The sequence below is a fragment of the Hippoglossus hippoglossus genome, chromosome 19 (genome assembly GCF_009819705.1).
Source record: "Hippoglossus hippoglossus isolate fHipHip1 chromosome 19, fHipHip1.pri, whole genome shotgun sequence".
NCBI lineage: Eukaryota > Metazoa > Chordata > Actinopteri > Pleuronectiformes > Pleuronectidae > Hippoglossus > Hippoglossus hippoglossus.
In genome coordinates, this window is record NC_047169.1 from 13469056 (window position 1) to 13613234 (window position 144179).

Below are 144179 nucleotides of genomic sequence, written 5' to 3' on the forward strand. Positions count from 1 at the left end.
GGTTTTAGTTTTAATGAGCAAGATGAGTCTTTGACCCCTGCATGTCGTAGCTACAGTGAGGCTACTGGTTACTTGTGAAATACAGCTCATGGTCCAGTGAACTACTGGGCTGTTTCAAATAAGTATAAGTCTTGAGGCTGTGGCCAGGTTTTATATGTGAGCTTTGCAGAACTACAGTGAGTTATTATATTCATCTCTCACCCAGAATAAGGGATGTACAAGCCACACACGGAGACATTTCTTTCAAATTTCACCCCTCAATCGGATATCACACATCAGCTTGTTCTCCGTCAAAGCTCAAAATCAAATAAAAAATCTGGAAAATGTCCAGAAAATTGGGTCTCGACATCTTCTGGAGTTTGGGTAGAGCATGCAGGAAGCAGGACATAAGGTTTACATTGGTTTTGACTGTCAAAGCATTCACATTTAAATATTTCAAATAACTTCATCAGCACTGTCATTTTGTTGTTAGATTTTTATATAGTGTGATCAGGCATTTTCAGGTGTCCAGGTTTAAATAGAAAATAAAATAGTTCTTTCAAGGCTTGAATGGGCTTGCGGTTGAACATCTGATTCTTCAGTCATAAAAAATTAACAATGGTATAATTCTAAGAAGAATCTCATTGATGAAACAGGATGGCTGTAATTCAATTTTGAACTCTTGGAAAGTTAGGGCCAGTTTAGAAAAAGTTTGTAGTTGTCTGACCATCAACGGCAAATGTGATCGGGTGCTTCGAACGGTCTGACTTGAAGGTGGGGTGAAAAGATATCCATCATGGACAGGGGAATGAGAGGTAATGGTGCACACTCTCTTTCTCACCTGGAAGGCATCCATAGAGTTGCATTCAGCTGCAGATGTGAGAAGTGACAGAGACAGTTGAAAGAATGAAATGAGGAGGTGAGACAGAAGGGTTAGGGTTTCGTTTTTTTGTCAGTTGGTTAGTGCTTCAGGAATTGTTGGACAAACTGTCCCTTGTTTCCAACAGTCAGAGAGGTTTGGAGGTGGCTGATTTCTAAAGCTAAGACAAACCGAGCAGCACTTTCATAGAACTAGGATTCTCTCTCAAAGTTTCAACCAACTTCATGGGTACAATGAAGTGCAACACTGGAAAGTGTGCACCGTTATCCCAATTGGTGAAATTGAAGTCTGCAAGGACTTGCAAAGGACACATTTCTTTTAGAAAGAAAGCTGGAGCCACTCGCCTTGTTCTCAAGTGTGGCCATGTGAAACACTTGGTCTTAAGATCCGGCTGGACCACACAATGTGCGACCTAGTTGGAGGGTACTAACACTCCAAACTGACCTGTTTACCTCATTATATCTCTACATATCTATTTTCCATGGCCTTGCTTAGAGGTTGTGGTTTGTCATATATCTTCAAGAGCTTGGGAACAGTCAGAGGTATAAAGGGTTCGCTTGGCCGACCCTAATCTTGCCTAATGCCCTTCTGCTGGTGCCAACGCCAGTATTAGCATGGCCTCATCTCCACAATGCAGCCGAGCTGGGCTAATCAGCTGAGACACACCCTCTAACCCCTTTAAGTTACAAGATTAACACAGTTGAAGGGATGAGGGCTACTTCGCATGGAAGGACGGACAATGTTTACAGTTCGCTCAGAGGCTGCGACGAGCCCGCAGGTGCCACATGACTCGTTTCTCTATGGATCCTAATGGAAAAATAATGAATTGTAATTGCAAAGGGCCTCTCCCTGCTTCTCGATGCATTTTGGTATTGACCCGTCTACAGTCAGCTGAAGCATGAACACCTCACATTCCGTATTGATTGGGCTTTTACAAGGAGAACCAGCGGTATGATGATTTTTTTTCTGCACAGTTTTCTGTCATCAAAATATATAATTACACCCAGACAAGAGTAATTGTACATGAATGAATAAATGCTCAACAACACACACACACACACAGCTAATCGCAACTAGCCTTTCTGACCCCCGCTGGCCGGACTCTAACTGCTAGAGACAACAGGTTAATGTCCTGGCACTGAGCGGCACAGAGTGCAGAGAAAGATAAAGTGAGTGAGTGCGTAGGGGGGGGGGGACAGATCAGGAAAAGAGAGATTAAGACTACCTGCTGGAAAGCCTGTCCTCATTTCCACAGGCTCCCGGACACATCTGCTAGCATTGTTTAACATCCTCATTGTAAAAAGAGACGGATTATTGCTCCCCTTGGCCTCTGAGAGGGGGGGGGGGAGTGACTATGTAACAACATGGACGTTATCCCAGATAAATCTGTTATCCAGGGTTTGAACTGGGATATCTCTGCAAGGGGATTAAAGACAGAGAGAGAGTATGGCAATATGGGAGTAATCCCATCCAGTTTCCTGTTTCGACATTTATAAAACCTGCTCTCATGGAAAAACAATCACCCCCTTCCTCGTGAAAGTGTGTCCACGGGATTGCGTTTGTGAAATTTACAAGCTCATCTTAATGTTCACAGACATTCTCCACACCTAATAGATGTATCAATGGAGCCGACGCGGTTTGTTTTTCTCATTCCACGGTTGACAATAGAGAAAAATTAATCCTACACAGCGCTCATATGGATTTGTTGAAATAATTCTGCGCTCTCTCACTCCCTGTCTCCAGGCTTTTATTTGATTACAATAAAAACAGACTTCGTTATGGGTATGAATTAATTTAACATTTTGGATTGTTTGGATTTATCATATTTAAACAATGGGCCTTTTGTTCAAATTCATTATTATTCATTTATTTGCTTCAAGTGACCCATTAGTTTTCCATCTGACATTGTTTTTTTTTTCAGCAAGAGCACAGAACACAAAGCAAAACATGCTGAATATTAGCCCATAGTAATGTGTCAGATTACGGAAGTAGGGTATGTTTAATCAAAATTTCTCATGCATGGCTACATGACAGTAGGGATTAAGTTTTTCCTCTGTATCTCCCTACACTAGATTAGGAAACCTTTGACCCCAAGTCTCAAACAGGATTACAACCCTAATGTCTTTACCTACCTTTCATCAAATTTAGACACCAGGAGCAATACTACAATGAGTGATTCCCCTCACATTACATTTGAGATCCACTCATGTCACAATATCGGATGAGTCATTCCATGACAAAGCGGGATTTTGTGCATGCTGCCAAAAACATTGCCTCAAATCTGGACCATGTAGCTTCCTAAACGTATTGTTCTACACCTCCCAGTTGGGATTCAGTTGACAGTAGTGCCCAGTCAATGTCATCCCATGTTCACAGTTCAACCCAAATGATGTCCACAACCCCCCAAACACCAACGTCTCCGTCCCCTCTCCTCTCTTTCACCCTGACTGTGGCCCTGATGGCAGCAAGTAGAGACTGATGACCCTTTTCATTAGCTGGTTCCTGGCGCCTCCAGCTCATTGGCCCTTAAAAGGAGACACACATATGGCGACATAAAAGTACACACAAGGGAGCATACAAAGGGAACACCATGTGGACGTGTGTCATTCAGTAGTTAGTGTTACCATAATATGGCCATCTATTCACTGTCTGTAAAATCCACTTCCACTAAAGTGTTTGTGTACTTTTGTTTATCATCAATACAGTTTTAAGGTCTGGTCTCACATCATCCGAATATCTTTTGGCTGTAAAAGCTTGTTGACGTAGTTCGAATTCAGACATGAACTCCGGAGAATGTACGCACAATTAGCAACACCGGCATCTGCCCTTAACACCAAAAGCTCTCTTGACATCTTCATCTGTGTCTTCTACAGGTATGGCATCACTTTTGCTTTGCGAGATATTTGAATTCTCTGTTTTTTTTTCAGTTTTGCATCTGGGACATATTAGAAGCATCATCAACACACCCACTCGCTTGCCGGTTAATCCTGTGGAAGATCTCCCTCTGTATTCTTACATGGGCTCATTCGGACATTCTCCAGAGTTTCTACAACGGGGTTGACTGGAGAAGCTCTGGAGAAAGTCCGGAGCCTCTCACTTGGACATTTGCATTCTCACATACAGCTCCTCCAGATTATGTCAGGAGATTGTCCTAGCTATCTGTTAGCAAGCTTGTTAGCGCAGTTGTAAATGACACTAATTGAAGTCCACTGATTGTGATTGATATTCTAACAGATCAACGCAGCTAATGAGGTATATCTTTTTTTTCATTTTGGACATGCCGTTACCTAAAAGGTAAGCACTGTCAAGATGGCTTCAATAGGTAATGGCGCTAAATTACTATTCTTTCAATTCATGTGGATTTGTCCAGACAGGTAAATTAGTGTTTTTTATTTGGTCTGCAAAGTAGAATGAGTAGAATGAGTGTAACAAATGTACGACATGTTGGACATTGCTGATGTAAGGAATCATTTAGCCTCTCTTTCAATTCCTTGATTGGTGTGAATGTGAAGCCTATAAATAACAGTTATATTAATGAGGACAACAAACAATGATCCTTTTAACTATTTTTGTTGTTGTTTAGTGTCCCCAATTCCACACGGCACCACATGACGCCTCATTATAAAGTGAAATATAAAATAATCCTATTTTGTAAAGGGGTTAAGAATGAAGGACAGATTTATACATAAATCTTTTACTTATGGTTTCTCTATGTGTGTGTGTGTGTGTGTTCCCCTGTGAATGCCAGCTGTAGGGGGAGTGTATTCCCACTGAGACAGAGGCCGACTGAGCTGTGACATATGCTGCTCCCACCTAATGGACACGGACAGTGAGACGCTGCTCTTGTGTTCACAATAAACAGACTCACAAACACACACGCACAGTCTAACCAGTGGGGGACCATTTACACACTTACACACGTCTATAGAGAATCGCTTTTAATCAATGACAGAAGGTTTCTGGGGTCAGCTGACTTTATTGTCCGTTAACTGCAGGTAAAATGGGAGAGATTAACTGTACCTAATATTATGAAACTCAACTTGTACTATTATCCAGTTTCTCATTGTTGCACTATCCACAAATTGCTCTCAATTATTGGTAGTGAAGTTACAAATACAGTACTCCTAAATATAGGAATTGTGATTAAACTAATAATTCATCCATCATCAATAATTGACTTTTATTGTGCTGAATTTTCGTCTTGTTTTTTGTTAGGTTGTCTTTTAGTTTTTTGGGGGGTCAAATAATCCTTTTTTGGGGGTGGGGCCCAAACATTTCTGTTGCTGATTTCAATTCCTATGAGCGGATCCAAAGGCCCCTCGAGCTCCTTTCAGAGTATCACTGCTGCATTTTGGAGGACTTGCAGGATTTTTGAGAGAAGGTGTGGCTAAATAAAAACTGTGTGTGAACACACAACTCAAGCATACCACAATGATTCCTGTCTCCAAAGCAGCTTTGCCTCAGAGAAATGTTTGCATAGCTAAAATCCCAACCTGCCAATATTTGCTTTCTTCTCCGTTGAGAAAAAGAGTAAATAAAGTCTCAGGATTTGAATAAGATATTTTTCATATGCATAAAAACAAATTTATGTTATTGTAGACGCAGTGTTGTTGCACATTTTCTGTATGATTTTTCGATGAAAGTGGTCAAGATCTTAAGGGATATCTAAGCTACTCAAAACCGGCCCTGCCATTATCTACATACTCTAATACTCCCACAGAGACCAGGGCAGTTTGCCATTATTTCAGCTGAGCAGAGGAGATCACAGCCTGCAGTTCCTCCATTGATCCCCGAGTCCCCTGAGTCCAGCACAGCTTCTACCAGCGTCCCCGAGGTGACTGCTATAGCCCTTCCTCCTTCAGCACTGATAACAATCCTGAATACATCAAATGGAAATAGGCTGATACATCACGTTTTAAATATATGCTACCCCATATGCAACCAAAACACAGTAAATTGCTTATTTGTTCAAAATTGATCAAAGAATACATACATGTGTATGACTCTTGTTAGAGGAGCATGTAAAATTAACCAAATGACCACTGCACCACACGCACTAACCTCACTCGAAACAGCCTGCTACACAGATAAAGATTGATGATGAAATAGGAACAACTTAGCTAAAGATAAAACTAAAGTTACTGATTTTCCCCTCGTTGTATTGGTAAGTTAAACATAACCATTTTCATAGACTGATATAGTTTTGTTATCCAGCTACTAATTCCACAAACGTCTGTAGGTGGAACGGATATCTTGGGAACCGCTCGTCTGATCGACTTTACACTTGGTATGTGGGATTTTTTAATTGCCCAGAAAAGTGCTGTGTCAAAGTTGGTGCGGTTTGGACATGTGATGCGTTCAATATTAGAAAAAACGCACTGTGGCTGTCAGTAGGGGTTGGACAGTGCACCTTCAGTCTGCGTATCCAGTTAACAACGTCTTATTCTACATCCTTAGATAAGCTACAGTAGCAATCAGCAACTGGGTCAAACGATGGGTCAAAATTGCTGCAAGGTCATTTTGATGATTACATTTTTTTATTTCAGCAAATCTGAGACATTCAAAGACATTCACGGGAGACGCTGGTGCTGATCTCCATCATGGCAACAACCATCATAGACTCACTTCCTCTTTGGTTCATTTGTTTTGTTCCTGCAATGCTTTTATATCGAGATGAATTACTGAGCTTTCATTTTGAAAAGTTCTGAACTTGGGCCTGGAAATTGTGTGGGTTGCTTAACTGAACTCTGAAATAGCTGAAAAATAAGTAAATCATTCAAACTTACATAAAAGTCACACACATACACACTAATAAGCAATAATCAGTTTCATTTTATGAAAAGCATTGATCATAAAATCTTTATTGCAGATAAACCAGGTAGGATGCACACAAAGTTTTCTAACTTCACTCTGCACCATAGGCTGGTTATAAAAAGCTCTGCACACAACGTCCAGAACACAAACAATAAAAATGTACAGTATATTGTAGAACTGTTTGAGGAGGACTCACTGATGACAAGGGATAATTCTGAAGTAAAGCATAACCAGCAACAATAAGGCAGTAGTGACATTAAGTAATGATGGAAAATAAAAACCTCTGCAAACACTAAACAGCTAACAAGTTTAGTGTTGTGGTTAACTTATATCGCACCAAGCACAATATTTAATTCCCAGTGAAAACATTTTCTGTGAGGTTTGCCCAAAGGTTAGATGTTTTTTCTAGAGGTCTTTAGAAGCACTGCTCAATGGGAAGTCCTTGTTATGTATAGAGCAGGTTCAAGTCTGAGAAACACGTTGAAAACGCCTTTTGAAACCTATTTAGAGATTCTCCCCAGCCACGAAGAAACCTGCTGAATACCAGCTTGGTGAATGGGAGTACATGCACACAGCAGAGGCCACGTTCTGTGCTCCATTATACAGTCGGGTCCAAGTAACTCTTGACAAAGATTACCCAACAGCCCACATGGCCTTCATTCACAAATCCAAAACAACCCATCCCGCCTGCAGCACAACTCCAGCCAGCCAAACAAAGGGCAGAGTTCCCCCAGCATAAACACAACGGTTACCAGCCGCTCTTTTCATAACCAGTGATCCAAGACCTGTTAGTGGCCATGTAAAAGACACACACACACACACGCACGGACACACAAAGACAACACACTGGAGCTTTAAGCGTGTAGATAAAGAAACATGCTGTCAGTCCTGTGCAACAGAACAAAAGTCTTCTTAACAGGCAATTAGGATTCCTTATTCTGTCCTTGTCTATATCCATGCATGCCATCCCTCTTTCTCCCATATCTCTCCCATTCCTACTCTGATTCCCGCCCCAGCCCCCCCCCCCCCCCCCCGTTCCATCCATATCCCCGTCTGCACCTCCTGAACTTTCGCTCTCAAGTCTGTTTACACTGTCAGTTCCTGGTAGGACCAAAGAGAGAGAGTCCAAAAGAGACAGGACACCAAAACAAATTAAACAAGGACCAAGTGAGAATGTGAAGAGGTGGGTCCAAAAGTAACACTCAAGGTTTTGCAAAGACTTAAAATCTGTGGTCTACATGTAAGCTGCTATAGTGTGGTGCATTCTGTACGCCACACAGCTCATCTGACCTAAGTGTGCTGGTGAAGATTTGTTTTATAGATGCAGTTTTGCCATAGACACCTGAAAGTCTAGACCAAGGTCTGAACAGGTTCGTGTTGTTTGCATTTGATCCAGTTAGTTTTGGTTTCATATTGTAATTTAGAGTGCGCACTAAAGACTTTTATATGACATACGTACACCCTCATATCATCACCTAAACTGTCTGCGTCCGCCTATACTTGACATTGATTGATTTGTAGACGGGCGTGTGTCTGATGTCAGCGTCTTTTCAGTTCGGCAGGTGTAGTCTTTCTGTTTGAATGGAGAAAATGAATGAAGTGGTTCATTTTGTTAATTTCGTTACCACTGCAATATCATTATGGTTTTACTACTAGCACAGTAATCGGCAAGCTACAACGTCTTCGACTTCTTTTTCTTCTTCTATTGTTTAATGGTGTCTCAACTTCTCTGCTTTGCATTATATTGGTTGCATTGGTCTGAAAGTCTGAACTATTAAAAACAAAAATGTTTTCACACTGAAAACCAACCTGAACACGGTTCAGTTTGATCTGGACCAGGATCTTTTGGTCGGACAAAGTTTTGGTCTGTTGGTCTGGTCCTTGGTACGAGGCACCGTTCACAGTTGTTATTTTTGTTCTGACTCAAGTCCGAAGGTCCTGCCCAAACGAGGTAGGTGTGAAATCACCCTTAATATTTCCCCTGTGTGTTTTTAAACCTTCAAGTTGAGGCCTGAGTGGAGCACCCATTCAGAGAGCCTACAGGGTGACGGGCAGCTAGTTAGCATGGCTAGCCTCGTTAGCACATAAAACCTATTTCCGCTTTGGTGCACTGTTGAACCTGGTGACACTGATTTTATGTTTCACTCATCATTATGTTTCATCATTTTGTGCTTGGAGGCAGCCTCTTGTTTTAATGATGTTATGGTTTCATGCAGCACATTTTAAAATCAACATTTTAAAAAATTACAAATACAAATATAAAAACAGTGACTGGGAGTAAAGCAGTTGTACAATGTGTGACTGAGCATCACATATGTAAATTGAAGTGAGCATGTGTGTGTGTGCATTAATGTGTCTTGTCTTTGAACACAGCTTAAGGTCATTCCAGGCCATCCAGAGGATGTGATCCTTTGGAGGAGATATCCATGCTGGAGGACACATGCAAGCTTCTTCTTCATTGTGAAGCAAAGAACTGAGAGGCACGTTCCTCATGTTGAGGGTTTTTATATTTTCCCCTTTCACAGAGAAAAATCCAATCAAATCCTGTGAAAAGCTTCTGCCTCTCCTGAATCCTTGCTGGGTCATGATATGGTGGCCTAAGGAGACCAAGAAGGTGAGGAGCTGAGCCGGGGTCAAGGCTTTGACGGCAGGCTTTAGAAATCCCTGCTCGCTCGGTGCCCCTTCTGTTTCATTAGAAACCCCCTCCTCCCATTATGACCCCCCTCTAATTTAGATGAGGAGCAGAGAGAGGTGTGTGTGTGTGTGTGTGTGTGTGTGTGTGTGTGTGTGTGTGTGTGTGTGTGTGTGTGTGTGTGTGTGTGTGTGTGTGTGTGTGTTTGAGTTTTATTTGCTTGTGTGTGTTTTCCACCTCCCAGCCAAGCAGGATTCCAGTGATGCAACTCCTTTTCTCCTCTTCTAAAATAGCAGCAGACCTAATGACCCCACTCTAATTGCACAGTGTCAATATTGTTGCATTAAGATTCCCATAGCTCTCATATAATATGCACAAAGTGGGATGGCTCATCAGAACTCAATACACTGGAGCTTAGCAACTTGGTCAGGCCTCATGAACACTGATATCATGTTGCAGACTGTCACAGTTTGTATTATTCTGCAATTGAGCTGAAATCTGTGCACAGGCAGTGTGTCAGAAGTAATTTCTTCCTCCATTTCTCCGCTTTTTATTTTGCCGTTCTTGAGTTTGGTCATTATTTCTATTCGAATGCAGCAGTTAAACATGTAATAAATGCAGCAGTAAATAATGTGAGATAAAGAGCAGTCTGTTGAACAGAGAAAAGCTTTTAATTTACTCTGTTTATTTTATGATCACAGCAAGAGATTTAATTAAGTTTGTTGAGACAAAATAAACCACGTTGACCGCATGCTCAACCCAGGACATTATAGATTATCATACAGGCTATTTGTGATCACATATCCCATATTCACAGGATAATGGATCCTTTATGAAATAACACAGCATCGGCCCCTGTGAGAAACTGTCAGTTTACATCCCCTCCTTTCCACAAGGAGGCACAAAGTGATGAAGCAGTATATACCTATACTATTATACAAATTGGTTAATTATTATTTGAAATACTTATGCTATGTTGATGTGCAAATACTTATGATTAAAGGCAGAATAGATATTTTAAAGTGTTTCTTTTAGAATCATAGCAATCAACATTTGCATCATTCTTTAGACAAGCAAACCTTCATTTCCTGGTGGTTTGTGGCTCCAGTCATGACGATAAAGCCGTAATTGTCCCTGGTTCTTTCTTTGTCTTTGTGTATGGATTTAAATAAAACTTTCTTTGTGCGCAATCGAAAGCAAGACATGGTTATTTACAAGGGTAGCAATGAAGCCGCACACATCAGCCCAGCGCCTGACATTGAACATTGACTTACCACCCGATACATTGACCGATAATAACAGACAATCAATACGGTGACTCGAACTTTATTAACACCTCCAGTTAGTCCCAGTCTGATCAATAAGGGCTGTGACACCCCGAAGCTCCAACAAAGAGCTGATACTAATGGTCGGAATCAAACTCCCAAAAAGAACCGATAAACTCTGCCATTAACAGAATAATCCAAATCTAATTCAGTGCAAAGACTAGGGATTCCCGCTTTTGTTTCATTTGCACATAAAGGATTTCACCAACTCTATAATGCCTATTCCCTGTAGTTTGCACTGATTTAAATCTCTGTCCAACATCAGCTCGTGACATAATTATATGTGTGGTCCCTCTTGATTTCAGGGTCATGAGAAACACTATAATGCTTTTCTGTCCGATAGAAAGACAATTGAGGGATTAAATATTCGAAGTCTCTCATTTGTGACAGTGCAGTCTTATCCGTGCGGAGACTGTTGTGTGCCTGTGAGAAAGTGCAGGGATATGAGAAGCAGTGCACTATGGGATTTATGGGGGATTAAGGCAAACTTTCTCTTTAAGATTAAATATATATGTAATCTTTAAACCAAACAAGGCTGAGGGATTAGGAAGACTTCTACAACTAAAAAAAGAATCCCCCTCCCAAGATGACATGTGATGCTAAGATTATGCCTTAAAAGAGTAGTTTAATCCTGTATAGTGTTCTGAGGTCGGACAGGTCCACATACGTCTATTCGGTGTGTAGTTCATGCAGTTTCAATTGGCTTTTTTTTCAGCATGCAATATTTGAGGGAATCATTTTGTGTTTTTGGATCGATCTACTAATTCCACAAAGGTCTCTCTGTGTGTCTGTATGTGGAACGCTTATCTCACTGGTTATGTGTATTGTGTATTGTGAACATGGGTCTGTTTGTGTTGATTGCCTAACAGACCTCTGAAATGACCGACATATTATGAATGAAAAAATATCAGCAGATCAGTAAAGGTTTCAAACTTATATATAAGCCACACACGTGCTGTTCCATTTTATGAAAAGCGTTGACTAAAAGATTTGCAGATAAACCAGGTAGGATGAGCTTCACTCTGCACAATAGACTGTTTAAAAAAAGCTATGCACGCGACGTCCAACACCCAAACAATAAAAAGTGACAGTATATTGTTGAACTGTTTGAGGAGGACTCACTAATGAGAAGGAATAATTCTGAAAAAGCTCTGGAGCATCAACACAGGACAAGAGAAAAGACAGGTTTAGAATGGGCTCTAGTTTGGTAACATTTAAAAAATATTTACAATCTTTAAAATTTTACATATTACAAAGGGTGAATGACTCAATAAATAACTGTATCACACTGACATTAAATATAAATGAACAAACATGCACAGAAAGCCAATCCCTTTTTCCCATTTTCATGTTTTGTGTGTGACCCCTGACACAGTGGCGGCTGAACTAGCTATTAATTCTCCTTGTGCCTCAGGCCGAACGTGTTTACACGACCAATGTATTTACTAATCACTGAATAAATAGATTATACACAAAATGTTGAAAGAAAATAGAATTTCATATGTTTTTATAGATATTTTTGTTGTAGCTCTTTTCCATTTGATATTTGATGGATTTAACAAAAGACTGCACCGGGGGTTGTGCTGAGCCATATGTTTTCTGACTGCTTTCATTAAGAGTCATTTTTGGACACTTATTTTTTCCTACTTTACAGTTATACAATGGGCCAGACTGTATAGACTGTATATAAAGAACACAACCATCCAGGGAAATGACAGATGGACAAAAAGAAACACCAGAGTGCGAACATTACTGTAATACTCATTGGAGCCATGACATAGTCTCTCAACCTATATATTAAAATAAGAGCCAGTCCCTCTGGTGTTGTATGTGAAAGCTTAGGGAATCATTACCATGGCCTCTGCATAACCTCCATAAGTCAGGTTAGTGTCAATAACCTGGGCTTTAAAAATTGATAAGGGTGATCACCTCGCTCATGGAAAGACCATTTCTGAGCGGCAGGCGTCCCTGTGAGGGGATTCTCATCATGCCTCGCATTCAGGATGCATCACTCTGAAAATGGCTTCAGGACAGTCATCTCCCCATCGTCCGGGCCTTATCAACATATTGCTCACCCAGACAGATGATTGAGAGAAACTATTAGGCTTAGATCATTCACAGATATTACTGAACACCTCCACGCATCTCTGCTTGATTTACCTTTAAGCAGAACTACATCTGACAATTTCATGGCTGGTAAGATACAACATGCTGATCGTGGAATCTCGGCGAGATCTTCTTAAACAATTATTCATATGGAGGTTAACCTCGGTCCTACGCGATGAAACATACATGATCTGGCAGATCTGGGTGACATATGTAAATCTGTCTGATCAAAATGCCAATTTGGAGCGTCCAGCTGAGTGCGCTGAAGAAATCCTGCCTGTTTGACATGTGGAAATGTCACAGAGCTGCATTTATTCATGTGAACATTAGAGGCACATACATTCCTGTCCGGAGGCCCCGGAGACAAAAGATGTTGAACTCCCCAGAGGAGAGTGACCTGGAGGACAGACTCACGCATACCAGCTGGACTTGACGGCAGTGTTCTCACACACACACACACACACACACACACACACACACACACACACACACACACACACACACACACACACACACACACACACACACATACACACACACACACAATGCTTGGACCAGCCAATGAATTTATTTCTCATTTACATAACGGTCGTCACAAAAAGCGCTTCTGTCACAGAGCTGGCCTGGATTAGACTTTATTTTTCATATAATGCGCCAAATGTGTTGTTTTATACACGGTTCGTTCACCAACTAGGATATACTGTGCATCATGTTCAGAGCATTGATCCCACCAGAGTAATCCTCACAAGATAATACCAGGCAGGCAGAAGCTCCTGCCCTCCAGCCCTGAAGTGATGAGAGCAATAAATCTATGAGTGACATGTAACTGGATGGATTGCATCTGTGTAAACATCAAAGCTCAGCGAATGTGCAGCATTTGTTGTGGTGAAAGGAACTGTTTCAAGAAAGAATTGCTAAGCTATAGATGAATATATATATATACCAAATATATGAATATGAATATGTCTATAATTGCTATATATAAATATAATTGCAAATTGCAAAGAAAATCATCCTTCATCATCACACATATAATTATTCACTAATTAGAAGAGTGAATTCATATTTTAACAAATACTGGGTCATTTTGCAATACATAAACAGATCATTGAGAAAAGAGTCTGTAAAGGCGAAATTCATCAGCATCATACACCAGTTATTAATAGCTATATGTTGCTGCCACCTAGAGGATACATAGAGAACCACACTCTGGTGTGCACTGATACACGAAATTAATCCAGCTGGACCCTCTGCTGGTGGTGGTGGTATAATAAAAAATCAACCTTTATTTTTCCTGTTAACAGTTTTGCTCTGTGCATCTTGCTCATATCAGTGTGATAAAAATTCTGGAGTAATTCAAAATTTTAGATAAGTCTTAATACTTACATGATGTTGGGCACTTTCATTTATAACAATATATCTTAATTTATGATGTCAGAAATTCACTGGTCTAATTTGATTTTTTTTACTTTTACCTTCAATGGTGGACACTTATATTTTATGAACCCTAAAACGCGTTTTTCAAGACAATTAACTTACCTGCTTGAAATTTTAAGTATACGTAATATAGATCAATATTTAAGATTTAAAATTAAATAATTCAGTGGTGGTTAACCTTGACAGTTCTCAGTATTCAGCTGCTTACATGATAATTTACAAATGTTAATGCTCCATGAATAAGCATAGAATAGAAATCCTCAAGTAAAGTACAACACTTACAATCAGATCCTGTTCTCTTCTGATACAATAAATGAGCTTCATCTCAAGGCATGATTACAGGTTCCCTTTAATCTAATCTGTAACTTTACATTGACTTTCATTAAATGCAATAAAGAGTTGCAGAAATAACATCAGTCAATTAAGTTCTGTAGTTTTATTACATTTTTTGCTGTTTGAACAAACACTCAAGTGCTTCTGTCTTCATAAGGTACACGGTTGTAATCACATGGAGCACAAAACAGCAGTCATGAATTCACCCTCTATGGCATTTATTTTACAATTGTACATTTCAGTTAGCATTTAAAGACATTAGAGGTACAGGTAGTTTTAGGTCAGGCTGTGGGGGATACCAAAACAGAGCAAAAACAAGAATATTGTACTTTAATTCATCAGGTGGACAGAAACATGACTCCAAATGAATGCGCATGTTCCACACCTAGTCTGCTTGACTTAAAGGTCCAGTGTGTACGATTTAGATGAAAGGGATCTATTGGCAGAAATTTTACATAAAATAATCGTAGTGACGTTGTGTGTATTGCTGCGTAGTGTGTAGTCATCTAAATTCTACGAATTGCTGTTTTCTTTAACTTAGAATGGGACCTTTAAATTGGGAGCAGGTCCTCTCTCTGGAGGCCGCCATGTTTTTTTACAATGGCCCGGACTAGACATACTAAACACCTTTTGTGTTTTTATGACATCTGAACAAGGCTACCACAGGTTCTCTGTCACGTTTGGAAGGGGAGGGTGAGGTGAGGGGTATTCAGATGCAATATGCAGCTTCACCACTAGATGTCACTAAATTCTACACACTGAACCTTTAATAGGCAACTGTTTGCTAATATGTTTGCCACAGAACCGATATAATGCTCGTCAGTGTTGTGATTTTCTTTTATACAAAATTACTTAGTAAACAGGGTTTAAGCTTTAGTGGCCATTATTAAGTATTAACAAATATATATTCAACTATTAATTGAATTGCCACAAACAAATTTCCACATGGTGAATCTGGAGTCTTTAGTCCCAGAGAGACTAGCATCCCAGGGCAGTTGCCTACTTTGCCCTGTTAGTCTTCCAGCTTAGTGTCAACTACATACTATTACACATCTACCATTTCCAAAAAAACAACTCATGCTTCGTTCCACATCTCTGATTCCATTTATCCTTTCAGCCTGTCTCCTGAATCTACCCAGCCAACACAGGGTCCTTCACTCCAGCCGCCAGCACAGCAAAGAGGAAAGGGGGAAAAAGGGAGCGGAGGTAGAGGGCCACCCTGGGGATGGGGTGGGCCAGCACAACCTCCTTCCTCTTTCTGTTTACCGTTTGCATAACCTCATTGGCCAGGACTGGCGGGCGCAAACCATGGGTCATCTGTCTAGCAATAACTGTGGAGGAGCAGATAGATTTAGATGCTATAGATTTTATAATACAAAAAAGGAGCATTCCAAACATTTTAAACTAGATTGTGCAGCCATTTCCTTTGCACCACAGGCGAACTGCTCATCATCAGCTAAGAAACTTTCAACTCTATTCATATTTAATGATCAAAAACACAATAGTAACGACTTATCTCATGACCCATTCAGTAACTGCAGTTGATCTACTCACATGCAGCCAGGGCGTTTTGCTTGGGGGCGGGTTCCCCCACAGGGTCGGAGGCGTTGATGAAGGTATGACTTATGGTGCTGACAATTATCCCATACTCCTCCACTTCAGCCCGCAGGCAGTCAAAGAAGGCCTGCGCAGCATGCTTAGATGCGGCATCTGACAAAGACACACACATAGTCATTATGTGCGCAAACACAAAAGAGGTGTGACTCGGTTGTAAAGAAGCCACATTCCATACATTGCAGAGGACATTATACTTTGTCTAATGGTTTGTTTCTCACAACACTGAAACACCATACTGTCGGTTGCATCATACTGTGAGAACACAACTTCATGTCTGGAACCTTGGTGAGTTGGATACTTACTATGAAGTTACTTCTTCTGCTTAAGCACAGTTTTAGCAGCTATACCCACATCTGCATTGCATTCCATTAGAGAAGAGTTGGAAATATGGACGTTTTCATTATTTCATACTTTTGGTCACGACTCACATGAACTTCTGAATGGGATAGCCAGTCTGCCTTGGATGCTATTCACCAGCAAAATGTGCCCCGATCGTCTGGAGATCATTGTTGGAAGAACACCTGCCACATTATGACATGAGAGATAAGTCAAAACAGAACAGAAGGTATCGTCATAGTCTGATCCCGGGAATGTTCAGCTCACCTTTGGCCAGAGTGCTGGGGCCAAAATAATTGATGTCCATGATGTTTCTGTCCATTTCCAGGGAGATGCTCTGTACGGGGGCCTTCAGCTTCACGCTGCTGTTACAGACCAGCACGTCCACACAGCCGTAACACTCCAACACCTCAGCCACCACATCCTCAATGCTGTCCATGTCACTAAAGTCCAAGATCACCAGTTTGGGGGCAAACGTCTTGAGCGACACAAGACTGTATTACTTTAATATGTGTGGACAATCTGTGCTGTTCATGAAACATCAATCGGACTACAGCAGTGGGTCACTACAACTCTAACAAAAACATGTGCACAGTTTACACAAACGTACTCATTCTAAATTCATGTTATGTAAAGATAAGTTCACATTATGATGATATTCAAAATGTGGACACTGACACCCCTCTTGTGTTTGGTCACTAAATAAGCCAGCAGGTGATTAGCTTAACTTAACCCAGCAATTGACTAAGAACTTACAATTTGCCTTCCCTCAGAATAACTCTTCTTCTTGGTTTCCTCCAATGTAAAATTTGGGATCTTAAAGTGAAGGAGTGGCAGGGCGTGCATCAACAAATCATTGCAATGTGTGTTCCCAATGGAGCGGTCAATCACAATTATTTTTTGGTCCAGCAACTAACCCCCTGAACATGAGTGGAGCAAGGTTTGAGAGAGCCAGACCGATTATATCTAATGACTGTGTACTGTATGTGGCCGTAATGTAATTTGTAAATGGTAAATGGTCTGTATTTATATAGCACTTTTCTTGTCTGACCACTCAAAGCGTTTGACAGTACTGTTTATTTGTGTTTTCTGTCCTCTTATTTCCTGTAATATCTCTAATAAAGTATTTCTAAATAAAAAATATTGAATCAACAAGCTTTGTAAGTATTGTGTATTTAGTCAAACTTTCAAGAGCAATATTCACATGTTCTAGTTATATTTTAGCATCGTAAACCAGAACAGAAACCATCTAGCACATGTTTCTTTTTTTTTTTTTTATCATGTTTGTTTTTCATTTTACAAGTTTTTAATTCACCGCATCTGTTGTCTCTCACATCTGCAACCTGTGCTCACTGCTGGTGGCCTCTGGCGTTCAGCTATATCTGGCACAATAACTGTATTGTGCATTGTCTCTATCTATAAATAAATATATCTGTTACATGATCACCTGGAAACAACAAAGGTACGTGACCTCCAGTTAATGATGATCACAGGGATAACACCCCCAAAGGTAAAGAGAAATCAATGTGATTTGTGTAAATGATTGCAGAATATCATTAGCAGTGAGTCCACATCCATACAAACTGGATGACATTGTTATCTACTGTATGAGTGTGTGCTTTTCTCAGATAGTCACATCTGTTGTGTCCTGTGTGCAGAAGAGTCAGGGAGGACAGTGTTTTGTCAGCGAGGATATCCTGCTATTGTGCTGCTCAGAGGAGGAAGTGCTGATGTGGGAGGAGGCAACAGAGCACAGGGGGGTTATGATGAATACATTCTCTCGCTAAAAGTTTAAACCTACGACATAATGTCTGTATCATGTTTTTGTTCTTAATGGCTATTTGAGTGAGTTTTGGGGATATGGCTTTGCTCCCTAATAAAAACTGTCTCTGAACTGTGCAGCTTTCAGTGTGTGTTAGTAGACGTGACATTTACTTATTAAAAGATTTGTTTCTCCGCACGGTAATTTGCCAAAAATATGACTTACCACCATAAGACTAATGGTTTTAGTTGGAAGGGTTCTTCCAGAGTCCGACATGTTTATGATGAATCTAATGCTGGCAGTCACCGTTTTGATTGATTTGATTTTCTCACCTCTCTGGGGTCAGCGTCGCTAGTCAGAGAATCAAACAGAGACTCCAGTTTATCCCAGCTCGTCCCACACAGGATAAGTCTGGCGCCGGCTTTATGGAAGAGCTGGGCACACTCTGAAGAGAAAGAACAAAAACAGAAAGGAAAAATATTTATGTGCAATAACTGTTTCTTCGCTATTAACAGAGGGGCTGGTCGGTAGATTTTTCCAAACATACACTAGCGAGTTTAACTACTTCCAAGTTTCCATGGGAAGACCCATTTTCCAAAATATCAAACAGATACTTTAAACATGAAGCTCCCCCCAAGAGCCAATTGTCTTAGATTAGCATACAGACTAAAAGCTTTGGGATACATCTGGACTGGCTTTGTCCAAAGTCTATGTTCCATAGAGCATCTCTGAAGTAGCGGTTGATCAATTTGGCCGAGGAGATCCTGACATTTAGAGAGCAGGGCAGCCAATCATTTATACTTAAATTACTTGGTTTTCGTAGGTCATGATCAAATACACCAATTTAATCATTACAACAAATGAAACACAAGACTCAAGCACAGAAAAATATATTTTTTTAAATAATCTGAGTTCTTTTTATTTGAGTAAGTAAATCTGCACTCTATCTATTCCAAATCATAAAAAAATGTCCTTATATAATTTGGGCCATGTAAAAAAAACTTCTTAAAAGTTTGACATTAATGTCTACAGATTTGGTGTCAGGAGTGCAATTATCAATCATCTCAAAATGACGGATATGGGCCTGGTTAATTCGACGACCAATAAATTGATATATGAATACTCTTTCACACATCCGGATCTGTTTTTATGTTTTCTTTCTAACAAATGTCTAGCGATAGAGGCGCCTACCTTTGTTTAGCATACAGACTAGGGAGGAAACAGCTAGCCTGTCTCTCTCCACAGCATAAATATCTCACAAATATATTTTGTATTAATTAGTAACTTTTTACATTTGGACGGAGCTAGCCTCTGCTGTATATCTTTATTGCAACAACCTATTTTCCTTGGATTCATATCATGGTATCAATCTTCTCTTCTAGCAAGTAAGAAGTTTTTCCGAAAACTAAAACAATGGCCTTAAACATGTTAAATCAAAATGCTCTTAGAATTCTGAATCTTGTCTGTGCTCTTTTGATTCCAGTCATCGCTTTTATACAATAATCATTAAATGGCACCAATCCGAGATCTGAATCTCCACCTCAGTCAAGTTCCTCGGCCTCCAGGGCTTACAAGTCTGGTGAAATTTCACGGAATCTGCTTTTTAAGATAATTCTGCTGACAGACAGAAAGCCATGTTAGGCATTATAAACACATGTAGGATCATTTACCAGTCCCCACCCCGGACACAGCATCCGTGATCACCACCACTTTGTTTCGCACTAAGGACTTGGACATGTAGAGCGTGACCTCATTGTAGATGTAGTACAGCCCTGCTGCCACGATGATCAGCAAGGGCAACACCATCACAAAGGGCAGGGCCATGTTCTGTAGAGACAACAGAGAGCACAGAATCAGTATGGGGAACAGCAACAGACCTACTGACCTGCATTAGTGGAGCCAGCAGTCTGTGCTGACAGGACAGCTCAGATCAGGTTCTAGGTCTCCCTAAGCTGTGGCTCAGTGGTGTAAACTAATACAGTGACAGCAACAAGAACTATGTGGATTGAAAATAAATGCAGAGCTCATCTCAGGTACTTGAATGCAGGAAATCCTATGTTTGTTTCTCTATCTATAAATCATTTGTACTTACTATTGAATGAATCATGGACAATCAATGGGTGGATTTTATCAGGATTGAACTAAAACCTGAGAGTCCTTAATGTTGCCTGGATATCAGCATTATCTGTCAGAAGCCATCATGTGTGTAAGACAGTACCTTCCTGAGAGGACGCCTCAGGCTATGAAACAACACACTTACCTGTACAATGTGCCTCTACCTGTCCACACAAGAGTCAAATCAGATAAACATTTATGAGGTGAACTTTCAACCTCTGGACTGACCGATTTTGTATCTTAAAGTCATGGTTTGACATATTGTGGAATGTGCTCATGTAATTTGTCCCAGAGTGTTAGATGAGATGATTGATACCACGCACTCTCACATTCTCACAGTAAATACAAAGCATAGCTTAACATAGCTTAGCTTAAGGATGGCCAGCAAAACCAGATAGTCCAGCTGATTGTGTCCAAAGGTCTCCTCAATAATTATCACGTGTTTTTTCACACACAATTGTGTTTCTCCAATGTGTTAGTCAAATGGAATAGGACCTGTTTATTTGTGAGCTTTAACACCTTGGTATAACCTTGGACTGAGCCAAGCGTCTTCACTGCTTACAGTTGTTGTACTATGCTAAGTTACAACTTCCTTTTTCATGGTATATGTTTACTCAAGAAGAGGATTGTTTTCCTCATCTGAATAGGGGAGTTTCCAATCTGTTGATATATACATAGACAATGTATTTCTGTTTCTGGCTGTTTAACCTTCATGATTGTGTCTAATTGGCTTGTTAGCCTTCACTAGAGGGCCGACCCCAGCAACAATGACCATTGTCCTTTATATATATATGTGTGTGTGTGTGTGTGTGTGTGTGTGTGTGTGTGTGTGTGTGTGTGTGTGTGTGTGTGTGTGTGTGTTTTAAAACAGCTTAAAACAAGGGTAAAGCCAGTAAGTGCATATTAAAAAGATACTTGCAGGCCACCATATAAAAAAGTACCTGTATGTTCATTGATTGTGGCAAACTCTAGATTTCTGTTGTAAATGTCCTAACGGTATGAATTTGTACCATGTACCACTTTAGTTACCATGTAAAGTGAGTTTGAGGAGAGCTAAATATATTTTGGCCCTTCGCCGCCACAGGATGCCTTGCACTGCGTCACCTCCAGGATATTGTCATAGGATACCCCAAGGGAGTCAAATGGGGGAGGCTCATATTTATAAGCAATCGGTGACCCTACTTGTCCTACTTTACTGGAGAATCCCCATTGAGATAGCTCTCTATTCCACATTAAAACTACTATTTGTAATGACACATGGGGCCCACCCCACCAAGCTCAGGCCTGTGTTTGGACTGACATGATCGGATTGCAGTGGGTTAGTCAACGTGTACTTGCGAGAGCACATCTATAGCAACCACACAACAGACACACACATCGGTAATCTGTGTTATTCTTGGTTCACTTACGGCATCGACAAGGAGCTAATCCTTCAGCAGGACTGGCGTTTGTTCTCTCTGGCTTTAGTTAGGTAACAGGGGCTCTTCACCTCCCTCTATGTCCCTCGTCCATTCATGCAGCTCTCTTCCTCTGTCTGTCCGTGTGTCTGACCTGCTGATGTCCACTGGGACTTGCTGCTTATAATAGCCTCTGCTTGGGTCAGACATTTATACACACATATGTGATGAATAGCATCTGAGGCACGTTCCCTTGTTGCCAGCTTGTTGCCAATAAGTTGCCAGCATAAAGGGATGGAGGATATATCTATATATAGTATATTTTTCTTACAGCATATGATTAATCAATAGATTATTGTTGTATAGATGTATAAAACTGTCAATATTACTCCAGCAAAACCAACTGCAACTCTTCACATATGAATACAACAGTATATGATGTATTAATACAAAGTATGATACAATTTAATATTTCTCTTTTACTCTCTTACACTTTACTCCTGCTTGACCAGCCAGAATGTTGAAATGGCATTATCAATTATAAACAAGGACACAGCTTATACCCCAATTTAACAGAATGAAATTCAAAATTCACTTCTACCGATGTTATAGTTTGAATGCAACATTTTTTCTTGAAATGAAAGTTATTATACATTGTGGTGTTTTACTTTGACATCTGGACCTCTGTACTTTAGGGAAGTAAAATCTGAATGCAGGACTTCTTCAAAAATTTAGGTATTAAATATCTAAATATCTATATAAATATCATATCTAATATAAAATGTGTACTTCTGTCTATTCAGCTACATTCTTTTTTTTTAGTCGTTTATTTTGAGAATTTATTTTAAAGTTAATTTATGTACTGGCATAATATGTGAAATTTATTTCATTTTTTCTGTGAGTTTCATTACACCTTTTATTTTCTGAAACTTTAACAACTCAGTCATACTTGATAAACTTGATATGATAAACTTATCTTGTAAACATATTACTCATATCAACAACACACAAAAGATATGGTGTCACATATGTTGGAAACACTAGAACATTTATTATTAATATCATTTAGATCTTTAAACATATTTTAGTCAAGACATTTAACTCAAAAAGGATCATTTGTCGTTCATATTCATCAATTCCAACACTTAATAAAAGTATTCATTACTTTTGAATTATCATTTTCAATCAAACGGATATCTCCCCTCTCTCTCTCTCTCTCTCTTTATATACATATATACACTTCAAACTGATTAATAATGATAATAACAACAACAAACTATATCAAACTCAAACACACATTTATTTAGCATGTATAAAACAGCTCAGTAACCGGGTTCTGCCTGTGGGCGGCGACAGTGAGCAGTTATCGCGAGAGGCCAGTGGAATTCCAGGATCTGGTGAGATCTGTGTCCGCCTCCCTCGCTCCGGTGGGAGAGAAGAAAATAAACCTACCGCCGCTAACCAGGCTAGTTATGGAACCAGACCCCAAATACTGCCTGAGCGGACCGTAAGTGGAGCAGAGTGGCTCTCCCTGCATGCAGCGACTCTCTTTTGGGGAGAATAGCCCGGGGACCGCAGGGGATTTTTCGGACGGTTTCTCCTCATTGTGTTGGAGTCAAGTTGTAGACGCCAGCCAGGAGACGCTTTCATTAGCTAGCTAGCCGAGCTAACCGTAGCTTAGCAGAGGAGCAGTGGGTGAACTTCGCATGGACCGAGCGCTGCGAACGGGAGAGTAGCCCGCCGCCTCACCGCCAGCCTTTCCGTCGGCTCCTGTGCTTCACATGGGAGTCGGTCGCTGCTCCATGGACACTATCGCCCCGGAGCGCGAAGGCGAACACTGTGTGCAAATGTTGTTTTTGTGGCTGACGCCGTCACGTTATTGATCTGGAAAGCTAACAGGATATTAGCCAGCTTTCTCGCCTCTCCGCTTTGTGGTCGCAGGCCACGGACTGAGAAGCATTCATCCCTGGCTGAGTGATGAGGAGGCTGGCTTGATGGCAGCTAATTGTTTAACGGGAAGCAGCAATTGGATACAACTAAACGGACAAAAGGAGGGTTTGATTTGAACGTAGTCTCCGAGCACCGCAGCTCCACTTTGGTCTTTTTTTTCTGTTTTTTAAAACTTGAAAATGCATCGCAGTGCTGGAGCTTATTCGAAGTTGGGATAGAAGAGACGCACGGGAACACGTCGGGATTACGGCTCCACCTCCCAGAGAAGCTGCTTGCCGAGAAGGGAGCTGAAGTTTGTATAATGTCTACCGCAAAAGAAAACCCCTGTAGGAAATTCCAGGCGAACTTCTTCAACAAGAGTAAATGTCAGAACTGCTTCAAGCCTCGAGAGCTGCATCTGCTGACGGACCAGGATCTGACCCAGGTGAGCAAACAAATGATACGACCATGACTAACATTATGTCTTTGAATCCTGTCAAGGTTTTCTTAAGGAGTTGTACAAGTGTACATTGGCAACTGGACTGACTGTAAGACAAACAAGTCCATTTTATATATATACTTGGACAACTCCTGAAGATTACTAACATTAAGATCAGTGTCTTAAGAAGCTCAGAGTCCTCGTTTTTTTTTTATATTGCTGCAGCCAAACTTATGAAAGTGTAAATGCTCACTGGCTAGGCAGATGTGTGACCAGCTGCCTGACTGACATTAGCCTCACTTCCATTTTATATCTACGATGTCAGACTTTTACAGCTCAGTTACAGCCTCCCTAATCGGATGGATATCACAGTTGAGTTGTAAAGACCAGCAGCATATCCCTTAGATAATTCATTTTAAAGCACTTGTTGAGCAACAGTGTAATTACAGCTATGAAGGAGTGAAAGTGGGGGGTGTTTATTTTGGCTGAAACACAACACAACCTGTGAAAGCGGATTCCTGTGGATTTCTTCTACCTACAGTGATCACATTTGCTTGCCAGCTCGGTCCCTGTGATGGATTGTGCAACCGTCAGCTGTTGTTTATCTGCAGTTGTTTGTTTTTGCAAAAAACTGGGAGTTGGGGGGGATATATGGGAACCTGACTGGGGAGCAGCATAGATGAGCAGGGTAAGGAATAAAGTGCGGCTCAGCTGTGGGGATCATGTTAGAGGCATGTCTTTCTGAGTCACTCTTTTCTCTCTCTCAGATCATTAGTTTAGACTCTGTTGTATCCGGTAATTGATCCCAGACGATGAGGCCCAGATGCGCCCTTGTACATGGCTTAAGAGCCAAACAGCAACGTCAGCATCCTCTTCTCCTCTGGGAGTGTGTGGGGGCACACGCTGTGCTTGCTTTTTACACATGTGCGTATCACTTGCCGCCCTGAGTTTATTGCAGGTTAACCCTTCAGATGCGAGACTCCTGAGTCAGGATAGAGAGCTTATGGTTACATCACTTCCTCTAATCTCCCTGTGACCCGGCGAAAACTCTCTCACACAGGCCGAGTGACGACAGCCGGAACCAGAGAGGCTTACTGTACTGGCCTTTGAGAGTGATTCGCCATCAGTCCTCGCTCATCACTGTTGTTCCAGTCGCCCACAGGCTTTTGAAAACGCCTGCAGTCTGTCAGCTATCCAAACAGTTAGCAGGGAGCTCAGTTGCACAAGCACGTTTTGTAAGGATTCTATCTGGACAGCCCGCGAACTGGTTAGGACTACTCACCAGTCCATTGCTGGTCTAATTCTTTGTGTAACACCACATAAACGGTGTTAAACTTCTGAGCCCCGACCCACAGTCGGGGTAAAGCTTTGTAAAATGTCCCCAGTGTTCAGAAACTGATGCAGGTCGACTAAGAGGAGATAAACCCCATAACCCAGTAAAAATAAAGCTCTGTAATGCTGTTAAAACACCATGAATAGGTTATTTACCTTAATGAATTTGAGCCTTAAATTCAATGAAGGTTATTCAGAACTTAAAGGGAGTTTGAGAATGCAACTTTGGAACAGATAGCCCACATGGAAAAGTTATGCAAAAGGAACAGAGCTGAATGTCAGACGGACAGTATCCAATATAAACAATCTCTTTGTTCAACGCTGCCAGTACAAAAGGTGGGGGGGGGGGGGGCTGCTGCTGGAGCCCGGGGAAAATCTTTTATTTCAGTCAATGTGCTCCAAAAGGAGGTTTTATTTCCCTACAAGTTCCAGCATCGGTGTCACGGTTTTCACCCATGAATTGTTCGTCCCCAGAGAGTTAAGATTTTCGTCTAGGCCCGGCGGTCCCTCCCTGCTGGAGAAAAGCGATCATACTATCTGGTCGAGGTGGTGGGAGGCAGGACATTGATGGAGGACACAGGCAGGCTGAGGTTTACACGTACGTGGGAGGGACTGTGAGAGACAGGCAGGGATGCGATGGGACATGAGGAGTGGGAGCAGGAGTCACAGGGAGAGAAAGGAAGTTTGTGGTTGGGAAATCAAGAGTAGAGGTTCCCAGAGGCTGCAGCTCCACAACCCACGATAAAAGATTCTGACTAAAAGGTACAGAGTGGAGTCAAACCTTTCAGAGCCTATAACGTTAACACAAATGGTCCAGTGCATTTCCTGATTTGACTGCAGGCTGTTCTCTCAGTTGTTTTTATCATGTCACGCCAAATAGACTACAACTCCCATATCAATGGCTCTGTGCCAGCCTGTCCAATGTTTGTGGGAGGGCCTTGTATTTAGGTTCACTGTTGTGATATCAGGAGCATTTTCACATGGTGTCACGCCCAGCTGCGATTTGTTTTTGTCACCCACAAGCTGTGAAAACAGAATCCCAGTTAGAATGAACCCGTTTGTCTGAGTTGCCATTAGAACACAAGCACATTTATTCCTTTTTGAGGACGCTGACTTACTGCCAATGGTTGGGTAGTTCATGTAGCGGCAAAGTAGAGAAGCCAACTTTCTGTCTTCATGATAACTAATTTCACATGGCACCATGTAGTAATTGATATAATTATGCTTAATACTGTCATGTGCTGACATTATTAGAGAGCTTATTGAAGGTTTGCACAGGATTGGCTGGCTTTGTTGGACACAGTTATGAGGTGTGAAAACAAGTAATAGTTTTGCAGTATGCAGCAACATAAAGAAATATTAATGACAATACCTATCTTGTGTGTCGAAACAGATAAATTATCTCAGATAATCGTGTGTGTGGTGTGTAGCCTCCTCATCCCAACACAAAGGTTTCCAGCAAAAACAACGTCCATCTGTTGACATTTTAGTTATAGCCCAATGAGTAATATGTCAAACACCATGCCTACACAGAAGGTTTAGCATGAGCAGCATGTCAGCAGACCGTCAGCAGCAGTTCCGGTGATCTGTACATGTCTTAACAGGCAGCGTTCAGTCACATTATTGTGACCAGCGGTTTGCAGAACCCAATACACAACACAGGAAAATACATGGGAGTGTATACATACACTTTGGGTCATGTTTACAGGCTTATACTGAGAATATAATGTGAGCTTTCTCATGGCCTGTGACGGCTGGTTTGATTGATATAGGAGCATATAATGTTCAGGCTGACGTTTTGTTAAGAAGAACAAGTGGGTGCAGGTAGGTTAGTGAGGGATGTTCAGTTTGTGTTCTATTTGTGTTGAAACTGGTTATTAAGGTGGATATCCGTGGACTCCTTAGTTAAAGCATCTGTTAGTGACATTCCACAGCTGTAAAGGATAGCACATACTTTACATTTGTGCATAAAAGATGTTGATGGTTGGACCCTCTGGTGACCTACTGGTTAAGGCACTTATCATTTAACTTTACGTCCATGGTTGCTCTACAAACAAAGGCTAAAATGATCCAAAACATCTTAAAAGCATAAACATGGTTGGGCTGTTGGACGATGCCATCGACCATCAGTGATGGCCGACAGCCACAATGTTGAGCCAATATTGTGATGCCCCATTCCCTCGACACAGACAGAGGCCTGTCTGCCGCACACAGACTATAATTTCAGTGTCTACTATAACAGAAAAATACAGTGGAAACTGGATAAAGTGATCTGTTTATGGATCGAAAAGCTTGGGACATAATCGCTCCTATATAAATGCTGTAATAGTTTGGTTATAATGATCTAGCTGTCTGCTTACAGTGTTCATTTGGGATCTTTTCATACATGTTTGGACCATAAAAAAAGTTCTAAAATTGTTTTTAATGGCTCTGTCAGCTAAGTTTACAAATCTGTTGTTTTTACCCAGTCTGAGTTCAGAAATGTGTGCAATGACACTGTTTGTCTGTGTGTCAGCGCAAGAGAGAGGAAGTGAGCCAGCGGAGTCGGGGTGGGCTGAATTAATGAATTAATGAGCGCAGCTATGAAGAAAGATTTTACTAATTTAAGAAAAGTATTGATCATCATGTGGTGATCAGTGTTGATATCGCAGAGATTCTTTGCTTTACAGTGAGATAATGTAGTGATTTGCGTGTGTTTCAGTCTGAATCATGAAATGAAAAATTTGTTTTGTTAAATTAATAAAGTAACAAGAGCTCAATAGACACTACAGCACCTGTAGGTTGGTGTTGGGGTGTCACTGTTACATAGTTTTTATTACGGAAAATCAGTATATCCCCAGGTTGGAGGGGGTAGTGGTGGGGATGTTATTTGCAGGATCAGTGTAGAGGAAGTTGGTCCATTGTGTGTTATTGTAAGCGTGTGAGCAGGGATGTGTTCTTCTTGCTTCTAAAGTTTCTGAAACAGCTGCTTCTTGTTTTCCTCCTCATGGTTGTCTCTCTAGAGTTTGTGCTTTTTTCCGGCTGTCTGTCTCAGTGCAGGACATTAAGTCACCAGTGAGAATCATCTTTGGTCAAATTACGACACCAATTTGAGTTATCTGGGCCACAGGCTGTGGCCCCTCCATAGTAACCTTTTTTTTAATGGTTTCTGCTCATCGAAATAACCTTTTATAGGCACGTCCATACAGGTTCAAGGAAGGAACATGTAGATTTATGACAGGCATGCAGTGACATGGAGGAGAACCAGGTCTTGTATAAGAGTAGCAGAATAATCATCAGATCCTTCTACCTTACAGCAGAAATTCAAGGGATAGGTTTATGGAAGAGGTGGGGGAATGATTGCTGGTTTGAGAACCGCTCGCTAATGGTTAACACTTGGCTGTCCTTATTAATGGAGAGCAAAGAGCAGCAGGTTTACAGAGCCTACATACTGCCCCGTAGGAGCAACCGCTTTCAGACATGACCTCCGGATAAAGTCCGGAGAATTGGCTACAGAGTTTACCCAGAGTCTACCTTTCACACATGCACAACACAGCGGGAGGTTTTCTGCACAGGCGTGTTCACAACAGCATCAAATACCCTGAATTATTCATGCGAGAGGTGGAGCAGCCGGGTGCAGCCGAAAGAGACGGGAAGTGTCGTATTAACTCCGCTGCGTGGTTCACATGATTTTGTTTACAGCACCCCGACACCGTAGTCGTCTCGTATCACCAGAACTCTCTTGACATCTTTGTTGGTGTCTTCTACGTGTCCAGGGTAGGTCTGAAAGCAGCTTCGGTTTATATGTTTCCATGACTTTAGAACTGTTGTGCCTCTGTTGGGCTGCGGTAGCCCAGACGATGAACTCTGATAATGGGTTTAGATAAATTGTGAGTTTTAAGAAGGCCTCTAGTCAGTCGTCATCTTTGTCTTTTGGTCTCATCTGCTGTTGGGGAACAAAGAAAAAAAGAAGCACTCAAGCATGTCATCAGACAGAGCTGATTGCACCAGAAGGATCACCAACTGGTTTTGTGTGGCTGCAAAATGCACCTCGAAAGCAGAGGCAACATCTGGACCCCAAAAGGCTTCTCTTCCTCATTAACAGCATCTCTCGCTCCCTCCCATCCCCCCTCAGCTAACACTCTCTTCCAGTTTTAATGATTACCTAAATTGCTCTTTTTCCCTCCCCCCTCTCTCTTTTACAGGCTAAACCTATTTATGGTGGATGGCTTTGCTTGGCCCCGGAGGGAACTGACTTTGACAATCCTATGCAAAGATCCAGGGTAAGAACATGTTCTGTATATAGGGCTGCTTTTTTTCTGTGGTCAAGGGGGATGTATACATATGTACAGTGTTTGTATATGCTTTACTTCCCCTTAATTAATGTAAATGTACTGTGCTGGAATTCATCAAAAGCTGTTTTCCCTGCATCTACAGCCTCTTCTTGAAAGATAAAATGTGAAGCTTAACTGTCGAACTTTGCATTGTTGTTCTTTTCTGGAAAAATAAGTGCTTTTTTCTTTCTTTCTTCGATTTTATGTAAAAAGCAGCATTTCAGTGATGTTGTAACCCATAAAAACATCTACATTGCTTCAAAGTCAAGCTTCTCTGATCGCAAGTATTTCTTCTAACAGAAATGGCAAAGAAGATTCTTTGTGCTGTACGAACATGGCTGTTTACGCTTTGCCCTGGACGAGTCGGTAAGTTGTGCATCTTATCCATTACTCCCAGACTTCTTTCTCTTCTTTTGTGCAACCAGGGTGTGAACTGAACTGAACCTAAAGGCTAGAGAAATGTGTTTTCATATTCATTTTCATAATTCAGCCTCCTCAATACAGTTCTTAGAGGTTAAAAAGAAGTTAAATTATACGTTATTTTTTTCTCTTGGCTGCTGTAGGCAGTAATGCTATGTATACATATATAACTGCTTTCAGACATGCACTGACCTCCGAATAATCTCCTGAAATTATCCGGAGGGGCTGTATGTCAGCATGCAAATGTACGAGACAGTTGTTGTGGCCTGAGTTTCTCCTGCCAGCCCCCTAGGAAAAACAGATAACGTCTGAATGAGCTTATGTAAGACAATAGCAGAAGAAAATCCAGGGGATTCACAATGAGCGCCTTGATGAAGTTTTGAGAACGTGGCAAACGCAAAACTGAAAAAAAACTAAAAGACAGATACCTCAGAATGAAAAAGACGAACCATACACATAGAAGACACTGGCACAGATGTCAAGAGGGCTTTTGGTTATGAGGGCAGACAGTGGTGTCGAAATTTCCTACATGAACCATCTATCACAGCGCCTTTCCCGCAGTAACCTTTTGCCGTGTGTTATATGCAATGCAGTGAAGAGGATTGGAGAAGCACAGAGTAAAAGGCTGTGAAGTCACCTCTTGGTGCCCACTGTAATCCTGTGTTTGTGGTGGCAGTGTGTCGCCAGGGGAATGTGACACGGGTGACCAAGCCCATACCTGCTAATCAGGCTGGAGATTGGACTGCTTGTGTGTAAACACTGGGGGGGGGCATACTCTACCCGGCAGCCTGCAGGACAACACACAGACACTGACTTTTAGTTTAACTTGACCTCATGTTTTTCTTTTAAACATAAAAGAGACATTTTCTGCAGGTGTGTCTCTGTGTGTGTGAGGAGCACCAACTGTGAGGGGAAAGGAGATGAGCTGACTTTGGAACAGCCCGACTGGGCCTCTGTGTATAAGCCAGACGTTTGAAGTCACAATTGGTGAATCTCTTTGTGTTGCCAGTGATGACAATGTGAGGAAACGTGGTTGTGTTTGTGCGAGTGCGTGTGCATGTTTCCACTGTGTAATGTGTTTCCAGTGACTACCAGTGCTGCTGTGCAGTTGTGTTTTCCTCTCATTGTAACAGCGATTCCAAAACTGTCTGCCTTATTGTCCTGTGGTCTTTTCATCTGCTCCACAAGGCAGGAAAAGTGGGTCAGGGAAATGGCTGCTTTGTACTCTGGACTCTGAGGATCGGAGCTCTTTTAAACATAGGAAAACTGATAATAACACGTTAACGGTCTTGATCGCATCACGCTCATCGTTGTTTACCCAGTGGCCCGGGCCACTAGTGGAGGTTGGATATGATTTGTTTGAGGTCTGGGTTGAAGGCTTGCGTTCATATATCCATTCCCCTCCTGTGGCTTTTATATGAATGCAGAGATTTACACAAGCAACACCCACCCACTCTTTGTCTTATGGCTCCTTTGATCACATTATCTCCACTCTTATTGCTGTTCATCAACAGACCGGCCCTGCTAAGCCTCTCATAACAAGGAGGTCCGTGCCTGACAGTACAAAGTATTTTCTGCTCTATATTGAATGTCAAGACAGCAGGGTTCAGGCGTAAGGTCATAAGAGCTTGAAGTAAAGTCTCCTCCTTCGTGTTAATGTTTTGTGCTGAACAAGAGTAAAGCAAATCATTTCAATTTGATTGTGGTCCACAACATTTTCCTGATGTTCCAAGAAAAAAAAAGGAATGCTGAAATTTAGATTGTATGTGCTTAGTAATTAATGAAAGTTAATTACTTATGCTTAATTAAATAGTTCTTGTCATGGCTAGCTGGAGCAAAGGAAGCTCCTACTCTGAGGTGTGTTGGCCATATTTCAGCCGTTGTTGATATTCCTACTTCTTGTATCGATACGAAATACCCAGACTGCTTTTGTCATCCTTTTCCCTCTTTTCTCTTTCTGTGCTGGGCGAGCATTACAAACATTATGTCCTTATCATCAACTTTGTGCGTCATTCAAAAATAACATCAGTAAAACAAGACTTGGTGAATGGATTTCATCTGCAATTTTCTCAACCTCTCATAACCATCTGACACAGATACAACATTTGGCACGCTGACCAAAATCTTTGTCCGACTGGACGTCTGTAGACATCTCACTGTCCCAGTGGCCACTAGTCAGCTGACTGATTTACTGTAGCTCTCTCTCTCGCTCTCTCGCTCTCTCACTCTCTCTCTCGCATAATCAATTTGTCGGGCCGTTAACATTTTTCAGACTTGATTCTTTTTGACAGATCTGTGACAGACGTAATTCTTGGCTGTTTGACAGGTTTTCTACCTGGTTCATTTGTACAAGAACTTGTTTTCACTCGCCATGTATTTGTTTCCACTGTGGCTGTAGAACATTGTGTACCAGCCTTCAGAATCTATCCAAACACTTAAGGCGGATTAACTCTGAAAGACTCACTATAGACAGACTCAAAAACACTCACTAATAACACATGCGTAAAAGAGTGTAGCTACACTGGTACTCACTCCATTTATAAAGAATATCTGTTAACTGGAATGGCACTCAAAAGAGTGCATACCTCAAACAAGGCCCAACAGCCCCCTTAGAATCAATCAAGCCGCACCAAATTACACACACTTGTCAGTCCTCTAAATATGCCCTGTTTCATCAACATCAATGAATAATTTCTTGGGGAAATTGATGACAATGTCAAAAAAAAAGCCCTGTCTCGCAATATTGATGCGATTCCTGGATCCGTCCGAAGATATAATGGTTTCTTATTTGGCCTATGTCCCATCCCTCTACCAAGTTTGGTGGAAATCTGTTTAGTATATTTTGCATAGTCCTGCTGCGGACAAACAAACAACCAACAAATAAATAAACGGACATGAGTGAAAAGCATAACTTACTTGGTGTAGGTAATAAATGAACATTTAATTGTTTCATCCTGCAGCATCATATTAAGTATTGTCTCATATTAGGGCCAATACGGTATCTTTTCCTTCCAGAGCAGTACAGAACTCTATTTTTCTGCTTATTTCGTTTAGTCTTGTAGCTTGTAAGTTAAACCCTGCTATGATAATGATACTTCTACAAACATAAAGGAAAGATTTTCATTAGGTCACAGTCCCTTCATCACTAAATTATAAAGGAAAAATGTGGTTGAATGGAGCTGTTTTTCCAACATTGATTTTCCAAACATCTTGATTCCTCTTGGAGAACAAGGTCCAGGCGATGATGACATTGGTTTCTATTTTTTGCTCGGTAGACAGCAGGGTGCTATCTGAAGCACTGGACTCTTAAAGCTGAACTATTTCCACCGCAAGCAGAGGGAAAGATGCTCTCCCCATCTGAAGCAGCATTCCTCCTCCAATGCCCTTATTTGGTGAACTGCAGTGAGCTTGCAGCCCCGGGGACCACAGAGAGCAGGAGAAAGGGAGCTCTAGCCCCTAAAAGCCACAGAGGAAACGTCAGATATGCCCCAGACCCAGACATTCCACACACGGCCTGCCACAGCAAGCACCCAACTTGATAGTTGAACAGCCAGAGGAATAGTTTAGCAGGTACATCACTGCTACATACATGGCGAATCAAATTGAGATGAAGATTGGATATGGACAAACAGTGAGACAGGCAGTCTGAGAGAAATCTTCTAAAAAAGCAATAATATCATGAGACCACCCTGAAAGCTTCAGGGGCAAAAGGTCAACGACCATGAGAACATGCTGAAGGAGACGCAGAAGACAACTTCACTTCAGATCCGCTTCTGTCCCACATCATGTTGAAGAAAGGGAAGAACAGTTCTGTCACTCTTGTGTGACAGTGTAATAAAGTTGGGCATACACTGTACGACTTTAGAAATGCTGTTAAATTCCATATCATACTGTACATGTTAATTGTATGAGAAGGAACACCAAAGCTCACGATATATGTGCTCACTCTGTACAGCCGGATTGTCTGACATGACCTGACTGCACACTGTGCGTTGCTGTCAGCTCCCTCAGACCAGCTCCAGACCAGTCAGTTTTTTTGTCAAAGAAGAGATCAGAGTTTGTTTGTGGTGTCCACATACACACAAGTGGCTTGCAAAACATGGACACTTCCTAATCTAAATTTACTACTTAGTGTTTTGCCATTTCACTGTGAAGAAAAAAGTTTCTGTATTTGGATAATCGCCTCGTGATAATGCTTCAACTGTGCAGGAGCCTGACGACGGTTGACAAAAATTTCGGACATATCAGAAACTCATCCAACCATCGGCGGTCATGAGTATTTGATATGCCGGGCTTAAACCACTTTACTACATCACTGTTTTCAATTCTCTGCTGTGTGATTTCAGGAATGATTTGCATCACAGTTGACACAGCATCGACAGTATTTGGAGGAACTACACTGGCGGCTTCTGTCTGTTGAGATTTTTGATGGAGGGCACTGTGTCGAGAAACATGTACCGTATAAAACAGCGGTCTCCTCTCCACAGCCTGCTGTGGTGAACTTGCCTTTGGCTCATCCTATAAAAGCCTCCTGGAGGGTTTATCATTTATGGAGTGGGTGTTTTCCACTTAATTCCACAGCTGGCTATGTTGTTTCTTTTTTCCTTTTCTTACATTTTTTTGAGAAAGTTTACAGTTGGGCCTGGGCTCCAATAAAAAGTACAAATTTGAGCACAGGGCAATTACCCTATAGACACATCCCTTTTTGGTTTGAAGCATTTTACTCATCAATCTCCTGTGGGTTGTATTGTCTCTGGTTCGGTCGCATAGTGTGTTTTATAGCCCCTCATGTCATGTCAGCCAGAGTGGCTGAAGTCTCAAGAGGAGTATTTTGTTTTTAATAATATCTCACAGCAAAGCTAAAAATACTCAGCCTCATGGTTGAGAGACACAATTGGAGGATATGGAATTGGCCCAGTTGTGTAGAAATCCAACCCACAGCAATTTGTTTGCCTTTGAGTGGTAGCCCTGGCAGATACATCTCCTTTGTTTTGCTGCTAGTGGCAGTTTCTAAGCAACAAGTGGCTTCTCTAGTCTCATCACCAGGGATCAGCTGGACTTTAGAAATCCAGGCTCCACCTAAGAGCAAAACATTACACACAAAATTCACCTTCAGGCACTCTGGGCGTCTCTTTCGCCTGCGCTTGATGTCATCCACTTACTTTGTGGATGGACAGTGGGAGTTTTCCAATGTTAAGTATTAATTGGATCAAACTGGACATTTATATAGTATAAGAAATGCAGTTTAAATATGTTTTGCTAAAGGTACCCTAGCTGCAGACAATAAAAAGATTTATGCTGTCGAAGTCTTTGAACGTTAAATGTCTTCTAAGGTTATAGCCCCTCTTCACTGCTGGAACTTTAGCACTTTAGTTCCAGGTGCCAAAAGAATTTGGTGAGGAACATCCCTGGAGAAGGAACACACAGTGATCTTGCATTAATGACCCTATTCTCACACTGTATTGTAGTGCTTTGTCTGTATGAGAAGAAGGGGTCTCTTCAAGGAATGTCTCGGACTGAATGGGAGCTTCCACTGGTGTACTGTTCAGTGATGTTGAGGTTTTCATCATCCACGGTCTCAAACCAAAAAAAGGTCGACACTGCTCCTGACCTGCTCATCAAACACACACAGGTCCATAGACCCCTGGCCTGTACTACGAAGCAGAATTTGCAGTTATCAAGATAGGTTAAGCTTGCTCACCTCTCACTGGCATAAATCACCATGCTAAATCAGTTCAATGGCAAACCAGATTTATCGATCTAAAGGTTTCCGGCAGGCACAAAAGAGTTTAGGAATAATAAATGTTAGCAGATATCTTTACAGATGAGTAAAATAGTTTTTCTGTTCCACTCTGCTTTTAAAACAAAGCTTCTAACAAAAAGGACGGAAAGTTTATCATGATACCCTTTTATATATTCATCAAAAAGTTTATTGCTTCATTTGAATTTAACAATAATACTTTAATTCTGATATACCACCTGACAGTGTTGATGCTTTTACAGTTAATATTTTCACATCATATTAAGAACATAATTCATGGTTGTGACGATGTTGTTCATATTTCACGACACAAGTGTGTATTTGCATAGAGCAGTGAAGGGATATCCAATCATAAGTTTATAAGTGGTCACTGGAGATGCATTCTAATACCAGGTGTGAACTGATGCACATAGAGCTGTCGAATTGGGATTAGATCACTCAAGACAAATGTTTATACTAGGGCTACACAGGGCTCAGATTTTGTACACTTACATTACAGTAGAGTGGGTTTTTTTCCATCTGTCTGTGAAACGTCTGACGGCTGCAGCTAAGGTTGCCTACTTTGTTTTGATGCCATGGTGTCTTTATGTTTCTTTGGTCAAAAGTCTCTGAATCACAATTGCATTAGGAATCACATCCCATTAGGGTTAAGAGAGAGAGAGTCTTTTCCACAAGTGTCCACTTGTGAGCAGTGTGATTGTCGGGGAGCTCATATTCTGAGAGACCGCTACTGCTCAATGAGACACTGCAGCATGTAGAATGTACTTTTCCAGGGAGTCTTGTGGGTGCCGTTGGGTGTTTTGTTTTGTTTTATACCTCTTTTACACCAAAATGTGTGGGTATGCATGGTTTTTTGTACATGGCGATTGACTCCTTCTCTATTCTCAGTAGAGGAATTGGCCTTTCTGTTTTTGTGCTGGTGAGTCATTCAACTACACGGATGTGCCAGATATTGTGAAGCTCTCTCACCTCACTGTCTAGCCAGTGTTCTTGCATGTTTTGAATTACATATTGCTGTTGCATAACAACAACAACAACAATTTGTACACAAACATTCATGGCTATTTACACGCCAATACCCGAATGCGTGTCATACCATCACACCGGGAAAGGTGCAGGCTCGGTGTCTAGACTGTCAAAATATAGAAGAAGAAATAATCGTGTTCAATCAGGTGTCATGTTTTTATCGTTTGACTTGGGAATGAATGCCCATTGAGTCTGATTCATTGCAGACAAAAGCCTGATGTCAGTGTGTTTTTCGCCAGTGGAAAAGGGGCCTTAGCTGCTGTTTGAGCTGCACCTGAATGGCATGCTTCCCCAGCAGTTTCTGCAAAGTCGTTTAGTGCTATTTGCCACTGCAAGCATCAGCAAACCCTTTGAACTCTGGTGTTAGTTCTTTGGATGTTTCATATCAAATAGCAAGTGTTAGAGGAGCCCTCCTCTTGACAGATATTATCAATAGAATATCGATGTGACCTAGGTTTGAGCACACTGCAGGGTTCACCATCACTTTGACAGCGTCATCTACCACGGCTACTTATTCTCAAACTTCATTTATTTTTCCGGCTGGAGGAAATTCTTCCACAGCGCCCAAAGTGCGACGCAGTTTGCCATATTTGGCAGCCCACAGGGGTTTAAAGGCAGATCTTAATAAAGCTGGATCCGTGTTCAGTGGCCTTAAAAGGAGCTGGAAAAGAGACCAAGCACCTGTTTTGCATCTGTAGGAAGGCACAGACTTCAGCGAAGCCTGATAACAGAGCCACAGGATTCAGAGCAGACAAAGAACAGGTTTGAGAAGAGGAAGTTTACGTGATTTTTTTCTTCCCACTCTGATGTTAATGAGACAATAACTTATTGAGTTAAATTGACAATCTATTCACATAAAACACACAGAAAAAGTAACATTGGTGGTTTGGCTGTGGCTTGTTCGATATGTTTCCTTTTGACTACAAAGATGTTGAGATTTTTTTTTAGCGTTACAAATGTCATTGCTGGTTTACAAAGCAGACAGAGCTCTACGTTCTTCACTGATCACACACACAAAGCCGCTTTAGTCCGGCATCCCATTGCTGTCATCTCCCCTTTCCACTCACTCTGCGCTGCAAATGAAAGGATTTGCCTAGTTACCATGGTGAGCTGGTGATTACACACGAGTGTCCATACAGTACAGGCATGATGTGCCCTGAAGTCTGCCTGTGAAATAGAGGGGCAGGTGGGGGATGAGGGATTGGATGAGAGATGCAGTAAAAACCCATGAAACCAAGTCTGTGAAACACTGCATGATTCCCGTCCGATCTTCTGTTTTAAAGTCCTCAACTATTATAAATATGATATCATTGTTTAGTCGGGCAGTCACACATCAGTTGTGGAATCAAACCAGTGACTCAAGCATCCTGTTTACATTTTCTCCACATTTGTTCTTTTTAATATCCACTCTTGCACTTCCTTTTAAATGCCCCTGGTGTTGTAATACTTTATTTATTTATGTATTTAAGTTAACCTTCACCTTTGCTATTACTTAATTCTCTGTATTCAGTTATTCATTCAAAGGGTAAAGTACTACACTCTGATGTGCAATAAACAGTATTTGTCGTGTTTCTCCTGTAGCCAAGCACGCTGCCTCAGGGAACCGTGAACATGAACCTCTGCACCGACGTCATTGACGCTGAGCCCAAGACCGGCCAGAAGAACTCCCTGTGCATCATCACGCCAGACCAGGAGTACTTCATCAGAGGAGAGAATAAAGAGATCATCAATGGGTGAGTTGTCTGGCTGTGGCTGTTACTGGCTTGGGCAGGGTTCAGATGTTCATGCACAAATGTCAGAAACACTCCTGTGTGTCTGTTTCAGGTGGAGTGAGCAGCTGGTGGTTTACCCCCGAACCAACAAACAGAACCAGAAGAAGAAACGCAAGGTGGAGCCTGCGACCTCCCAGGTTAATCTCCTTTACATCATACAAAAAGGATGCGTGTCATAGCTTGATAACACACACCCTCATTTATTGTTCCTTTTACATTACTTTTATATTATTTTTAATTCTATATACTGTACTTTTATATGCTCATCACCAGGAGCCAGGTCCAGCCAAGGTAGCAGTGACTGGCTCTGGTATCCCTGAGGCAGAGAAGGTTCCAGACTCCAGCTCCATAATCTGGCAGGAGGAGCTGAACCAGAGGGAGGCTGAGGGAGCTATAGTCTGGGCCCCTGCTGACGTGCCCCCAGGATCACCACTGCCCTCCACAGGTAAGGAGGAAAAACAGCTTTTTACAGAGGAACCCCGTTATAGTGTTTATAAAGTGTTTGAACTGAACAGACATTGTAAATGTTCTGTAAGTAACAGACACAAATCTGCTAACGTGAGGATATTAACAGAGAGAACAGTACAAATTGTTAAGACGTTCTGTGACACTCTGTTCTTGTCAAGGTGAATGTGTGTCTGTGGGCCATGGCTCAGATGCAGGCTCAGTCAATGGCGACGAGGTGGACCGGGGAAGCCTGCCAATGCACAGCTCTGTGCCGCAGCCACCCAGCGACCTTCTCTCCCCCACTGGCTCCTGCTCCAGCCTGGGAGGAGTCCCCCGCTGCCTCTCCCCAGCCCCCAGCGACCCCTTTCCCTCTGGCAGCTCCCTGCTCTCCAATGGCTCGCACATCAGCGGCTCGGTCAGCTCTTTGGACTCGGATGCCAGCGGCAGCACAGTGACCAGCACAGACAGTCACCCGACCTCCCAGAGGGGCAGCCACCCCTTCAGCCACCACGACACGCCGCGGTCCAGACGGCTGGAGGCTGAGGCCAGAAAGGCAGAGAAGAGGAGTCGGTATAGGAGCCCTGACAGGCAGGAGAGGGAGGCCGTCCTCAGCCCCGAGAGGAGGTCAGCATCTGTTTTTTTATTCATCCATAATGGTGTCCCTAAATGTCCCTTTTTATAGTCTCACTCATACCTGACTTCAACTCAGTGGTTCCCAACTTTTTAACTTATCCCATAACACCTAAAGCGCCAAATACAAACACACTGTCAAAAACCTATTCATTGTTTAGAAACAAACACCTAATACCAGAGGATTTTCTGAGGAGCTGACAGAATTACCTGTGTTTCCACTTTCAGCCTCTGAAGCAGATAGCGATGTGAAATTAAAAAAACATTTGATGGCTTTACCATTTGGCTTCCATTGCATGTCTCTAAAGTCTATGAACATTTAAAAAAAAAAAAAAAACTGGCAAACTCAGAAGAAGCCAAGATATCATGATTTTGAATTAAAGACAACTGATCTAATATTTAGAGCCACCCCAAATAGATTTTTGGGGCATTCCCAATACTGATGATAGGCAGTAAAACATTTCTGATACTGATTTTCTTTTTTTTTTTTTTTTTTTAACCGAAAGAGGCCTGAATGACATAAGAACACACATAGACATGTAGGTGAGACTATAGAGGAAGTGATATAGTTAGTCTGATAACACCTCGCTCTCCTCACTGACAAGTGAACAGTTGAATCAGTCTGTTATTTAACCTGATGAACCAGCTTAGTAGACTGCCTTCTTCGAATCTCAGCTCTGTGCTACACACACACCGTGCTCTGGAAATACTTGTGCCTCAGGCTTATCCTTTTAAAGGCATGTATACACACACGCAGACACACACATGCACAGAGTCTAGTGACGCACAACGCTTTTGATGTGCACTCCCACAACTGTGGTTTTAATGGAAGAGAGGGAAATGCTGTATTTGGTGAAATTAAGACGTATGGAGATTTGTCATGTGCTCAGAATAACCCACTTATGTGCGAGTCTCTGAGAAAATCTGGTTCTGAATAATCACTCCTCCCCTGCACAGTTCTTTTATTTATCCCCCCCCGCCCTGGCGACATCTGTGGCAGAAGACATTATGAATGATTTCATTCTCATGAACATACATCCCCTTCTTGTGAACACCGTATCTCAGGAACGTCTCAAGAAAATGTCTTCAAATTTGGACTCCAGTATGACCTGATAAGATTGGTGGTCAAAGGTGACCACAAAATATGTTCTTGGCCATGACTCCATAATTAATACACCAAGTTTGACAAATTTGCCTATAATGATTAAGTGATGAGGCCAAAGGTCAGCCCCACTCTGACATCATGATGTAACCTCTCCGGCCATTGTTCAACACCATATGTAAGGAACAGAAGGGGAAATTGTGACCATTTTCCAAGAAACTTGATTGGTTGGTGGAGGCATCAAACCGTGAGGTGCCCATGTTAGTATCAGCACTCTCACAATCTTTCCATTCAGTAATCTGCCTCTTGACCCCTGTGCTGTTCATGGAGAGGTCACAGGTCTCCCACACAAACCAGAGGCAGCAACATTTCAAACAGACCAGTCGGGTTGAGGTGGGGGCATCTTTTTCCTCCTGGCCTGCTTCCTGCTCCATTCAGTTGCTCCATCCATACCAGGCATGAAAGGAAAGGGAGGAGTGCCCACATACTAACTCTTAAGCACATTACTCAAGTGGACCACTTGAGCCAGTCTGGGGTTTGAGCAGACGTGCCTCGGACTTAAGCTCCTTCTAAGACACGAACCGTGCCACATAAATGTGATGGCAGTTTCACATCAGCCTCCTGAATAAGTGCTGGAGTCCCTTTTATGTAAATGTCAGGACAGTAGACACACTGCTGGAAGGTCATATTTCTACAATCTTGCCTTTTATTTAATTCCATCTGTTTTATTTTTATTCTTACATTTTTATTTATTTTAAATTTGTTCCTAAGTCTTTGTTTTATTGCTAACACGTTCTTATTGATCTCTTATTTCATGTCTTTTGATTTTATTGTAAAGCATTTTGAGCTGCATTTTATGTATGAAAGGTGCTGTATAAATAAATATATTATTATTATTAGCCAGGAATCGGGATTGACAAATATTATTAAGTTTGATTGAAATCAGGACAGTTTAACCTTCTCACATCAGATTTTTGATTGTAACAAATTTACATAAGCTTTCCTGGAATAAGGCCTGGAACACATTAAGATCATATGGTGGATGTTTGGCCTCACGCTGTCCTTATCCTCATCCCCTCTCCCTCATTCCCTTTTAAGGACAGCAGCTTTGGCTGGAGAGTCCCCAAATAAGGGCAGAATTTAGACAAAAGAGTAATATAATTTCCCACTCACTCTCGCCCTCTTTCTCCCTCTAATGCAGATTCCTCCCTCACTTAACAAAGATCCTGTGTGGGAGTGTGTCAGAGTTGGTAGCGTACTGTGTGACAGTTTGAGGAAGGTTGCAGATGAACACCAGGGAGCGTAGGCTGTTACCTCTTTCCCTCAGTTCTCCAGATGCAGTTTTTCACAAATGACCTAATGTAGGATAGCTCTTTGAGTTTCAGCTTTATGACCAGGTGGCTGTACTCCTTAGCCTCCTTAAGTCTCGTGGATCTTCACCTTGACTTGTTAGGCATTTATCTGGCTCAGTTAGCAAAGCCGTGTTAGTCGAAGCTTTGATTCCTCCATGGTGACCTGCCTGAAATGTATTCCTAGATTACAGCTAACATTGTCGTGCTGTTTGCTATTTATACAGTAGCATTGACAAAGTCTTTACAATGACTAAATATATATTGTCTTTCAGTGGCATGGGTGTGTTTGCACTGAGCTAGGCTGCAGGCAACCATAGAATGGCTACAAGCTGCTTCAAAATAAAAGTATCCCATTGGTTTGCCAGTGGAACTCTTTTTTTAAGTAATGTGAAAAAGTTATAAAGCTAGAAAAAAGAGATAGAGAGCTTTTGGTAATCAGGCCCGGCATGGATGTACAGTAAACAAAAACATGACATCTCCACAGTGTAATTTAATGTTTCGTCCTGTCTCTGCCTGCTGTGCCACCCCTCATCTGAACACTCTTTGTTGTGAGCAGAGAATCACCTGCTTGGAAAAAAATGATTTTAATCAATGTTGCCTAACTGTTTTTGTCTGCATGTGTTTTGGTTTGCAGTCGCTCTGGCGTTATTGAGAAGCTGGAGGCCTTGGAGCTGGAGAATCAAGAGAAAATGGAGGTGGAAGAGTTGGGGAGGACCGGAGAGAGACAGGGCCGAAGTGAGCACAGGCGCTTCTACAGAGAGGTAACGTGTGCGTGCGTGTGTGTGTGTGTGCACTTGGACATTGAAGCCAGCAATGCCAAATTGCGGAGTGGTTTACAATAGATACAGCGAGACTTGTAAACTGTCTTTTTTAAACAACATCACATGATGCAGATGTGAACTCAGCTCTGGACCCGCCAGCCTGGCTTCTGCCTTTTTTTTTTTTATTCTTCTGTCCCAGCACCTCCCCCCACTCCTCCTCCATCTTTTCCCTTCACCCTCTTCCCTCAAACTCTCCCTCTCGCTGTCCTGTCTTTGTTTTGTTTGTAGGTCAGAGGTCAGCCGCGTGTGCTGTATTCATTTCCAGTTTCCATTCTGTGGTGGGATTCCCCTGGCGATTATGCTTCCCTTTCCCACCCTGGACCTCAGTGCGCAGATAAAATGACTTTCGAAACACAGAGACCAAAACAACACTGATGCGCTCAGTCACAGTCACTGTTAAACATGTGGGCTGTTTTGTCTTGGCCCTATATCTGTCAGTCTTGTGAAAATATCACATACGTGTACAGTTTAAGATGCCAAGACTGCTTGTGTGCGTCATTCCACACACACACACACACACACACACACACACACACACACACACACACACACACACACACACACACACACACACACACACACACACACACACACACACACACACACACACTGAGATGTTTGGAAGTAATGATGAAGACACTCAAAACTGGTTGCTTATCAGGTCTTTACGGTCTTGACGTCACCCTCACTGATTACACTGCCTTGTGCATTTCCAGTCTATGTGAGTGGTCACGTGATATACGTTTTCAGGCATGTTAGTTTGGACACAGATCAAAACCCATATGGAGCCAATACGCTTGTGTGGGCAGAGAGTTTTAGTTTGAAAATGCCATTTTTCATTTTTCAATGTAGTATGGATGTAGCTTACAGGTGATTTGTGATATTTGTCTTTCAAATGTTGACTCTTGCTTTATTAACATGCGTTTGTGTTACATGTCCATGTTGCTTTTTTATCTTCTATATCATCATTTATATTTTCCTGTTTTTCATGATGAATTAATTCACCTCTGTCTGTAAAATCAACATAGAAAAACTTAACGGTGTGTTCCGCAGGGGCAGAGGCATGATGTTGGACAGGGTCGCGACTTCCCCTCCACCCTGCCCCCTCTGAGGAGAGCCAAGTCCCTGGACCGAAGGACCACTGAGTCAGTCATGACTGTAAGTGTTTCATCTCATCTCTTTTGTAAAACGCCATCCTCTCAAGGTACAACCCTGGCAAGTTGTGACGCATGAAAACATGCGTCATCCAAATATTATTGTAGAGTAAATGACGAGTTATTGAGACCAGGGAGTTTGTGTTAAGTAGAAGAGGGTGAAACGCATCTTGTTTATAAATGAAAGGAATCGTGGAAGCTGCTTTAGGCAAGTTACTACTTTTCATTCATAAAGAAGTAATCTGATAAGGTGTTATAGAAAACGCAGAATCAGCCATCGATGTTTACAGAAGTGTGTGTGTGTGTGTGTGTGTGTGTGTGTGTGTGTGTGTGTGTGTGTGTGTGTGTGTGTGTGTGTGTGTGTGTGTGTGTGTGTGTGTGTGTGTGTGTGTGTGTGTGTGTGTGAGACACACATTAGGTTTAGACATTTGTGTCAGTAAGCAGTTGCCCACTTGTGTAAGGGTTAGGGTTAGTTACTACACATGTGTCACTATCAGAGAGACAAATAATTTTATCAACAAAATGTTATCAATAAATTGCTTGTCAGACTCACTAACAGTTATTAAGTAAATAACCAGACTGTAAAACATGCCATTGATAATTTCTACTGGAAAAAATATACAAAAAATCCATGTTTAATTAACTGATCATTTCTCTCACAGTGAAGGGAAGCGTCTTAATCTGCACAACTAGCTGCTTGATTCTTCCCAGAATGCTCCTGAATATCCTGTCGATGTGCTACTGACAAACTATTGCACTTTTGGAGGGGCTTTAGTGATAGAGACTGGTCCTTAGAGCTCAGGCGCGGGGAATTCAGTCAGCAGACGACGAGGTTTAAGTTTGGATTTTGTACTGATTGTGTTTGACATTAACTAACGCACAATTGGCGAATTTTCCCTCAGAAGGCCGGTGTGTTTCAGTGAGTCTGTACTCTTCTAGACAAAGCCTCTCCTGTTCCCGCTAAGCTGTAGGATCCAGGGTCAGCTTCAGTGCCAGATCTTCAGCTGAGCGGAGCGAAGTCGCTGGGTTGTTGTTGGGGCTGGGAAGCTGGAATCAGTTAGGTAACAGCGTTAGGAGAATTAAACATTGAGAAAGGTCTGTGTGGACATTCTCCGACAGTGTGCCACTGGGTTTACGTGGCAGCTTTTGAAAACAGCTTTTCCCAGAGTTTGATGGGGGGGTAAGTGATGGTGGAAGTGGAGAAATATGATACACACATAATATTGCAGTATTTTGAGATGCAGTCAGTCAATAAACAAGATGTCCTTTTTAACCCAACCAGTTATTTTTGTGATTTTAAACCTCCAGCCTTGACCTTTGACCTTCTCCAGTAGGTTGAGACAAAGAAAATGAGCATTTATCCAAACTCACGACTGTTCTCCTATTTCACATTGTGTGAAAACACCTGACATCAGTGTGTAGTTAAGTTGTTGTGTGTAGTAAGCTGCCTTTTTCCCTGATGATTCTTTGGCCTTGATGTGGCGGTGCGAAGGTGTGGGTGTTGTAGGCCAAACCTCCATGCTGCAGGGGGCAGTGCAGCCCCCTCCTCTCCCTCTCCTCTCCAGGTTATACACCTTATTCTGCTCCCCTTGTGTGCAGATTGTGCCCACTGCGTGCACCCATTTTTGTGCCATGTGTGAATGTCACAACTTACCACTGCTTCCTCAGGCCATTTTTCACATTTATGAGTGTCGGGTCACGGTCACACATATGCGAATGCAGGTAAATGTCGTGGGTCAAAGTTCAACAAAGTCTAACCCCACGCAAAGCCACGCTGGATTTGCTTTGACACAGGAAGCGAATGTTTTTCTCGCACCCTCACTCAGATTGGAAGTGAGCAGCAGGCCGTAGGTTCGCTGTTCTCACATGTGTGACTGTGCCTTTAGTGTTTCTCCCACTGTGTGGAATAACAGCAGACTACAACAGTGATTGAGCAGCAGCAAAGTCTGGCAGAAGTTGCCCCTGTCCAGTGGTTCACATTTAGACCATCTCTCATCCACAGCTTTTAATTAGTCTCATCCATCGGTCGGGTCAACTTCTACCCCCAGCATGTGTTATTGCTTCTTACAGTCACATCAGTCAGTCATTTATGAATTGTTGTATGGGTGAATTGTTTTAGTCTATGTTATGTTGCTGTATTTTAAGGTAAGTGCTGGTCATCCATTGCAGCACTTTTTAATGAAAAAGTCACATTGTGTGTGTATTTTACTGCCTCTGAGGTCAGTTTGCATGTTGACCGTTTGTACACGTTTCAATTCTGTTCCAGATAAATGTAATTTCAATATTCTCTCTTTCTTTTCTTTTTTTCAGCCGGATTTACTGAACTTCAAGAAAGGTTGGATGGTGAAGCTGGATGAGCAAGGCCAGGTACCATTAAGTACTAATTTCTCAAGTCATAACCTACGATTGTCATTTAACTGGTGACGTAAAATCAGTTTGAGCTTAAAGGAACGTCAGTCTCAAGAGTATATCAAATTTCAAACAACAGACTGACTGACACAGGGCAGTAAACCATATGTCACTGGCATTTATAAAAAAAAACGTTTTGCAGTCAAAAGCAAGTTCAAACAGCATCTGAACTGTCCACCTGCTGAATGTCTGTAGCCTTCTGTGGCCTTTACACATGTGTGGCCAGACTTTGAAGCCGTCTCTTCAATCCACCTAAAAGACGAGGGTGGAGCCTGAAGGCTTTAAAGTAGATCTTCGTATGATATGATTGACATGCAAACTCTGCTGCCACGAAGAGCAGTTTTTATCGACAGACAGGATGTTTAATACGAGATGTCTTCTCTAACATGCTGTCCAGAACTCTGTCTTCAGATTTTCACTTATTTTTCTCTCCACATTGTAGTGGAAGAAATACTGGTTTGTGTTGACGGATCACAGCCTGAGATACTACAAGGATTCAATAGCAGAGGAGGTGAGATTATAAGTTTTAATTTCAGTATCATTGCAAACTCTGCTTAGTTCAGACCTGGTATTTAAATGCATCCTGAGAGATCCGATCACAACTGGTCAGCACTTAGTTCATCTGTTCATACCTGGCATAAAAATTATGAATGTGTCTCCTGTGACCACTTCTAATCAGATCTCACTTCCCAGCTCTTTATGCAAATACACAGTGAGTGCATGTGAGAGAATGAGTGTTGGCACGACTGGAGCTCTGATTTTAAGAATGATTTTACTCATTTAAAAAAAAAAAATTGAAATTGTTATGTAGTGGTTAGTGTGGATGTTGTGTCGGTGGCTGCAAACAAATCAACCTAAGGGCACTAAGAAGGGTAAAATACTTGTGATCTTGGCAGGTCAGAGATGTTAGCTGAGTAGGTGGTCCTTCACATGTGGCCCAGGACGCATTTGCATTCACACAGCTAAAAGAATGTGGTCACACGCGTCCTATGGACACATTTGGTTCAGAACTGAATTTAGAACTAACCACTTGTGATCTGATCATTCAGTTCGTAAGTTAATACCAGGCCTGAATCAATGTTTCATGTTGGGCATGTCTTATCTTTCCTCACCTCAGGCCTCTGACCTGGATGGTGAGATTGACCTGTCCACTTGCTACAATGTAACTGAGTACCAGGCTCAACGCAACTATGGTTTCCAAATACATGTAAGATGCTTTATATGTACTATGAATGTTTGTTTATTCAGGCATTTATATAAGCATTGAATATGATAACCCTGATTTTTCTAATAAAGGAAAAGCTGTTGAAACTTTTTAATTGTTTTTGACTCTGTCCTGACTATGGTAATTTCTGTTGGTACTGTTTGCTGCTTTTTTTTTTTGTTGCATTATAGAGGTGTGTCTTTTGTTATGGTCATTCAATATATAATTCATGGTGCTTTAAAATGTTTAGACGCAGGAGGGAGTGCACACTCTGTCCGCCATGACGGCAGGTATACGCAGGAACTGGATCCAGGCGGTCATGAAGAACGTCAGGCCCTCCACTGCCCCTGACGTGGCGAGGTCAGCACACTCATGTCAACAGTATCACACATTTCAACCATAATGATGATATATGATGCATGAAAATGGTATGTGAAAAAAGATTCTGTATAGCTTTTCTAATACAAAATGGTATCATTCTTTCCATTTAAAGAAGTGACCGTAAGTCTTCCGCATTCTGTGTATAAAGTCATAAACTAATGAGGGCAACATGAAATATTACATTTAGATCCCCTGTTAATAAATGTTGGTGTTAATATACATTAAAGTGACTTTCCCACCTCGGAGTTACAAGCTCGCAATACACAAATCTCAGCTGATTGTGACAGGTCAGGTTTTGGGTCCATCACTTTGAAGCTGAAACTTACCTTTCTTTTCTCTGCATTCCAGCTCGACTGAGGATCATGGCTCCTTCCCTCCTTTGGAAGGTCTGGTTAGACCAGACGTCACTCAGGACTCCCCTTCATCAGAGGCCTCTGTAGAGAGAGAATCCGCTCCGGGCATCACAAAGAGCCGGGCGCGCGAGCGCCGACGAGAAGGCCGCTCGAAGACCTTCGACTGGGCAGAATTCAGACCCATCGCTCAGGCTCTGGCTCAGCAGAGGGCACAAGAGGCTGAGAGCCTCCAGGCAGACTTGGGAGAGCTCGAGCGGAGCCGGAGGAGGGAGGAGAGGCGGAAAAGGTATGAGTCTGTGACCAGCTCATCGACAGAGCCCACATCCCCTAAAGAGGCAGGGAGGACAGACTATGAGAGTGGAGAGGGAGTTGGACAGTTGGATTCATTAGGTCCCACGTCTTTGGAGAGGCAGCAGAGGGTGGAGGAGGTGATAGAACAACACTGGCAACAGGTGGAGAAGACACCCATACGGGACGAGAGAAGGGTGCCCCTGCCCACCACTGCACAGACCAGAGAGACGGCAGAGTTGGAGCAGCTGTTGGAGAATTACAAGCAAGGGGTACATTACCTTTTTTAAGTTCTTCCTATTCTATTGCATCAGTTTCAAATTAAGTGACTAAATAAAAGCAAACTGGAGATCACCTCACCCTAAGTTTTGAGGGCTAAGACATGTCTACCCCCACGAGTATATATAATTTTCATGTTTTGCTACATTTCTGTCCTCGTGGTACAGTGCAGTTGTCTCCTTAAATTGATTTGGTTAATTGGTCATGTAACTTTCCGCTGTAAAATAATAAATCAACATAATTGAATAGCACGTCCTTGAAGAACTTGTTGGCTAATCAAAGGTTGACTCCTGCTTCTGCAGATAGAGGACCTAAAGTTACACTTGCAGAGCTGTCACCAGCAGCTCATCGACTCCAACAATCACAAACAGGTGCTGGAGCAGCAGCTGAGAACAGCTCTGGAGCGAGAGCAGGACATCCGCACAGGTTACATCTCTCCGGTGAGTAACGACTCTGTGTCTCCAGTATGCAGCTGCATTGGATGGGAAGTCCTGGAGCAGATTTCATGTTATATTTACAGTCAAGCTGTATTTTTTCCTTCATTTTGTAACATTCTTTGCATGTTGTATTTTACTATAAGAAAACATCAAACTGACATTGAAACAACAAAGTGGCTACAGATATGTGCCTTTGCATGAGTTCATTGCATGTGAAAAAACATTGAGGTCTTAATACAAAATTGGCTTCTACTAGTTAATCTCCTCGCTTTGTCGTTGGTCTGTTACGATACCTGAACTCATGCCAGCAGTTACTTGAGTATTGCATTGATTATGGACCAGAGAACAGCAGTGTAATGGTTCCTGATTTGACTTTCAGAGGATCGTGTGACTATAAATGGAAAAAATTTGCAAATTAATTATGTTTTAACTCAGCTTTTTAGAAATAATTAGGCTGCAACTTGATGTTAAAAGGAAAAAGAGAAAGTGAATTTGAAATAGGGATGGGTGATGCAAAAATATCAATAATTATCACAATATTAATAATATATTTGCACTATGCAAGCATATTGAGGAGGTATAGGACATTATTGATCAACCTCAGATTTGTAAAAAAGAGTCTAGAACCACAACTTTCACTCAGGAGCAAAAATAACTCTTTAAAATATATTGTGACATCAGGATAATTATCGATATCAACAGAAAATAAAACTTTCATCCTATTATAATTTTTGACCATATCCCCCAGCCCTGATTTGAAAATAAAATGACAAACGTCAAGCTTGAAAACTCTGAATCAGAATCAATTTTATATTTCACTTTTAATGTCTTTTCATGAAATCAGTACAAAAATTGAAATTATGTACATTTTAATGGAAAATAACCATATAAAGTATATAATCACACATCTATTGTCAGTTTTATATTTTACATTTAGTATTATAGGTTTTTAGGTTTATATTTCATTTTTATTGAAAAAAATATTTCAAGTTCTCTATTTTAGATATTTAATATTCTGTTTTTGCTTTCTTACTTATATTAAATTGTAGCCTGATTCATCCTAGCAGTTCACTAAAGTAGTTATTTACTTTCACCTTACATTTTCCTTTAGAGTCATTGTTGCTGCATAATAGTTGTTGAAATGTTTGACTCAACATGTATGAATAATAACCTCTCGGCTTGTTTTCTAATTATTTGCATGGACATCAGATTCCCATCTTCTATTAACTGCTATGAAGATCATCCATGTGTTATTCTGTTAACAAGTATTGTTTGTAGCTGTACAATGACACAAAGGTATGATGTTGAATACATTGTTGTGTTTGTGTGTCGACGTATGGATTGGATTTGTTTACAACTGAGTTAAAATTAGACTTTGCTGTGACTATTAGGATACAGTGTGTGCATTGTTTTGTGTTGCCTCTTGTAGACATAACATTCAGGTGACTTGCAATGAATTAAAAAGAACACTTGAAAATATATAAGATATCTATATTAGACTTGCGTTGAATAATACGATTCACTATCTCCATTCAGAAAAGAATTGCTCTGGTACAAAACATGAGCTTGGACCAGAAAACATCAGAAATGTGTGTAGGACCTGGTATTCCTTCCATTCTTGAGTAAACCTTCCAGCTGAAACTAATATTGCATTACTTACCACTTTAAGTAACTTTTAACCATTTAATGTGCATGCTCTGTTATGATTAACTAACCCCAGCCATTAAATCTCTTTCCTTTACTTTTTATTTCCACATTCAAACTCAGGGGATTTTGAATTTCCTTTGAATCGCTGTTCATGTATCATAATTTGGGATCATCATGTGGGAATGCAAATTGTAATATCACTGTTTAATAGAAATTCGAGAGAAATGATTGATAGATAACGCTGAAAATGATTAGCAAGCTTTATGTCTCCCCTGCTTTGTGTTAACCAACTGTCTGGTCCCCTTTTCCAAGCTGGAGCACCCTTTGGGTCTGGAGGCTGATGTGACGCCCCAGACGAAGAGGCCCGAACTGGTTAGTTCTCAAGCACAGAGTTTAACAAAGAAGTATCAGGAGACCAAAGAGCTCCTGAAGCTGCAAGAACTGAAAAAGCGCAATATGCAGGCACAGCTTGGCCTCTCGCTTTCTCAACTCCCCATCAAGGAACCTTACCTTTCTGATCCATCGATTCTGGAAAGCCCTCCCCCTGAAACTGTTCAAAAACCTGTTAGCATCTTGCTCCAGGACAGCTCAGAGGCAATTCAGGACCTAGAAGACTTGATAAGTGGTAAAACGCTTACTCTAACAGAGCTGGGGAAAGTGATGAAATCCTATACTTATAATCAAGCCACAACAGAGACACATCAACTTCAGAAGCTCTTGGAGACATGGAAGTACCAGCAGGAGATAGACAATGAAACGATAAAAAACAGTTTAGCCAAGGCAGGTGAAATCATCCGTGAATATGAAGCCCGTCTTCTTACCATGGAGGATTTGGTGGGGAAAGTTCAGAAGCAAGAATTGGAACGTCTACAAAACCCCTACGGCCCCCTATCAACAATTGAAAACCATTCAGAGACAAATGAGATGACAGTCGGAATGCTCTCTCAGAGGGTCGAACTTTTAACAAATGAAAATGGAGCTTTGAAACAACGCTGTCAGGAAATAGTAAACCAACTGACTGAGGCCGACAGAGAAATAGACAGACTGAAAGCTGAGCTGATCAGCCAGCAGGGCGGCAAACAGCATCATCTAGTAATGGAAGAGTTGAAAAGACTAAAGGCTGAACTGGCTGAAAACCAAGCTAACGCCATAGACAGGGAGTATTATGAGAGGGAGCTGAATGAGAAATCCTTGAGGCTGCATGAAGCTCTTGTCACGTTGGAGGAGCTTGGCAACACCCTTAAAGACACAGAGAAGAAGCTGCAGTTGAAAGATGCCACATTGAAAGGTCTGGGCTTCCCGACAGATTATGAGGACGAGGAGTTACAGCCAGAGAAAGAGCAACTCAACGAGCTACTGGAAGCCTCACAAACAAAGCTATTTGAAACGGAGGCAAACCTGCAGTCTACAGAGCAGCGCTGTATTGAACTGGACGCTAGGAACAGTGAACTGATGGCACTAAACCAGGAATATCAGAAAGTCAGTGGAGAGAAACTAGAAGAAGCAGAAAATGAAATAAGAATGCTAAAAGAGAAGTTAGGAATTGAGAAAGGAAGAGCTGAAATGACCGTTGGCAAGTGTGTTGCAGCAGGAAAAAAGCAGGTCGATGATAAAGAACTTATAAAGCAAGTAGTAGAAGAGGTGGAGATGAGATCTGAGGCAATTAATCAAGTTGTAGAGATGTTAGGAAAGGTAGATGTTAATGTAGAGAGAATGCTTAGTGATTTAAAAAGCACTTTATTTGGTTCTTTGAAAGAAGAGCCATTCCATGTGAGCCCAAAAGATGTGAGGTTGGTAGTGGAGGGAGAGTTCTGGAGTCAGCTGTTGGGCACCTCTGAAATACATCCAGAGGAAACTCATTGCAGCAGTGGGAGAAGTGTGGCCGAACAGATGATGGCACAGAAGAGGCTGATGATCTTGACGAGAGGGATTTGTTCACAAGCGAATGTTTACAGTGAAGTGGTGACTATGCCAGATTTTGCATCCATGTACAGTTGGCTTGACAATGAAAAGAATGCTATGATTCTCAAAGAGTTAACTGAGACATTGGAGGCAAAGTCAAATAGTTTGAAGCAGCTTGCGTCGAAGGTAAAGCTTGATGAAGATGACATGCTCCTGTCCATGGCTCAATCAAGCTTTGGTTGTGAGCAGAAACAGCCCTGTGACTATTTGCTTGAAGCTTTCAAAGAAGCCTGCACGTCTTATGTGATCATTAGGTTGAACATCCAGCATGACAAAGAGCTAAAGCATAAACAGACAGAAGTTCAAGCTTGTGGCTTGGACTGTCCTAATTGTCCCAAATTAAGAGAAGTTGTCAGTGATCTCCAGTCCAAACTAACCGATCTCCAGGGTCGGCTATCTGAGGCATGTCTAAAAACCACTACAGGGCCCCAAACTTTGATTCAGATTGAAGGAGAGCCCATTGATTCATTGGATAAAACCATTGAGTTACAAGACATGATAGCAAGACATAGAAAGGAGCTTCAAGAAGTCAAAGATGGCTATGAGGAGGAAGCTGAAAAGATGAGGCAGGAAATAGCTACGGCAAGCGAAACACTGCATCTCCGGTCAGAGGAAAACGTGAAAGAGATTGACTCATTGACTGGCTGCATGGAGAACCTCAAGAAGAAGCACGAATTAGAAAGGTCGAACCTAACGGAGAGGTTTGATGGGGAGATGGAAGAGCTGAGGAGCATGATGAGTCCAGTCAACCCAGAGAGGACCTCAACAGATGGGTGTACTGCCTCAGATCCCGCTTCGGCCCAAACTTCAACCCTGAAGCAGCGCATTCAAGAGCTGGTGACCCAAGTTTCAGTCATGACGGAAGAGATGAAGCGGCGCAAAGAGCAGGGCGACGCTACAACTCAACGGCTGAAATACGAGAAAGACCTGGAAAACCTGAAGGTGGAAGCGCTCGTTGTCCTTGCCGTCCTCCATATGTGATGCCTTGTGTCCCTTTGTGGCATTCCCAGATCCCTCTTCCTCCCCCCCGTCCCCTACTCCCCTTTCCTAACCTTCCTAACACTGTCGCTCTTGTTCCGTAAACCACTTTTTCCCTGTCTTGCATGAAAACTAACCTCCTTTAAGTTTATGTGATCATTGATGCTGCAGTAGTTGTGTACCGAGGAACCCATTTTGTTGAAGCTTCATCGCCATCACTCGCTGAATTTGAAGTAACTGATAAATTATATGATGTATGAAAACAATTCAACAAACACGTTTGTTTTATTTGATTATTTAAGGCTACCATGTCAGCCTCGTCTGCTCAGAAATGAGTTCCTCAGTTAGTCTGCTTATTAATCTAACCCTTTGATTCAGCTATGCCTTGTTATCGTGTTAAAGGCAAAGAGTTGACCCTCAAGTTCTTTTTAAATATTTAGAATGAAAATCACCAGATATCATTTTGGCTGTAAGATTCATTTGTGTGGGTCTTATCTCTTTTCCTTTGGCTGTTGTTTACTAACAAATTAAATGAAATCCCCCTTTTCTCCCAATAACCGTCGATGGCGTAACATTTCAATTCCTTGACGAAGTGATCTTAACTCAATTTGTTAGCTTTTTCTAGAGCTCCACTGCATCTCAAAGTCTTCGAAAGCAAATAAAGTTGTTGGCTCAGGCTACACCCATTCGAATACCTTTTTGATTTTCAAATGGCGTATAAACTAAAATAAGATTGTTTAGCTTTGCATTAGTAATCCCTTTCTATGCTAGCACACCTTAAAGGGTATAATGTGTGTGCCAGTGTAAACAGGAAGCAGATTATCTTCTCTGCAGTTGCACAGTTACAAAAAACACTACATACAATGATGAAAAGTAAGTTGAGAAAATAATTTCCTCGGACAAACAATGAGGAGGAACCAATCACAAAGCGATTGCGGGTGAATGCATCATCGTTTCTAAAACATCTCCATTTTAGGTGGAACATAGCAGTAGTGATGCCTATTAAAATTAAAATTAAAATTAAAACATATTAGTATGGATATAGTCTCAATTGTGATGATGTCACCCAAGTATGAAACTTTGGTTTCACAATGAGTAGTTTATACAGTCCTTGAGATCTTATCCAATAACTTAATTTTCTGTTCAAAGCAGGAATATGTGGTTGAAAGCTCTAGAAGAAGCTAGCAAGGATACCTTGACTCCGAGTGTTTTATCAAACTACTATTCCGATACCACATCTTTTCTCACTGGTCTTTGGCCCTGCAGGTAGTTTTGGTTTTTGTTGGATTGGTTTGGAGATGAAGGGAATTCTGCCTGTGTTGTCAGAGCATAGAATTATGGTACATCATTTATTTATCAAAGCTCAGCAATAATGCTGTAAGCTATGGATTTTGCATCCTGAACCATAACATTTTGATATATAGTCCATGATAAAAAAAGAAGAAGAAAAAAACTGTTCTCAGTGATGTCTGAAACCTTCAACAGCAACACACCATTCCACAAATGGAAAATTTGAATGGTCTGTGTACAACAAATGAAACGTTTACATGGCAGGTTTCTCAAATCCTATTAACATCTAACTGAAACTATCTGCATGGCTGGACACAACAAAGGTTACAGGATATGGGGAAATATTTGATCTTTTAGGATTTGGTCAGATCTTAAATTTAATAGTCTGTCTGTTTCTGACTTTCTTGAGTGTTTTCATGGGATTTGATGTAAGAAATACAAAATATTCTAACTTTTTTAAATCTGGCAGTTTGATAAGTTGATAGGAGGTTGTATACAGGGATAGAACAACTTTCTGAGGGAAAGACTGAATACCTAATGTTTCTACCTGTAGTATGTGAGATACCTTAGTATTTTTATGCTTATTCTGTACTATTTCACCTTAACTTCAGTAATGGGGAAGTGTTGGCAATTCTGGTTTTATATTTTATTCATTGTGGTCTTAAATCTAACTTTTTAAACCAGCAGAAACCCTGTTAAAATCTAACAAATATTGTAGAAACAATAATAATAATAATAGATGCAAAGCAACTGAGGCTAACTGTCAGTTTTCAGTTTGCTATGATGAACCACATGGGTGACGTTCTGACTTACTTTTGAAAAGTAAGGTTTACTTGTGTTGATGTATTTAAAAGTGTGTTGGATGTTGAGATAATCAGACAGTGGGTATATGTCCCTGCCATGACTTAGGATATACTGTATTTACACACAGGCATAGCCTGACATGGTTCTAATTAAAGCTGCTGCTTGGTCTGATGTCAGAGCAGGAAGTTTACATTTGCTCTGTGGGGGAGACGTTTCACCGTCTCACAGTAGTTTCCTGGGTCTGAGCTCTCAGGGGGTTTTATCCCTGTGAAAACACACCGGACCTCCATTTCCTCTGTTTGGCTGAGAGAGAGGAGGGGGCACAGCCCTCGACTGAGTCCTCAGATTAGAGGCAGTGAATAGAGAACGGAAGCAGGGTCAGCTTTTGGGTTGGGCTAGAGCAAAGGCCATTGAAATCCCCTCTTGTGGAAAGTTGCACTATAGTTATATTAGCAGTGTAATGTAATATTTCTCTGTCCTATCCTGCACATCGCGTAGAGGTGCTAGTTTGACAAGCTGATCTCAAAAAGGCCAAATAATTAATATTTGCAGACTGAAACGTCTGTTCAACAGTTTGGAAGATGGATGTGATTATGTAATTTCAAGTTTGAATGTTGTGTTGAGAATAGTAAATGGCAGCAGATACTTTTTTACACTCTCCTCTCATTGTCTTTTCATTCCTTTACTGTATTGTGTATCCTGTCCCTCCTCTTAACCCCTTTGTCCTCACACAGGCTCTACTTGCTCGTGGCTAACAGGCTGTGGCTTGCAAGTTATTTGCTGGAGATAAATGGATGATCTGCTCTGGCTTATACTGTAGGACCCAGGTTTTTCTTCTCCTGCCCAGCTCATATGAGTCAGGAGAACCTTTCGGTCCGTGTCCAGATGAGCCCTAAACTTAACAGTTGCACCCTGTTCTCCTGTGTCACAGGCCACCTGTGAGAGGGGCTTCGCTGCCATGGAGGACTCCCATCAGAAGGTTATAGATGAGCTGCAGAGGAAACACCAGAGAGAGCTGGAGAACCTGCATGAGGAGAAAGAGAGGCTGCTGGCAGAGGAGACAGCAGCCACCATCTCGGGTAAACACTGCAGAAAAGTCTCTTTTGACATCTTCGTTGCCAATGCATTTTCATCCTGAGATATTTGTATTCTTTTAGTTTTTATTATATTTTTGCATGTTGCGTTCTAGTTATTAAATATCTTTGTGTCTGTCATAGCAATTGAAGCGATGAAGAACGCCCACCGTTCAGAGCTGGAGAAGGAGCTGGACAGGGCTCGCAAGGCCAACAACAACGCAGAGAACGCAGACATGGACGAGATGGCCAGACAGCACGAGTACGTTTTCTTAACTGCCACATGTACTGTGTAGTCGTACTGTACTTATCAAGGCACTGCAGGATGACTTTCTTCAGACTTTGTCTGAAGAAACCTGAATTCAGCAGTTTGATCTTACAAAGGTGACAAAAAGTCTCCAAATTATTTACCATTAACAAATTTGATCAAATTGTTATTACTATGTTAAAATTGCTTATAATTGGTACAACCTATTGTAAATGACAGAAAAGGCTGATAAGAATAATAAGCATACATTTGTGAATGAATATATTGAATATTGTCATTTGTGTGTTGAACAGTAATTCAAATACACTTTCATTCAGCCAACATTTTTTTTTATTGGACAGCAAAGTCAAATAACATTTCACCAAACCAACCGAACATGTTGCTGCATTTGCTGGCTGCTTTCTCCTGGACTCTCACTGGTTGTGTTTTTTTAATCTCTGTGTGGTTTTGTGTTGTGCTTCAGGGAGGAGCTGTGTTCGTACCATCGAGAGATCGAGGTGCTGTCGGAGCAGTACTCCCAGAAGTGCCTGGAAAACGCCCACTTGGCCCAGGCCCTGGAGGCCGAGAGGCAGGCCCTTAGGCAGTGTCAGAGGGAGAACCAGGAGCTCAACGCACACAACCAGGTGCAGACACACACTGTAACACACGATCATGACGCTCACTGATACACACAACACATTCATCCATCCACTAGCTATACCTCTTATTCGTATTATCACGGGATGCAGGGCTTTTTATGTGATACAGTGAGTATGAAAACACTTCACCTGCTCTAATCTTGTTCTTTTGTGGCCTTTTGTAGGAGCTGAACAACCGTCTGGCAGCAGAGATCACAAAGATGCGCTCCATGACATCTGAGGACGGAGTCGGAGACACGAACACCACGATACAGGGGAAAGAGCTCTATGAGTTAGAAGTAAGGTTCAATAGACAAAACCACTTAACGCAATAAAAATAAAAGGTCATAAAAACACAACTGTACTCAGTCTGAGGCTTTAAAAAGCAGCTCATTCTCCTCAGGCCAATTCTTACAAAATCTTAATCCCAGGAAGTAAGAGTCTATTACTTCTTGTTTTCAACATCATCTTTCATGTTCTTGTTTTCCAGGTGATGCTGAGGGTGAAGGAGTCTGAGGTCCAGTACCTGAAGCAGGAAATCAATTCCTTAAAGGACGAACTCCAATCTGCCCAAAGAGTACGTGTTTTCTTTTTTTTATTAGTTCTGTTTCTGGGACATGGGGAATTCCTGGCTGAGAGTCAACTCGAGTGCCCTTTATCTAAACCGCCAAACAATGTGTTTTCAGGACAAGAAATATGCAACAGATAAGTACAAGGACATCTACACAGAGCTGAGCATCGTCAAGGCCAAAGGGGAGCGGGATCTGGGGCGGCTCAGAGACCAGCTGCAGCTGGCCCACGACGCTCTTGGGGAGCCATCGCTGGAGGAGATGGAGCGAGTGGGATACGGTACAGAGCACAAACTGGTCCTTCACACTGAACCTTTCATACTATTAACATTTTCATACTAGAGGCACATTCAGTTCACACTCTAAACTGCTCATTGAAACTCAGGTTTCAACATTACCATCATCCAATGCCCCCCTGTTCTGCTCCATTAAGCTACATCCATACTACTACATTTTCATTTGAATCAATCATCTACTCTCCTGTGGATACACCTGGCGTCCACACTACTCCAGAGTTTTAGAGAAGTTTGTAAATGCTGCTGGCCATGTTTTATTTGGAAAACTCCAGGGCTGCGTTTAAGCCTGGACCGGGAGAAAGTGAGACGTTTGGAAACGATGACGTAGACACTCACAATCGCTTGCTGGTTGGGTCTTTTCGGTCATGATGTAGCCTTTGCTGATTCGTCAGGTTCCTTGCACATGACCCGGATGTAACCTCAGTCGCCAAGGTTCATTCACACAAATGCCAAAGAAAAAGGGATTTGACTGGAGGCAGCTTCCTGTTGACTGAGTTCACAAGATGTAAACGTGACTAATTCAACTGGGAATCAAAATCAAACATGAAAGCAGTATCTCACTGTGACAGAAATAATGAAGAAATGCATTGACATGAAGTGACCGACTAAAAACAGCTTTCTTGAAGAAACAGTGGTTCATGGCTGTTGACATGAGGCTGTGTAGAGAATATGACGAGTAAGGAGAGCATAATTCAACAGGTGATGATATAAGGCTGCTTCTCCTTCATAAAGACCCTAAGAGAACTTAACCAGCAACCACAAACTGTAAATATGGACATACATAAATTATTCATGCATATAAAATCATAATATTGAGAAAGAAAAAATAGTATAAATGAGATTGATTAACTTTACAGTTTACTGTAAAGTTAATACAACTTTACTGTTCACTTAAGTTGATTTTGCTCTGCAACATATTTAAACTTAAAATGTGTTAAAGTTGCAGTGTAGAATTTAGTGACATAAAGTGGTGAAGTTGCATGTTGCAGCTGAACACCCCTCACCTCCTCCTCCCCTTCTGAAAATGAAAGAGAACTTTAAAAGAGAACTGTGGTAACCTTCAGTTTTCATAAAAACTCAAAGGGTGTTTAGTTTGTCCAGTTTGGGCTACTACAAGAAACATGGCGGCCTCCATAGAGAGGACCCCCCCCCCCCCCCCCCCCCCCCCCGATGTAAATATATAGTATTTCAATATAAAGGGCTCATTCTAGGGTAAATAAAACGATTTGTATAATTTAGATGAAACACACTTGAAAAAAAATTAAATTTCTGTCAATGGATCCCTTTCACCTAAATCTTACACACTGGACCTTTAAGATTATGGTATTGTTAAGCTTTTTTTTCTCTTTTAATCAAATGTATGGACATTTTCTAGATTTCTTAAACACTGATAGCAGTGAGATGAAAACAATTTCCCACACAGAATCAAACTGGGACTGTTGACACTGTAACCTGTAAACCATTTGGCCACCTCCAAACATTATAATTGTTAAGTCAGACACATGGTGAAAGGGTTTCTCTACATGACTCTCTAACATCACCTACGGTTACAAACTAATCCGTTCATACAAGTGGTTGTTGTGTGAGGACCTGTGTGTCAACTAAAATAGCATTCACTACCCCTCGGGACTAGATCCTGTCTCTATTTCCTTATTTTACTCTGTCATGATTTCCCTTCTAGATATCATGAAATCCAAAAGCAACCCCGACATCCTCAAGATGGCAGCTGCTGCAGCCAAGCGCTCAGAACGCACCATGAGATCGAAGGTGGGTTTCTGGTCAAGTGTAATATTGATTAATTAATCCAGGATATCCACAGGACTGTATCACCCATTGTGTCATTTCACAGCAGACAGAGCCATCCTGTTGAGACATTCGAGCTTTCCCACCAAACAAAGGCAGGGAAGCAGCTTTTAGTGACTTGCTGCCATCTTGAGGTCTTTTTGCAAAACTGCATGCAGCGTCACAAGCCCACTGTGTTCCTGCTGGGCTGCATTTTACCTATCCATTTTGTGACTCCATCAAAATACCAGTTTTGGGTTTATGACGCTGAATTAATGTCATGGTAGTCTAACACTCCCTTCTGTCCTCAGTCTGAGAGTCAGGACACTCCCTAGGACAGACAGGGCTGCTGAGGACGTGTAGGCCTCCCTCCCCTTCTCCCTTAGGTAAACCCAACCAGACGCACCCACTGGTGGTTTGAGCACCTCCTCCTGTCCTCCTAAGGTTTTTAATACACTGCTCAAAAAGGTTAACGGAACAAATCATGCTGTATAATTTGTTGAGAACAAAATTACGTAACCACGGTGAATGGAAACCATAATCATTAACCCATTGAGGGCTGGATTCAAAACCAAACTGAAAATCAAAGTACAATATTAAAATCACAGGCTGATCTAACTTGCGTGAATTTCACCACAGAAACTGAAAATGTGCCAATGGGCTGTGAGCACAGGTCCCACTAGAGGTCGTCGGGCCCTCATCCCTCCCTCATGGAGTCTGTTTCTGACAGTTTGGTCAGAAACATGCACACCTGTAGCCTGCTGGAGGTCATTTTGTAGAACTCTGGCAGTGCTCCTCCTGTTCCTCCTCGCATGAAAGGAGCAGGTACCGGTCCTGCTGCTGGGTTGATGCCCTTCTACGGCCATGTCCAGCTCTCCTCGTGTAACTACCGGTCTACTGGTATCTCCTCCGTACTCTTGAGACTGTGATGGGAGACACAGCAAACCTTTTTGTGACCTCACGTATGAATGTGCCTCCCTGAAGGAGCTGTACTACTTCTGCAACCTGATTGGGCTGCAGGTACCGCCTCATGCTACCAGTAGTGACAAGGACACTAGCAGAACACAAAACTAAAGAAGAATTAGTCAGGATGGATAGAGAGAGAGCAGCTGTTTGGGGCCACCACGTGTAAAACCATTCCATTTTGGGGGGTTATTTTGCTTTTGCCTCTCCATTGCACCTGTTGTCACTTTCATTTGCACCAAAACGAGGGAAACTGATTCACATTCACTTGTGCTTCCTAAATGGACAGATCGATGTCCCTGAAGTCTAACTGACTTGGTGTTTTACTGTGACGATTAAGTGTTCCCTTAAATGTTTTGAGCAGTGTAGAACTGAGTCACCACTTCACTACAGTGAGCTGACCTATCACTGGGTTTATAGTAATAATAAATACTTGTGTCTGGTGTATTTTGTGAATGAGTCGCTACAGCCTTGGTGCTGCACTATGGATCAGATGAGTCAAATATGTAATTGAATACGTGAATAAATGTACTTTTAGATAAATAATTGAAACTGGTTGAAAATGCACATTTTTATACTTTTTTCAATTCATAAAATAAATAATAACATAAAATAAAAAAAACTCCGTACATCTGTCATACATCACTCACACACTGTCAGATAGCCGTGTCTGAGCAGAGAATCTCCTGCTGCGTTGTCCATACGTGAAAGGCAATCTCAGAAGAAAGTGGAAGCTGGGACAGAGCGGCCATTCTATAACCAGAAGGTCTGTGGTTCTATCCTAGGCCGAAGTGTCCTTGGGCAAAATACTGAAACCCAAAACCCCCTCATAGAAAAAGTGCTGCCGTTACGTGCGTGAGTATGTGAATTGCCAAAAACTGTACTGTAAAGCGCTCTGAGTTGTCATCAAGGCTAGAAAAGCGCTATATAAATACAGACCACAAATACAGACCGTATATGTTGGTGTGTTGAGTTACATGTTTGACTCATCAAATAATCTTAAAGGGATGATCCACCCAAAAATGAAAAGTCACTCATTATCTACTCACCACTATGTCGATGGAGGGTTGGTGAAGTGTTCAAGTCCACAAAACCCTTTTGGAGTTTCAGGGGTAAACAGCGTTTAATCACTAGGTGACAACAGGTTTACACTGACACTTCCTGCTTTGAGCAGCACATCTGTCCAGAGAAGAAAGACCTGGTTGATCCTGATTAACACTGACCTGTGCTTCTCCCCTCTTCCTCCCCCTCTTCCTCCCCGCAGAGTCTAAAGGAAGGGCTAACAGCTGAGCAGAGACTTCACCTGTTTGAAAATAAAGACACGAAGGAGTTCTGACGCATCATGTCCACCCACCTTGGTGCATGTTTAGAAGCCCACTATATTTTAGCTCTGTAATTTCTTATTTAGTAACACGACACACTGGTCACAAACACAGATCATATATTATTAAAAAAAACATGGTATGAAGTTTGAATTTCATGTCTAGAGTTTGCATTCCATGCACTTCAGTTAACTGTGACTTTTTTTGTATTGTTTATTATTTTTGCTGCCATGTCTTACTGTAAATACTGTTTTTAATTGAGCATTTGTCTTGCGTACACTAAAACTATGACTGTGTAAGCTACTGTTTTAACTCCCTAGACTGTTGCTAGCCAAAGGCGTAACTGTGATGTTTAATGGCTGAAACACAACCACATACTGACGAGTGAGTAATACTTGCATAGCGAAAGCATAGGAATGAGTCCGGCGTTAAGGCGCGCACGTTAACGCTCCATCACTCCGTTATTATGTTGCTTCATCAAAGCCTGATATTAAAGTGACATCGAACATGTTCTCTGTTCCCTCGGGTCAATCTGAGATGTCTGTTTTAAAGGGGACAGCTGAATGTGTACGACGGGATTCACTAACTATAATTTAAATATATATATGAAATTTATTTAGAGTTTTTTTTTTTTTTCTCTCACTGCAATCATCCAGCTGTATAGGAGTTGTTGGAGTTGGTTTCTGTTTGTAGTCTTGTTCAGTGGCAGTCCCTTTGTATTTATTTAAATGGTTGGGAGTTTTTTTTTTCTTTCACATTCCCATTCCTCTGTACTCTATTATTGTAAATATAAAGCAAATATACACCAACTGACTACAGGTTTATTAGCAATAAATATTTTTGCACCCTTTGGTTTGAGTGACTGTTGTGTAGTTTTTACTTTATTTTACACATTCACCAAAAACACAGCGTCATCTTTTATGTACTCAACTGCATCACACTGTTTTTCACACTTTAGTGTTTAGTGGGGTTGTGTTTTCATTTGAAAAAAATATAGTCAGGTCCAAACTTGTTACAATAAGATAGACTATAAATGAAAAGTGTGAGGCAATTAACTAATGCTAAACCAAAGTGGCAGCAAGTAGTAATGATAATGGGGGTAATATGGAATATTACACATATTGTTCATAATATGATGAAAAAAAACTAACATTGCGCATATTGTTTTTTTTTTTTCTCAGTGTCTGATAATAGTTATACAGGTCATATATATTTTATACGGTTTAATTATTTAAAGAGAAGTAGGTTATGTTTTTCACGCAATGTTAAAGAAAGTGAAAAAATAAATCCTGGATCCGCCCACTGATCTGGACCCACACCAAAATGTAATGTGTTGTTCCCTGATCTATACAGCATCCTTCCACCAAGTTTCTTGGTAATCCACCCAGAAGGTTTTGTGTAATCTTGCTTACAAACAAACGGACAGGGACCAAGACATAGGTGGAGGTAAAAAGGAACCTGTATGATGTCATCTGCGTTTGGTGATTTCATGTCACATTTAATGGCCCATACTCGAGACTGTCTGTCTGAAGTCTGGTTTTAATGTCTGGGTGGAAAAATCAAATCACTAAAATATCCCTTCAAAGTGATACACGCCACAAAAATATAAATAAAGGTTGATGCTAAATAGTGACTGCATGTGCCAGGCTGTGTTAACCCTCCAAAATAATTCTCAGTAGTTTGCTCCAGTACATGGAAAATACTGGAATTGAGTCATTGAAAGTGAAAAATAATATTAATATATATATTTTTTGTTTTATAGCAGTTTTAAGTAGTGGACATTTATGCAGCCTGCAGGGTTAATCTCGTCCTATTTGCAGTCATCTGTAATTGTGTATTTACTGTTATTCAATGATTTGATCAATCATCAACTACTGACAAATCAATGACAAATATTTACAAATCATTCACATACATGGCCTTTTAGAAACCACAGAATAAAGTGGCATCAAATATTCTTAGAGTGTCAATCATTTGGATTGTAAAAGGTCCTACCACTCCCATAATGCCTTTCTGCTCCAGAGCATTAACTGTTCGGCTGCTGCCCAGTTGACTGGTCAAGCCACATGCAGTGAGAGAGCACACATTTTACAGCAGCAATGTCAAGACAACACATCGTTGCTGCTTGACTTTTGGATGACTGAGGCTTGACAGCAGGGGTGAATCTAGGGGCAGGGGCCGGGGGGCACTGGCCCCACAGCTGAAATCTGATTGGAAATGCCTCTGCCCTGTCTGACATCTTTGAAAGTAAAAAAAACTAGTAACTTACTAACAATACTAATACTTTGTTAGGCATTTTTTTGAAAATACACAATGTGCTTGAACAAGGAACTATTTTCAAAATATAGCCAGTGATGTGTGACTTCAAAGCTATAGAGTTTACAGTGAAACAAGGAATTGTTCACCTTACTGAATCAGGATCTGGGCATGGATGTTGGACATATGAGCTGTGTCTCAATTCAAGGGCTGCTTCCTTCAGAGGCTGCATTTCAAGACCAATTGCCTCACAGTGGCACAACTAGCCTGTCCCATTTCAAAGGCTCTTTCTCTTTCTCTTCTCTCCGTTATAAGGGTCAGAGTTTCAGGCTCTAGAGGAATTTACCCTATTAGAGTTTCACTGTAACTTTTTGAAGCTGACGGCGAAGAGACACACCTAGCTTCTTACTGCCTTCATCCGAACGTCTACCCTGCTCCCACTGAAAAAGTATTATACTGAATAGCCCTATGAGTAAAATTGTATTTTCAGCCGCGCCCGTTCACGGCAGCTCTCTGAGTTCACTTATAGGTGCCAGGATCTGTAAATATATATATATATATATATAGTAAATATGATGATATATACTGCTTTAAGAGAGCTAATATGAATTTAGTGAGAAGGAGTGAATGCCGGCACACCCGTTTACTACCAGGAAATTTAATTCTGTTGAAAATTCCAAACTTAGCACAAAGTCCAACAATCTTCTTTTAAAGTCAGAGTGCCATGTAGGCATTGTTTCTTCAGAGTCCAATTGTAATCTGCAGCTTGTTGGCTATTTCTCTATTTTAAAGGTTTCTCCTCGGTGCATATTTTCCAAGTTGTAGATTTCTTCTGTAGAAACTTTCTCTAAGTTGAGAAGAGTCCGTTTTCTCCGTTATTTTGATTGCAGGCTGAAGAGGGGTCTTCATCCTGTTGTGGGATATAGAAAAATGCTGGATCCGCCACTGCTTGAAAGCCTATATGCAACAGCTGGATCACGGACACATGCCTAAACAGCAAAAGGTTTGTGTTCAACAACTACCATTGTTATTGAATTCTACTTTTAATACCAATTTGAATAATTGTCTGAATGCCAGCGCCGAAACGAGCCAGTAGTCGTTTTATTGTGAAAGGCCTATCCGGAAGCTGGACCTTGCACAGTGAAGTGGACGCAGGCTGCTCTCAGAGAAGTGTGTCTCTGAAAGTGTGTGAGGGTCTTCAGTCAATGTGGGGCTTTCTCCCCGTGTGGTCGCCGGTAGTTAGAGTAGGTGGGCTGCTGGAGGAGATGCCGGGGGGGACGGATTGTTAACGGGACGTTTAGTAACGCTGCGGTCTCTCCGGTCCCGGTAAGTTTGGATGAGCGGCGCATTACCTCCTCTTTGTCTCATCCACCGGGCCTTCCCCGGTCCGCTCCGCTCTGGTTACTGCAGAGAACGTGTCGCCAAACCCCATGACAACTTATCCGCACTTTAATAAAACCTCTCTCCCCGTCGAGTTTTTGCATCAAGTTTCTAACTATGTTTACTTTTTTTAGCGCCGCCAAGATCCAACCTTCAAATCGGAATTCATTGGAATATTTAAAAAAACGCGTATTCTGAATTGAGAGTTAACATTTTAAAATTGGTTCCGCTGCAACAAAGTTAGAGTCGCGGGGAGCAGTAACTAACAATGCGCTCCACTAAGCTATACAAGTTGCCATTTTATCGAAATATCGCTTTTCTAGTGAATAAAAACCTTGCCGAATTAAAGAGTGCGGTTTACGGAACTGTGGAAGTTTCAAACATCTTTCCATTGTGTGTGGCTTTCTATCGCAACAGAGGCAAAAATAAAAGTTACGTGATATCTGATGGGAGTTCGCCATTAGGGTAACGTCACCGGAGCTAAGCCGGGCCTAGCAAGCTAACGTTAGCTGCGGCTAAGATAAGCTAACTGCGCTAGCGAGTGTGACCTGTCAATGTTGGAGGTAAAGAGTGAGGCAGTGTCCGGAAACACTTTGTTCACTGAACACAACGACTTAAAACCAACGACATCCATTAATACTTAGATACACTAGGAAGAAGTTATAACGTGAACTGTCAGTTAATCCCTCAAATGTTAATGAAATACAAGCACACGCCAGATTTCAAGCTAAAGTCAACGTTATGACTTGAGATGTGAGGGCTTGTGTCTTTCAAAACAAAATCAAACAACCACTCAACCAGTGTGTGAAATGTGTAGCTCAGGACTTTACTGGGACTTTAAGAAAGAAGATGTCAGTAAATCTTATCTAGAAAGTCAATGACTACTAGAAGATAAACCGACAACATCAGAAATGTATTATTCTTGTCTCTACTACACAATCACGAGTGTCTTTCCCTCTCTCCGTGCATTTCAGTTGTGATGGAGCAGCCACCTGGGAGCAGAGATGATCTACAGCCTCAGGACCTCTCCACCTCCAGCATCCCCTCTGTGATCGACCTGACCGGGAAAGGCGAGGAATGTGTCCTCAACGCCGCGTCCCTCGATGCCCTGCCGTTCGTCAAGAGCCCGGGCTGGTATGCGAATTCTGCGAGCAGCAACCAAGGATTACCCTTCTCAGAGACCGGCTCCCCGGACGTCGCGCTCCAGGCAGGGGAACCCGTTCAACCAGACAATGCCTTCTCTCGCACTACAGTCACCCTCTCCTACGTGAGCAGGTCTCACGTATTCTCCGCTCAAGACTCGTTGTCTCGTCGCTCGCCTCTGTGCGGTGTGCCCCCCATTGGCAACTTCTCCCTCCACCCGTCATGTGACTCAGAGAAAGGGCCCGGGGAGACAGGATTTTCACTGGCCCAGCATTACGTGGAACAGGCTGAGGGTCCAGTGGACCTCGGTATTCAGCCAGAACTTTTGCAGTCGTTATCTCAGGCTCCGGCGGGACCAGAGAAGGATGGGGGAGTGGTTTCCAGTGACGGGTACGTGGACGAGTGGGTGCGAAGGAGGAAAGAAGAAGTGGAACACAGTAGGGGTTTAGAGAATGGTCAAGGTAATAGTTCAGTAGCATGTGCAGAATCCTCACCAGAGACTCTCACCCCTGCAACAGTAGAGGATCCGGAGAAGGGCACGTCTGAGATGCTCTTACTCATGTCTAAAAACCAGGACCCGGTGGTTGTCCTGGAAAGCGTGGCTGCTAGAGACCTGTGTTCCCTGAGCAGGGAGTACATCAGTCCTCTGGAGGACCCCGTCTCCCCCTCTGCTACCTCACTGGACTATGTGGAGGATGTGTTCATCCTTCCTCAGGCCTCCTGCTCGCCCAGCGGCGACAACTCCTACCTAGAGGCAGCAGAGGAGGTTGCATGGGATGTCTCGAGAACAGAAGGGGCCATTCAGGAAGGCTCTGACATCACAAGGTTGGATTCAATCAATGAAAACAAGCAGCCAGTCCATGGACAGAAGTCAGCGATAGAGCCTTTGATTGACTTGACAGATGATGTTTGTGTGTCCAGTGTTTTAGAGGACAACCCCAAGACTGTTATTCCCCACATGAATGGGAATGCAAAGGCCCAAGAGAGAACTTTAACAGAAAAAAAACTGCCGTGGCGTTCCAGCAGAGGGACGCGGCTGGATGCTATAGTTATGAACATAAATTCAAGCAGGTATAAAGTATCAGGATGCATACGCACCAATAAGAAAGCCCGTGCTTCCCCACCAACAGCTAGTGTTTCTAGCTTAGCAGAAACTAAGAGTAAAAACACCCTGCCAGTAGGAAAAAGGAAAAGCAGAGCGACGTCATCTTTCTCTGTGAAAACAATAAAACAAAAAGCAGAAACTCCAGTGAAAAGGGTTCAAACTAATAACATTAACACTGACTCTACCTCTGACTCTAAATTGCTCAGCATTTCTAAAAAGTCACATAGCAGCACACCTCCAAAAAGTCCTCAGCTTGCCGTGCACAAGAGGTCAAGGGAAGAGCCAAAGGATGTTTCACTCCCTGTATGTTCTCCACAGACTAGCCCCAAGCAGTCAACTAGGAGACGTTCATCACAGCCCAGTCCTCAGTCTGCTGCTCACAAGAACTCTAAGAAGGAGACAGAACCTCTGTCTCTTCCCAACCCCTCAGCAGAAATTCATGTGGCAAGATCTTCCCCACCACCATCGAAGTCTCCAAAGAAAAGTCCAGGCAAAGCCAAAGGCAAGGCTGCAGGTAGCAAAACATCTCCCACCGCCAAGACGAAGGCGCCTCGCGTTGCCAAGAGGAGGCGAAAGAAACCTATGAGCAGTCAGTCTTTGTCCATGTTCTCCCCCATGGAGCCGGAGATCAAGTTGAAGTACGTCAACTTCAAGGAGGAGAAAAGGGAGCTGAGGTCAGACAGTTTCTCTCCGTTCATCCGCATTAACCGTCGGCAGCCATCGCCTTCACTGTGTTCTGTAGTCAACTACCAGGAGGAGGGAAGGACACAATGCAAGAAGGGTCAGCAGCAGCAGGCTCACCCCGGTGACTTCCTCTCTGCAGTTGTACCCAGTACGTCTTGTCTCCAGCTGGGCCGGGCGTCCACACACAGCCAGCACCAGCGCTCTCTCGTCTGCTGCCTGTGTGGGAAAGCGGCCAATGCCATGGACTTGGGGGACCTCCACGGCCCTTACTACCCCGAGGGGTACCAGCCAAGCACCAAAAGACCAGCCAGCATATCGCGGCTCAAAGAGGAGGAGGACGGTTTTAGCGATTCAGACTCCTCATCCTGCAGTGGCAGAGGCAGGAGGAGGAAGTGTGCTGTCCCGCCCACACAGTGGTCCTTCAGGCCGGGAGGTCAGCTCCAACAGAAGGGCCTCCTGGAGAGCCACCGGTTGACCAGTAACGGCATGGGCAGCCCCGCAGCTAAGCGGGCTCGCTCAGACTCCAGCACTGCAGAGGTGGAGGACTGGTACAGCCCCCCTGTGCTGCCCCTGGAGCCCTGTGAGTACTGGCTCCATGAAGACTGCGGCATCTGGTCCGCAGGCGTGTTCCTCGTGAAGGGCAAAGTCTACGGACTGGAGGAGGCTGTCAAGACGGCACAAGAGATGGTAAAAGTGCACTTTAAGCCTGTAATGTGAATTCTCTGTTACACAATACATTTTTTTTAATCTAAAGTGATACAATTTCTTGTTTTTTAAAATGCTTCAAATGGTTCTAGATTCTCAAACTTTGTGAATATTTTAAAGTTTATTTTAAGTGTGGTGCCAGACTTGCATACAAGTAAATAATATCCATTCTTTGCTTATGAAATGCCAAATTAATTGTGGTTTCTTATGAGGCAGCAGTTTATAGCCCTGCGGTTACAAATTGATTTTACAGTCATGGAGGACTGAAAGACAGTAAATGTTCAAAAATGATTGGCCAAAGTTGAAAAAATGATATGAAATTGTTGCAGATGAACTTTGTAGGCATCAGCTATTTGTTTATTCAACTGTTTCAGCTCTAAAGCCACAAGGTTAAGCAACAATCCTCAGACTAAAACCTCAGCTTTGCACACAAAATCTTTAATGATCTGGTATATTAGTCAAAATGCCACGACATGTCATTCATGATACCAAGATGAAAAACTTGTGAGTTATAATGAATACTTTAGCCTCTAATTCGTGGTTTCCCTTACTATAGTCACCAGCATGTCAGAGTTTCTTAAGCCGTTTTTAGACATGAACTCTAGCAAATGTCTGGAAAATTGGGTCAAGATTTTTTCTGGAGTTTATCCGGACGCAGTAGATTATTATCTGAGATATTTTTATTCTTCCAGTTTCCGTTGTGTGTTTAAAAACCTTTGACACACACACCCACTCACTCACTGCCATTATTCTGCTGTATTGTCACACTGTCTCAGACGTTTCACCAGGGGGCTGTCAGGAAAAGTTCCAGGAAATATCAGAAGCAGCTGACTCGGACATTGCGTTCTCACATACACCCCTAATCTTTGGACTTGAGTGCACATGTGAAAGCAGCTTCAGTCTGCTGCCAGAAATGTGACCCAAGCTCAGTTTCAGTATCTTAAGACTTTTCCTGTTGACACCACAGCCTCCGCCAGTGACACCGAATCATGTTTGGTGACGCCTCTAACACGAGACAGATGCAAAAACAAAAGGGAAAACAAATATCTCCAGGTGAAAGAGGGGTGACACACACGTAGAAGAAACTGACGAAGATGTCAAGAGGTTTTGTGGTGATAAGAGACAGGTGCTGTAAACATGATCATGAGATCTCGGCAGGGAAGTTAATGCGTGCACTTCCTGCTGCACCCAACTGTAATGTAATCTCTCGAGTCTAGTAATGCGGAGGATTTAATGCTGTTGTGAACGGGTCTGTGCAGCAAACCTCCTGCTGTGTTGTGCATGTGTGAAAGGCAAACTCTGGGTAAACTCTGTAGCCAATTCTCCATATTTTGCCCTGAAAACGGCTTTAATGAGTTTATATTGAAACTTTGAAAGGTCTTGAAGGAGCTGGTATACACCTTTTGATTATGAGTCAGGGATTCTAAAGGAGACATCTTTTAGTTGGTGCCAGCAGAATTGTAATGAGACGATAAATGATAATCAAACTAATACTATCTGATGTTCAGTGTTATTGAGATTGCAGGGTTTCCACAGACTCTTAAAGAAGTCTTAAATTCAATGATATGAATTGTGGGCCTTAAAAATGGTGACGGCACATGATGCTCTGTGTTTTCAGATGTGCTCCGCGTGTGCTGATCCAGGTGCGACTCTGGGCTGCTTCTTCAAAGGTTGTCCCAACAAGTACCACTACAGATGTGCTCTGGAGTCAGGTACGTTCTGCTCTGTGCCACCTGCCTTTTCACAGCAAACAAAAACAAAGTACTGAGATTAACATAAAAACTGTAACTGCTAAAACCTGCATTCTACTGATGATGTCATTACATTTTGTTATGTGCAGTGACAAACACTTTGCTAATGCTCTGGGGTACGGGAGAGGAACAGAGATAAATGGATACATCTCAAAAATATAAAAAAATTACACAGTTTAAATAACTTCTTGAGTGTTAAGAATGTTTTATGTTTTAATTTAGCAGGATTTACTGACATTTTCTTTAACAAAATACTTTTTCAATGTATTGACTCACAAACCTCAGTAATGGGTGTGTGTTCATATACAAAACAATTCTTGGCAAAATTCCCACCTATTTTTTTAACTGGAATAATGGAAGTCACAATCTTCCTACTATGGACATTTTGCGATATGTTTTTACTAAAGTCCGGACTGAATTGGAAAAGAAACCTTTTGGGGTTTTAGCACCTAATGCACAGAATCAGTTAACGACTGATTTTCAGCTTTAAAACTAGGTCTGTCTGTGTGTCTGCAAGTTTTCTTTTTTTATGTTCAAGTTTTATTGTTGTTTGTTTTTTTTATTTACTTTTACTGTTGTTGGCCAGGTCTGTGTTGTAAAAAAGATTTGAAATCCAAATGGGTCTAACCTCATTAAATATAGGCTACAGAACCTTTTATAGCTTGTACAGAGTTTAGTGATATGATGAATTTGAGGATAGTCCAAGAAATAACAACCCACGAAGCAAAAACACCAATATTGGCCCTGGTGGATTATCTCTCTTGCTGAGTTCAAAGGTTGTAGGAGAAACTTCAGTTTGTTTCTGAGATCTCTGCTTCCACCACAGTACAATGCAGGTGAACAGATGATCTCAAACCCTGTTCAAATAAAACCAAAACTGACTCGGCATGACCAGTGGTACAAAAGAACATATTTGCTTTTGGTGAACTGGCCCTTTTAAATGTAGATAGTTTTGCATTGATATGAATGAGATGTTATTTTGGTCTGCTAGAGGACCTTTACTTTTTTTTCCTGAAAAAAAATCTGATGTCTGAAATAAACACTGTAACACAAAGTGGAATTCACCCACGGCTGGTGGAGTGTGTGAGTGTGTCTGAGTTCATGTGGGCGCGTCAGTGTGGAAATGGCTGTTTTGTGAGGTGCCGTTGGACGCCGCCGCTTCCGCCGAGGCTGAACTTGTATGTGTGGGCAGTTGAACCTTTCGGATGAATCGGTGCGGCATCTTCAGACTCCTGTTCTGTTCTTGTTCCAGCAGAGTGTGTACTCCTTGAAGAAAACTTCTCCATGAAGTGTAAAAAGCACAAGGTGAGCAGAAATAACTTCACTTTAAACTGGACAAGTTGTTCCAGAGACACTTGGAGAGTTTCTATCATTATCACAAGCTGTCTGAAGGATGTCGAGGGGAAATTGTGCAACTCTCTCATTGACTCAGCTTTTGGTTCCTCGTCATTCTTCAGGACAAGATGTTCAAAGGTCCTGCAGGGAACAGATGCAACAACAGGTGATGACGTTGGTGTGAAACTCATGAGGTTAGTAAAGACTTGCTCTGCTCTCATGTTATCTGTGGCTTAGGAGCAAGTTGTGTCAGGTCTGAGAAAATGACTTCTCAATCTCCAAATTCAAATTGAGATGCGACCTCATTTTTTTTTTTTTTTTTCACCTCTCTGCAAAGTTCCCCAACATCCTGGCAAGGCTGCTCCATCCGCAGAGTTGTTTTCTGAAACCCTTTTAAATCATATTTGTTAAATCCTCTTAACCTGATAGTCTTTAACAAACTGATTTTGTTTAAATTTGAATTGTGTAGGATTACATTAGTTTAGCCCTTTTTTCACAGTGCCAGAGATGAAGTAATTGGACTCTTAGCTACTAGTTGAGTTGCTGGTAGACTGAACAGGACTTGTTTGTCAATGTGAGGAGTAAAAGGGATAGTGGTGAGTAGATGGAGTGAATTCTCATTTTTCGGTGAACTATCCCTTTCATAGGTGACAATGAAGTGAATAGGATGTTAATGAGGTTCACAAAAAAGATAAAATCTTATTGTACACTGACAAAACAAAGTCTTGTGGGTGAACAGAAAACCTTTGCATGGTGAATTACAAACTCTTTATAACTGCACAGCAGGTTGAGAATGTGTCCTTGTCAGTGATCAAAACCTCATGAGCAGAACCTCAGAGGATTCACCACAAGATACAAATGATGAAAACAGAAATGAACCTGTAGAAAGAACGGAGCAGCTCATGACCCAAATCCTCCACCTCATCTGTCAGAGTGATGGCTCTGTCGTGACTCGACCGTATGAGGTTCACAGTGGTATATACTGATGCTGTCACTGCAGACAGGAACAACAGGAGACACTGACCAACATTCCTATGCATTAGGACAAAGCAGCCGAAGCTTCTCAAGGAGACCGAGACATCGTCTGATGTGAATGTGACTTTGCAGCATTCCACCAGTAAAGTGGTAGAAACGGAGATCTAACAACGAGCTGCAGAGCCGAGGGAGGCTGACATGGGTTGAAATACATGTGAAATACTTCAAAATACACGTGATGTTACAGTCTCTGCTGTTGCCATTTGCAATTACTACTTACAACATCTTCAAATGATGCAAACCCAGAATCCATTGTGGCCTTTTCAATGGGACCAATGCTTGTCACTGCTGATGGGGCAACACCTCTGACACACCCAGCAAATGATAGAAAAAGCCTGTTGCAAACGTAGCTCATTGTTTCAAGCTAAAACAACAGCCTGTAACCGTCGGGAAACTCTAAGTCTGATCGTGTCCCAGGTGTTTTTGTTTATTTACTGGAACACCACTGAGTGTCAAGAGTGCTACATCTCCCACACGGTTCTTTCATTATTGACATAAACTTACTCAAATAAAAGCTGAGACTTGGCACTTTAATGTATTAACAAGAAAATGTGTGAACACTTACATTCTGGACTGTTTATTGTCTGTTAGTATTTTATTTCAATTGATTATTCTAAGTCATTTTCAGACATGAACACCGGAATGTGTCTGGACTTTCTTTGGAGCAGGAGATTCTCCACTCAAACCTGTGCACAACAGCAGATAACTCTCCAGTGCGTTTTAGAGAGGGGGGGTGCAGCATGCACGAGGCAGCTCATAACATATACATTCCATTGCGGAGATCATGTGTTGTTGTGTACAAACCACTCTTGACATCTTCGTCTGTGTGTTCTACGCGTGTGCCACCTCCTTTTCACCCTGAGATATCAACATATTCTTTTATCTTTTTCTTTGTTTATTTTCTTTTCCAGTTTTGCTTCTTTCGTCTGTTAGAAACGTCAAGTCGTGCTAAATCACTTGCAGTGAATCCTCCGGATAATTCTGCACAGTCTTTACTGGGGGCTCCCAGAGAAATATCCACAGCTACTGACTCGGACATTTGCCTTCTCACATAAATCTCCACATTTGGATAATTTCAGGAGATAACCCGGAGTTCAGTCTGTGTCTGAAAGCAGCCCTAGAGAAAGCAGTGTTTTGATGAAATGTGCTCAAATGAATAACTTTGAATCATGTTTTTTCTCTTCCAGACGTTCCCCTGCAGCGTCTGCTGGTAACCGCGGCAACAGTGGACCAGGCTTCTTCTGACTGACAGCTAGCACCCATAAACCTTAACTTCCCCCTCTGCTCCTCGTCCAGCTGTTCGACCTGACATCAGCGACTGGAGGAGCTCAGTCACAGAGAGCTGCCCGACACCTGAAGACCGAATCCTCCTCGCTTCATTTAAAGTAACAGGCTGAATTTGTGGAGTTATTTATTGAGGTTTTTTTTCTTTTTTCATGGATTAAATGAAAAATAATCAAAGCTATTTAATTTTTTTAAAGATTTTCTAAGTATTTGACTATATTTGGTTTATTTATTCCTGAAGTTCCTTATTGGCTTCTTTAGCAGTTGTCAAGAATGTTTGACTGTTTCTTTATCTTTTCGTAAGTTATTGATGAAACTGTTCAATATTGAAATTTCAATCTAATCAAGGAGACACAGGTTTTATGAACAGATGGGACAGAAAAAAGGGCCGGACAGTCCATTCTAAGGACCCTCTCAGAACAAAGGTACCTGAACGGACGCTGTCGACACGACAGCTTTTTTTTTTTTTGGGACTCACACATGGCATTACTTTTTGTTTCGTAAAGTCCAGTTCGCTCAGATGACAATTAACAATGGGCCCAGTTGATGTTGCGGAGGAAAGGGAGCAGTGTATGTTTGAATGTATTCTCTCGGTGTGAGGGCTTTCTGCAGGATGCACTTTGGAAGAGGCACTGAACACGTTTCTTTCTTGGCCTGACACACACACACACACACACACGTTGATAAGCAGAGCAGTAAAATTGGATTGGATTCATTTAAAGCAGATTGGATTCAATCAGTATGATATAAACTGCAACGTGTTCACATTTTCCCTGCTGTGCATTTTATTAGACAATTAATAATAACCTGATTAATTCATGCAACACAGCTCATACATTTGATCAAATCCATTATTGTAAACATGTATCACCACCTGTGAATACGTGATGCTCTTGTTATCGTATCTATTTTAATCAAATCTGCTTTAATATAATCGAATCACTTGAGATTTGTCAATATTCCTTTCAATTCATGTCCATTTACATCACCTCTATTTTTAGTTCCTCCCCCTCCCAGATGTCATGTGATTTTATATATATATGTTTTGGCCTAAAGCACTTTGGCTTCTCATGTCAGACTGAGAGCAATTAAATGTTCCCGTGATCTGTTCATCTGGGCCGTCCTGACATCAGTACTTTGTTTTGAACCATATTAGAGGACGATAAATATGTTTTTCCCACACGTGATGAGACGCCCTTTGCTGCCATTCATTGGCTGTTTACTTGGGTGTGTCCTCTGTCGGAGCTGCAGTCCTTTTTTCAATCCGTTTGATTTTCATTACTGTTGAGTGAACCTCAACAAAGCCTGTTCTGTCCTCACAGGACCACTCGGCTTCACCGGTGTCACTGAGGTTTAAAACGGATGTGTGTTTGCAGATGTATCACTGGCATGGAGAATTCTTGGTTTACATCGATGTTAATTTCAGTAGCCGTGGCTGTGCTAGTGATTTCAGTTCTGATGTGTGATTTTTTTGTTTTTGTTTTTCTGGACCGGGAGCCTGATTGGTGCGTTTCCTGCAGAACCTTTCTGAAAAAGCCTTATCTGATGTGCAAGAGTTGGTCTTTCCCTCTTCTCGCTCTCTTGTTGTGCAAAGACAAATCAGTGGATGTATGTCCCCTTCTTTAAACATCCTGATAAAGGCAGCTGTCAATCATTTCTCTGCTGCAGACTTTGTTATTGTTGTAAGTGCACGTCAGGCAAATTCCCTGATGAACCCACAGGTACGCACGGACTTTCTGGGACGGGTGTGAACGATGGACTGAGGTCAGTTCCAGGTGTATGGTTCAGTCGGGGCTTTGGCTGCTCAGTCTGTTTTTAGAGAAAAGTGTGTGGTTGGTGTGAAGTCTCTGTTGTACTCTTCAATACCGCCACTGGGGGCAGCGTTGTGTCTGAGACCACTGCAGTGTCGCAGCAGCAGGTCACAGTCGCACCTTCATCTCTGTCCTGGAACACCTTCTCTCTCTCTCTCTCATGTGTGCCATTATCAATTCATTATTATTAATTTATGTTCCTTTTGTTGCAGGACATTTTTTTTTTTGTCAAGAGAGCCTGACATTTTCTCTGCATTTGTTGATTGTTCCAAATAGTTGTTGGCTTCATACCAAATACAGCTTTTGGAATATGTTTTATTCTTATGATTTGTTTTAGTGATATTTTGTCCATGTGTTAATCTCAGGGCTGATTGTCAGATATTCTATTCTTTCTTTCTGTTTCTGTGTCGACCCCACATTGACTGGAGCGGTGATACATGTAGCAGGTTGTGGTTCTCTCCTCCAATGCAAGCGTCTCTGTCCTGGCACACACCACCCATCACATTCCAACACCTCCATGTGTCTGTCAGTGCTGCCGTGATTTTAGGCGTTCACTTTGGACTAGTCTGCCAACTCGTGTCACTTTTTTTTTAATTATTATTATTTTACGGCAACTTTTTGTACTGTCTCATTCACCTCTTGGAGTATCAGAGGTCATGTAATTGTCAAAAATAAATATTTTGCTCAATATTGTGTTTTTCTGTAACAAATTTGTCTAGTGACTGAGAAAAAATGTTTCAAGGAAATGTAATATTGTGTCATCCTACGAGAGGGAAGTAGCTAAATGTTCTTATTTACAGTTGTGTGTCCAAATGTCTTCCAGGCTTTTTATCACCTGATTCTGCAGCTTTACAGATCAATGTTTCAGTCCATGGTTTTGCCTCATTCAAGCTCATTTCCACCAGCAGCACAAGTAAACTCACTGTTCTCTACTTTACTACTTGTTACCAGCTAATAAAGAGCCGGATATTTCCCTTTGGAGTTGGATGGAACCAAATAGTCAGGTTTTCTGCCTTTTTAAAAGGTTTCAGCTAAAATTCCGTATTTTAGGCCTTGAAAGTCTAAAATACGCAATGTACTCAAAGATTTTAAACACGTTTAGGTAGGTTTTAATTAAATGCTGAATTAATGCTATGCTTCAAAATTAGTGTTAAGAGAAAGATTGTGTGGCATACATAGTTTGTAAGGTCTCCACGTGTTTGTTCTTAAGCATACAGATATTAGCAAGCTGTGATAAAACTGCAAAAAAAGAAAGACAAAAAAAAAGTCACAAAACCATTATACCCAACAAGAATTCTCATTTTATTGACTAAACCTCAGCGTACAGGAAGACATTTGTAATGCAGCGACAGAACTGGGTACGAGTTTGAGTGCTGTGGTCATCTACTCACTGAAACTCCACTGAAATCGTGATGCTTTGAAACATGCCACTGGAGAGAGAGACACTGACTCTCCATTACAACACGTGACATTATGGATGAGTTGAGGAGGCCTCAGGCGTTGGGAGGAAGAGAGATGGAGGAACGCATCATTTAAAGGTCCAGTGTGTAGGATTTGAGGGAGTCGATCAGTCAATGGAATGTAATATTCATCGTTTTCATTCGTGTACAGTGTTTTTGTTACCTTAAAAGGAGCCCTTTGCCCTTTCCTCTCCCACCATACCCTGCCATGTTGTCGCCATCTTTCTACAGCAGCCCAGAATGGACAAACCAAACAGTGACTGTAGAGTGGGCCTCTCAGTTTTATGAATCCTGAACACCACCATAGTGTCTGCTACACATGCGCAAGTGTTTTCAGTTGCTTGCGATATTGAACTTCACCACTAGTGGTCAGTAAATCCCACATACTGACCCTTAAATGTCTACATTGGTGTTAGCTACTCATCCTTACACCGAGCTCAGGTAGAAAAGAGGTGTGTTATGTTTCATCCTAACACACCACTAACATCGATTCTGATCTTTTAAACTTTAGAGATTATATAACTGTTGCATTACAATTTAAAAACTAATTTGGACGAAATTATGCCGAAATGTTTACTGAAAGTCAACTTGTTTCTCGCGTTTTGAGGATCATCTTGGTTTTGGTCTCAACTTTACGGCCTTCCCGAAGGAACATTTATTATTACGGACAACTTAGTGGACGTAGGAGGATGTTTTTTGATGAGCAAAATGTGTCTTTTGAATGAGCCGGTAATAACATTGCAGGCTGAAATAATGACAAATCTTCCTGTTTCAAAGAAACAAGCCAAGAACTTTAATTATAAAAGTAAGTGGAAACCCACTAAAATACACCATGCCGATACAGTGTGCGTGCAAAACTCTTTGTTTCGCCACTTAAACTGTGAAAGACAATTCTCATCAAAGTTAAAGGTTCACTGTCACTCGGATGAGGCATGAGAGAAAGTATGTGTGGAAGCATTTTGGATTTGACACCATATATTAAAAAATAGTGGATGAATAAAAGCTGTTTACGGGTCTACGTTAGTATGAGTAATATGAATCTGAAGTTAAATGTTAGCTTGATGCTATCTAAGGCTACATCCACAACTATGTTTTTCTTTCTCTGCTACCGGTATGCCTGCTGTCCACACACGGAAACGCTGCTGGCCCCAAATTAGATTGAAAGCTCTGGCGCTGTGATTTTGTCTGGACGGGCAGAAACTGAGATGTTTGGAAACAATGATGTAGACGCACATATGTTTGCTGGTTGGCTCTTTGTGGTCATGATGAAGCCTTCGCTGATTCGTCGGGCTACAATCACATGACCCTCTACCGACCTACACCGGGTCAGGTGATGCATGGAGAGGGATTCAAATTACAGAGCTTGGGTGGACAGAGATAGTTGGAAAATGTAGTAAAATGGATGAAGCCTAAGACAGTGGAGGCACTGCCAAGTTGTTTTGTTGCCCCTGTGGTCACCGCTGTCCACCCTTGGCCTCCGCCACTGCCAGATCTGCAGAGCTTCTCGCTGGACTTAATGTAAAATGAGGCTTGTTAGGATGGATGACTGAGACGCTGTGGAGAGGTAGAATGGTGGTTTGTGGGAGAAGAGTTAACGCAGGGAAAGAACGACATGATGAGGTCATGTACAGGCCTGTGCACCCTCCTCTGCATGTTGTCATGGGAGAGGCCCCCCCAGCCGGAGCTCACACAGTGAACGCTGCTTGCAGCTGGCCGATGGAGAGGCTGCAGCGAACAGCGTGACAGCAGTGACTGTATCAGCTCTGTCCGTTGTTCTGAGTCAGAGGGCTGATGCTGAGGATGAGGTCAGAGATTGTCACAAGATGTAGTCATTTGCATACTCGCCGGCTGATCCGGGAGCAGCTCTGAGGGATGCGATCGGAGCAGGTTCATGTGAGAGCCGTTGAGCCGATCCTCAGTCGGGACAGATCCGAGCTGAGGCCGCCGACTCTCACGGGATGAAGAGACATGTTGTTTGCAGCTGCACGACATCTACAGAGAACTACAGCTTGTGACGGGAGCAACACTGAGCAGGTTTTCACAACAGACAAATTCATGCAGATTTATGTCTGGAAAACAACACACGAAACGTCCATTCATATACATGACCTGATGTTTTTTTGTTTTTCTTTCGATTATTCAGGTAATATTCATGATGAGTCAAAGAAAGGATTGGATTACTTTTTTGCTGTTAATTTTAAATTGTTTAAAAAAACATCCATGCCACACTACCTCACTAAAGGTGGCTGTTTAGAATCTCTTCTAAAAATGCATCAATTAATTCCTTACCTATAATTTTTAATTCAAGCCTCTCGCTCTACGTCCTCATGCTTTGCTTTTTTTTTTCCTGTTCCTGAATGTGGTGAGATGAGTACACAACATTAATAGCAATACAAATACAACACACTGAATAGAAACTAATTATTGTTCCAATTTTTAGCCCTAAGAGATCATAACGGCGATATTCCCACTTCGACATGATGCGAGGAATTGTGCTACGGCAAAAGTTCTACATCACAATGTTTTACGATTCTTTTAAAACTATTTTTTCATATATATTTTTTTGGAAAGCCGGTTTCAATTTTCTTGAAAGTTAACTTTGAGCTACTTGTCATGCAGTTCACAAAAAGTGACGTGTTTCACGTGTTCTGTTTTCCTCAGATTGAACCGAAAATGCAAAGTGATAGTTTTTCTTTTCAGACGATACTCAAAAGAAAACAGAAGTTGTACAAACAGAATTTCAAGAGAGTAGAAAATAATGTTTCACCGGTGAAGACGATATGTTTGTCATGAAGAACAGAGGCGGCGGCGTCTTTCTCTCAGTCCAGTCTCACACTCATATTGGTTTATGTCCAGCAGAGGGGAAATATTACATCTGGAAACCACTGGTCACAACTCAAACATAATGTACTGACACCAATATGTACAGCAGCCAACCACGTGTTGTACAGAGAAGTGGGTGTGGCACAGCTACTCCGATACACCAAATCATAACGTAAAGTCCCGACAGAAAGACAAGAAAAGAAAGAGAGCTACTTTACAAAAGAAAACAATAGAAAAAATAGTGTGCAGTCTTTTTAGATTCCAATAAATAAGAAAATCCTCAAAGCAAAAATAAATCCACTTCTTTTAGATTCATACAGTGATACACTCACACGTTCACATTACACGTGACACATTTAAAACAAATGTTCACTCGTTTCTTTTTTTTTTTATCTTGATTGGTGATTCCTTGAACTCTGCATCTTCAAAAATACAAATCCTTTGACGTCTTGAAGATTTCACACAGCGTTCTGCCGCTTTTCTGTCTTTATTTTTTTTATTTCATTTCATTTATTTTTTGCTGGAAGTATTGCTTTAAGAAATACATTTTGGTCTTCTTCTCCGATGTGACAGAATCTCTAATGGAAGCAATTTCTCATTTCTTCCTCTGGGTTTCACAAAAACTGTCTCGTCATTGAATCCAAAGTGTTTTTTTAACCTCGTGAGCGATGTACGTACTCGACAAAGACTTTCTGTGCTGTGCCGCTCTCAGGATGTTAACAACAGGACACGTGTACGTCTGATTGTTTCGTCTTCCAGGCATGCACATCTAGGTGGTTGGATGGGAGGTATAAACGTGTGGTGGGGTGAGTCTGTGACGGTAACATCCGGACACGCTCACACGCAGATCTCTATGGGCGTGGCCACCAGCATGCGGCTGCCCGGTGAACTGCTCTCTCGCGGCATTCGATCGTAACTGTTGGTGGACGACACTGAACTGTTGGTGGAGACGGGCACGAAATGGTGGCCGTTGACCTGTTCCATCAACCCGCCCTTGGCCCCGCCACCGTTCCCCCGCTCCACCACCACAGGAGACATGGGAGAGAGAGGGGACAGAGTCTGCTGCTTCATCCGCTCCACCAGCAGCTCCTCATCCTCCTCCCCAGACGACGACGATGAGATGGTGCCATTCACCTCGCCTTGCACGATTCCTCCTCCTCCTCCTCCTCCGCCACCGCCAACCCTCTCTCCACCTCCTCCACCTCCCGTGTTGCTGTTGCCGTTGTTGTTGTTGTTCTCCGTATCCAGCATCCAGGAGTGGCTGAAGTAGCCGAACACCTCCTTGACAGAGCAGCGGCGGTCCTGCTCCACGGAGAGCAGCCGGCGGAACATGCGGAGGGCCTGCTCGGTGAAGCGCCTCCACTGTGACGGCACCGTGTTCGTCCTCCTCCTCTGCCAGCGGATGAACTCCTGGTAGAAGGAGTCGGAGGGCAGCGCCTTCTCCCAGGGGAAGTTGCCGGTCAGCATGCAGAAGAGCAGCACGCCGAAGGCCCAGACGTCAGTGCTGTAGTCCACGCAGAAGCCCTCGTGGCGGGACACATCGCAGAGTTCCGGAGCCGTGTAGGGGATGGTACCACTCACCTAGAGGAGAAGGTCAACAGGTTAAAGCTGCGACAAGATGCTAAATAATAGAAAAGTCACAAAATACAACCGATACTCACTCTTTTCACAGGCGAGCCAGCTCGGCGGGTCATGCCAAAGTCGGACAGCTTGACCTTGCGGCACTCTCTGTCAAAAATGAGGATGTTTTCGGGCTTGATGTCCCTGTGGACCAGCTTCTTACAGTGCAGGTAGTCCAGAGCGATGGCTACTTGGTGCACGCAGCGCTTTGCCACTGCCTCTGGAAGACCAACCTGAGAGAGGGGTCAGAGGAAGATCTGAGTGGAGGCCATCCATTATCTGTACCGTTTATACCATAGCGTTGCGGGGGGAACTGGAGCCAATCCTAGCTGACATTGGGCGAGGTCACCAGCGTATCATAGGGCCAACATATAGAGATAAACAACCACTCACAACTACTGTCAATTTTGAGTCTCCAATTAACCTAACCCCAGGTTAACCCAGAGTAAGACCCCGCAGGCACGAGGAGAACCTACGAACTCCACACAGGAAGACACTATCCGAACAGGAATCTATATCAGGAACCATCTTGCTGTGAGCGACAGTGCTAACCACTGCACTGCACCACTTCCCAAGGTGCGTAAAGAAAATGCCGACACTGAGCTGGGCACGTTTTTTGCAAATGAAAATTTTTGACATTATGTTGTTCTGCCTTGTACTTCATTGGAACTTCTGCTGTGGTAACATGTGTCGGGTAACACTTAACAAAGCAGCAGCAAAAGTTGAGACAGAAGAAGACCACAAGCCAACATTATCCGGTTAGGAGTGAGAGTGCTGCACATAGATGCACTTTGTGAATGGGTGAATGGCAAAAACCATACTGTAAAGCACTTTGAGTTGCCTCAAGACTAATGCATGAGGTGTTTATACCTGTGGAGGAATGATATCGAAGAGGTCTCCTGCCAGAGCGTACTCCTGCGCGAACACAAAGTATTCGTCGGTTTCAAAGGCAATGCCGAACATGTTGATGATGAAGGGGCAGGGAGACAGGTAGAGCGAGATGCTGTACTCCCGCAGAAACGACTTCAGCTTGGTGGTTTTCTTCTTCAGGAACTTCAGAGCCATTTTTGTGCCTTTGGGGGAAAACAGAACAGATACAGTTTTGTTCTTCGAAGCCAAGTTCTTTTTTTTATATTAAAACAGCACATTCTTCTGTCCATGTGTGTTCGCCCCCTTACCTCTGATCTTGTGGATGACTAGGTCCACCTTGCCATAGGTGCCTTTGCCCAGCTCCCTGATCACCTCGTAGTACTTGTTGACCTCCAGCCTCTCCAGGTTCTGGGCTGCGATCAGCTGCAGCTCATCCAGGATGTCCATGTTAGCTCGGGACACCAGCGGAGAGGAGCTCATAATGGGGACAGTTTCAGGGGATGGAGCCGGAGGGAAAAACTGGGGAATGGACGCTCAGGCAGAACAAGAGCCGCAGCAGCTAAAGGCTGGAGTCACTGTGAAGAAACAAGGCGAGACACATTTTTAATTGGTGTACGATAATATTTGTTCTTTTTTCCCACTTCATGAAATGCTGTTGTGTTGATAAATGTCTTTGTGTTGTGTTCCGACCCTCTGGGCCACCGTAGCTATGTGGTATTTCTGTTGATTTCAAGGTTGGAGCTCACAGTCTGCTGCTCTGATCTGCAGTGTGATAGTCATTGAAAATGCTAATTATCTGCAGTGAAGGCTTAAGTAATTCTAGATGCTGTTCGCCAGGGGGATGCCAGAGCTGAGTCTCTCACACACACACACACAGAAAACCAATAACAGTCCTTTCTGGCAAATCCATTCCCTGCTGCAGTGTGATTATTCTTAGTGATTGTTTCTATTTTCTTTCCTCCTGAGAAGTGGGACCTGACAAATCCCAACCCTCACTCTATAGATCCTGGAACGTTTCCACGTGTTCACACACACACACGCGTCCACATATAAACACACATCCACGTGCTTATTACATAACCTGGAGTGCCGGAGAGCCGCTTGAGCAGACGCTTATGAATCTGCCGCTCTGTCACTGCTCACAGTGAAACCAGCGACACTTGGACTTCTGTCATATTCATACCAGCACGTAGCCTCGTCTGTCGGTACACACAGTACACTGATCTGATATTTACTCCATGAACAGAATCTTTGCAGCGTCGAGTTTGAGGTGCAGAAAATAAAACTTTCTGAAAAAGACTGAGCAGCTGCAAGTCGCCATAACCTGCTTCATCACCTTAGTTAGAATACACACACACAGCAACACGCGGTTTTAAAGTACCTCGTCATCCCCTCCACAGGCCTCTGTGTTGCTCTGTGGGGGTGTAATCTTTTTTGTATGAGCAGCGGACAGAAAGAGCAGTTGACCCCAGCAGGTGAGGAGGGATGAGTCAGTCCGGGTGATAAATGGCCGCGCGGAGAGGATGTACTGAAGCTCTCTCGCTGCTTTAAATAAAAGGCTCTCGGACACGTGATGAATGCACACGTACGCAGGAGGGAGGGCAGCGGGCTGTGAAAGAGAAGGCCATGTGGTCGTGTGGATCAGAAGTGCTTACTGTAGCACTGCAGGACACATGCAGCGCCACGCGTGTCGCTCTGTGTTGGGACAACAGAGGGGGTTTGGTTACAATAACAAAGGCTTGTTTAAGATCATGATCGTGCTGCTACGTCATCACTAAAATGAAACATTTTCATGAACGCTTGTCACAGATGTTGCCGGCAGGATTAATTGGTGATAACCATCAGTGTTGCCAGATGTACGATAATGATTGTATTTGTACGATGATTTTGCCTTCTGTACGATCAATAGGGCCAAAATTACCTTAATGTATGATTTCAGCTTCTAGTGGCAGTATTAGGAGTTACAGTCTATATTTATAATTATCAGTATACAAAAATATGGATCTATGCTTGTTGTGATGATGAGTGTGAAAATGGACCATGTGTTATCTTTCCAGCCAATCATAATTGGAGGATTGAGGAGTCACCACACAGGCAGCGATTCAGAGGTGGAGCTTGAACTTTTCATACTAAGGTAAGCCAATGGTTTTTTTTATGTGGCTAAATTTGTATACCATGTCAAATACTTATTGGTCTAAATGTGTTTTTATTAATGTATTATTAATTTATAAATAATTTATTTATTGTTAATGTATTTTTGTTTTTCTTAGATATGACGCGTGTAGAATCATTTCCCCCAAAATACGTTCATTTTAGGCCATTCTTCAACATTTCCCATCTGACAACACTAGGCACCAACCTCAGGAACACGATATCCAGGTCTTTTAATCAATGTGTTCGCAGTTGCGTTGAGTCACCTAGTTGCTATGGTATCAGATAACTAATAAAAACTTAACAAAAGGAACATGAAAACCTGAACAAATAGTGTGATATGAGCTCTGCCGAAAATAGCACAAACCATTGTTGTACTTTGACTTTTATTTTGTTTGGTCCATGGCAATGCTTTTTTATTTAGAAATGCTCCAAGTCTCATCCTCTAACATGAAGGAAGCAGCAACACTTCTGACACTGAATGAATTATCCTGCTGAAATAAATTTAAGAGAATTGAATTCTGCCTTTAGTCTGATGATCTTAACTATATTAAACTCACAATCTGTGTCAGAATAACCAGATTAACACCCCCACATTCTGCTCAACCATTTCATCCAATGATGTTAACCTACAGCCTGATCTCATTTGGTGTGTTAAAAGGTGTGGGCCTGATAGACGATGAACTGTAAACAAAGTGGGATCCCATCGACTGCGAGGAGCCAATGAATGAGCAGTCAGGGCACATCACTGATCTATCACAGGGCCGACATATAGAGATTAACAGCTATTCACACCATGTCTTTGGGTGAAGGCACCATGTAGGCACATCCATCCATATATCCCACTTATTGTTTTGAGGGTAGCGGGGGGAGCTGGAGCAAAGGCAGAACCATAGACTGTATAAAAATATGGACGACAGTTCGAGTCGAATAATTGTGATTGCCCCCTGGTGGCTGGCTACAGAATTGGACACAAACCCTGCCTCCTCCGAGTTACTGGATGGGACATGGACCAAACTAAAAAGTGAAAGTATACATCAAATGAATTTTTCTCAAGCTGGTTTCCATCATTTATGGTAGTTCTTATCACACAGATGTTTGTTCAAGTGCTCAGGTTAGTGGAAAGTCTGGTTTTAACTAGTTATTTGATGGTATAAAAGCTTAATGAAACATCACGATTGACAGCTGAGACTGACTCACGATTGGTCGAGAGTATATAGAGTGTGTAAGTCAATACCGCGGATCTACTCTGCAATCACTACTGCGCAAGATGGTAGCACCCGTACCCCGGATAACTTGGTTTCATTGTTGAGGAAGTTGAAATGCGCCGTCCATCTTTATGTACATCTATGGTGGAGAAGGAAACTCTACACAGAAAGGCCCTGGTCTGCAAGCAGGTTCAAACCCAGCTGTGAGGCGACAGTGCTAACCGCTGCACCACCATGTACACTACAGTACCCCTGCAAAATACTTTGTCTGGTAAATCACAGTAGCCGGTGTGCACAAACTTATGTCATAGATGAAAATGAATATGATGATAAAGTGTTACAAATACCATCAACAGACAGTGAGGGTTTAATGAACTGATTATACTGAACATTTACAGAGTACAAAGACCTTTAGTTTTAACTCGAGCAGGCGTTTGACATGAAAATCACAATATTTAAGAGATTTTACATCATTAACTGTCGAGCATTCAGCTCTCATGCGTGACATCTGCGTGTGTGCACCTGTCTGTGTGTGTTTGTGTTTGCCACTGAGAGAACTGAATCTGTATTTATATAGAAGCAGCATCACAGCCGAATGAGTCATCGGGTTAGGAGAGGAAGTCTGCTGCTATCCCACTGTGTGTGTGTGTGTGTGTGTGTGTGTGTGTGTGTGTGTGTGTGTGTGTGTGTGTGTGTGTGTGTGTGTCTGTCACATTGGCTGATTGTTAACAATAGATGTAACTCAATGCACAACCAGCTGCATTAAGCATTTCACATCCTTGGTTGAAACAACTGCAGAGCCAATGATTGGGCAGCATCACGGCAGTGCTGAAATCTGATTGGATAGAAAAGTCACACATCAAATAATGTGACGACTGCGATACAAAATGAAGGCAAAGTGAAGATGACTGGCAGCTTATTGTACTGGTATTAGTGTAGTTAGGATTTAAAAGTAAAAAACGTACAAGATTATAAAATAATTATAATCCATCCGTCTTGACAATCTACTCCACCTATCAAAGAACTGCCCTCTGCTGTGTGTCCTTGTCCAATCAGATTCAAGTGATATGAGGCTTTCACAGTCATATTTGCTCAGTTATGTTTTACCCATATGTGCAGTGGTACTTGTACATTTACTTTTTTAGTACATTTTTAATCTAGGTGATGATGATGATGATGCGGTTCTCTAGCATTGGGGAATCAGTTCCACTTAGCAAGTACTCTTGATTTTAATACTTAAATTCTATTTAAAAGCAACTTTAGTTGAGTAATTCCTCCACCATTGCAAATGTACCAATATGAAAATGTTACCTTACAAAATAAACAATACAAGCATGATTATATATATTTTTTCTTCATAAGGTTTATGGTTAAAATGTAAAAATATTGAGCCTAAATTATATTTCTTTGTCATAAGGGTTTGATAATAACATCTTGGGAATCAAAAAGATGTGGATATCAGCCGATATATCCGTATCGGCTGATATCCATATCAGTCAGGCTCCACACTCTTAAAAATAAGGGTTCCAAAAGAGTTCTCCAATGGGGTCAAGCCAAATAACCCTAATGGTTCTACTTAGCACTTTTATTTCAAGAGTGTAGTAAAATAAGGGTCCTAATTATATTAATTATATTATAGTTTATTACTTCAGCATCATACAATGTGGGAACTTTGAGCAAACACACCAGGGCTTCAAACAAATCATTTTCAACTTGCTTCTATTTACCAAAATCAGATGTGTCTTATTTTTCATTAAGAGATGATCATTTTTGTATTTGATACTATAATGTAATGATTATTTTGAGTGTTTACAGTACGCAGCGTGTTCCAAAACAAGCCGACTTCAGCAGAGAGGGAAAGAGCTGAGGGAGGCAGCTGCAGGGAGCTGGGTTCACACAAGCAGGTGAAGCTTTAAGACAGAAATGTTCAACAACCATTTTCTGCACAGTGAATCATGCAGGCTATTAGTGTGCCATCAGAAAGTATTTAGACTTTTTTCACATTTTGATTTGTGGCTGATTAAAGCTAAAATCATTAAATAAAAATGTCCCTCATCAATTTGGACTCTATACCCCACAGCCAAAATGTAAATGACAGGAAATTTGATGCAGCTTGGTTGGATTTAAGAGGACGGAGGTATGCGATCTACTGAGTGACATTCTAGTCTTTGTTTGTCGGTTGGATGTCATTTGCAAAGAACACACTACCTGTCTATATAAGATTTCACAGCCAAAAATGAGCATCAAGGTAAGCACCGAGCTACGAGGTCGAAGGGACTCGGGTCTCAGACAGGACTGTATCGAGGCACAGATCCAGAGAATGTGGCCTCCGTGATTTAAGAAGCGTGGAACAAGCAGGACTCTTCCTCGAGCTGGCCGTCCGACTAAACTGAGCAACAGTGGGGAAGAGTCAGAGGTGGGGGAGGAAACTGATGGTCAGTTCGGCTGAGCTCCAGGGATCGTGCGTGGACACAGGAGCATCGTCCATGAGGCCAATATTGTTTTTCACTTGCGAAACGGGAATGCGTCACTCTCAGCTGTCATTTGTGCGAAATGCAAACAACCTTTGCATCTCAGGACTGCACCTGTACACTCCCACAGGCCTTAAACTGCAGTGAACTGGACCCACACACAAACTAAACACTAAAATACAACCCCCCCCCCCCCCCAAACACTGACACTCTGTGCCACCAGGTTTCGCACTCCGAGGAGCAGCTGACTAAATCCCAGACTGCTTATGCAACCGGCGGGCAGAGCCGAGGAGACGAGCACATTCAACGAGCCAAGGCGATGATCGCAGCCACGAACACTCCAGCTGACGCAGCCCTGCTGCCCCTCGAACAATTACAGAGATGCCTTCTTCATCCTTTTTTCCATTTCAACGACCTTTCTGCTTTCCTGACACACGATATATATGAAAACGCACGCATTCCTGTTTCCCGTGAGAAACCACAGCACAAAAACACTTAGCCATTAAATTTTGCCCATGTAGGATTTGTCTTTTGTTTACAAGAAGGCATTTATGACCGACTCTTGCACACACACACACACACACACACACACACACACACACACACACACACACACACACACACACACACACACACACACACACACACACACACACACACACACATAAAATCGAAGAGTGTGTTTGGAGTGTCTGACCATGCATTGACAGGGAGTGGTGTATGGTAGCGAAAATAATAGGAGCGAGAAGAGAGGGAGACAGTAAACAATGACAGGGGCCGTTGATTTGCCAAGTACCAGCGTGTGTGTGTATATGTGTGTGTGTGTGTGTGTGTGTGTGTGTGTGTGTGTGTGTGTGTGTGTGTGTGTGTGTGTGTGTGTGTGTGTGTGTGTGTGTGTGTGTGTGTGTGTGTGTGTGTGTGTGTGTGTGTGTGTGTGTGTGTGGACAAAGATAAAGCGTGTGGTGACCAGCATCTCTGCACCAACAGCCAACAGCACCTCCCTTTAAATCCCTGGTGCAGCAGCTCAGGGTAAAGTACAGGCTCGCTGTGATCATTCACACCTCTGACCTGTTGTTCTTATTATAACTGGGGACGTTCCGCAGATTTTACATATAGAGATCAGCCTGTGAAAACAGTTCACTGCAGCTATTTACTGTTGCACTTCCATTAAAAGAGATTTAAAACACCACACTCGAAGCAGCAGAGACTGAGATATACTGACATTTTCACTCTAGTGTGGCATAAGCTCAAAAACAAGAGATCCTACTCTTCCCATGATGCATCTTGACAGTGTCTTCTGTTGGACATTCCCTGCCTGGTAAACACTCACATCTTCTAAACGACAACCTTAGATTTTACTTCCTAAGTCAACACGACATTACCCAATAGTGACATCCAGAATCTCAAGCTACGATATGATTTACAGAAGAATTACATTTCTATTATGTGTAACAGTGAGATCTAGTTTTACATCCTATCTACATAGATCTAATACGTATATGACATCTCCTTATTCACTTGTGCATTGTCAGCAGAGTTAAAATAAAAACATTCACTAAACACAGTTTGCTCTCTTGCGGTGTTCGATAAGAAGATTGATTAAATGTAAAGCCGGAGCTGGCAGCCACTTAGTTTGACTAAAGACTGGACACAGGAGGAAAGCTTTTAAAGTTAAACATACATCACAGAGACATCTATCTTACACCAGATTCCCAGGTAACTTGCAGCATGAACTGTTTCAACGCTCCCCGTGAAACCACAAATTTGCTTTTCTTTTCCTGTACGGAGAAATAAAACAAGGTATAACATATAAATATCTGCTATAGAAATGGTCCTATTTTTGCTGACTGATATTTCTGTCATTTCTTGGAGTAGGCCTTATCTTAAGCTTAAATTGCTTGATGGACACGGAGAGCAGGCGCCCCCCGACTCTATGGCCCAACAGGACCGAGGCCTCGGCTCCCTGCTGCAAATTTTTTAAAATATTTTGGCTTTTGTAGTTTTTATTTTACCTCGATTTAAACACGATGATGCAGAAAACCATCTCTTGTGGACGTTCCCTTTTCAGAGGGTTAATAAGTAAAACTCAGACGAGCTGGTGGGCAAACTTTTCACTTTAGACGGACCAAAGCTAGTTGTTTCATTTTGCTAGGCTAAGATCAACTGAACTAAGCTAAGATAAGATAAGCTGAAGTAAGCTAAGCTATGATGAACTAAAGTTAGATAAACTAGGTAAAGCTAACCTAAGCTAAGATAATTTAAGCTAAGTGTCTCCTGTCTCTAGCTTCATACATTTTCGTATCAGTTGATTTCAATAATTATCAGTGAAGGTCGTGCTTTTCATCTATGAGCAGAGAATGACGAACTCTATTCAACAGCAGAACATCAATTATGCGTTATACCTCAGCACAATGCATACACAATATATTGATACATATTGAACCTTTTGCTATCGATGAAAATTATATTATGATCATTATTTAAATTGTTTCATATTCTGTGTTCAAACATTAGTCTGATTATCCAGTCATTTTGCATACATTTGCTTTATTGTCATATACTGCATATAAAAGTGAGCACAGACTGCGCCTGAATAAAATCAGTGTTTATCAATGAACAGGTGCAACATCCAGGACGTCTCCCATGTCCCACCAGCTACATCATGATGTGACGAGGAGGAGCCTGCAGCCAAAGCCTCCACCGCTGCCAGCGAGACGCCCGGTGCCGGGGGTTTGTTGAGCACCGGACCGTCTCTGTGACCTACATTGGGATCTGTGACTCATCATGCCGGGTATTTTGTGCGTACTTTTACTTATATCTTTGTGAGCAGCATTTTGAGCATTGATGTCACGGAGTGAGGACAATTTGGGAAATGAAGACATTTAGGCCAGTCCAGAATTTGACAAAGGCCTGTTTGAAGGTTAAAACTTGCTTTTAGGGTTAGGGTTAGAATTAGGGAGGGTAAGGTGTGTGCAGCTTTCCTTAGTAGGACTTTGCATTGACTTCCATTCATTGTGGAAAATCTCAATTAAACCTTACCCTAACCTAAACCTTTACCTGACCACAACTCACATCTGACCCCGAACTTTAACCATAACCTCAGAGTTCTGCCTCATCAGTGCTGGATTTTGGTCCCCATGAGGTCTACTGGGCCCGATGATGTTGTTTATGTTAGTAAAGGTCTTTTAAATGAGTAAAAACACACAAGAAACTCCTACAGTGCCTCAGAACACATAAGACAACAGAGGATGACTCCAACAGTGGGGTCAGGTACAGGATGGGTCACTCTAACTTGACTCCTGACAGCGTGTGTGCAAACGGATTGTTGCAACACGCCATTCTTCGGATTAGGCACAAAATGTACTGAGGCGGTCAGGTAAAGTAAATATCACAGCCTCTCGTCTTTATTATTATTACTATTCTCCAGTCATACTCAAGCTCAGTGTTCGGGGGGGGGGGGCTACGTCATGTTGGATCCCACCTGCAGTGTGTCCTCAGACTGCACTGACTCTCAGGGAAACCACTGACAGACTGACAGGGACACACACACACACACACACACACACACACACACACACACACTGCTGCAGAAACCTGGCTGCCCACAAACCACAGCCTGCATGGTTGGAGTGAGGGGGGGATGAGCTGCGATCAATAACACAAATTGCTCTACAACCAAATACTGTAAACAATGTGAAAAAAAAATAATGCAAACAGTGATGTTTCCTGGAGGCAACAACAAACACAGCATTGTTTTCAGTGTGTGTTGCTGCTGCTGCACAGAATGGGCCCAATCCATCATGCACTCAGGGCCAAGAGGTAACACACACACACACACACACACACACACACACACACACACACACACACACACACACACACACACACACACACACACTGTGGTGAATGCTGCATCACTGGGTGAGTCAGGTGCAGGCTGCTCCGGGTGTAGGAGAAGAGGACCACTCACCCCTCGGTGTGCTCCCATATGGGGTCCGCGCTGTGAGCCCGGGCTGCAGCTGAACACGCGGGGCGGTGGGGGCGCATGCTAGGGCCAGGTGAGCCGGAGGGGGGGGGGGGGGGTCGCCTGCTCTCCGTGTCCGCTGAGAAGCCTCCGAGCAGCGGTGCGTGTGCGGATGTGGCGCCGGGCATCGCTCAGTCTCCTCCGGGCTCTGCGTCCTATTGTCTCCGCATCGCTCTGTCCTCTAGGATGGGAGGAGAGGAGAGGAGGAGAGAGGAGGGGGGAGGGGGAGGGGGGAGAGGGGGGAGAAAAGCCCTCCCCCTCCTCACCGCTCTGGCCAATCACAGCGCTGCTCCGCCGGGAGCCGCCGCTGCCCGCTGTCTCCGTACAGACTACGCTGCCTTCAAGGGCCGTCGGAAATATCTAAAGACAAGGGTGTGTAGGGGTGTGTGTTGTTGAATTGCGGGGTGCTGTAACATTCACCGACTGTGGCTGGGTTTCTGGGCACAAAGCAGAAAAATCATTACTGACTTCGATTCAATTTGCATTGCGTTCGGCGGCCGAGAGAACTCACCGCACTGCAAATTAAGAAAACACATGCGAATAGAAAACACATCTGCAGATTAAGAAAAGGACTTCATCAATTTGACGACACACGCACTTCAAAAAGTCACAACACCTGCAAATACAGAAACGTGCTGCAAACAAACAGAAACCCCCAAAAAGGGATGAACCCGCTGTAGTTCAATGCCTGCTACAGCCAGGTTCATCACTTTGTTTTGGTGTTGTTTCAGCTATTGACAGCACGATTCTGTATTTGCACGTGTTGCAGTGCGTTGGGCTTTCTCGGCCACCGTTATCGCTCCTAATCAGAACATACATTACATCAAGGCACTTTACATAGTGTGGTTGGGACCTTGCAATGTTATAGAGAAACCCAACAGTTCCCAAACACGAGAAAAGAAACTCCTTTAATAGGAAGATACCTCCGGCATCACTCAGCTCCACTCAAGCTACTGAATGCTGCATAACACGATGCCTGCAGTTATCGTGGATATTGTTCCGGCTCAGTGAAACACAATGGAAGTTGTTGGCCATTTCAATATCCAGTTATCTGACCTGAGCAACATGTCAGAAACCTTGTGAAGACAGAAGTGAAAGTCTTAGAAAGTCTTGTTGCTCTTTCGATGCGTTTAGAGGTTGCTGGTCGCTGCCATCTTTTTATGAAGCCCTGATTATGACGAGTTGATGTGTATGACTACATCAGGACAATGTCTCCACATGTTGGTGACTGAGATTTGCAAACAAAGTTAAAATCATTCATGCATATTGTGCTCTTCACTCCAGAGCTGTGTGGCCTTCTCTCTCCATTTATTTTATTTTTAGAAGAATACCATCAAGTCTCTACATTATTCTCATTAAGATTTCAGTTAACAGGACATACAATTCCTGCTGTCTGTTGTATTGTCACTGTGTTTGTCCGTCCAAAATCACTTGAAACATCTTATCAACGACTTGAAGTTGAGATTTACAAGGCAGTTTGAATGCCTCATGAATCCAACAGAGGGGGCATCTATATCTCACCTCATATAAAAAGAAGAAACAACAAACATCACCTGGTGCTAATCTCTGCTCTGCCACATGACTGCGGCTCCATATCACTTATCTGTATCTCTCCCAAACATCGGCACGATATTAAATCTGTGGTCCGCTACACTGCAGTGACCTGATCTGACATGATGACGTTTATTTATCTTCTCTGTGAGGACATTCTAGTTTTCTAGTTCTACGAAATGCACTGTAAGATACTGCAGTGCATTTTGTTGCAGGTTTCCACTAAAGAGCCCCTGCTCCTATTAGAAACAAGCTGTTATTTGCTCAGTCAGTGTTTCTCTGTGTCTCAGTGACTGAGTCTCCCCTCATGACTGATCCTTTGCAGAAAGCAGCCCTGTGGTTACAAAGACGTTGCATCACAGGGTGGAAATAGGGAGGTGCTTTCCCTGGAGGTTGTTTCTAATATCTCCACCAGCACCCATCACATGGCAGTAATATGGCCTGATTTGCAAAGATTGCCATCTTATAAGGGAACTCACACAGTGAGGTCCAGGGAGCACCGGGGGTCCTTAGTGATGAAAAGAAAAACAAATAATCATTTATGTTTTTGGTATCTTCCCCTCTGTGGAATATGCTTTGGTTTGTCTTGTAAGTAAAGTTCAAGGAGAAAGTAAAGAGGAAATCAAACCTGAATTACCCCACTGTGGTTGGATGCCCTTGCCGACCAGTGCAGTTTAAAGGTCACTGTGACCTTTGACCACTGAAATAATAATCAGTTAATGTTTGAGTCCATATGACAACTGGTCAAAATATGAGGACATTTTTGAGAATTGAGATGATGTGCACACATTTTCTGAGGCCATCGTGACCTTGACCTTTGACCAGCAAATCTAATCAGTTAATCTGTTCACAAAACGAAACGTCACTGGCTGTCTGCGTGACAGCGTAACATGTGGAGTAGGTATAGGTTTGAATTGCAGTTCTGTGGTTCACTTCCTTTTCTTTGTAGAGTGATACTTGTATCAAAAGTGGACAATCAAAGTGCAGCCTGTTCACTGTGACAGTGCAATTACCAGGAATGATGGCAGCCTGTAAGGGACCTTTCCAGTCTGCTCTGCTTCGGTTTGTTTTAACTGAAGCCAAAGCTATAATTACTTCATCTGTCAGAGGTTCAGGTGACAGAGTCGGCCATCGCTAAAGATGTGTCTGTAAACTTATTGAAGACCATGTGTGTTAATATCCAGTGTTTAGAGCCAAATACATTCAGAGTCACTGAGTTAACAAGAACATTTATTTCAAAGGAATGCTAGAGTACAAGTGAGGTAATAAAAGACGGTTAAAACATTCAGAATTACTACTGAACACTGACTAGAAAACACACTGTGTGCAGTTTGCTGGCAATAACAACATTATCATGGACAGAGATGAAAAAGGAAAGTGCAAACTTTGGCTCACGAGCAGCATAATAAAGAAAACAGTAGCTTGCATCATGGCCACACTTAAAAAAAACTAAAGTCAGTGCAATAATGGTGATGTTTAAAAGGCATATTGAACTTATCACTAACAATTTATGGTGTGTGTTATAGTGCAGAAACTGAAACTTATACAAACAGATAAAGTGCCAGATCTTTGGTGTGAAGATGCTGCGCGAGGTTCCGAATGCGACACAGTTTAACGTTGTTAGCATCTCCTGCGCTGTAAACCCGGTAGATGTGGTAGCGCTCTTTCTCTTTCAGTGCAAAGTCCAGCTCGTTGGCAGAGAGGTGGATGAACGACTTTTCTTTCTTTATAGTGGACTTCACCTCCACGTACACCACCTTGGCCTCTCCTGCGGGTCCGAAGCTCAGTTTGAAGTCGTAAGGCTGGCCGCTCTCTCCGGTCTGATTGCACCACTCGATGTGCGTGGGGCACCTGGGGTCGCCGCTGTCCATCCAGTGGCACAGGAAGGAGTTGACCAGCTGCTCTCCCCACTCACCGATCTCCGCCATGTCCATGGCGTCGTCTGATACCACCACCTGTAGAGGAAGAGCGGTTTAGAAAAAGCTCGCTAACACTCAAACCGCTGGGAAACCGTCAAGTGGAGTGAGGGTACTGACGGTGGTGGGTCTCTGGCAGGTGAGGTTCATGTCCTCCAGGGGCTGGGCTTTGTTCCAGTGGGGGAAGTCCAGGTTCAGGGGAGGACGATAAGTGTCTGCCGTCCCCTGGAACACACTCGGAAGCACCACAGCGTCAGGGACGACCCTGACAGACAAAAGGATGGATCAGTGTGGAGAGTAGAGGAGGTGGGGGGGAGCAGGTGGGATTACAGTGTATTTAGTAAAAATCTACATTAGTTTTCTGCATGAATATTTCAGATAGTGTGAGATGAGGAGGAGAAGCCTACAGGCTGTTTGGAGCGTTCTGGTCGCTGGCTGTCTCAGCGGGCTGTGCAGATGGAGGACTCTGCTGTGCTGGTGGGGGAGCTGCGGCGCTGCTCTCTCCATTCTCAGCTCTGTCAGAGTCAGTCGTCTCTGTCTGCTGACGATGCTCTGTTCCTAACACACAAGACCAAATAAAAGAATTAGGCATTTACAGGACGCGCTGCACATGAAGAATTTGTTGATAACGCCACTTGATATAATCATTATGTTTTCATGATAAATGTGAACTGTAGCTCCGATTAAATGCTGCCACCCCAAATATCAAATAAAAACGAAAATGATAACTGTTAAGATTAATTTTGTATCACCAGGTTGATAAAATGACAAAATGTCTGCAGACACATCTGTAGACATGAAGGTTTGTTTTAAATAAACAGTGTTTAGTTCTTAGTTTTTACTTTTTGAATCTAAAATAAGTCGAGTGCTGTCTGAAGGGTCACGGTGAACATTTTTTGAGGATTACTTTTGCGATACTTCACTATATGTTTTGTGGTCTCTCACAATACTTTTGCATTACTTTCCAATACTTTGCTTCTTTTAGTCCTTCTGTCTATTTTCTGTAGTTTACCCAGTTACAGATGTTCCTTAAATGCACCGCCTGAAAGGGATAGTTCACCCAAAAATGAAAATTCACTCATCATCTACTCACCACTCTTGAGAGCTCGAGAGTATCGCGACGACTGATCTAGTTTCGTGAGAACTGCAGTAGTAATTAGGAGGATAACAGCAGACATTTAGACTACAAACTTGGTGTAAATGACTCAATTTCGAAAGTCAGGGCTTACAGACACACCGGACGAGCAGTATGGAGGCATTTTATATTTTTTTACTGTTGTTTTTATTATGTTTGAAGATGTGGTCGCCAGTTGCTTCAATTGTATTGGATTTGGCTGCAACGCTGTTTACCCCTGAGACTCCAGAAGTGTTCTGTGGACATCGGCAAAGTGGTGAGTAGATAATAAGTGAATTTTCCTTTTCCAGTGAACTATCTCTATAAACCATCGGTAGTTACTCAGCTTCCCTATGTCCCTTAAACGCATCACCTGCAAACTATCAGCAGGTGATGCTCAGTGGTTACACACACTCACACACACAGCTACACACACTCCATGTGTTCTTCTGAGTGAAGAGGATTATCCAGGTGAGGTGGCTGCTCAATTAAGCCCAGCAGCATGAATCATGCATTTTCATTGATTTCAGGAATTGATGTTGAGATGTGAATATACTGTCAGTAATGTTAGTTCATGAGTTAATCAGTGTGATCGCAGCCTTGACGCTAAACAAAGCTAAGCTGCTATATGTAGCTGCTGCTATCGCTCAGGTAAGAACTCAAGGTGATTTGTGTTTGAAGGGATTTGAACCAAGTAAATGAACTCAACTTAATAATCTTAAAGCAGGAACAAGAACAGCTCCCTGCCACATTTCAGAGGATACACTAATTTTCACTGTCTGGACATTTCAGTTATTACAGTAAACACATTTGGTTGTAATTTGTTTGATGGTATGTTTAAGTCGTGAATTGGTTTACTTTTAAAAGGAAATTTGCATGAAGTAAATGTGCACAGAGAAGCTACTTGGAATATAATATTTTGCTAATATTTCTCTTTTTTCGTACTATTCTCGTAGCTCTGTGTTTGGTGTTGTGTGGGCTGTAGGTCTTACTGCTCCTGTAGAGTGTTGCAGTCAATCTCTTTTCCAACCAAGTGAACCCAAGACTACATATTAACAAATTAAGGTCCTGTGTCCAAAATATTTGAGAGAACCTCCAGATATTGAGATATTTTATTTTTAGGATACTAACCCAGGATGAGAGGCATAGATTCAGTCGACCGTGGTAGTGAGTGGAATGTTATTAAAGATTGCATTTCAAATTGAGTGTCATGTTTGCAGGTGTTATACAATTCAGTAAAATTACGTTCTGTGCATAAGAACCATCCAAACAAATAGGCTTTAGCTCTGGAATCTTGTCAACTCCACCCCTGCTGCTCAATAGGCATGGTTCTGTAATTAGTGAGAGGAGACTTAAAGTAATTCTTAGACCAAGAGGTCTCTCCAGAAGAACACAGTACAGTGACCTGCAGGTTAATGTTTGGTCACTTCTTCTTCTTGGACATAATTTGACCATATAAAGTTGTTCTGGCTTACATGTTAGCAACCTGTTGCCTGTTTACATGTCCAGCAGTCATGGAGAAACATTAACATTCATTTAGAGTCATGTCTCTGGAAGTTTATCTCTGGCTTGGACTTCAATTAGGGAAATTAACTGTCTGCAAGCAGTTCAACTGTCTTTTCCAGCTAGTCCCTAACTTAGTCTGGGATTTGTTCTGGGGTTTGTCTTTCATTTGTTATTTCACCCTAAACCATAACAAACAACCAAAGGCAGCAGGAGACAGGAGTTAGTTGAATGTGTAACCTGGTGGTCGTGGCACGGTGCTGATGTTGGTGGTCCCAGCAGCAGGGTTAGGTTGGCCTGGATGGCTGAGGAGTCTCTGAAGCGCGGGCTGGTCTAGTGGTCTGGTGCTGCTCCTGAGTGGCTGGTGTCCCTCACTGCTGGGACTCTGGGGGAGGACGTGGCCTCCTTCTCTGAGCACTCCTTCTCTCTCCGGGCCTCTGTCTTTAGGGCCAGCAGGAGGGGGCCACATCTTCATGATGGCATCTACTACACCTCCATCTGACTGACCTGCTGGCACATAGAAAACGTGAGAAAAAGGGATTTGTGGTTTTTAGGTGTCAGGACATTCAAACGTAAACGTGTTTTTTCTGGAATAGCTGGACAAAGTACCTGTGCGAATGCTTCCACTGCTCTGTAAGGATGCTCGAGGAGGCCAGCAGACTAGTGTCTGTTCCCCGTCCTCGTGTGCAGGGCGTGGTGGCTCCACGAGAGAGCTGATGGAGGAGGAGTGACTCCTTGATAGGACTGAAGTTCAACATTTTCAAGAGTTAAAACCAACAAGGAGAAACAGAGGATAATGTCAAACGGCTGTAAAACGGCCATCACAAGCAGTATAGGCCTGTTTCAGTGCTGTTATGTCATAAAAGCTGATTTTGTAATGGAGAAGTCTTTTGATCATATTATTCCTTGCAGACGTGTGTGTGTGTGTGTGTGTGTGTGTGTGTGTGTGTGTGTGTGTGTGTGTGTGTGTGTGTGTGTGTGTGTGTGTGTGTGTGTGTGTGTGTGTGTGTGTGTGTGTGTGTGTGTGTGTGTGTGTGTGTGTGTGTGTGTGTGTGTGTGTGTGTGTGTGTGTGTGTGTGTGCGCGCGCGCGCGCGCGCGCTGCACTGAGATATCTGCTGCTCTCGCTCTTTGAGCCCTGGCAACAGCTGCTCTTTTATGTGGCCACACACAACCGTGAACAAACCCGAATTAGCATATGCGAGAAACCCACCAGTTATCTTTCTCTCTCTGTGTGTGTGTGTGTGTAAGGAGTGTATGTGTGCAGGGTTGAGACAGAGAAGAAAAACACTTTGAATATTATGAAATGATAATGGAAATCAGGCCGAATGTCACAGAGAGATTTGGAGAAACTGCAGATGGAAGATGTCACTTTGACAGAGACTCAGAAAAAGCTGCACTGTCTTGTTAGAATTCATCTCAGGCTCCAGTTACAGCAGCGAGTTGCTGCTGATGTTCTGCATCAAACTGTGACTATTTCACACATTAACACTGAACGGTTTTTCCTTTCATTCTTTACACTTAAACTATGGTGTGAACGTCTGACTTCTCTCGCCTGCCGGTGGCTCAAAAATACAATGTTTCATTTTAAAAAGGCTAAATATATACATAACTACCGAGGCACAGTATGAATGTGTGAATATAATGTGACTTTGAATGTCAAGTACTTTGATTGGTCATTACAACTAGAGTTAATAGTGCTATTATCAATGCATTCCATTGAATATTTGTCCAAAATATCTTAACACCAATGAACCACACTGTTGTACTGTCTAACATGTTTCTTCATTAAAATGAATATTTTGAGTCCCACACTGATCTGCTGCTGGAAATATTCACTACAGTACCACGTATGGATTAATCCACCACCGAATATAATCCCCAACACGTACACTGTTCCCTTCTTTGTCAGTAACGTAAGTTTAAAACTATTAGGATCTGCCCCCGTACAGGACTTATGACTCTCAGGTTTCCATGTTGACATCTTCTTCTGTGTCTTATGCATGGCTCCTCTTTTTCATCCAGAGATACTTGTATTGATTTTAAAATGTTTGTCTTTCGTCGCGTTTCAGAAACATCAACACGCCCGATCGAATCCTGATTTCTTTCCTGTTTTGATCTCACATGTGCTTACTTGGACATTATCTGGAGTTTCTACTAGGGGGGCTTGCAGGAGAAACGCCAGAAAAATATCCACAGACTCGGACATTTTCCTTCTCACATAGAGCCCCTCCGGATAAAGATTGAGTTTTGTGAATGTTTGAGCTTTATTTTCCTTTTAAAGTCCTAGATTCTCTTGAGTCTGCTAATTTAAAGATTAACAGACCTTATCAGGTTGTTATTCTGATAAACTCACTTCTTTCTAACTTAACTTTTTTAATTTGCGACATTACTTGACACAGTTTATCAGATTTTATATCTTTGGAGTAATTGAAGGCTTTATATAAAGTTTTGAAATATGCAGTTGTGCTCCCCAACACCATAAACATGCTCCGATGTGTAAAATCAGTGGTTTGTCTTTTAGTGCAGTGATGCCTAGTTATTTGGGAACGTTGACGATGGATGTGTGGACAGTGTACGTGTCCTGCGCACCTCTCTCCAGCTGAAACTCTGGTTTGGGAGGCTCTGGGACCTCCCACAGCTCCTGGTCACTGGGCAGCTCTCTGATGTCCTCTTTATACAACAGTCTCTTCAGAGCTCTTGGGTCCTGCAGACACAAACAGAGGTAATGAGTGTGGTACCGATACTCGGCACAGTTACAGCAATCATATGGTTTTATATGGTTTTCTCAAATGTATTTACATAACAGACACATGACTGATGCATCCCATCCTGTGTCTAAAATGCTTATTTACAAAAAGAGTTACATAACAACACTTGAGCTGGGTACGCTTTAGGTTTCATCTCTCAGATTCTCTCGCTAACATTGGCAGACGTTCTTATTAAAATGTCTATGACCTAATTAACATGTGCTGCCAGTGAGTGATCAGTTCCCTGGCATAATATAAAAGTGAAAGTATTAAGTGGATGTAATGAGAGGGGAGGCAGATCTGTAAGAAGCTTCCTCAGATCCTCTCACATCTGCCTCTGTCTGACTCCAGTGTATTAAGTGGTTGTTATGCTGCATCATTAAAACTCTTAATCAAACAATCACAAATTCCATTTTATTGACTTTAGCAAAACCAGACATAGAACTTAAATCAGTCAGTCCCGAATTCAGTATTGATTATATAATGTCTCCAAGCAGCTTCTGCACACAAAAAAAAAGCAAGATCACATATTCAATAGAGATCAAAGTTGAGGCCTGAGGGAAGATCAGCTTGGTTAACCTCTGACTTCAGCATCGGTGCAGCTGCACTGCTGGAGAGATGAGAGCGAGTTGCCATGTAATGTAAACGTGACTCCCTCCAGGGAAACAGCCTATTAGTTCTAGCTACAGTCAGCTCCATGGTGGCAGCAGTGTGTGTGTGTGTGTGTTTGTGTGTTTGAGTGTGTGATGGAAAAGACAAGAGGATGGGATGAAAGCCCACGAGTACGCAATGACCCCTCTCACTTGATATGGATTAGTGATCAATGCTTGAAGGGATCGTATATCACTTACATCGAGTGAGGTTATGAAGGCGCTCAGGAAATGCATCAGCTCTTTCCTGTGGCTGCTCTCTGTGCAGAACAGTTTCACCAGCTCCCTGGAATACATACACACACACACACACACACACACACACACACAGGATTCCAAGGTATTGTAAGATAACTTGCAAGACATATATATATATATATATATATATATATATATATATATATATATATATATATATATATATATATATAGCTATGAGCATCAGATGGATTTTATCACAATGATTCATTTGGTCAAGCTTTATAATGTTTGATTTATTGTTGATGGGACCATCGCAGTCATAGCACTGACTGAGTATCTTTACGTCCGCCAGAGCTGCCATGTTCTCACCCCGTCTGTTTGTTTTTATGTAAGACAATGCAAAGACTATGGACAGATGGTGCAGATCCAAAGCAGATCTAAAACCTGAATTTAAATCTGGTTTTAATAAGGGACTGCTGGGCCCTGGTGGAAGTGCTCTACTGAGTGCCATTGTAGTTCATAATTTGACACAATTGTCCGTGTGTGTACCTGCAGATGTCCAGGTTGGCTGAGAGATGATCCTTCTGGATGTAGAGCTCCTTCTCATCCTTCAGCAGACAGATGACGTCCTGCATCTCCACCACAGCTTCATCGCTGTCGGCCACATCCAGCTGGTAGCGGATGTACAGCTTACCCACCTGGACACAAACAACAAACGTCACTTTGAATTGTACATACTCTAGGTTCCAGGTGACACTGTGTCCAGACACGTTGCTGTTTTCTACTCATACTCAGGTGTGTGTTATATGGTGTGTACATAATTGTATGAAACAGTCAAATATTCCCATCTTCTATAAAACATCCAAACAAGAAACTTCCAAGTTCCAAACAACGTTAAAGTTTAAGTTGTGATCTTCTGACCTGACAAAAGGTTAAACGTTTGATTTTCCCTCCTATGTTGTTTTCGACCAGGTCTGAATAGAGATCAGCTAGGTCCTCGTGGTGGTAGAGGAACCTCTGGATGTAGGGCATGACGGAGTGCACCATGGCCTGCATGGATGGACTGGGCCTCAGGCTCTCAGTCTGAGGCTCAGTCTTGACGCACAGGGACAGGGGACGGACATGGCAGATCTCCATGAACAAAGACCGGTCCCTCTCGTTGAAGGTAGGCACGCTGTTGGCTCGGTCTCCTGGGATTTCAAACAGGATTATATTAGTCTAGGTTTGGCAATAACTCCCATTGGGTATAAAAACACATATTGATGGAAAAAAATATGGCAGTGCTATACCAGTATAGTTTCTGGGAGCAGCCCTCTTCTCTGCTGGTGGCAGGTTGAGCAGGCAGACCTGATCGTATGGTTTAAAGATCTTCTCCAGCTCTTTGTTGTCAGCAATCATAGGTTTGCGTGCCAGACTCACCCAGGTGTTATCCTTGGTGGGGAAGACCCTCTTATCAGACACCATACCTGGACACCAGGGAGAAATGAAAACAGTTTTTACAGTATATATTGGTTACATCTCTTTAAATGACTAACTAGAACCTAATTGAATTTGAAAATGTTTAATGATCAATACTGGGATTGGCTTGAAAAAATGAATAAGCAGTCAGATAGTACAGCAAATTTCTTCATGGTGGCCTACAGCTTTAGCCCAATTTTATTTAAGCACATATACTGTATGTATGTATACATAAGTGTTTAGAATCAGCAGTTCTTGTTTGCAAAATACCCAGTAATGTGTAAACATGATGATTCTCTGGCAAGTTGTCCTTGGAAAACAGTGTAAGTCACATTGAATCTAAAAATATGTCTGACTGTAGTATGATGCAAATTGCAGCAACTGGGTGCCTTACTAATTGCTTTCATGAGCTCTCTGTCACAGCAAGTGCTGCAGCATCTGCTGACAGTGTGGGGTAATGGGCCAAATCAGTGAGCTAAACCACAACAACAAAGTTCCTATTGTTCTTAGAACATCGGCATGCAACTGTGCCTTTCACCCCATGCGGCATCTTTGTCTCACAATTCCCCCTGAGCCTTCCCTCCGGCTCATCCATGAGAATTCAATTTAAAAAAAGAACTAAACTATCTTTTGAGAATACACACATTCAGGTTGTGTGTTTTCTAAGATCCCTGATCACATTAGAACTGTAAATAACTGCCCTGCTGCCACACCTCCAAACACGTGCACTGCAGACAGTACAGTAAGCTATGTGACTCTTCTCTGTCTCCAGTGTGGAGCAGCTCCAGTCTGCAACAACACATTTGCCCCTGCTGCTTTCAAAACATGTCATACTGACAGGTGGTGGATGATGCTCATCTGCAATAAATAGATGAGGCCTGCAGAGAGTCTGACACACAGACACAGATTGAAGAGGTAGTGACGAGTGGATTGTGTTCATAACGATGTGAAAGGTGTGAACTTTACTCACCCTTCAAAGTGGAGCAGTAGCTGGAATTAAGGTCGAACTGAGGGCTGTGCTCCTGCTCGCCAGACACTCGAGTTTTACACTTTTGAGCTGATGAAGATACAAAGATCATCTTACATTATAACATGTGAAGGTAGTCAAAGCGGAAATATAACAGTTGTTGAGCAGAGAGATGAAGAGCTCCAGGCAGATGGGACACGAAGAATAAGGAAAAGGGTGTCACCGAAAAGTGAGAAACGTTTGGCCTTCTTGAGACCAAATGCTTTTTTTTGTTTTTTTTAGATATATATATACACAGATTTTTTTTGTAGAATGTCTGGACAGCTTAAAAAAAAAACACATGAAATGCAATTTTTGTAAATCAGATCCAAACCACATTTGGAGTTGGTCTAAAATGTGATTCTGGTCTTTACAGATGTGTACAGTACGGATGCTCTGGCTGCTCCAATAGGATTACACACTCTGCTCTGATCACTTACGGATAACAGTCTGAACAAGGTCTATGGAACAAAAGAATGGCAATCTGATTGTCCTCACCAAGTGTGGCGTAGAGCACTGACACATCCTGTAGCACTTCAGCAGTTGGGATGGGAGATGAAGAACAGATCAGTTCCAGCAAACCGACATACTGCTTCATATTGGGGCTGGGATCCACATTCAGCAGCTGTACATAAGATAGTATAGTAAGTGTAATCAGACATGTGTGGTGTCAGCAATGGGGCAGTTTGGGCTGAATATGGGCTTCTATCAGTAATCATCTTTATTTCTGAAACTTGAAATTATTGTCTTGGTATGTGAATATTATATAATATATTTTGTCCTCCAGTAAGTAGTAACTGTGTCCACTAAACCCCTCCCCAAAACAGAAGGTATCCAATCATAGCTTCTTAAGTTTCCCCATTTGTAGAAGCAAATTTAAGGAGGTTTAGTAAGAAAGATAGGGTGTAGAGGGGTAGTGTCTTTTTCTTGCCTTTTCAAAAATACAAGAATAAAAGAAAAGTGTGTTTATCTGCTCTAAAATAAGCTGCAAAAAATGAGCATGGACTGCTAACCAGCTTACTACCTATAATCGTAGCCAAGAATTTACTGCCAAGGTTATGGAACTCATCAATGATGTTTATAGTCCTGTTTGTGAGTTACAGCTAAAATCAGCCAGTTCTGCTCTTGCTTGGATTTTTGGAAGTTTACACTTCAGCAACACTTGGCCTTTGAGATGGTGTAACATTAAAGCAAAGATGTGAAGAGAATGTTAATGCTACTGTAACTTTAAAGGGTATAAGCAACAGATTCTTTATCATGCCACTGCTGACCGCAACACAAGAGCAATGCTGTTTCTTTACTTGCATGTCTTTTGAAATGGATCATGTGGTGAAGATGCTGACTTTTGGCCTGGGACATGCAGCTTTAGCCTCAGCATGATGCTACTGTACATAACCATCATCTGTATATTTACCCCTTTTTAGGATTGCAATTTTTAAATTAAAACTAGGGAAGTGAAGTGTTTCAGGTGAACGGTAACAAAGCAGCATACTCTGATGAAGAAGTCGTTCATGCCTTCCAGCGGCTTGTAGAACGGAGCCAGGACTTTTGGCTCCTGAACGCAGCTGTCAGGTCCGTGAGTCAGCTGTTTGTAGCGCAGGAACATTGACGTCGTGTCACTCCAGCACACCTCCTTCAGGTGGTAGAAGCGTCCTGAACACCAGTCATCGGTGTGCCTGGGGAAGCAAATTTTACTTGTGACCTCGGGGGGTTTAAATCTTGAAATAAACATGAGAAATTATGCGCATGCGGTTATGTACCTTTTGTACTCGATGAATACAGCAGGAGTATGCTGGAACAGCTCCTTCAGGCTGCTCTGGGGACAGTTCGAAAACAGATAGGTGTACACGCTGTGGATGTGCTCAACTGTGGATGTGAAACTGGCTCCCTCTGACTCGTCTTCAGACGGTCTCTGCTCCTGGTCATCCGCCACTGGTTTGACACACCACTCCTTCAAGTAGTTTATCAGAGCCTCCACTGTGATACTTTGTCTCATTCCTGAAGGAGTGAAAAAAAGTGTGACGACGGACCATTATGTGAATGACTTAAAACAACCTGGTGTAAATATATGATAACTTGTACGGTGCTGTGAGAGCTCATATCTCTGCCAAGGCTAAAAGCAGTGTTCCCCATTAATAATCCAAACTGTGGAGTTCTTCTCACATCACAGTTTTTTAGAAGGAATCAAAAATATTTTTTTTCACACTTCTCATCATAAAATAACAGATCTGTAATTTTGTGTTTTGCTCCCTTGCTGCATTGAAGGGCTATTTGCAGCACTAATTGCAGTGTAGCCATATCTCTATCATCCATAAAGTTTTTACCATCCACGCAGACAATAATTTTAGCTGCAGTTGTGGCATGCAATGCAGTTCTCGTTCTCGCACCAGAACTTCTCTTTCATTCTTAAGTCTGTGTAACTGTCACTCAGAATCTGCACCCCTGCTACATTCCATACATTGAATTAATTCTGTGGGAAACACTGCAAAGAATATGAAAAAGAAAATTCTGACCTCCAGATTTTAATGGGTTCTTCCTAGGGCCATATATCGCCCCTACACAGAATTTTAGGGATATTGGCTCAGTGGTTTTTGCGTTATCCTGCTAACTAACAAACAAACGCAGTTGAAAACATAACGTCCTCGGTAATATCTAAAACTAACAAGAGCTCTCCACCATAGAAGACATATCTTTACCTAGAGCTCTGCTGAACTCGCTGGCGTCTATGTCCACATAATAGACATGAGTCCCCAGCAGTTTGCTGACCTCAGGTGAGCTCAGGTAAACTGAGCTGGGACAGAGGTACTTTCTCTCTTGCTGTCCTCCTTCCAGCGGGCGAGAGGCTGGCACCCATTCAAGACGACACAAGGAGTAATAGAAGGATGAATTGGTGTTCTTGATTGTTCGGCCATCACTGTCAACCACCTGGGCTGTGAGGTACTGAGAGTACTTGTGTCTGAAAGAATGAGAGGGGTTGAGGTCAGAAATGGTTGAGAGATTTTCAATGGTCCCTACAGTCAAGGAATAGGCATTACCACACTATGACCACTTCTGTGACAAGATACACTTACTACACTATCATACAACTTCAGAGATGATTATTGTGCATCTTCAGTTGGAGCTCAGTGATCTTGATGTCGTTCATGAGAACTCAACACTGTGTGACCTACATTCCAACTGCACTCAGCAGCACTGCGCGTGCTCAATGTTCAAAGTTAAATGCACTGAGAGGTTCTGATCCACGCTCTGAAGAAAAATCTACTCATGTCAAATTAATTACTGTAATAGATGACAGTTATGCTCCACGTTTTCCTTAAGACCTCAGGAAAAATAATGTCGTCATACTTTCCCTGTGATAGACGCACAACCCAATTCAGTGTTTCCCTGGCTTTAATATCTCCTTATGATTTCCTGCCATTTTTAAGGGTACTAGAAGCAATGCACTTGTAGAAGCTAACAGCTACAGAAAATACTTATAGACTGTAAAATGTAAATGTTTCCAATGTTACTTTTTACCCAGATTCAAGTGGGAAACAATTTTAGAATAAAAAGTGATATCTTATATCATATATTATATGATGTATATCATATATTATATGATACAAATCATATCCGTCAAAGCAAAGTTCGATGTGAACTTTAGTCGATTTCAGACATGAACTCCGGAGATTGTCCAAACAAATGGGTCTTGAACTTCTCCGGAGTTTGTCTTCACATATGAACAATGCAACAGGAGAATCCGCAGTCAGACGCCTTCACAACAAAACAGAAATCTCCGGATTGTTCAGGTGAGGGGTGGTGCAGCATACATGCGTATTCATTCAGCTGCAGAGATCACATGTTTTTGTTTACAGCACATCAATGCTGACGTTGGCCCTTATCACTAAAAGCAGTGTCTTCTACGTGTATGGCTCCTTTTTTTATTTGTTTTTCTATTTTTCTAAATTGTAAGATTTATATTTATTTATTTTTTCTTTTTTCAGTTTTGCATCTGTCGAGTGTTTGAAACGTCATCAACACACCCTCTCTCTCACAGTGAATCCTCCAGTGGATCTCCTGCCGTTGTCTCATGAGGACATTATCCAGAGTTTTTACTAGGGGGCTGGCTGGAAAAACTGGAGAAAGTCCAGATCCTCTCACTTTGACATTTGCATTCCCACATACAGCTCTTCTGGATAATTTCCAGATTTTGGAGTTCAGTGCATGTGTGAAAGCAGCTTTTGTTAGCCAGTGGTCAGCACTTACAATGGTAATTTTTCTCTGCTCACCCCAACCGATCGAGGTAGATGCATTAGGTCATCGAAAAAATATGATAATAGCAGAAAACAGTTGGTATGAGTTTGTGAGCTTGAGTGACATTCTTAGCTGAGCAGCTGTGCTCTAATCTAAAACAACTATAATGGTAACTCACCAAATGAGGCAGCGCAAAAAGCAACTAAATCCAGATTATTAATTTCCAGACAGATGACTCTGGCAACATCAAACACAAACAGAAGGCTAGTGTGCCACAGCCTTTTGTTTGATTTAAATGTCGAACAATAACTCCACTTTACTTCCTGTCATCACTTAATGGTCACAGAACGGGAATTGGTACCCGACCCCGACTAACATCAATGCCATTAACCTAGCCAGTATCTCTAACCATTACATTTCCTAAAATAACAGGCACCCAGTGAATGCACCTTGTCCTCAAATGGAACAGTACCCACTGCACGGAACATGACAGAGGAGGAGAAATATGTAAGTGAATTTGTGACAATGAATGTGCGTGTTACCCGGTGTCCCAGTTGGTCGCCAGCAGCTTCAGCAAGGCCACTCTCTGCTGCAGGAGGAGGGAGCCAGGCAACTGGGCTGTGGCCAGGGCATGAAACTCCTCGCAGGGGTAGTCATCGAGCACAGAGTCCTCCCCAGGCCTCTGGTGCCACATTGCACTTTCAGCTGACCAGGGGCTGGAGGCCTGGAGGAGGGCCAGAAGACAGAGAGGAGTCAGGATTAAACAAAACACACACTGTTAATGAAGTGGAGTCTCTCTCTCCAACCAGAACTAAAGGATTTGATCACAATACAATGACCCTGATTCTCTGTCAGGCTCCCCATACACACCAGAGGCAGTTTCAAAGTACTTACTGTGACCTATTTAGCTAGCACCTGGTTACCCATCAGATTCTATTTCACTATTTATACCGGTACATTTCTATATGGTCTTGATTTTGTCTTAGTTTTCCATTCCCTGAATTCACAAATTCAAAAAAAATCTACATTTTCTAACTTACTGCAACCCTCTCATTGGTTCAATCACTGCTTTAATTATGCATTATGTTTCTCTGCAAAGATTATGTTGTATGACTTTTCCTTCTTCAAAACTGCAGCTCTTTTGAAAGTTTCCCCAATAAATTGTACGAGTTCCAAATGTCACTGTTCCGGTGCATCAGATTGTTTTCCAGGTTTGACACCTTGTAAATGGTGAACTGAAAACTAGTGCACTTACATTGGATTAGACCTTTTTGAAAGGGCAAATCTTTATTTTGAAACTTTGTTGAGATAAACCTTCACTCCTATTGCCATCTGCTATTGTAGATTTACAACACCCAGTGCTTAGAGATTTGCCCACACATTTATGAGCTTGGGACTTGACTTCTTGCTCCTAAACAGCCCTTTCACATGTTTTATCAAAAACCAAACAGTGGTTGCCACAAACAGGAAAACGAGTCAGAAACTTTATCCTGCCAAAGCATTTAAAGAATATATATATATAGAAATAAATATATTTTCTAAACTGTCTTTACCTTACATATTGTTTTTATGACGAAAGGAGAATAGCACTCAGAAGAGTACAGACCTCTGTTAAGACCCAACTGCCCCTTCAGATTCAATTAAGCTGCACCCAATTGCACACATTCATAGATATCATTCCTCTAAACTTCTTTTTTTCAATGAAATACCATGAATTAGTCCCTGAGAAATCTGTGAAAATGTAAAAACAAAAATCTGTCTTGCAATGTAAAAGAACATGGGGGGGGGGGATTATGGATCTGCCCCCTGATCTGGATCTGTCCCAAAATTGAATGGGTTCCTACTTGACACATTCCACACCGTTCCACTCTCTTGTGGTAATCCATCCTGTGTTTTTTTGTATAATCATACATACAAACAACCAGACTGGGGTGAAAACATAACTTCCTTGCCGGCGGGAAATATGAGCAATAATTAACAATGGCTTCGGTAATTTATCTCATTATTTACACCCGTGCTTTTCCTGCTGGGCCAAAATGGCGGCTGTGAGAAAGGCCCGTTACATGAGGGCAGCACAAGTCATAAAGTGAATCGCAACAATTCCACATACTGTCCCTCGTAGCTTTAGCTCAGGCTAAAACAGGCATCAGGAATGTCTGACCTGTGCAGCCTCAGCTCTGTCTGTGACATGCCCCACTGCTCACCTGCTTGTTCTGCTCATCCTTAAAGCAGCTATTCATCTCTCTAGTCCTTTTAATCTTTAGTGTCTTCATCCCTTAATCACGACCTGATTCATCATGATGAGTCAGTTACTTTGTAATGCCTCGGGTGTCCACGCAACCGGTAAATATTGTGTCCTAACACAACAAACCCATAGCCTTTGAGCATCTGTGATCACAAGTGGGGCTTTCATTGCCCACAATCTAATCTTTTGTGCTTTTCCTAAAAAGCTGAAGTAGCGGCGCAGCGATGTTCTCCTCACCAGTTCTCTGGAAGTGAATGTTTGTGTCTCTTTACGGATGATGAGACCGTCTCTGACTCCCAGTCTGCTGAACAGCTCCCTCCATCCTTCTACATCATGGTCAGTCTCCACATAGCAGGGACTCAGCAGGACCCAATCATAGCCTAGTGGAGGGAAAAGTAGCACTAGGTTAAATGTTTACGATTAGGGTCACATAAAGAGAACAGAGTCGTGACACTCTGAGGAAAAATGGTAAATTTACAACAATGATGAGAATAAATTCTAGAAATATCAGAGGATACAGTTGCAAGTCCACTTAAGCATAGTTTTCAGGTGATTTGTGATGTACCAGTTTCCTTTGGCAAATCTAGCACTCAACTTTTTGGGGTAATTTTCAAAGATTTCAAAGTTATTCCAGAAAAGTTGTAAAAATTGTAACTAGTAAGTCTAATGTTTCTGAGAGTAATTACTAATTTACAGTATATACTATTTTGAATAAACATCAGCAACTACCAAAAATGTCAAGCAAGAAATAGTTTGTATAGTGTGACAATATGTTTTAGTATTATATTCTTATAGTTGTCATTGTGTTTTTATAAAATATAAGAGTCATTACCATTAACCTGACAAGCTGGATGTTTTTGTAAGGCAAGTGCAATGAACAAATTGTATTATTCAGAAAATTGTATGTATTGGACAAGAATAGATTGGGCAGATACTCAACAGCAAGACAAAGACATTATCAGTCGCTCCTTAATACAACTAGAGCACAATGGATCAAAATATCCTCAATGATGTAAAAGTACTAGGTTTAAATTATCTAAGGGATTTTTTTTTAACACATTCAAACTTGGTTGTAAATTGAGCTCCTCTTCAGGCCAAGTGTCCTGATTCCATTACCACTTACATCACACACACACACACTCGCACTCCTCTGTTCAATACTCTTAGGCATTTCATGCTTTCTTTAACCATAACAATGGAGGAAAAACCCTAACATAATCACAAATTTTCCCCACAGAGGAAAAACATACACACACACACACACACACAGCTGAAAAAATGTCTCCATGAGAAAAGGGAAATACAGTAGCAGCAGGGGGTTTGTGTTTGTGTGTTTGTACCAGGCAGTGTCTTTGGCAGGTTGATGTTGCCGTACTCCTCAGAGAAGTGCACTTTGTCCTGCCCTGGGCACAGCAGACCCCTGCTGGTGAGGACAGGAACTGCAACGTCCAAGTACTCGTGGCTGGAGGTGGAGTGCTGCTTGATGAAAACCAGGTAGCTCACCACCACTGCATCGGGCTTTGACTGATGATGGTGATGATGATGATGATGGTGATGATGATGGTGATGAATCAGTCAAAGGGGTCAGAGAAAGAATGAAAGAAAGACATTTAAGTAAAATACAAGGGGAGAGATACAAAACTTGCTATGTGAAATTAGTTCGTTTTTGAATGATATAATTTAGATGGAGATGATAAAACTAGATTTATCCATTTAGCACACTACCTTCCATTTGTTGTTCCGTATTGTGGGGTAGATGTGCTGCTCCAGCAGCTCTTGGGGCTCCAGTTCATGAACTCCGAGTCGTCTCAGCAGCTCTCGAACCTGCTGACTCTCCAGGGGCTCCACACAGCTCAGCAGAGAGGGATGAACCACCTTTACATCCTTGTATAGTGCAGACAGAGGTCCTGTGGAAAGACAGTATGTTAAAAGAAAGCTGGTTCACAACCATGAACCTGTATCTACTGGCCCCCTAAAAAATTACCATGTCACTTCCAAGACACAGAGACGACAAATACGAAACTTTTTGAACTCGAATGGCTAAAATCTAACATGTTGGCTCACATTTAGTTCAATGCTTATCACTGACTCCCATCTGAGCTCTAAAAGAAAGTTAATGAAGCGTAACAAGCTTATTTGTCAGATCTGATCTGTCACTTGACCTGAGTTTTATGAATTTAAGACAATGCGCTTGTGTGAAGCATTAATAAACTGTGATAAACCGTGTGTACCTAGAACAAGGTATGAAGGTGAAGCAGAACCAAATCCAAGTCCTACGTAAGAATTCTGAGTCGCTTACGAAGACACCAGACAGGATTGTTAGAGCCAGCAAAGTGCAGTGGCAGGATGCTTACATCAGAGTGTGAAAATCAATTATTCATGTCTGTCATTCTAAACCTCTGCTCTGGGTACTGTCTGTGAATGTGATGACGCACCTAAGCAGTGGCGTTCGTCCACTTTTGTGTGCGTGTGTGTTGTGATGTGAGGGAGTATGTCGGCATATCGTTAGAGAGAGGTCAAGTTTGTCGTCCACCTACTTCTCTGTTCTCATCGTCTGTGAATGTGCCGACTTCTAACAGAACAAACCTTTGGCACATACTCTGTTTCTGTAACTGCTATAAATAAAGTTTTAGTCTCAGTTACCACGTCTGTTCACCAGAGTATCTTGCTTCAAATGAATCAGAATTCAATGCTGTTTTTATTTAGCACATGAAGTACCACAATCATTTCCAGTTTCAGTGCCGAGGTTTCTGGGCACAGATTGTCACATGTGCACCTCTCATCATCACTGAGGTGATGCATATTTATCTGTTTTTATTTTTTAAGCTTGTTCCATCAAAGTAAGATTTTTCTCCTTTAGTATTAGCTCGGTTCAATCAGGAGGCACATGGATCTTGGCAAATTCTACATTTCTATAAAATGATCTCACATTTAATGAGTGAGTGAGATCTCAGCAGTTTGTTTGTTGAAACTTTATTCCAAAGTCTTGTTTTAAATGTGTCCACTGAAATTCATTTTCTCCATTGACATTTTAGAAAATCCTGCCATGACAACCATGATTTAGAAATCATGGTTGTAACACTGAACGATTCAATCAGAGCTGATTTTCGCGGTAATGGTAAACATTTCCACGGTAACAGCAAGCTCCACCATTAAGAACTGGAGGATTTAATTTAAGTTTAATTCTTCTCCGTGAATAAAATGCAGTTGATATCATACAGACCTGTGCCTTCTAGCATTTATCATCGTTTCAAAATCTCGAAGCTTGTGCTCAGTCTACCGTGGAAGGTTGCAATATCATGACTGAAAATCAAAATCTCTATTCAGAAAATAAATGGGATTTTTACTTCTTTTCCATCAGTGAATAAATAATAATTAATGTAAGAGTGTGATGTAGGTGAGCTGTTGTATATGTTAACATGAAATTACCTGGCTGACTTGGAGATTTCTTTTTCTTAGTCTTGGTTTCTTCCATTGGAAAGAATACTCCCGCCCCATTTAATGCCACCACACTTCCGTCTGCCAGGGGGATTATGGGTAGATCCCTAAGGCTCTGCAAGATGGCGTCTGCCTCTCCGTAGCCATACTCCAGAGCTCGGAAGTTGCAAACCAGCAACTTGGCCAGCTGTCGCAGACCGCCGTCTAAGAAAAGGACACAGGCACAATTTCCAAAACTGACTGAGATAAGCAACAGTTGCTAATAACCTTGAGTGGCTGAGTAAGTTAAGTTAAAATTCAGAGTTGCGACACAATAATGAGTGAACAATATATTTAGCTGCATTTCTTCATGCTGTGTCAAACCCTCACGTGCCCATAGGCACACAGAGAGGACCAGTAAAGGGACAGACAGGGACAGGAAAAATGCTGTGGATAATTTTACAGTCCATCGGCTCACTGATGAGGCTGGACTTTTGGCGATGCTGTCAGTCCAACAACGGCAAACCGAGCCCTTGTCAATGTGTTTGTATGATAGACAGAGAGAGATGGAGATATAGTGGAGATTTGTTTTTATTTTGTATCTATTTATGTGTGGTCAATATTGATATTATGGCAGTCCAACAAAAAATATATGGAAAACACTGAGGATGTAAAAAATATTTTGGTTATTATAAAATATTAATGGGAAACACTGTAGTATATGGACCTTCAGTACTGTGACGCATTGAACTTTGGTTCTGTTAACTTTAACCTTGTGACATACCAGCATATATGTAGTATCAGCATACTAGTAATGACAGTAAACTGCACATTACACAGTGCACATGTACTGTGTCAGCAGTTGTTATTTGTGCGACATCATAATCTGACATGTCCTCCTCTTTCTCTCTTCAAACACACTCTTAAGTGCACACACCTGAATGGATGCCTTCCTCCTTCATCAGCTCCTTGGCCATGGCTGTGGTTACCGTGGTAACATCTGATCCCCGCAGGTATCGCACTCCCAGGTGAGTGAGCAGGGAGGTGGGTGGGGCTGGGCTCAAACCCATATGGAGATAGGACAGAGACAGATGTCTTTCAAGCTCGTCTCCTCCAATCACCTCGCGGATCACGGCATCCTGACAGACGGCCACTTGGGACGGCAGCTTGTACACAACCTTACCCTCTATGACAGAAAGCATGGAGAGGAACATTCAAAGGTTAAAAAAAAAACCGATGAGCTCTGTATTTATTACTCTTGTCAATGCTGTTTTTGTGTGTTTGTTTCATTTGTGAGTAACACCTGAGCTGAGTGTCGGCAGGAAGGCCTTGCCCTTAAGCAGTTGGACAATCTGCCCAGCAACAGGCTTGAAGAAGTCCATCACTTCATCAGGCAGGGGGATGAACTGTAGGAACTGGCAGAGGCCCTTCAGGCCCTTGAACTCTGGGTGTTCCTGGAGAGAGGGACAAACGGGACACTAGTTAAAAGACAAACAATACTCAATGGTTAATGAGTACTAAGTACTAATTGGTATTATCCCCGCATCATGTTTTAGACATCCTGTTATTCTTTTATTTCTTTTATTTAATGCATAATTTCTCAAGTAGTGGAGTTTTTGTGGACCGCAACTGTCAAGAGTCTCAGGTCTGTATATTTGTAACAGTGATTCTAACACTGTCAGGTTAGAACCCAGATCCGGATCAGAAGAATAATAATAATAATAATCATAAGAATATTCAGACATATTTAAAGGACTGATATTTGTGTGTGAGTGACATTCAAGTTACTGAGGAGAGGTGTATGAAACTGAATTTACCAAGTAACTCATTTTTCACAATGTCTTCTATTTTATACTAACAGACAAATCTATTTGTATTATATGATCAAATTTCTTTGAAGGGATCGTCAGAGTAAAATCTTCTCTAATTTCAAATTTCAGTGAATTAATCCCACGATACAATTCTGTCTTACAGTGAAGACGTCCATGGCCTGAAGGAAAAGTTGAGGTATCTCAGATCGAAGCCACTGGTTCCATAAGCTGTCTCTGTCCACGTCTTCACGAGAGGAAGGGATGTCAAAGTCACCTGGAGAACAGTGTCAAGTGAGTGTCAAATTCCTTCTTACATAACTGGATTGCTCTAAAAATGACTTTAAAAATTCTTCTCACCTTGGACAATGAAACGGAAGCCGAAACTGCGAAGCGGCAGGTAGGCAAACACAGGCTGTTTCTGAGGCTGACATACATTGTCGTCTCCTGTGTCGTCGCTACCAAGCTGGAACGCCAGGGCAAGTTCAGTCGCCTCAACTTCCTCTTTGATCTGAAGGGGAAACAGATCAGTATCAACATAGATGCAACAGCTCAAAATAGACAGACTCACAAAAAACAGGTCTAGGTGCCTGTTAAATGAGAACAAAATGTCTCAACATATGTTTTCTTTGTCAGATTCACATCTAACTACAGGTAACGGGCGACTGCCACTGGGAAACTGTGGAGGGGAAAATATTTTTTTGATGAGCAAAGTTACAGGGATTCCATTGAGAAATTATTAGGCCAGATGTTGTAGCCAAGACCTTATTCGTGAGCTTTCACAAAGGCTGGCAAGAAACAGAAAGCCTGACTTTTGTGAAGCAGGACAAAGAACATTTATGAGGAATAAACACAGGAGCATGTCAGCGAAACCCAAAGCTCCAGTGAATTTTACTGCTCAGGACTGATGTGAATGTAAAAACTGAAATCTATATTGACCATGAGGCTTGCGTGTTTATTACCTTCTTGGGCTGCAGCGTAGTTTTGACCACCAGCCAGCGCTCTGTGCCCTCTGTGTGCTCCACCTCTACTACGTCATGACTCAGATCTTTTCGAGTCATGGTCACTAGACGGTTCTCACTCTGAAGAAAGACAGCAGCAGGAGGAAATAGATTAAGACCTCTTTTAGCTTTGAAAGAATGGTTTTAGCTTTGAGTGTGTTAGAATGTTTGAGTGTGAGTACAAGAGCTACCTGATTGTATATGCTGATAGAGCGCAGGCGGTGCAGGAAGAGTAGCAGGGAGGGGTGCACATCATGAAACAGGTTCCTGGTCTGATGGCTCTCGGAGCGCAGAGGAAGGCAGATCTTGGTGGTCCAACTGATGAGCAATCAAATTCCATAATGCAGTTAGAAAACTGGTGGATCAAATATGCGGCTTTAATAATGAATAAATGCCTCTGTTTCTTCTTCCACTCAAAACATCAGGACAAGGCTGTTATATGTTATATGTAATAGGCTGCATACCATAATAATAATCTCTGTAATATGGGGCTCAGTATGTCGCCCGCCAACCCGCTAGTTAGTGGACGACCTGTTCTCCCTCAGCCCTATTAAGTGTAACTTCTTTCAGCTTTTCGTTAATGATTAATTTACAATTTTGGTTGACTCTCACCACTTGGAACGAGCCACACTGACAACTGTTGTAAGACAATTGCTGTAGCTCTGATAAAGCCACAGTTTGATACCTGCCAAGCACCAAATGATGATGCTTATAACTAAAAACAGAATAAAAAGGTGAGAGTGAATGTTGATATGTATGGTTAATAGTTTTTGGTGGCCCAAATTTTTTTTTAGATTTTTCAATGTTGATCTGTTTCTTCAGGACGGGTAAATGGATTTACTGACACATTCCCCACAGCAAATAGAAGGTGGTAACATGTTGTGCTTAGAGGTTGTTCTGCTGCCCTCAAGTGGCCAAAAATCATTTATCCCTCCAGACATCAGGTAAAATGTTGTACAAATATGGCTGAATATTATAATTCTGATGTACCGTATGTTTGAGGTACCACATTTACTGATGTGATTACAAATCTGAGTTGCTGATGATATAGAGCTGAATTATGGTTTGCATCTTTTTGAATTTAACCTGAATGGCCTTTTTTCGACTTAAGATTTGTCACTGAATTCCATTTTGCTGCTTCAGTTTTGGGGTCGTGGTGTTGTAAATGCTGGCTCACTGCCAAATTGTCATGGCTTAGTGGGAGACATGCATCGTACATCATCAATTTATTGTTATTTGTAATACCTGTGTTTTACCTTTTGACAAGAAAAATCAAATCAAATCATCATCCAACCTGATCTGGTTTGTGTTCCTCAGCGCTGCATCCAGAGGCCTCTCATCTTCAGTCCAGTGGGGGAGGATGTATCCCATGGATAAGCCGCAAGTCTTGTCGAAGCCCAAGTGGAAGCCATTGGAGTGAATCTCAGGGCAGTCTGTGATCTTAAACACTGATTTGAAGCCGATGCCCTTTTGTCCTGTAAGGAGCAGTATCAGGATTATTAATATTGCTGTCATGAGACTAACATCAAGTTTTAAAACACTATTTGCAAAGCAAAAGCTAATTCAAGCAGTGTTCAAGACACCATGTACATGCTTACCAATGTATCCATATTTGTGTTTGCCCTTGGTGCTGCGACCCACATCACAGATGGCTCGGATGTTCTTCTCCTGGAAGCCGATCTCATTGTTGAGGACAGTGATGCAGTTCTTCTCCACCACAAAGGCCACGGATGGAATGAGGCCGGCATCTGATGGGTAACTGTTGTCGTCAGCATTCTGAAATAATATTAGAATAAGTTATAGTTAAATTTAAACAAGACATGAAACTCTTAATAATTATAATCCCAGTACATCTGTCTGTCATCCCTCCCTCCCTCCCTCCATTTTTTTTTTTTTTCTCCAGTTGGCATGTCCCTGGACCCACCTGACTGACTTTTCCCCCTGGCTGCTACCATGTATAATACCATATATAAAAGCATTTGTGAGGCTGTGAATGTATTTTCAGCCACCTGAATGAGTTCCAGGACAAAGTGTGTATCTTTGCTGTAGAGTTCCGTGGAGAGGCGTTCCAAGCTGCGGCCCAGCCTGTCCTGCTGAATCTGCATGAGCTTCTGGCCTTCAGCGGTCAATTCCACACCAATACCAAACTCGTTCTTCCTGTCAGAGATTGAGAAGAGACACAAGAGGTAAGCAAAGATCTGCTTTACTTTGAGGGGCCACATGTGGTTAAACAAACCACGATACCTATATTGACATAGTGAATATATCTGCAGATGGTAAATAAGAAAAAACCTGATGTCTTCAATGATGGTTCTTTGGGGAGATAACGTGGTCTCTGATTGGCAGCCGTCCGCATCATTTTCATTAGAATCAGACATTTCTGAGTTTTCCTTGTCCTGGACTCTTTCTGCTTCAGTACTGACATCGGATGTCTCCCCATTAGGGACTGAGGCAAACTCAAACAGCTCCTCTTCATCCTCATCCTCTTCAACCTCTACGCCTTGCTCGCCATTAACTGTAAAAACAGTTAGCCATTAAAAACTAAACAAAAGGGAAAAATGGTTCAGTGCTTCATTCGCAATTCCTGTGCTAGAGTTTTAGCCACCTTGATGTAGGCTCTGGTTGAGCTGGGAGGAGGCGAAGCTGTTGTCCATGGGGTTATCCTCAAAATAATCATCTTCACTCGTGTTCAGCGCCGACAGACTGCTGCTCTCAGAGTCTATCAAATTGGACTGAAGTCAAAAATGAAAGAGAAAGAAAAGGAAAAGAACATTACAAGCCAAGAATTAGAGACCTGCCAGAGGAACATGACAGTGAATTTACAGCTACCATACCACATGTTGTACTGTGTGGTTGTGGTGTTTTGGTACACAGAGATCACCATTACACTGGGACTAATTCTTGGAAATTTTTCCTTGATTTTTCAGAGAAACTTGCTCCTTGTTTAGTCAAACTGTAACGTGAGTTATCTTTGTTTATTCCACTGTTTAGAATGGCACATGATTCACACACTTGAGTAGTGAGAGCGCACTCGTGTTGTTGTTTTTTGCATTTGAATTATGACTCATCCGATTCAATGAGAACAGTCTTTCCATTTTTCTGACCTTGGCCTGTTCCACAGGTGCTGTGTGCATGTTGTAGCTGTGGCTCTGTGGTGGGTTCAGTTTCTTCTGGTAGTCTTTGGTCCAGTCTGTGATCCCCAGGAGGATGCCCAGACGATGCAGACAGTTCATGTGCCTTGGGTCGGACTGGGCCACGGTGATTAGGACCTGTTTAGACTTGGCCTGGCCCAAGACACGGGAGAAAGGCTCCAAAAAGACCTGGAGGTCACATACACAAGAACATACAAGTCACTTCTTAATCATCGTTACAACGGAAACGTATTTCCCAATCCTTAAGCCTTTTGGTATGGAAGCTATGTTGTAATACCTGCTGCAAAAACAAACGAGTGAACATGAGCTGCAAGGGTTTGAATTAGTCACAAACTGTAGTAAGTCTATGAATAAGTCATGTTTCATCTGTTTGCTGGAGATAAAACACAAATTGTACAAGAAATTAAATCAATATTCATACCTTCCCTGCTCTACTTATAGCAAATTATAATATACATATACTGGTCTTGTTCTAAGCCTAAATGTACAGATTATTAAATTCCATGATTAGACTTTGATGGTCCTGGGATTATCAGGACATAATAATTACACTTACACGGGATTACCCTCATTCCATTTATCCACCCACCCAAATGAACCATGGAATGAATTAAACACCTTCAATGTGGAATACCTGTTCTCACTATTTCTACTCTAAAATCCAAACAGAGCTTCAATGTAACATCTCACCAGAAATAAAAAATAATTGATACTTATTTGATCCTGTGATCTAAATGGGCAACGCAGTGCGACTGACCTGCTGCAGAAGAGCCTGGCAGGTTCTGGTGGGGATTCGCGTCAAACACGCCAAAAGGAACTCGGCCACTCTGCTGTAACATGCCACATTCTCTTCATCCTGAGACATATCTAACAAACCAAGACTTTATTTTAGAAACTTTGAAAGATTTAGGCAGCATTTGAAACCTCCTGCTATGAAGCAGTTTGAAAATGTAAGGAAAGAAAAGCTTCAATCTCAGAGCCCTCATGCGTCACTACCTTCTTTTGCCACCGCTGCTGCAAGGGAGCTCTGCATGTAGTTGGCCAGGAGGGCAGTGGGAGCATTGACGATCCCATCAGCGACCACCATGGACACCAGATGGCCGGCTGTGCCAGTGGGGTCAAGTGTCATGGCGGAACTGGAGAAGTACTTGCCTCCGGTGTGTGTGGTGATCCTGAGAAGCAAACCTGGTCTAACCTCCAACGCTGCCAGGCCTGTGTTAGCTGTGGGCAAGCCAATAAAAAAGAGTTCGTAATTCAGATATTAACTACACAACTGATTAATTGGCAATATTAACTACATATCTCACATCTATCATACGTTTCATTAACATTTTCATTTACTCATTATTCAGCCATGCAAAATGAACCATGTCTGACTTGTACCTGCATTTCTTTCGATGAAATCTTTGAGGGAGCCGTGAAGGGGTTTAAAGATCAGCTCCCACTGGCTCCACTCACTTAAATCCTCCAGCAGGGGGCAGGAGAGCAAGCTAGCCATGGCCTGGGTCTTGGACATTTCACCAAGACGCCCAACTGCCTCACAGCCAACTTCAGCACTATTCAGAAGAGTAATATAGACAAAGACAAGGATGAAATAGGAACTGTAAAGTCTAGTGACAGGTGATGTTTCTGATATATCTGATTCAGTAGTTGGCTCCGTTAAAAGAGGACTGCACTTATTTCAATCATATTTAAACACAATGAAAGTTATAAGATGTAGCGTGGAGTGCGCAGCCAGGACATCGGGGTTAAAGTGATCAGAACGTTCCAGATAGATGATCCGACACATCAATTAATAACTAAGCAAATGTATGAATAGCGACGGAGATGAACACACGCGCGCGCTCCTGCGAACGGGAGAGAAGTTCTGTGATTTCCCGCTCCCTTAGTGAATATCAAGCGCCAGCCCAGTGTAGCCTGGGTTTAAGAGCTCTTCCTTTTTCAGTTTACCCATTGTGACATTTTTAAAGACGTTTATGTGCTTACTTAGCTTGAGTAATATCTGTGTGGTAAAACAGTGCTCACATTGATTTGTCGTGTTTGGCAAAGAGGGCAGACTCATAGAAGACCTGGCTCACTCCTCCTCCAGCCAGGCCTCTCTGGCGTTGGACCAGTCCAACCAGAGTTTGCAGACTTCCATAGCCGAGGTCACGACTGTCCCGGACACTGTAGTGAGACTTCAGTGCTGATTCAATATGGGAAAGCTGGAAAAAGGAGGGTGGCTATTGAAATTGTTCCTGTTAACTCATCGGATTTAATTAACCTATTTATTACTTTATTCCAAATTTACTTGTTATTAATAATCTTAGTTGTAATAATATGGGTTTATTTTCCTGTCTTTATTTAAGAGCATGGTCTTTAGATTTTTTTAGATTTCCTATGTCCAGCTTCAACTCCTCTCCTCACATTCACGCTGCTTCTGTGACACGAGAAGCAGCGTGAGGTAAGGTCTGAAGCTGGAGCGCAGGAAACCCCTCCAAGCAAATCAAATATCTGAGTGCAAACGCACAGTTTGAGCACATGCAGAGCAAATCAAAGCACAAGTAGGAGCTATTTGAATGCGAGTGGTGGATTTTGAGAGCAAAATCTGAAGGTGAAATCAAACAAGTCCTCATCTCAAACGGAAAGGCCATGCTTTTGAATAAAGATAGAAACAAAAATTCAAAAAAAATCATATAATAATAATTATAACAACAGGGTGATGAGGAGCTTTCTAAGTGCATCAATTTGTATGTTTAGGCAACCAAATTTGAATGTGCCTGGAAATTACTTACCTCATCTGGGTCAGTAGAGGTTATGTCGCCACACTGTTGGATGAACTCAAACACATCTTGTTTGGTGTGTCGGAGACCACTGCCCACAAGTTCCCCACTGCAACTGCCCACAATCAAAGTGGAGCCAAGTGTATCCTGCAGCAACTGCAAACAGCCAGAGTGACACAGGATGAAGACAGTCTAAATGTTTTGTATACGCTTAGATTTGTATTTCAGAAACCATAAAAACACAAAAAAAGACAGTTAGCTGCAAAATAAAAATAAAAACAACTTGTACCTGATTGTTTTTAACCAGAAACTCCAAGAAGTTGCCTTGCTCTAAAGAAAGGAAATCTTTGACCTTGAAGTTTTTGGTCAACTTCTTCTCCAGAGATGCGATGTGAGCCAGAGTTATGGCTGAGTTCTGAGAGGACAGACTGTCTTTAAGAAACTGCTTCACTTTGGCTGAGAGACACAGAGCAGAAATGTCAATCATAGAAAAAAATGCATTATTATACACGATCATGTTAGTTAGTATATGTGGCAAAAACACTACGTCGTGCTTCAATACCTTCACTTGGGAGGGATGTGGTGAGTTTGTCCCCTTTTGTATTTTTTTCAGTGGTCTGGGGCGCCTTGTCTTTGGGCACCAGGTCCTGTGGGACAGCCAGCGAGCCACCACAGATGGCGAGCTGAAACAGGGCTGTTGCCAGACGGTCACCTGACACCTGCTGCAGAAAGTTCTGGACGTACTGGATTGGGATTTAGACAAAGTTGTGTATCAGATATGTGGTCATTTGACACTCACATGACACCACAAAGGACCATATTGAAGAGAGCTGATTTAGGTCTCAATTGATTTTAAATAACAATTAGAACCAAACTTCTTAGAGGAGTTAACACTTGAACAAACATCAGTGTGATAGAGAAAATGTATTTAACATGTATTTCGACTTTTCAGTTTGTCCCACGTCCCATACGCTAACGTGGAGGAGACAGGGTTATACTGACTTGTACTGCAGCCAGCCACCAGGGGGTGATCAAGGTGAGCTGTCACGACCATCTTAATTTTGCTTTATACTTCCAACTTTTTATCTCGAGATATGTTACAAAATGGTTTGAGTAATAAGTGACCGGAGGTGTCCGTGATGTGACGTCATTCTATACATTTTAGCATAAATATTTCAAATGGTGATGAAAAATATCTGCGATTTCACAGAATATGATGAGTTTGAACCTGAAGAAGTTGAGTTTCATTTTATAAAAAACATGTAGATAAACCAGGGAGGATGAATGCAGAAGTTTTCTACTTCAAGCTGCACCATAGACTGTTTATTAAAAGCATCATGCAAACAATAAAAAGTGACCAAGCAAACCGTACATCCCAAAGAACACATTCGTCAGTGTCTAGCACCCACCTTGGTCATCCTGGGACTGAAGACCCCCTCTGCATTTGAGTATACGGCCATCACTACTTCGGCTGCTGTCATGGACGCATACTTTTTCCTGAGGGCCAAGCTGCCTGGGGAAGAGAAGGAACCTGCTCCTTGCAATGGCTCCAACACGCTCCTCTTCCTCTTTCTCAGCTGCTCTTGAGTCTCCTCCTCCAGCTCTCTTTGGATGACCTCCCTGGCTAGTGTCAAGTTGGCATGCTCAGAACGACTCACCTTCGACAGGGTCTGGAGAGGACAGGCAGGATGTGTAAAGAAGTGGAAAGTTAAGAAAAATATAAGTAAGTAGGTTCATTAGAGTTAACTTTCATCTACACTGAACTGCTTTTATGTTAACAAGGTTTCAACAGTGCTCATCAGCCCACTGAAAGGAGACATATTCACATTGTGGTTGATCATACATCATAAATATTCTACCAAAGTATATAGAAAGAGAAGAAAAATAGGAAAGAGTAAAACAGCTGTTTTTCACTAGGGGTCTAAAATACAGATAGATAAGATAGAGAAGGTCCTCAATACGTGTTAATATTTAAAACTGTCTTCTTTGCAAAAGCTTAAGATTTAATTATAATAAACTGTATAATTTAGGCTGGCTTAGGTAGTCCTGAACCATCTCATAGTTATGCTGCTATAGACCTAAACCGTGTCCCAATTAAGGGGCTGCCTGCTCCGGAAGAAATGATTTACACAGGACTTCTTTTGGTAGAACATAAACTCATGGGGAGACTCACTAATAGGTGGGCCGTGGTCTCGATCCGGACCCAGATACCGTTCTACCTGGTGCCGGAACCACGGTGTAACCCTAAAATCATTGAGAATTCTCTCATTCTCGTTTCTATTTAACCAACGCAGCTTTTCAAGCCGTTAGGGCCCTTTAAGGGGCCCAAAAAACTCTGTGAGTCAGAGAAAAATAGGAAAAGTAACTTCACATGGCGTGTTTTAATAAAGAAAGGAAGACAGCAAAAACTGTTTTTAATCGAAACTAGAAAGACTCTTATATAAAAAAGTGAGGGTGGGATATAAGAGGAAAACAAAAGGAAGAGAAAGGCAGGTGTTTATGCTGTTCAGTTAAGATGTTTTCAAATGTTTCGAAAATTGGTTGAGATTATGTCAAAACACTTTTTATGATATTTTCCCTAAAGTTAAGCATTTTGTTAAGATGCACATTTTAAAAACATTTTATTTTTATATCACAGTACTTATTTATAATTCCTCCAGTTCAATGTGAAAACTGACAATAAATATTGTTGAATATTATTGCAATATACTTTCTTTGATATGGCAGTCACTTGTTGACCTTTGCAGGAGGAACATTTTATTTTAATTGAATACCCCTGATGTATTGTCTGTTGTTGCTAAACGTAGGTCAAGTCTCTTACCGATATGGGCAGCCCAAGGCCGGTTATTCTAATGCCAAGCTCATAGGGAGAGTCACAGTTGTAGTGGTCAGCCAAATACTTCAGAAACTCAGCCAGGTCTACTCTTGCCTTGCTCTGCTGCTTCCGAAATTCACGAAGTTGCTAAACAAATGAAACAGAGTAGACACATTTAGGGGAAAGTTAATGGCATGTAAGACAGAAAGCACATGTACTCAACTACAGCACCTCAGTCAAGAATTTTCTGTTAAATAGGTCTTTCCATCAGTAACTATTCGTGACAGAAAGAAAGATTTGGACTGATTCAAAGAATTCGGTGCATGCGACACATAAATCATTCTCTAAAAGGTTCACATGTCTCATACAGTCTGTTATCTTTAAGCTGCACGCAACTATTCACATTTTGCCACAATAACCACAGTCACATAGATTTATTATGACCTTGCCTTGAGGTCATTTACTTTAATTTACTTCCTTTCCTGATTTCATTTGCATCCAACAGAAACACTTTCTCTAGAAAATGAGACGTTCATTTTGTAAATCTGAAATGAGTTCTCCAGGTAATTATCCAAACACTACTGTGTAATATAAAACTTTCAAGCTTACATGCAAATCAACAGTGAACAAAAATAAGAGCCAGTCAAAAATGTGAGTCATACCTTTAAGATGTCTATTGTCTTAATCTGGTGTATATCATCATCCTTAGTGTTACTGTCAATCTTAAAGAAGAGGTGGACGAGTGGCAGTTTGCAGAGAGGCCCCAGGTTCAGCTCTTCAAAGCACTTCTTGTCCTTCAGCGCAGCCAGTGACTGACCCAGCTCATACAGGGTACAAATGGATGTCACTGCTTCAGTGGACTGACAGAGGGAGGAAAAAAATAATGTATAGCTACCAAGCATCCACATAAACACGGGTCAGAAGGAAATGGAAATGTTTGCAAACCTCTATGAACATGTTGATTTCTCTTATGATGTACTGGAGGTTTCTTAGAGCTGGAACATTCCCGGGTCTGATGTTCACGTGTTTCAAAGAGGAAATCTGCATCAGCACACATGCCTTGGATATCACCTGGACAGAGGTGGTGTCAAACATGATATTTAATGATAATGAGTTCATCTGTTTGAGGTGGTGGAGGGCTTTGACCTTTGGACAGAGCCATGCAGCCTCAATGATTTCCCTTTCTTATAGACTTTATGTTATGCTAAGCTACTTGCCTGCTGGCTTTAGCTTCATAGTTAGCGATGATTTTATCAAAAGCGAGTAAGTGTATTTCCCAAAATGTTGATCTATTCCTCGAAGCTTCAGTGTGCGCCTCACCTTCTCTTCGGTGACCAGCTCTCCCTCTGCAGCGATGTCTCGGATCACACCCTCCATCAGACTGTTGACTGTATCCGGATCCATGACCCTGTTCCTACTCCGCCTTGTGAGCTCCTCCCCATCCCCCTCCATGGCCTCTACTGCCCGCATATTAGCTCCATGGACCTCTCTGAGCTGTGCATGATAAGCTTCTTTGAACACAGGGAAAGTGTCCCCTCTCAGTGTCGCATCTTTCACTTTGGTCTTCTGTGCTCTGGTCAAGTTCACATCTGACCCCAGTTTTGGAAATTCAGACCCGGAGAGGAAGTCAAGTGTACCGACTGGTTGCTGCTGCTTTTTTTCAGGCTCTCTTGGAGGATTATCTGTTGCTGTGGAAGGACATGATGACATTTGTTTGTTTCATAAGCATGGATATGTGACAGTCTTTGTTTTTTAACACAAGAAGGGTGATGGAGTCATGGAGTTTTGCCATCCTACCTGCAGTTGTCGGCAATACGACAGGGTTGGGACTTGCTGTTGCTGCCTCTTGAGATGACAGATTCTTAGAGTCAGAGGCTTGGCAGCTGTCATACAGGGACATGTACTGTGCCAGAGGAAGCCTCTCACCAAACTGACGGAAATAGACGGTTTGGAGCTGGTCGATTGTTGGAGCAGTCAACTGGTAGTTCTTAATCACCTGGAACACATCAATAAACTGTTACTGACTAGGTGGTTCAAAAGTAAGATGAGGTGAAAGGCATGATTCAATATCCAAATGTAAACTATTTTAAAAGGAAATGGCTGATTTATCGTGTGTGTGTGTGTGTGTGTGTGTACGTGTCTGTGTGTGTGTCTGTGTGTGAGTTTATTGTGATTCAGTCCCACATGGGAGCTGTGCTCCTGCCAAAATGTACTCATTGGAACAAGTGAGTATTAATCCTCAACTAAAAAGTAGTGGAATACACTATCAACTTCAGTTTGAGTAAGATTTGTTTAGAACTGCAGCACCAGATTTATGACATTACTGGGCACTTTAAAAAATACTATATATGCTGTATTTGTAACCACTTTTCATACATTGCAATCTATAGGATCCAATAAGCTTATGTGTGATTAACATATATGAAGTTGACTATAGAGGTTTGGAAAGTATTAAGTTTATGTTTGATACATTTCACAAGACACAGCAACTTGGTTTAGGCTACTGCAGCAAAGCAAATATGAGCTTATGATAGACTAATTGTACTCAAAGATATTAATGCTGTATGCTTAATGAATAAATGCTAAAAAATAAACATGACCAGAATAAAAAATACTCAGTGTTTCATATATTTGTGGAAATAACTGACCTCTAAGACTCTCTTGTACAGCTGCTGTTGGGTCAGTTGTTCAGCTGGTTTGGATGCAGCAAAGAGCGGGTTATGAGGAAGACCATGGGTTGTGAATAAAAATGCAGTGGAATGCAAAGGAGGATCCAGAGGGCTGATTCCTGCTTGAGCGAGGGGCACGTGGTGAGGGCTGACATCTACCTTTGGCATGGTAACAGTCGGGGTAGTGGCTGTATCTCCACTAAGTGATTCAGTTTCCTGTGGAGTTGCAGACCTACTGTTCTTCATAGCGTTCGTGGAATTCCCACTTTCCGGTTGATTTTGAGGCTGATGAATCTTATGGAACACCACTTGGTCTTTCAAAACTAGATCTCCTTTCAAAAATACTACCAGGGCAGAAATACTTTTGAAGCCCAAAAGGGCTAATGCTATATGTCTGTGATATTTCTGACGGTAGACTTTACCCAACGTTTTCAGAGGAATTCCACGTGGCTGTTCTTTAATCAGAGCCAAAACATTTTCTAGGACAATCTCAATCATCTCACTGTCTTCTGTAGTTTCTGCTGATGATCCAGCTCCAGCTTCTGCTTCCCCCTGACTCTCAAACAGATGGTCCTTGTGAAACACCACTTCCCCTTCCACAACCAGATGACTATGCAGTGAGGCGACAAGGCTTGCCATGGTGTCAAAGCCCAAAGGGGATAAAACCAGCTTCTTGTGGTATGTGCGGTTGTAGATTACAGCCAGTTTTTTAATGGGGATTCCATCTTTTTGCTGCTTCACTAGGGACACTACATTTTCCAAAACCATCTTGATATTCTCGTCGTCTGTTGGTGGAGTTGATACCCCAACTGCAGATCCAGCCCTCCTCGCATGGTAGTGGGTTTTGTGAAACACCTTTTTCCCCTCAACAATCAGATCCCTATCCAGAAAGGCTAATAGACTAGCTGTTGAGTCGAAGCCCAGAGATGATAGACACAGATTGCTGTGGTAAGCCTGCTGGTAGTATAGGCTCAGTTTTTTCAAGGGGATCCCAGCTTGCTGCTGTTCCACCATAGCCACTACATTTTCCAAAACCTCCTCCATCTTGATTAACACTGTCAGAGGAAGAAGAAACCACCGTTAATGGGAAAACACAATGTACTGCCATGTATTTTAGCAAAGGTTTATGCTGTCACTCCAATGCTACCTTTGCTGTTTAAGTAATGTGCTTTAAAACACACCAAGGTATCAAATAAAGAAGAAATCTAAATGATGGTGATCGAAGGAAAGAATACTTTAAAATATAAACTGTCAATATTAATGATATTTTTCAAATGTTTTCTTACTGGTGCTAATTAAAGAATGACCGATTCGCTGGGCAAATATAGAGTTGCAAGAAAACTTAAGTAAACCCGCTGGATTTATCAGATTTATAGATTATAGATTTGTCTTATGATATGGTCATATCTTCATCTGTTACCATTTTGAACAAGCACAATCTATTTTAACTAGGAACAAAGAAATCATTGTTTTGCTCTTGTCCACACCATAACAAAAATATTCAAACAGTGTAGAGTTGGCAAACCTGGAGTACAATAAGTGACACAAGATTGGATATTAATCAGCCTACACTACACAAACCGTCTATAAATGGAAACAATTCAGTTCTGTGGCTACTCTCCCTGGAAGTTGACTTACAATGATAAGAGGTGTTTTGTGGACCCATTCAAAAAGTTAATTTGTTTGTTCAGGAAATGCACGAATGGCAATGTATACAAAAATGTATCCCAAGATTCCTTCAGAATGTTGTTGCAGGTCAGATCTGCAGCTACCGCTTGTTTGAGGTTATTGCTGCGGAATCACATTTGATTATTAAACAAATGAAAGGACTGATTTGCATTTTCCAGCAGCACTGTGAATGTCTCGTGTGTTCAAATAGGAAATGAAAGATTAAAATTGCTTGTGTGTTATTAGCTTAGGCACTTTGTGTTTTTCTCTACATTTTATTTAGATGATCTGATCAAAATTATGATTGTATTGGAAATGTTAACCATGTATTTAATGTCCTTCTACTCCATGAACTTCCCTTCACCTTGTGCATGGTACAGACTCTGTTATGTTCTCTGCTGTATTTGCTGCTTGATTCATGAAGACAGCTTTGTCTTAAGGATATTCCATAACAATTTAGAATTAATGCAAAAATAATCCCCATAAATTTCCAAATTCATAGAATACTTTAGCATATTATTTCACTTTTACGGTCCACATTTTTACTGCTTTGGCCCCCTCATTGATTCAAAAAGCTGGACATGTTACACTTAAGCTTTGCTGAAGGAGCTTTGATATTAGCAGTATGGGGGAGGCAGCCCTCACAAGTTAGGGCAAGGGATTGAAGAACATCCACCATGAGATGACTACGAGACAGCCCACCAATCCAGACATTTTACAACTTGACAAAAAGCACAGCTAAAAGAGCATGTGGCGAATGAGCTGCCTCCGACCAGCGTATGATCGACTTTAACTGCTGAAATACTTTGGGCACTTGAGGCGGCGGATTCACGCTATTCATACAAATTAATGTAGCGATGTTTGGATCCCTTTTATCAAATATGTTTGCAAACTGAGAGATTGTTGTTGGTTTACATGTAGGAGCACCAAAACAATAATTGGGTGTTTTCGTCATGCCTCTGCATGCAAAAGTGTGTGTTTATTGCCCTTTGAGAATTCTTATTTAACTTCTCTCACAAATAATTTCCTATATTCAGCTGAATAGGACCGAGTTTTCCACACCACACTGTGATGCAGAAGTCTGACAAAGAGGAGCTCACACAGATATTTATGATATTCTAGTTATACAACTCTCGTCAGATGGAGGAAACACTTTGAACAGTAATACTTCCTTTAACGCAATCAGTTTGATAAGAAGAACACTGTGTCAACTGTGTCACCTGTTTAGCAATTTGAGAAAACTGGTTACAAATGTCCTGCAGGCCATAAGGAAAACAAAGGTAAAACTCTTGTACTTTCCACAATTACTTTTTAAACAAATTTGAAGAAAGAATGTTTTTCACTTGAACAATCAAAAAACTCCCGAGGGAGTCTAAAGCTCTGCATGAAACTACATTCAAGTGTAACAGCACAAACAGACAGTGTTTACATAGATATGGTCTACGATCCTGTGTCCTGTGACACATCTTCTCAAAAATAAAATCTATTCACTGTATTTTTATTTTGTCAAACCATATCTTTTACATAACAGAATTAAGTATTAAGTATTTTAAAATCTGTTTAGTCTTTAGTCATAATATTAGCAGCATATATTGAGGCACAAAGATAAACTAGAGTCTAATTTGCATGAAGAATAAGCAGAAAGCAGAGGCAGGTTGATCTTACCTATTCCTTCGTATGACAAGTTCTGCTGTTCATCTCCCTCAGAGTTTCAACTATCATATGAACCCGTATCAACCTTCCTGCCTATTTTATAATCCCACCCCCTCCCCTGCGGTTTCCTTCTCACCATAATGGCAGAGAAACGAAACTGAAAGCAAACGGCAGGCTCATTCAAGTCTATTGGGTCAGCCACACGCCCTCGTTCCTGTAAATGGTTATGCCACAACACACAGACACAGCAATAGAAGGAGGCAACCAAAAAAACAGCTGGGGGCAGTCGTGCATCTTAACTTTACTGAAGCACTAATTCATCTAAATGTCCGTGCTTTTAATGTTCAAATGATATTTGGTGGGACTTAATGTTACAGTATTCAGCAGACATGTTGATGAAAGTAAGCAAAGCTGCAATGTAAGGGGACGTCAGTGACGAAGACAGAAGGGAAAACAAAAGAGAAGGAGATTGAGGGTGAAGCTTTGAGTTTCACATTCCTGGCCAGCACCCGCCCATTTCCCTCAGCTGAGTAATAAACCATGAGATCTGATTACAGCCACAGTCCATGCGATGTGTCACTGGTAAAAACAAACCTAAACCTAAGAAAATGAAACAGACTAGAAAATGTAAAATAGACATTGTTATTGCCTCGCTCCTGCGCATGGCTTTGCACATTTTGCTGTTTCATGTCCTCCTCACATTACTCAGCAAACGATGACTTCACAACCTGATCCTGAACAGGGCACCGTACCCTTTGCTGCACAGATCTATGAGTTACAATGACATCATGGCTGCCACAAGATATTGGGAGGAGGACAATTAAAGGAGCACTCTACGGCTGCGTGAATTGAACGAGCGGCAGTGTTTTCATGTTCTCTTTGTACCTCTGGCCCCAGCTTTTACAATGTATTTCTTTAGGGTTTATGACGAACCAAGCCACAGCAACATACCTTGTATTGGTCAGCTTGGAACTATGTTGTCAGTGCTTCATGTCTTCTCTCTCCTCACTGTTAGGGCCATACCTTACAACATGGGGAAATCAATGTAGATGATGAGGAGGAGGAGGAATGCAAGAGGGGATGATGATGATGACAACAGCTGACAGCAGGATTTTTGTCTGAGCAGCTGTGAAACTAAGTTAAAACATGACATTGAATCAAAGGAATCTGTAATATGTTGAGTCATGACAAGTGGGTCATAACCCTTTTCGACCCAGGTGAACCTGGTGTTAATGCTGGACCGGTGCTATAGGCCTGGTTCAGAGTGGGTTTGACTTGCAAACCTTTTTAGACCCAGTTTGCTTTTTCACAGGCGCGAGCCACCATAGAGCCACGTCATTACTTCACTGTACACATCACTCTCTACAACGCTACAAGCACATCAACAATGGCGGTGACGTTTTCTTTTTCTAATCAGTGGTCAGGATAGTCTCAACAGAGGCCCTGACGGAAGTGATTCTTTTTCCAGACCAGCAAAGCGCTGGTGTCAGAGTCAAACCAGGTTTTCTGGCCAAGAGACAAGTTCTTTGACTGTCAAAACTCAAAGAACTGGTTCAGGTTTACAGGCACTGGCTCCGAAGCTGCACTCCGAGTGTCTAGGTGGAAAAGGGGCTGTGGATGTGCTTCAGTGTTTACACATATGGTCGAAAAGGGGTGAAATGACACACTTGGCTCAACAGACTCCTTTATTTAGACGACAATATATATAAGATAAGATATTCCTTTATTAGTCCCACAATGGGGGAATTTGCAGTATTACAGCGGCAAGAGTCAAAAAGGCATCAGCAAGTAATAAGTAACATGCAATATATACATTTACAGACACACACACACACACACAAATGACTATACATGAATTTAAGCATGGGATATACATCTCCTTTTCCATACATTTGTTTTTCACTATCGCCTAAACTGCATTCTCCACTGCTGATATCAAGTCAAATGAACATCAAACTACAGGCTGCCAGACAGTAACGGTAACGGTTCTTTTTTTAACTTCTTTTTTCTACTTCTTTTTATTGTAAAGCACTTTGAGCTGCAGAGAATGTACGAAAGGTGCAATATAAATAACATGTATTAATATTATTTCTGTGGCAGCCAATGGTAGCAGCCGGTAAAGTACCAGTTAACTGTGTGAGCTGTTGTGATCTCACAATAAACCTGAAACCGAGTTGAACCACTGATTTAAACCCCAGTTAAATGTGGCGGACTCTCTCCATCTACCTGTTACTGAGCCAGGCATCCCCCCATTTGTTGCAGTTGTCGGGTGAGTCCCTGACTTCTCTCCGCACTGAAGGGATCACAACACGGAAGCGCGTTAAACGGACGGACCGTGCTAGCAAGCGTTAGCCAGCGTTAGCAAACAATACCAGGCGTGTTGCGGTTTAACTTTACACTAATCGCACTAACCGGTCAACATCGGGCTTTTGAATAACCACTGTCACCGTATTTGAGTTGTATAATCTTAGCTCTGCTGAGATTAAGCGCCATATGATACGGAAGAAGCGAAACTCAGTAACCTAACGCTATTGTTTGCTAATGCTAGCCGGCTGCCTAGCTAACCACATGCTGCATTCAAGTCACATGGCGCAAATCGGAAATACGAACTCTCTCCCCCCTGAACTGTCCGTACAAAATAAAAATTGAATCAATATTAGTATTACAATCACAAATGATATATCATCTCAGCTTCATGTCGACGCCTGCTTCATGAGGATTCGAGTTTAGTCTTGTCCCCTATTTTTCGTGGATGTTTAAAGCTGTCTTCTTCCTGGTAAATTATAAAATATTGGTTCATTTTAGCCAGTCCCTTTCCCCACTTTTATGTTTTTATTATGGGTGTAAAACAGTAGGGGGCCGCACACGAACAACTATGTAGAGTTCACAGGTTTCAGAGCTACTCTAACTTAAGATGGATGACAGAGACATGTTCTCACAGGGACCCTGAATGCAGCATTGTGTTGAAAACAAAGTGACATCATTTTCGACAGAATCGAAACTGTTCCACGCGAGTACTCTAATTTCTTGAACTTAAAGCTCAGATGGCAGAATACAAATTTAACACGTGTCATCTTATTTTGAGTTCCTAAAGCAAACCGCCTTCAATCGTGTTACCCCAAAAAGTAATCTGACAACAACACGATGCCTTAATGCACCAGAAATTATTAAGTAATAAAGTAGAATAAATAATTACCATACATTTCCACTTTCTCTTTTTCATTCTTAGCATTTTATAATTCAATATTAGGAGACAGTGTCAGTAAATATACAGTTAAATACAAACAGACAATTGCACCTTTAATTTTTTCCCAACCAGCACCATCCCCATGTTCCACTGTTCAGACAGGGTATTTAAAAAAAACAGGATGTTATGTAGTGAATGAGGAAGCAAATAAAAATAGAATAGGAATACATTTAGGAACAGAAGATGGAAGTTTTATATCATAGTTAGCTTTGAGTTGGCTTTGAGCATAATCAGGCCTGCCTTGGTCATCTTGGCAACACATAGGATTAGCAGTCCATGCTGAACGCCACAGTTATATTTGAGAAAGCCTTTGATATATATATCTCAACACAAAGGATTTGAAATAAAGTCAAGAAGATGAGACTGCAGCTTTCTAATTAAGATAAGTAATTAGAAAGTAATGCTGGTAATGGCAGTAATACTAATGATCTGTCTCTTAAGAAAGATGCATATTTTGTGCATCATTGTATGGCGGGGTGATTATCATTGAGTGTGCTCATCAAATCTATTTTGATCCCATACAAATTTATATTTGATATCATTAATTTTGTCTTTGTAAACAGCATCAAAGTACTCTGCCTCTGCCACTGTCAGTTGGTTTTTCCAGTCTCCAGTTATTCCTGAAACACAACACACGAGGAATCATTTGAGGGAACAATTTGTGAAAATATGTCCTTATTTTAATGGACAGTGGACCACATCTACGAACAGTACTGTGTGTATTATTTAATGAAACACACACCTTTCCTGAGAAATTCTGACTTTGTCCTGTCCAATATTTCACAAGGAACAGCAGAGTAGTTTGACATGTTGTTCTGCTTCATATTCTTGAACAAACATCGGTCTGTTATCTTCTCTATCACCTCTGTGCCCAGAGGCTTCTCCAAGTACTGAGCAATTCTGGCTACAGAGTCCTTCAGGTCCTGCACCAAAGTAAAGAGAAACAACTTAGCTCACATTCCTACAAGAATTCATAAATTATCACGTATTCTGAGGTCAGAATTGTTCCAAAAAACATTGTAAAGAGATTTTGGTCGGACGTTTTCAGGAGTACTGCTAAAGCTCACCATTATCATCTCTTCATAGGAGATGTACATGATGCGATCTTTATCTTCAGCATTCAGCCAACCCTTTATATGATCAAACCATGAACCGTAACAAACTAGAAGGGAGAGAAAATCACACTAAGTATTTAACATATATTACAATGATCTATTATCAGTTGAGGGTTTCTGTCACTTAGTGTATTTTATTATGAATACTGTATTGCATAGGTGTAACACTTAGCCCGACCTTTTCCATCAAGGAACTTGTGGAGGAACTCTCTCTGTGGGCCTGGGTTCACCAGGAATGAGGCCACTTCAGAATAATGTAAGAAAGATGTAAACACATCTTTGGGATTCCTCATGACATAGATGACCTGTAGTGAGAATGACATTGCTGAATCAATTATAGCACATGGAACTCTTCAACTACGCCTGTGGTATATCAAATTACACTTCAATCTGCTCTGTTTTAATTTCTCACATAGCATTTTCTGTAGTTGTGTAGGCCTTTTGAGTGGCAGCAAATACAAATGCCTGTGATGTAGTTGAGTTTAGAGGATTTGACATAGTAGAATCCTGAAACCTGGGAGGTTGACCTCCGGACCATGTGGACGTGTACTTCAGTGGCAGGACCACCTACCCTGTAATTCTTACTGGTACATACACAGAGTTATGAAGTATCACGTAATTTCGAGAATAGCTGGGAGTTCAATCAGGCAAATGAAAGTATGATTGATAAACATGTTGGAGAAGGACGGGAGCCAGAAAGAGCAGTAATAAAAATGAAGAAGCTGTATAAAGGCTAGAGTGAGTATTGTGCCTTTTTCATGACAGCTATGTTACATTAGAAGTAATTTCAATGAGAGAGAAATGGTACATACGTAAGGCAAGGCAAATTTATTTGCTAAGCACATTTCCACAGCAGCCCAATTCAAGTGCTTCACATAAGATAAAAAAGGCATTATGTCAAAATGTCAAAGCAACATTAGACAATACAAAGATCATATAGACTGAGGAGTAAAATAAACAGAATAATATGAAATACATGGGTAGAAAGTTACTTTGCAGAGTAAGAAATTAGCAACAATTTGATTTCAAACTGCAAACAGTTAAGTCTTCACCCTTGATGTAATAGAAGTGAGAGTTGCAGCCGACCTGTAGTTCTCTGTATAAGACAGATTTACCTTTGGCTTTACTTCAAAGAAGCCTGGAGGCATCATGTTGTAGTGGAAGTGAGTCGTGAACATGCGAGGAGACGGCCTTTTTTCTAGGTTAAGGTCGGAGGACCTATACATCTCCAACCAGGGCACTCGGTCCCAGTTGTGGAGAGACTCAACGGAGGCCGGATCGCCTCCACTCATGATCAGTGGGACAATCTCCTGCATCCAAGTTGTGCCTAAATAAAGAAAACAGGTTTCAGTGGGCAGGCTAAGCAAACAGCCCATTCCAAAAGGGTATGTTTAGAACGGGCACTGCATTAGTATGTGTAAATTACTGTTATCATATGATCCTCTGGAAAGAAGATAACTCACTCTTTTGGTTTTGAGAAAGTTGTTACATAGTGGAGGTTCTTCTCTCACTAATTATCCGTGATGAGTACTGACAGCAGCGTGCACAGACACAAACCGACTGCAGCTAAGCAGCTTTGACAAGTGACAGCTGATATCATGAACCACCCACAATGTTTGCGTTATTAACCGGTGAGAACCGGTTAAGTACACTGATTTGCTAAGGATTGCTCGTCTTGTTTGCAAAGAATATTCCACATTCACATATGGTGCTCACTGCAGGATAGAAACAATACGTGGGCGTAGACCTGCAGTAAAGTGGTTCTTAGTTGTTTCTCGAGCTGCTTCTGTAAGCATACGGTACATTTATCAACCTTTTTGTTGAGGAAAACAGAAAGACGCAGTATGGTCTGAGTTTTATTCACACTGAGTTGTGCTCCTCTAAAAGAATTAGCGAAGAGTCCAAGGTAAAGAATTCCTCCTGTTTGCAGATGACACAAATATTTTTTTGGTTCTGGCCTGAATATGATTTAGTTAAACAGTTCAAAGTTACAGATAGTGTTTGTGAAACAGTAAAACTTAAAATGGGGTTTGATGAAAATGAATTATTTTTAAATTGGAGTAATGCCAAATTCATGACTTTTGGTAATTGAAAAAGTTTTTGGGTGTTGTAATAGATGACACACTTACTTTGAAACCACTTATAGAATAAATAAAGGGGAAAGTGAGCAAAAGTATTGTAGTCCTGTACAAAGCGAAGGGCAGTTAAGATATTTTACATTGTTCACTTATTCCTCCATGTTTTGTTTATAGCACCGAGGTGTTGGGCAACACATATAAAACTAATATTAGACCCTTGTATGTATTACAGAAAAGAGCATTAAGACTTAAAATCAAAGTCAATGTAAGAGAACATACCAGTGAACTGTTTAAGAAGTCACATGGGTTAAAGGTTAAAGATGTGGTTGACTTACAAATATTATTGGTTATATTTAAAGCTGCTTCCTGAAACCCTGTAAAAACTGTTTACATTAATATCAAATGATGAGGATTAGAGACGGAGGTATAATATCAGACGTCCATATCCACGCACTACATTAAATAGGAAAAAAATTATGAAAACGAACTAAGTAACTTTAAGTAATATTTATGTTATGATGATTGCTACTGATTATTGTACAACTGATTTGTTATGTGATTTGGGGAAAGAAAGGAAATCAATAAAGGGATGACCTTTTTGATATATTCTTTATATGAAAGGAGCATTTGATCGAAGACTTTTCTTCTCTGTGTTCCTTTTTCGTTCATGGAATGCGTACAAATAAAAGTGTATTGTGCATCCAAAATGTCTCTGTGGCTACTATGGGGTGTTACGAGTTAAAGAGCTAGTCTCAACTTGACACAATTTGTCGACATAATTTGCGCAACTAATGCACACAATACAGAAGTGTGAACTTACCTGACTTGGGATATGTTACAATGATAATATCATCGTGGCGAAGCGTGAAGTCGTCGTAGTATTGCAGGCTGTGTGGAGTGTGCAGCCCTGAAGGCAGATACACCCCTTTGTACAGCGTGTACAGGTCAGCCTCAGTCATACTGTCGTTCAAGGAGAAAAACCACGAGTCGTGTGCAGCAGCTTCAGCAAACAGGTCGCTTCCACAGGCTGAACACTCACTTTTATTGCTTTATATTGACTAACCTCCGGTCGCAGGGGTTGTTGTGGACTGACCTGACCTCATCTCAGCCCTGCCCTCTTCAATATCATATCACATTTGATTTTGTTAGAGCACGTCTCTCTCTGTCTGTCTCTGTCTCTCTCTGTCCCCCCATGTAGTACTGCCAATCTCCCATAGTTTTCTCTCTCTCTCTCTCTCTCTCTCTCTCTCTCTCTCTCTCTCTCTGTGTTGAAATCATTCAACACAAAGTAGCCTAAGGCCTGATTTTGTTAGAGCACGTCTCTCTCTGAACTCTCACTAGCCGTGAGCAACAGTACTAAGCAGTACAAGAAGTCCTAACATTAATGTTGGCTGTTATGAAGTGTATCAAAAGATACTCAGAAAGTTACTTGTTGGCATTATCATTGTAATACACCGCTGTAAGCATTCATATAGTACATGTAAACCTAAAAATGCATGGAATGGATAGATATTAGGTGTGGTTTGAAGTAGTCTAGGCTTATGGATGTGATATTTGCCGACAAGACAGACAAGTTTGAGAATATTGTTAGTAGATTTTGAGCCTGGATTACAATTCAGTAATAAGACTTTGTCTTCTACCTTTGGTGGCAATCTAATGAAAGTTGAATTAATCAACAGAGCTACTTCAACACAGAACAATTTAAAGGAGTATATTCATAGAATAAATAAGTAAATGATTAACTTCGGTCTACCGAAAGTACATACTGGTCTGTAATTATCTTACTGTTTCATTGGAACTAACAGTATAGTCAAGTATGCCCTCTGCTGTTGTGCTTGTGAATTACAATGCTCCCAACAATTTATCTTCAGCACAATATGTTGTGGGATAGAGAGGGCCTCCTCCACTGACCAGGAGCGGTCAGGGAGCAAGCCAGAGACTGGGAGTTGTTGGTGGACGTGGGCCAGCGGCTTACAGTCCCATTACATATTGTCAATACCACCCTAAGACCTGACCAGATACTATGGTCCAACACCCAGCGCGTCGTCTATTTCATAGAATTGACAGTACCCTGGGAGGATAATGTTGATGAAGCAAATGAGAGGAAAAGGCTGCGGCATGTAGACATGGTATTTGAGGCAGAGCAACGCGGCTGGAAAGCAATAGTTTGCCCTCTGGAGGTTGGCTGCAGGGGTTTCCTTGCAACATCCACCATCAGGTTGCTCAAAGATCTGGGGATTCATGGACAAGCCCTGCGCCAGACCATAAAAGAAACATCCCACACTACAGAACGCTGCAGCCAATGGCTCTGGATGAGGAGGAAAGATCCCAAATGGGCCCCAAGATGCTAGGGACATGCACCCAGGTCTGATCTGATCAGCAGAAACACTTGGTGACACTAAGGTACACAACTGAAGATATGTCCCTAACAGCCGTTGGTGGTAACTTACATCCGATAACATCAGCTGGTGGTAGGCATTAATTAGTGCGGTAGAACATACTGGGATATTCTCCATCTTGTCCTATGTTCTAAAATGGGAAAGCGTTTAGTTTAAAAAGGCATAGAGGTAATGATGTCTGATCTACTGAGCAGGCGACATGTCTTTCATAGTACTGCCATACAAGCCAGTAGCCAGTCGAATTTACCTTTAGCCTCAGTGTCCCCTCAAGTTCAGCCTGTATCATTGCTTACAAGAACAGAACAAAAAACAGAGTCAGAGACACGCACAGAGGACAGAGACACGCTGGGCAGACACGCAAGGGAGACACACGAGAGACACTCATGAGAGACTGAGCTGAAAAGCGGGACGCCAGCAGAAAGTGCTGGCAACTTAAGTTGAGTTTGTCGAGGTTATGTTGGCACTGTGTGAAGTTAATAAAAGAAGCTGAAAAGCAACCTGTCCGTCTCTGGCTGTGTGTGGGAGACCCCGGTGGCATGGTCAATTGCCACAAAGACCTTTAAACGTACAAGGGATGTTCAACTTCTTGTCCTATATTCTAAATAAATATTCATATTGTATTTTTCAATGATCTGTAAGATAAACATCTAAACCATCAGTGAACGATTCAGCTGCTGCTTCTATAATTTACCCCAAAGAATTATTTTCATTTTTTTTATCGTGATAAAAGATGAGTCATCAAAGTGCAATCCAAATATTTCATTTTTATCAGTTAAAAAAAAAATGGAAGATAGCTCAATGAAATAAAATGACCTATATTATGTGTGGTTGCGTTAACTGCTCAGCAGCCAATGAGACCTTGAGGCAGTCACACTCTTAAACTGGGGAAGTGACCAAAAGGCTCAAATACACATGAAATTGACACCTGAGATCACATGTTGTTAACGCGTTATCAATGCGTGTTTTATGTGTTGTCAACGTGTTGTTGTTTCAGAGGTGCCTTAGGGGACTAACTTCCTGATTATTTTGATCTGGCTGTATAGATTACTAGAGCTGGGTGTCTTCTGAGTAACCACGGAAATGTCCCTCCTCCTCCTTTCCTTTTACTCACAGTGCTTGTCCACTCAATGTCCACATCCTGTAGCTATGTGTCAGACACTTAAAGAAAAGGGTGAACACCTCTTTTTCAGAGCACAAAGATTCTTTATTCGGGTCAAAGTATATTAACATAAGCAAATCTGTTCATCAACAGTTCTGTAAGAGAGTTGGTTACTTTTACTCAAGAGAAGAGTATTGCGAAAATCACGTACTTCTCAGGAAAACACTTATATGCAGGGATGTTTTCTTCAGGAGATTCTAAGCTTGAGTCGATGAAAACTTTTTATGTTATTGTTAGTTAATTGGCAGCTTTCAGTATATTCCTGTTATAGAACCATAACCAACTCCGTCTTCTTTTCAGGTCTTTGTGCATCATTGTGTGTTGGGATGATTACGGTTATTT

The 144179-nt window shown here is 41.9% G+C and overlaps 6 protein-coding genes across 15 annotated transcripts in view; 2 read left to right on the plus strand and 4 right to left on the minus strand.

Annotated features, from left to right (window-relative positions):
* Nucleotides 1–14505: 14505 nt before the first annotated feature.
* On the minus strand, nt 14506–21887 carry dhrs7cb (dehydrogenase/reductase (SDR family) member 7Cb). Its single transcript, XM_034569888.1, has 7 exons — nt 21746–21887; nt 19892–20048; nt 18554–18666; nt 16727–16937; nt 16552–16644; nt 16061–16216; nt 14506–15837 (listed from the first exon to the last, which is right to left on the minus strand). Exons 2-7 carry the CDS (start codon nt 20043–20045, stop codon nt 15638–15640), a joined length of 927 nt encoding a protein of 308 aa, XP_034425779.1. The 5' UTR covers nt 20046–20048; nt 21746–21887; the 3' UTR covers nt 14506–15637.
* Nucleotides 21888–23069: 1182 nt separating this feature from the next.
* On the plus strand, nt 23070–64008 carry mprip (myosin phosphatase Rho interacting protein). Of its 7 annotated transcripts, XR_004612095.1 has the most exons (25): nt 23122–24107; nt 29618–29695; nt 30047–30112; nt 38535–38686; nt 38778–38862; nt 38999–39170; nt 39352–39796; nt 42891–43017; nt 44119–44235; nt 46542–46598; nt 47083–47151; nt 47758–47847; nt 48095–48204; nt 48574–49138; nt 49448–49585; nt 51542–54133; nt 57195–57342; nt 57481–57598; nt 58068–58227; nt 58407–58520; nt 58712–58798; nt 58908–59070; nt 60768–60853; nt 61180–61254; nt 63096–64008. XR_004612095.1 is itself a non-coding variant. In XM_034569883.1 (24 exons), the coding sequence occupies exons 1-24, from the start codon at nt 23985–23987 to the stop codon at nt 63165–63167; spliced, it is 5922 nt and encodes a 1973-aa protein (XP_034425774.1). In that variant the 5' UTR covers nt 23070–23984; the 3' UTR covers nt 63168–64008. The 7 variants fall into 7 exon arrangements, 6 of the variants coding, with proteins under 6 accessions (XP_034425774.1, XP_034425776.1, XP_034425773.1 ...); XM_034569883.1 differs by lacking the exon at nt 61180–61254 and having other exon boundaries at nt 23070–24107; nt 44131–44235; XM_034569882.1 differs by lacking the exon at nt 61180–61254.
* A 2561-nt stretch (nt 64009–66569) lies between these two features.
* On the plus strand, nt 66570–78332 carry si:dkey-94l16.4 (transcription factor 20). Its single transcript, XM_034570610.1, has 6 exons — nt 66570–66735; nt 67764–70408; nt 72045–72138; nt 73433–73482; nt 73635–73706; nt 75735–78332. The coding sequence occupies exons 2-5, from the start codon at nt 67769–67771 to the stop codon at nt 73680–73682; spliced, it is 2832 nt and encodes a 943-aa protein (XP_034426501.1). The 5' UTR covers nt 66570–66735; nt 67764–67768; the 3' UTR covers nt 73683–73706; nt 75735–78332.
* Nucleotides 78333–81225: 2893 nt separating this feature from the next.
* On the minus strand, nt 81226–94468 carry bsk146 (brain specific kinase 146). 2 transcript variants are annotated; one of them, XM_034570695.1, is made up of 5 exons: nt 94216–94468; nt 84724–84990; nt 84416–84618; nt 83587–83778; nt 81226–83506 (listed from the first exon to the last, which is right to left on the minus strand). In XM_034570695.1, exons 2-5 carry the CDS (start codon nt 84893–84895, stop codon nt 82763–82765), a joined length of 1311 nt encoding a protein of 436 aa, XP_034426586.1. In that variant the 5' UTR covers nt 84896–84990; nt 94216–94468; the 3' UTR covers nt 81226–82762. The 2 variants fall into 2 exon arrangements, with proteins under 2 accessions (XP_034426586.1, XP_034426585.1); XM_034570694.1 differs by having other exon boundaries at nt 84724–84987; nt 94212–94467.
* A 9531-nt stretch (nt 94469–103999) lies between these two features.
* Nucleotides 104000–137562, minus strand: wu:fj29h11 (protein NO VEIN). 3 transcript variants are annotated; one of them, XM_034570050.1, is made up of 42 exons: nt 136066–137562; nt 134791–134862; nt 130498–131573; nt 129647–129845; nt 129170–129531; nt 128795–128920; nt 128512–128709; nt 127856–127996; nt 126444–126704; nt 125597–125777; nt 125324–125490; nt 125047–125190; nt 124299–124476; nt 123656–123835; nt 123269–123493; nt 123030–123139; nt 122225–122440; nt 121726–121852; nt 121413–121635; nt 121130–121277; nt 120719–120896; nt 120415–120595; nt 119312–119438; nt 119082–119201; nt 118480–118630; nt 118284–118396; nt 117615–117765; nt 117249–117497; nt 116324–116536; nt 114620–114801; nt 114235–114418; nt 113132–113274; nt 111192–111373; nt 109113–109372; nt 108177–108414; nt 107909–108092; nt 106915–107041; nt 106381–106467; nt 105224–105418; nt 104874–105143; nt 104502–104650; nt 104000–104037 (listed from the first exon to the last, which is right to left on the minus strand). In XM_034570050.1, exons 3-40 carry the CDS (start codon nt 131560–131562, stop codon nt 105043–105045), a joined length of 7617 nt encoding a protein of 2538 aa, XP_034425941.1. In that variant the 5' UTR covers nt 131563–131573; nt 134791–134862; nt 136066–137562; the 3' UTR covers nt 104000–104037; nt 104502–104650; nt 104874–105042. The 3 variants fall into 3 exon arrangements, with proteins under 3 accessions (XP_034425941.1, XP_034425939.1, XP_034425940.1); XM_034570048.1 differs by having other exon boundaries at nt 129170–129537; XM_034570049.1 differs by lacking the exons at nt 134791–134862; nt 136066–137562 and adding an exon at nt 133852–133933 and having other exon boundaries at nt 129170–129537.
* The window catches only part of LOC117753415, a 10046-nt gene continuing 3422 nt past the window's right edge, over nt 137556–144179 (minus strand). Inside the window, exons 7-12 of the mRNA XM_034571492.1 lie at nt 141100–141326; nt 139317–139528; nt 138380–138506; nt 138154–138248; nt 137829–138009; nt 137556–137706 (exon numbers count right to left, since the gene is read on the minus strand). Of these exons, the coding sequence (XP_034427383.1) occupies nt 137570–137706; nt 137829–138009; nt 138154–138248; nt 138380–138506; nt 139317–139528; nt 141100–141326 (979 nt within the window). The 3' untranslated portion in view covers nt 137556–137569. The remainder of the gene's footprint in view (nt 137707–137828; nt 138010–138153; nt 138249–138379; nt 138507–139316; nt 139529–141099; nt 141327–144179) is intronic.

Coding starts and splice junctions, on each gene's coding strand:
- dhrs7cb (XM_034569888.1), bottom strand. CDS start 20,045: ATGGCCCTGCCCTTTGTGATGGTGTTGCCCTTGCTGATCATCGTGGCA. Junction 16,938..18,553: donor GCGACGCTGACCCCAGAGAG/GTGAGAAAATCA, acceptor GTGTCGCTCAAG/ACGTTTGCCCCCAAACTGGT. Junction 16,645..16,726: donor CCCCAGCACTCTGGCCAAAG/GTGAGCTGAACA, acceptor ATAATGTGGCAG/GTGTTCTTCCAACAATGATC.
- mprip (XM_034569882.1), top strand. CDS start 23,985: ATGTCTACCGCAAAAGAAAACCCCTGTAGGAAATTCCAGGCGAACTTC. Junction 43,018..44,118: donor ACAGGCGCTTCTACAGAGAG/GTAACGTGTGCG, acceptor AAAACTTAACGG/TGTGTTCCGCAGGGGCAGAG. Junction 59,071..60,767: donor GATGGAGCGAGTGGGATACG/GTACAGAGCACA, acceptor TTTCCCTTCTAG/ATATCATGAAATCCAAAAGC.
- si:dkey-94l16.4 (XM_034570610.1), top strand. CDS start 67,769: ATGGAGCAGCCACCTGGGAGCAGAGATGATCTACAGCCTCAGGACCTC. Junction 70,409..72,044: donor TCAAGACGGCACAAGAGATG/GTAAAAGTGCAC, acceptor CTGTGTTTTCAG/ATGTGCTCCGCGTGTGCTGA. Junction 72,139..73,432: donor CAGATGTGCTCTGGAGTCAG/GTACGTTCTGCT, acceptor TTGTTCCAGCAG/AGTGTGTACTCCTTGAAGAA.
- bsk146 (XM_034570695.1), bottom strand. CDS start 84,895: ATGAGCTCCTCTCCGCTGGTGTCCCGAGCTAACATGGACATCCTGGAT. Junction 83,779..84,415: donor TCGATATCATTCCTCCACAG/GTATAAACACCT, acceptor CCCCTCTCTCAG/GTTGGTCTTCCAGAGGCAGT. Junction 83,507..83,586: donor CTGGCTCGCCTGTGAAAAGA/GTGAGTATCGGT, acceptor CTTCTCCTCTAG/GTGAGTGGTACCATCCCCTA.
- wu:fj29h11 (XM_034570048.1), bottom strand. CDS start 131,562: ATGGAGGAGGTTTTGGAAAATGTAGTGGCTATGGTGGAACAGCAGCAA. Junction 108,093..108,176: donor GTATTCATCGAGTACAAAAG/GTACATAACCGC, acceptor TTGCTTCCCCAG/GCACACCGATGACTGGTGTT. Junction 106,468..106,914: donor AGTGCTCTACGCCACACTTG/GTGAGGACAATC, acceptor TATCTTCATCAG/CTCAAAAGTGTAAAACTCGA.